Below are 144179 nucleotides of genomic sequence, written 5' to 3'. Positions count from 1 at the left end.
TGACCCAGAGGATAACTCCTCAGATGAGGCGGCGGACAGCGAGGTGGAATTCTTCATCGACGAGAGGCAGCACCTACTCCCCCAGCGCTGCTCCACGAAGGCCCTGGCCCTCCACTATGGAGCCACTGGACGACGCAGCTTCAGGGGCTGTGGCCAGGTCAACTATGCCTACCTTGAGGGGCCCCCCGGGGCTAGCGGCTCGGCTAATGGTGGAGCCCAAAGTGGAACCCAGGAGCAGCAGGCCCAGTTTGGGGGACAGAGAGGGCCAGGGGCCGTGGTGGTAGCGGCGAGGGACATCTCTAGCAAGCAACCCGATCGGCCCCAATGGTCCAAGCTGCGGCGCTCCCACTCGGGCCCTGCAAGCTCCTTCAAGCCCTCTGGCCTGCGCCAGTCATGCCACCTTCACCACCACCACCATGGCAGCTACAGGGGCCACCCCCAGCTGGACAAGCCTGAAGTTCCTCCCCGCATCCCCATCCCCCCACGCCCCTCCAAGACTGCCAACTGCCACCGTTGGTCTGTCACCGAGGACCAAGACAAGCCTCCCAAAGTCCCTCCCAGGGAACCGATAGCGCCCCCTTGTGGCTCCTGTTGCACCCCTAGTCCCAAGAGCCTCCCTATATACGTGAATGGGGTGATGCCCCCTACGCAGAGTTTCGCCCCCAACCCCAAATATGTCAGCAAGGTCCTCCAGAGGCCACAAAAGCAGCATAGGGAGGGGACCACTGGGCCCTTGGTGGGCCCACGCTCCCCCTGTATCGTGCCCATCATGGAGGATGGGAGGAAAGCCAGCGCCACGCACTATTTCCTCCTACCCCGGCGGCCATCCTACATGGACAGGTTAGAAAGGTTCTTGAGGGAGAAGGAGGCAGACGGTGTCCAGCAACACTCCCAGCTCAGGGTGGGGTTGCCAGAACAGGCAGAAACCCCCTGTCATCATATAGAGCTTCAGCATTGCGGGAAGCTTGAAGACTGAACCCCCACACACTAATGTGCATCTTTAATTGCACCCTATTCCCTATATAGTAGAAATAGGGTGCCATTTCGGGACGAACCCTTAGTCATTCAGTCTATGGTGCTACAACTAAAACTTTTGCCACCTCAGTTGATGCATCAAACAGAATTTTTGCAAAGATAAACCATAGATGTCTGGAGGCTTCAAGTGTCCGATCTGTACTGTCACTGCATCCAAACAGAAAACAGTGTAATGGATTGGTATAAGTTGGTCTTTGTGGTGCTCTGTGAGTAGTGCTTTGTTAAATGGTATGGGTTAACTGAAGACATGCAAGTGAAACATTTGTTGTACATTATTTTGCTGTTGAAAGACCAATCTGTTGAGGGATTCGAAGATTTGAAGGTATCGGTTTAGTGTTAAACTAATCGATCTAGGTCTAGTTGGCTCCTACTGTTCATGGTTATGTGTCAACTAATGGAAAATGTTCTACTCAATGTGGGGAAAGGTATATTTATAATATTCCAAGTCTAGGGAGTATGTACCCACTAATTATCTGTTCACAAAAAAATATGTATAGAAATCGTCCCTTTTCAGCCAGAGTCGTATTAACTAGTCACCAAATGGAAGAAAACCGACTGAAACAGGGAGGGACTACCTGAACTTGTCCAATAAGAAACGTTCATTTTCATTTTCTGTTGGTAAACGCTTTGCTAGTGTGTGCACTGATGAATATGACCCAGTATGACCAGAGTTGGACGTCACAAAGATTTCCCCCCTAGTAGGCATCCTATTGGATTACCTGACACAGATTTTTACAGTGGATGGCGTTGACTCAGACATTTTATATTTTATTCATTTAACAGATGCTCTTATCCAGAGCAACGTATAGATACATCTTAAGATAGCTATGTGGGACAACCACTTATCCCAGTAAGTAAATGTTTCCTAAACAAAGTAGCTAGTCAGCAAAGTCAGAACTAGTAAGAGGGGAAAAGGTCAAGTGCGAATGTTAGTTCACGAAAGGCATTTTTTGGGGGTGGCTGTAGACTGTTGTTTTATTGGCCTTTGCTGTACATCAAAGTTACCCCACAATCTATGTGATTACATTAAAAGGCCCAATGCAGCCGTTTTTATACCAATATCAAATCATTTCTGGGTAACAATTAAGTACCTCACTGTGATAGATTTCCATTTAAATGGGCAAAAATTGCTTCTTAGCGAAAAACTATTTCTCAAGCAAGAATTTAGCTAAGGCTGTCTGAATGGGGAGGGGAAAATCGAAAACTAGCTGTTATTGGCAGAGAGGTTTGGAACTCTTTCGGAAAGCTGAAACCCACTGGGTACTGACATCAGTTCAATGTCTAGTTTTGATTTACATTTTGTTGAGTTGTCAACTAATGTGAATTCAACGTGAAATCAACTAAACATTTCACTGTGTCATGGGTTTAGGTTAAAAGGTGGGTAAAAAAGAAAGAAATTCCTTTACATTGATGACTTTAAAAGTTTTTTAAGTTGATTCAACGTCATCACATTGAATTTTTTACAAATAACTTTGATTCAACAAGTTTTTGCCCAGTGGGAACTCCCAGCCATGCAAACCTGCTGATTAGAAGGTCCTGTGTAGATTGTATTTTCAACCAGCAACTATCAGGAAAGAACACTGATCACATTTGATTTACTTTTACAGTGTTAGTTTCATCAGCTGTTGTACAATACGATATAAAACACAGGAAAAACACAGGGCCTTTAACAATGAATGGAGATTGGGTCGCTCCTCCATTTCGAACAGCTGGTCTGTTTTCAAGTATTACACAAAGTGGATGTTGTGGATTTTCTGGTTCTATAAATAAGTCTCTCTCTCATAATTGTATCTACTTTTTTCATTTAACATTATTTATATTATCATAATTTGGCCAAGTTTAACTCTTGATTTCACCTCACAGTATTTTCTTTGTAAATGTATTTGAAAAGTGCCTATATTAATGGGAGATAGAATGAGGGTGTGTTAGTTGTATTGGCTACTCTTCCCTATACACTGATTTCCTGCCCAATGATAACCAGGTAAATACTATGGATTTATATCTGTACTTAAATTGTTATGAGTTGGTAGTGCTACTTAATATGATCAATGCAATTAACATGGAATATAATTCATTCTAGTATTTTTATGCACTGTATGTATGGTGACTTTGTAGTTTCTACAATTGTGTATTGCAGCATACATTTATTTCAAGGGATAGAGCATGAGATTGATAACCTTTTAGATTAGCCAATTTCATGACTCCAATTACCAAACTATATTATTTCAAATGGATATGGGGTATTTACCCCAGGGGGGGGGGGGGGGGGGGATATGGAGGTGCTGTAAACGAGAGTGTTACCTTTCATTCTGAAGTTCGGAAAACTGTTTACATGATATGATACTTGTTACATCAACAGACGTTGAAGTTTGTCCCATAGCAGACATGGTTAGATTCTGCTTTAAAAAGTGTTGTCATTTCATGGGTAGTTCTCTACAGTATTTAAAAGTGCTTGTGTTGGACAAAAATGTTGAATGATGTATTCTTAATCTATTTAAATAAATATCTTATTTATAATTTTTTTTTGTGCGTTTCATTTTCAGGCTATCATATGGTATTCAATACAATAATGCTTTATGGTAAATTAGGCAATTAACCCATTAAAATCATCATCATAACATGCACAGTGGTTAACCCGATACATACACAGATATTTACTACAAACACATTTTGCTAACATTTGTACTATCGTAATGGTTCAACTTACCAGTGTTGAACATTGCTCAACAAATGGATTGTCACAGGACACTCTTTTCAATCTATACTTTTTATTAGTTTCAGTATGAGCTGAAACAGGAACGAGAATATTTTATCACGGCCAGTGGTGGAAAAAGTACTAAATTGTCAGACTTGAGTAAAAGTAAAGATACCGTAATAAAAAATAACTCAATTAAAAGTGTAAGTCACCCAGTAAAATACTACTTGAGTAAAAGTCTAAAAGTATTTGGTTTTAAATATACTTAAGTATCAAAAGTAAATGTAATTGCAAAAATATACTTAAGTATCAAAAGTAAAAGTATAAATCATTTCAAATTGCTTTCATTAAGCAAATCAGATGGCACAATTTATTTTTTATTCACGGATAGCCAGGGGCACACTCCAACACAGTAGGCAGTATGAATGACCAGGGATGTTCTCTTGATTCTTGTGAATTTGAAAAAATGTTTGTCCTGCTGAGCATTCAAAATGTAAAGAGTACTTTTGGGTGTCAGGGAAAATGTATGGAGTAAAAAGTACATTATTTTCTTTAGGAATGTAGTGAAGTAAAAGTAGTCAAAAATATAAATAGTAAAGTACAGGTACTCCCAAAAACAACTTAAGTAGTACTTTAAAGTACTTTTACTTAAGTGCTTTACACCACTGATCATGGCACTAAACGAAACAGAGACACCATTGTCCAAAAAAGAGACAGAGTGTTACATTTTTGTGTTGATGTATCAACACGACTAGTTCTCATCGGGTTATCATTATTTAGTGTAAGAACACATCTCCTATCGTTGTTGTTATTACTAGCTGTAGCCTAATCTGGCTAAGTCAAGTGATAGTGAATATTATGAAAGTGTGTTTTGTAAGAGAGCATCACTTCCTTTTGGCACTAAGGCAACTAGCCATACAAAATGTCAAGGTAGATATCAGGTTTCAAAAAACAAATAAAGCAACACCTCATGGCACAACGCCTCTCCCCCATGTGACCTACTTGTTGTGTGTACTGACATGTATGTGTAACTGATAGATGTACACACACGCACACTACATGTTAATGTTTTTAAATGTATGTAAATGGTAAAGTCTTTTGTCTGTTATGTCTTTTTCGTGATGTGTCGGACCCCAGTAAGACTAGCTGTCGCCATTGGCATCAGCTAATAGGGATCCGGAAAAAAAAGAAAAAAAAGTTGCAGTAGGTTACACACAATCCGTAATATAGGTCATCCATAATCCATACTATAATCCATTCCAACCTAAAGGTTCTACTGTTTTATCAAGAGTTACTACAACTTCTAAACATGTGCAGTTCAACAACATGAGACATAACAAAAACATATTACGCTAACTGCACTTGATCCCTGCTATTTAACAGGCTACAGGCTACAGTTCCCTTACAGGAAAAAGCAGGGTTGAGGGGTCAAGTTGTTTTAAATTCTGTCCACATCAAGGTCTTAGGCACCATCTAGTGGACAATAGTTTGCAGTGACATCCATAGAAAAATGATCTAGTTAGATTATATTTCTATGGTGACAATTCTGTGATGCTACTGAGGTGGCGCATGTACACGGACGTCTCTGGATTCCCCCTAGTGTACATTTCTGAAAAGGCAAGTAAAGTGACTTTGGAACGTCATTAAAAACCTTTGTTGTGTTCCATACACCAAACTCGGAGCAAGCCAATCTTGAAACAAGGGAGATACCTAATCAGTTGTACAACTGAAATGTGTCTTCTGCATTTAACCCAATCCCTCTGAATCAGAGAGGTGTGGGGGGCTGCCATAAACAACATCCACAGCACCCAGGGAACAGTGGGTTAACCACTTTGCTCAGGTGCAGAACAAAATATTTATATTTTGTCAGCTCAGGGATTTGATCCTGCAACCTTTTGGATACTGGCCCAACGATCTAAGCACTAGTTTTACCAGCAAGCTAAAGACATTGAGTAAAAAGACTGCAAATAAGGAGAAATTTACCCTCCGGGGCGACTGAACTTCCTCCTGATTTAGCCTCAGTTTCAATTATCCTTAGCAGGAAATGCGACTGAGAATGAGATTTGGATTTTGTAGGCGTGCTTTGATGTGGGGTGTCTCTTGTATGTGTGTTCGAATGTGGAAATCGTTTGTACTTTCACCCTACCAAAACAGTACACAGTTACAGTCACTCACCCTTCTAGATAACTTGAAACATTCTAACCAGGTCTTGTATCTGGAAGAAGCCTAGACTATCTAGCAAGCTAGCTTGCCAACTTCTTTCACCATTTAGCTTCAGTCAGCTGGTGTGCGACCTTGGCAAAGTTGGATTGACTTTGGATAGCCTATCTATGGGGCTTGTTTGGGACAGTCAAAAAATTACACAATGTAAATGGGAAAATATTTTCATGTTGCACACCTTTTAGTTGTCTTATTAAATGCTTTCAATATTTGTATATTCATTTCTATAATATAGTTGGTTTGAGCCATGTATGGGGTGGCAGGTAGCCTAGTGGTTACAGCATTGGGCCAGTAACTGAAAGGTTGCTGGATCGAATCCCTGAGCTGGCAAGGTAAAAATCTGTTGTTCTGCTCCTGAAAATGGCAGTTAACCCACACTTCCCTGGTACGCTGTCATTGTAAATAAGAATTTGTTCTTAACTGACTTGTGTAGTTAAATAAAAATGTACATTTTGTAAGTTACTGATGGTCCCTAACTAGCCTCATAGGGATGTCAAACTGAATTGACCATGGGCATTATGATTATATCATGTGCAGCTGGGCTCCAAAGTGATAATCACTTGGGTGCTGCCAGCTGTGGGCAGAGTTGAAATAAACCCAACCCAAGGAAAACTGTTATGTGACACAGATTGACGAGTGCCCATAGTCATTTGGAGGTGGTTGAAAAGAGTGAACAAGATCTATCTTGGTTTGGTGCATTTGGCACAATTGTACTGTGACTGTGGTCGGCATGGCAGATAGTTCAGATGGTAGCATTAGGGAAATTAATAATGATGATAAAGCCAGTGATGATCAGCTATTTACACCTTTCTTGTAAATAGGAGGAACAGGAGTAAGATAAATCGCAATGAGGGTGATGGAGGGATGAATGCTGCTGGGGAAACAATGAGTAGTGTTGAGAGTAGACCTGTAAAGCACAGATAAAGTTATGGTAGTGTTCCCAGAACCAGCAGGTAAGTACTTCCATCCTTTGCATTTGATTGACAAAGGCAATTAGGGTAGAGATTGGGGTGATTAAGGATGCCAAACCGATGGGTTACGGGAAGGTCCGGATCATTGCAAATAGTCAAATTCCGCAGGAGAAAGTTTTAAAATTGAACTCACTCAATGGGGGTTGAGTGAAATGTCACATTCCCGGTGCTATGTCTAAAAGGATTAATTGAGGAGGAGTAATTGCTGGGATGCCATTGGAAATAACCATGGAAGAAGTTAAGGCTTCCCTGAAAGGAGGATAGGTTATTGACGCGAAAAGCAAAAAGAGTCGAGTGGACATTACAACTGCATAGTTACAATTTGAGGGGAACCTGCCGAATAGGGTGCGGCTAGGATCACTACTCAGTTATCCGGTTAGAGAATATGTGCCGACTCCACTTCGGTGCTTTAAGTGCCAATGGATGAGGCATGTTGCTAATGGGTGCAAAGGTAAAATGAGATGTGCAAAGTGTGGTAGGGATCACGAGTATGGGAAATGTGGGCCTGATGCTAAAGTTAAATGTTGTAACTGTGACGGAGAACAGTGCAGAATATGGAGGATGTGAAGTACAACAGAAAGCCATGGAAGCGCAAAGGTACAAAATTACAAACAATGTACAGTATCGGAAAGTATTCAGACCCCTTGACTTTTTCCACATTTTGTTAAGTTACAGCCTTATTCTAAAATTGAGCAAATTATTTGTTTTACTCATCAATCTACACACAATACCCCATAATGACGAAGCGAAAACTGTTTTCTAAATTTTTTAAATTTGTGTAAATGTATAAAAAAAAAAAATATATATATATATATTATTTACATAGGTATTTAGACCCTTTGCAATGAGACTTGAAATTGAGCTCGGGTGCATCCTGTTTCCATTGATCATCCTTGAGATGTTTCTACAACTTAATTGGAGTCCACCTGTGGTAAATTCAGTTGATGGGACATGATTTGGAAAGGCACACACCTGTCTAAATAGGTTCCCACAGTTGACTGTACAAAAACCAAGCAATGTGGTCGAAGGAATTGTCTGTAGAGCTTGTTTGTGTCGTGGCACAGATCTGGGGAAGGGTACCAAAAAGATTCTGCAGCATTGAAGATCCCCAAGAACACAGTGGCCTCCATCATTCTTAAATGGAAAAAGTTTGAAACCACTAAGACTCTTCCTAGAGCTGGCCACTTGGACAAACTGAGCAATCGTGGGAGAAGGGCCTTGGTCAGGGAGGTGACCAATAACCCAATGGTCATTCTGACAGACCTCCAGAGTTCCTCTGTGGAGATGGGAGAACCTTTCAGAAGGACAACCATCTCTGCAGCACTCCACCAATCAGGCCTAAAAGGCACATGACAGCCCGCTTGAAGTTTGCCCAAAAGGACTCTCAGTGCATGAGAAACAAGATTCTCTGGTCTGATGAAACCAAGATTGAACTCTTTGACTGAATACCAAGCGTCACGTCTGGAGGAAACCTGGCACCATCCCTACGCAGCATCATGCTGTGGGGATGTTTTTCAGTGGCAGGGACTAGGAGACTAGTCAGTATCGAGAGAATGATGAACGGAGCAAAGTACATAGAGATCCTCGATGAAAACCTGCTCCAGAGCGCTTAGAACCGCAGACTGGGCGAAGGTTCACTTTTTAACCTGACAGAGCCTTGAGAGGATCTGCAGAGAAGAATGGGAGAAACTCCTCAAATACTGGTGTCCCAAGCTTGTAGCGTCATACCCAAAAGGACTCAAGGCTGTAATTGCTGCCAAAAGTGCTTCAACAAAGTACTGAGTAAAGGGTGTGAATACTTCTGTAAATGTCATATTTCAGTTTTACATTTTTTATTGATTTGTCATTATGGGGTATTGTGTGTAGATTGATGAGGAAAAATAATGATCAATGGAAACAGGATGCACCTGAGCTCAATTTCAAGTCTCATTGCAAAGGGTCTAAATTGCTATGTAAATTTCAAAAAATCTGTTTTCGCTTCGTCATTATGGGGGTATTGTGTGTAGATTGATGAGTAAAACAAATAATTTGCTCAATTTTAGAATAAGGCTAAAAAAAATAACAAACAATAACATTATAACAAAATGTGGAAAAAGTCAAGGGGTCTGAGTACTTCCCAAATGCACTATATAATAGCAGATAGAGCAGTGAAAAGTAATATTGTGGACATACAGGTGCGGTTGGGTAGAGGAGAAATTAAAACATTGATTCAGAAAAATGGGTTAGATTGCTGGCAGAGACAAGGAAATCTGCATGGTAGATAGTGTCATATCATGGGAACATAAAGGAGGAGGTTGTGTAGGATGAGATTAGGGCATACGGGATTGAATTCATATTTGAAATTGATAGGGCAACATGGTACTGGAATGTGTAATGGAGGTATGGAAGAGGAAACGGTTTAACATGTATTATTATTTTGTGAAATGTATGATGTAGAAATGGAGAGGCTTGACAGGATCAGAGAGGTTGGAATGGAATGGGGAGTGGGTGGTATTTTTGGTGAGGGTGATAGGAGTAGTGAGGTTTGTAGGAAATTATTTTATTTTATTAGAAATTCAGGGTTAGTTAAGATAATATAGTGGTATAGATCAATTGTGACCGGCCTCACACTCCAGTACAGTGGGTGGCGGTATATGCAGTTGGTTGCGATTCGCCAATAAAACTTGAAGAAACTGTTACGTACCCTTCATTCCGTGACATACCATTTTTTCCTAATTATCTTGCAAATCTTATCCTCAAAATGATCCTATTTACACGTAGTCAATTTTGACACTACAATAAATGTTTCTGACTCATCGATGCCACATAGACAGGTTGGTTGTTTAGTAACAAAACCAATGTATGCGCAACTATGGGTAAAAACAGACAGGGATGGCTTAGACTGTTGACAACATGTAAATATGATTTAGTCTCAATTTTGATTGAAACATAAATACGTTTGCAAAATGAGCACTTGCTGTCTCTCAAATAAATTGTTACAGTCGTTGGTTAGATAGCTAGCTATTTTAATCATATTAGCATAGACAAGAGTCATGACATCAATAAAAACACCTAAAAAACAAGAAATGGTATCAATAACAAGATTCAATGAGCTGAAACGAGCCACCTACGAGTCCCCACACGGCAGCTTCTTGTCATTTTTCCTAGCCATCTGACCATTCAGAATCATAACAACGCACGCCTTCTGGCCACGTCGATGCACGCAAATCATTTACATAATTTTCGTAACAATGTCAGCCAACCTGTCTGTCTATAGACCGTTTTCCGAAGTTGAAGTTGCTTATTATGTTCAGTTGCTCTTTGAAGTAGTACATTTCTTCTTCTTATACTTGACTAGGTAAACAAACTGAAAGGGTGCATACTGCCATCTGGATTGTGTTTTCTGAACACGTATAAAGCTACTTGTTGATTTACTGCCACCTGCAGTTATGGAATATTTGCTCAGGAGTATAATTAATTGACTTGCCTAGTTAAATAAATGTTAAAAAATAAAAACATCTCTCCTTATGACCTGGATGGAATTATGTGATCCTTCCTTAACCCATAGAAAGTCCACCATCCACTTGACTACTGAAAAAAGTCTAAAACAAGCTTTGGTGCACTAGAGCTGTCATAAACCTTTGTAATCTCCATATGAAATCTAATTTCAGCCTTATAGAAGCGTTGGTTGTTTAGCAACACAACGGGGTAAAACAAACATGGTTGGCTCAACTACACTGAACAAAAATATAAACGCAACATGCAACAATTTCAAAGATGTTACTGAGTTACAGTTCACATAAGGAAATCAGTTAAGGCCCTAATCAATGGAGTGCAGATATGCATCTGATGGTCACAGATACCAGTCAGTATCTGGTGTGTCCACCATTTGCCTCATGCAGTGCGGCATCTCCTTTGCATAGAGTTGATCAGGCTGTTGATTGTGGCCTGTGGAATGTTGTCCCACTCCTCTTCAATGGCTGTGCGAAGTTGCTGGATATTGGCGGGAACTGGAACATTGTTCTACGCGTCGATCTAGAGTAACCCAAACTTGCTCAAGAGGTGTCATGTCTGGTGGGAATGCAGACAATGAAAGAGAACTGGGACATTTCAGCTTCCAGGAATTGTGTACAGATCCTTGCGACATGGGGCCATGCATGATGGCGGCAGATGAATGGCAAAGCAATGGGCCTCAGGATCTCGTCACGGTATCTCTGTGCATTCAAATGGCCATCAATAAAATGGAATTATGTTCCTTGTGCCTGCCTATACCATAGCCCCACGGCCACCATTGGGAACTCTGTTCACATCAGCAAACTACTCGCCCACACAATGCCATACACGTGGTCTGCGGTTGTGAGGCCGGTTGGACGTATTGCCAAATTCTCTAAAATGACGAAGGCGGCTTATGGGAAAGAAATGAACATTAAATTCTCTAGCAACAGCTCTGGTGGACATTCCTGCAGTCAACATGGCAATTGCAAGCTCCCTCAAAACTTGAGACATCTGTGGCATTGTGTTGTGGGGCAAAAATGCAAATTTTAGAGGGGCCTTTTATTGTCCCCAGCACAAGCCGCACCTGTGTAATGATCATGCTGTTTAATCAGCTTATTGATATGCCACACCTGTTATGTGGTTACCATAGCAACACCCACCCGTAGCATGCGCTCCAGCAGGTATATTTCACTGGCCATTCGCAAAGCCAACACTTACTTTGGCCACCTTTCCTTCCAGTTCTCTGCTGCCAATGACTGGAACAAATTGCAAAAATCACCTAAGCTGGAGTCTTATATCTCCCTCTCTAGTTTTAAGTATCAGCTGTCAGAGCAGCTTACCGATCACTGTACCTGTACACAGCCAATCTGTAAATAGCACACCCAACTACATCATCCCCATATTGTTATTTATCCTCTTGCTCTTTTGCACCCCAGTATCTCTACTTGCACATTATGATCTGCACATCTATCACTTCAGTGTTAATGCTAAATTGTAATTATTTCGCCTCTATGGCCTATTTATTGCCTTACCTCCCTACTCTTCTACATTTGCACACACTACATAGATTTTTCTATTGTGTTATTGACTGTACGTTTGTTTATGTGTAACTGTGTATCGTTGTTTTTGTCGCACTGCTTTGCTTTATCTTGACCAGGTCGCAGTTGTAAATGAGAACTTCTTCTCAACTGGCCTACCTGGTTAAATAAAGGTGAAATAAAAAATAAAAATATATTTTTAAATGTGGATAGATTATCTTGACAAATGAGAAATGCTCACTTACAGGGATGCAACAACATTTTCACACCAAATTTGAGAGAAAGAAGTTTATTTTTTATTTTTTGAAAAATTTCTGGATCTTTTATTTCAGCTCATGAAACATGGGACAAACACTTTACATGTTGCGTTTATAATTTTGTTCAGTGTACATCTGTCGGTACAAACTTTGAGAAATTATGATTTCATTCATTATTTTTTTGCACTCTCTCACCTAAAAAAAATAGCACTACACCAATGTTCACATTGCAGCTTCTTTTAAAATAAGAAAAGGGAAACCTAGTTAGTTTCTAGTAATCTCTCCTAGTTCAGTCTTTTTCTTCTGTGGATGTTATATGACGTTGGCAACCAACTTCAAGGTGCATTACTGCAACCAGCTGGACTGGAGTGTGGACCTTCTTCATCTTTCAATCACCACATGGGTATATGCTCCTAAAAACCAATGAGGAGATGGGAGAGGCAGGACTTGCAGTGCATCAAGCGTCTATTTAGCGCCTCCCTACGCAGATGCTTGTTGATGGGCGGGAGCAGTTTGGATGAAATTATTCAATAACGTGTGTACATTTATTTTTCAACGCTCGCGAACGTAACGAGGCCGGTGTGGCCAGCATGTAATTAGAAGCGCATGACGCTTTTGACGGCGCTGACCATTCCCGTCTGTTTTCTGGCATTCACAACTGTGCATACTAATTCCAGCGTGTACATGCTCGTTCGCGTTTCGTTTGTTCTATAAAAGATCCTTGCTTCAATCAAGCAGATGCTTTCAAATTGTGAACAGCAGATGGCAGTATAATATCAGAAATCGAAGTAGAAGCAACACGCCAGTTAAATGGATCTATCTGATGAATCTAAATATTCTTACATGATTTCCTCCTTTTTACCTCTTTCTTATGAAATTACTTATCTGAAACAAGTGGATATTTAAAATTATTGAAAGTTTAGATTGTATCATGCCCAACAAGTCTCAACAGCAATTGCATGCCATTTCAGATCACTAGTCATTAATAAAATGAGTCTGGAAAAAAATAATTTTTGTTTACATACTCTTTCACAGCTGAGAGATGAACAATGTCTCCGTTTTTCTCAAATCACGTATAAAATGATATTTGTCCTAATTAAAATGTATTGCTTTCACATTGAGTCCATGAAAAGATTTTCAGTAAGAAAGGTTCAAACCGCAAAGTAGCAATTGTTTGTAGCAGGTCAACCAAGTAAAAGGTAATGCCATCTTCCTTAAAATACGAGACATTGGCATAAACATTACCAATGCTTTGCAACCTTCCCAACTCTATATATACAAGTCAAGAGTTCCGGACTGCCATCAACACAAAAGATGAGCATCCTTTGCTTTGCACCTTGATAACTAACTGACATACTGTTCCAACAGTCCCAACTGTCATAATAGTCCAAAGCTGTTGCATTTATGATCAATATGTATCAAATACAACATTAAAATTGTTATAAGGATAATATCACAGTGGTTTTATGTTGTAACCATTTCTGTGTAGATTATGAATACATGACTTCACAGAGCCAGCAATCAATTTTGGTTTACATTTTTGGTAAGGAGAGTGACTGGTTAGTGTGTTTGTTTTGGGACAAGAAGATCAGGAGTTTGGTTCTATATGCACTGTCAACACCCCAAATTCACTTCAATATGATAGATGATCAATGCATGTGTAGCAGAGATGGATTTAGGTGTATGCCCTAATGCCTAAACTTTATCTCAGGTCTAGCATGGTCTTGAGCTGTCTGGATGACCCAGGTTCAAAACCCAGTCAGTCAAACTTGGGGACCTGTCTCGGATCACACAGGTAATGTGCCAATTTCCACAAAAGGAATTGATTGTGTGTCTGTTGTAATGTGCTTAACACCAGTGGTTGAAAAGTTCCCAATTGTCATACTTGAGTAAAAATAAAGATACCTTGATAGAAAATGACTCAAGTAAAAGTGAAAGTCACAAAGTAAAATACTATTTGAGTAAAAGTATAAAAATATTTGGTTTTAAATATATTTAAGTATCAAAAGTAAATGTAGTAGCTAAAATATACTTACGTATCAAAAGTAATAGTATAAATCCTTTCAAATTCCTTATATTAGGAAAACCAGACGGCACCATTTTCTTGTTTTTTAAATTAACGGATAGCCAGGGGAACGCTCCAACACTCAGACATCATTTACAAATGAAGCGTATGTTTATTGAGTCCGCCAGATCAGAGGCATTAGGGATGATCAGGGATGTTTTCTTGATAAGTGTGTGAATTGGACCATTTTCCTGTCCTGCTAGGCATAAAAAAGTAACAAGTACTTTTGGGTGTCAGGGAAAATGTATGGAGTAAAAGGTTTCTAATTTTCTTTAGGAATGTAGTGAAGTAAAAGTAAAAGTTGTCAAAAATATAACTAGTAAAGTACAGATACCCCAAAAAACGAATCAAATAATTTTTACTTGAGTACTTTACACCACTGTGAGTCAACAGTGTGCTTACTTTAGATATTCATCTCTTTGCTGTTACCCTCTGGACAGCAGTTCATTAGTATAGCTACTAGTAAGCTGTTTCAACCTGGAACACTATTCTCCTGCTTTGGTCTGTTTCAGTCATTGCAGGAAGTCCTGAAGAGCAGGAATGTGTAAAGGGTTTTGTACCAGCTCTAACACCTGACTTAAATAATCAACATAACGGATCATGGCGATAAGCTTAGTTTTGTAATCAGGTATGAGCTGGGCGGGAACAAAAGCGTATATACACTCCTGACATTCAGATCTGCAGATGTCCACCCTTTTAAGTCCTTATTCTGTACTATGGGTAAAAGTAAAAGTTGTCAAAAAATATACATAGTAAAATAATGTACCCCAAAAACAACTTAAGTAGTACTTCAAAGTATTTTTACTTAAGTACTTTACACCACTGCTTAACAACCCTGATACAGGGTAAACTAAACATTTGGAGTGAACCTGTAGTGGGCTTTCCTTTATTTGACATGTTAGTCATTTAGCAGACGCTCTTATCCTGAGCGACTTACAGTTAGTTATATGCAATTGATTGAAATTGCGGCATAGTCTGAAAACACTTTAAGAAAATGACATTCAAAATTTGAATCAAAATACAATGCATATTTTACCCAGGTCTGATTGAAACTTCATAACCCAAAGTAGGTCTAACATTGTTGGCCACACCATTGCTTAGCACACTTTGGTTCCCAATAGAAATGTGGAGGCTCTCTAGATGGACAAATTGAAGTATTGCCTTCATCGTCCAGTTTAAGAGAACAAAGTACACAAAAAGCAATATCTGTTTTTGTGCTACAATGATAGCAGTCAATAGACTAAAGAACTTTAATAACCTTCTTGCTTGCTCATTGACACCAAATTGGTGTTGTCCATGCATGCAGACATGGGCCTACTGACTGGACACACCCTTTAAAGTAGATCAGTTGAGGAAGAGTAAGAATACCACAGCAGTCTGCCCACAGTAATAATATAATATAACATTGTGCCAAATAAAGACTAGAAATGTTATTCAACCAAACAGCGTCATCATCACGCTATCCACTTTTTCCTGTGAAAAATCGCCCAATGAATAGGCACTTCAGATAATTACTTAGCAAACGAAATGCATCTTGCATGGTGGATCTGCGTTGGTTGATCAACAAAATGGCTACCATTGATCCCAGAGGTGCCTCGCGCCCCTCATGGAGGTCCCATGCTCTTCTGGACTCTGAGACAGCCTGTTCCAGCAGTAATCGCCTGTGAAAAACAAGTTAGCGATGCTTGGATGGGGCCGATAACAAGCCGGAGAATGGTAAAAAATACCCCACCATAAGAAATTAGCTATGTTTACGATTCTGGCCTGCGAACATGAACTTTGTGTTGGGTTTAGAGTGCTCTCAATATGGCAATGGGATGTTTTTGTTGAGTGTCTAACTGAAATGTGCACAAATGCAATTTTACTCCTGTGCTATTGCATGAATCTACTAGGTCTAAAGGCAGAATATAAAATATGTATTTTCTATGTTTGAGAGACTGATTGATTTTCAACAAGTATCTAAATGGTATTACGTGCTTCTAAGGATTGCACATACTGTAGGCCTAATGCCGGTTCCATACTTTTATACACATGTAGAACCAGATGACTAGCTCAACAATGAGAACATGACAGTGGCTGTAGAGGAGATGGAAGTTGCGGTAAAAGTAGTAGCAGTAGTCGTAATAGTAGTCATAGTCATGCATTGAGTACTTCCATCATAAAGCACGGTTGCAAAATGACTGAGATGTATAACACACAATGAATGGTTGGGCTGTCACTGAGGTAGAAGTTGATGTCCAAATTGCTTGAAAGGGGGTATTGCAGGGTTTATGCACCATCTCTGTATCCAATACCCCACTCCTAATTGAGATTACTGGGGTTGTCTATGGTGACCATAGACACAGTGGCCCCTAAATCTAGCGAACGCCTCATTTAATTGTATGGGGAATCGTTTTCTCCATTTTCAATCGGATTATCGGTTTGTACTAACATTTGTGTTTCAGGTCGTTTACTGAGACCTCCACGCTCTCTGAAACCAAACGGTCATGACGAGACAGCCGAAAGATTGAGAAGAGCGATTTTGCCGAGTAATTTGGTCAGACTCAATGGATTACTTCCTGTCCAATGGCTTCCAACGCATTTGGAAAATTGGGGGAGAAAAGTGGGGATTTAAATCAATGTTTTGCCTCTCTAATCGGCTTGGTCTCTTGCTGAACCAGTGTTGTGATTGCAATGTCAGTCTGGCCTACCATATTCACTATAAAGGAAACTATCCAGATTTCTCAATCTAGGACCCTCGACAGGGAACAATGAACTACAATGTGACCATGTCCAGACTCTCAATTCACAGTCAAACAAGCATGGCTATTGTGCCAGATCATGTCATTTTAAACTAAGCATAAACTGGTTGTTGAAAAAGTTTCATTTTTGCATTTATTGCTGTTTATACATATTGGTGCAAGTTGTGGCAAGTAGACTCACTTTCAACACACAGGCTATAGTCTCGTAAGATAACATTGCAGAAATGAGTAAGAGCCTAAGACATACTAATAGGTTTCAACCTATTCTCACACGTTTCATGAAATATGTTCTCCATAGATGTATCAATTTCACATGTTTGGGGGCCATTTTACTTGTTCTTCTCATCTTTTCAGGATAATTGTCCAGTAAACCTTAAACCTGGAAAACAAATGGAATTGTAAAATATAAAATGGCGTTTCATGAAATATGTTCTCCATAGATGTATCAATTTCACATGTTTGGGGGCCATTTTACTTGTTCTTCTCATCTTTTCAGGATAATTGTCCAGTAAACCTTAAACCTGGAAAACAAATGGAATTGTAAAATATAAAATGGCCACCAAATAAAATGTGTATTGTACACAAATAATTTTTATATTTTATCACGTGTTCACTCACTCACCCACACACTTATACAGCAGAAGTGAAAGTTGGGTTGGGAGTGAGTGGGAGGCATATGGGGCATCAACTGATTCACTTTTCATGGGTTGGTCACCCAGATTGATTTAGTGAAACCAATTGAGACAGCATGTAAAATTGAGGCTGTAACTTTCATCTTTGTTAAACAGAATCCTTTCTTTCTGACATTTTCAAAGGCAGCCTGTGCTAACTGATTATAGAAAAACAACCAACCAGTCTGTCACATGCCAGGGACCGGCTTGTTAGAGAGGGGGTCTTCAACTTTGCTCTCTCTTGAGACATGCAAGAACTCGGATGTCTTAAAATTTCATATAATGTTGAAAAAACATGAAGAATAGTACATGTTAAATATCTGTGTTCGTCACTGCACCTGCATTTGTAGTTGACACTTTTGAGAGCGCTCCATAAATAAAATATTTTTATTCATGATTAATTATGATATGCATGAGTGTGCTGTGTTGTATTAAGAGTGTAGTTCAATAGATTAAATAAAATAGGTGTTGGCCCCACAGAGATGCCCATTAAAATCCCAGTACATAGATATATGTTCTTTCTGAATTGGGGTTCCTAATTTGAGTGACATGAGTATTCATGCAAATTCAGATATTCAGTAATGCTAATCATAATCAGACATGTAACATTTGCTTGAGATAAATCTGTACTCAGTAAGTGAGGATTTTGAATATTATTTTGCCTTGTCAGTGTCCCATTAGCAACATTTAACTTTGTTTTACAGAAATTAGTTTACAGGGATGCCCAGCCGTCCTGTGTTGACACAAAGGATACATTATAGTCCTCCTCACCATATATACACTGAACAAAAATATAACCCCCCCCCCCTCCTCAGACAATCCCACAGGTGAAGAAGCCAGATGTGGAGGTCCTGGGCTGGCATGGTTACAAGTGGTATGCGGTTGTGAGGCCGGTTGGATGTACTGACAAATTCTCTAAAACGACGTTGGAGATGGCTTATAGTAGAGAAATTGATGTTCAATTCTCTGGCAACAGCTCTGTTGGACATTCCGGCAGTCATCATGCCAATTGCACGCTCCCTAAAAACTTGAGACATCTGTGCCATTGTGTTGTGTGACAAAACTGCACATTTCAGAGTGTCTTTTTATTGTCCCCAACACATCACCTGTGTGATCACCTGTCACATCACCTGTCATGCTGTTTAATCAGCTTCTTCATATGCCACACCTGTCAGGTGGATTAATTACTGTATATTGGCAAAGGAGATATGCTTTGTGTGACCAAAATTTGAGAGAAATTAGCTTTTTGTGCATATGGAACATTTCTGGGAACTTTTATTTCAGCTCATGAAACATGAGACCAACACTTTACATGTAGCGTTTATATTTTTGTTCAGTATATTTGGGCAGTGAAGGAAACAGTTTAATTTGGCTCTAAACTCCAGCATTTTGGATTTAAGATCAAATGATAAATATGAAGTGACAATGTCACCTTTTATTTGGGGGTATTTTCATATATATATATATATATATATATATATATATATATATATATATATATATATATATACATATACAGTATATATATATATATATATATATATATATATACTGTATATGTTTTACCATTTAGACATTAATGCATTTTATGTATATAGCCACCCCATTTGATAAAATCGTATCATCCAAATACATATGGTAAGGATTGTAAATGTTGAGTTTCCCACCAATTCCCACCATTTCCCATTGTTATCTACAGTGCCTTCAGAATGTATTCACACCCCTTTACGTTTTCCACATTTTGCTGTGTTACAGCCTGAATGTAAAATAGATTAAATTGAGATTTTCTGGGTCACAATCATGTTTTTAGACATTTTTACAATTTAATAGAAAATGAAAAGCTGAAATGTCTTGAATCAAAAAGTATTCAACCCCTTTGTTATTGCCCAAATAAGTTCAAGAGTCAAAATGTGCTTAATCACTCTGTGTGCAATAATAGTGTTTAACATGATTTTTGAATGACTACTTCGTTTCTATACGCCACACATACAATTATCTGTAAGGTCCCTCAGCCGAGCAGTGAATTTCAAAAACAGATTCAACCACAAAGACAAGGGATGTTTTCCCAGTGTCTCAAAGAAGGGCTCCTATTGGTTTATTGGAAAACCTTTAAAAACCAGACATTGAATTTCCCTTTGAGCAAATTACAATTTGGATGGTGTATTAATTCACCCAGTCACTACAAAGATACAGGCGTCCTTCCTAACTCAGTTGCTGGAGAGGAAAGAAACCGCTCAGGGATTTCACCATGAGGCCAATGGTGACTTTAAAACAGTTACAGAGTTTAATGGCTGTACTAGGAGAAAACTGAGGATGGATCAACAACATTGTAGTTACTCCACAATACTAACCTAATTGACAGAGTAAAAAGAAGGAAGCCTGTACAGAATACAAATATTTAAAAAAATGCATCCTGTTTGCAACAAGGCACTAAAGTAATACTTTAAATTTTTTATTTTGTCCTGAATACAAAGTGTTATGCTTGGGGCAAATCCAATACAACACATCACTGAGTGCCACTCTACATATTTTCAAGCATAGTGGTGGCTGCATCATGTTATGGGTATGCTTGTAATCGTTAAGGACTGGGGAGTTTTTCAGGATAAAAAAGAAATGTAATGGAGCTAAGCACAGTTAAGATCCTAGAGGAAAACCTGGTTCAGTCTGCTTTCCACCAGACACTGGAAGATGAATTCACCTTTCAGCAGGACAATAACCTAAAACACATGGCCAAATCTACACTGAAGTTGCTTACCAAGAAGATAGTGAATGTTCCAGAGTGGCCGAGTTACAGTTTTTAAAGTCATCCACATGACCAGGGCCTGTATTCATAAAGCATCACAGAGTAGAAGTCGTCTCACCCCCCCGTCTCACCCCGTCCCTGTCCATATGTAGGAGTCGTCGTCCCGTCCATATACGCCTATTAATCATGATCTAAAAGGCAAAACTGATCCTAGCTCTGTGACCCTTTAGCCTTGTTCACACTGGCAGATTGAAGTGACTCAAATCCTTTAAAAATAATTGCATATCAGATTTGAATATGATATTTTTCCTGCAGTCTGAACAGCCAAAAAGCACATGGAATTTACACATTTTCAAAGCAGATTAAAACCACATTCACAGGGGTTTTCAAATCAGATACAATTCTGATTCCTGGCCATGTCACTTGGTTCTGTGCTATCCTTGGGACATCCCTACCGTATTGAAGTTGAAATTTAAAATGGATAAGGTAAGGGTTAATGTTAAGTAAGGGTTATGGTTATGGTTAAGGTTAGGGTTTAGGGTAGGGACGTCCCAAGGATCCCGAACAGCACTGACCATGCAACTTGTGCCTGAAAGGTCAAATTAGATCTTTGTTGCCCTGAAGTGTTTAAAAAAAACTTTTATAGAGTACTACACTATGAGTCATAATACCTACAGCTGAACAAAACTCCCTAAATTCTATCAGCATATCTTTTGTGCTACCAGGGCTGGAAAAACCCTAGATCATTGTTATACTAATTTCCGCGACGCATATAAGGCCCTCCCCCGCCCCCCTTTCGGAAAAGCTGACCACGACTCCATTTTGTTGATTCCAGCCTACAAACAGAAACTCAAACAACAAGCTCCCGCGCTCAGGTCTGTTCAACGCTGGTCCGACCAATCTGAATCCACGCTTCAAGACTGCTTCGATCACGCGGATTGGAATATGTTCCGCATCGCGTCCAACAACAATATTGACGAATATGCTGATTCGGTGAGCGAGTTCATTAGGAAGTGCATTGACGATGTCGTACCCACAGCAACGATTAAAACATTCCCAAACCAGAAACCGTGGATTGACGGCAGCATTCGCGTGAAACTGAAAGCGCGAACCACTGCTTTTAACCAGGGCAAGGTGACCGGAAGCATGACCGAATACAAACAGTGTAGCTATTCTCTCCGCAAGGCAATCAAACAGGCTAAGTCCCAGTACAGAGACAAAATCGAGTCGCAATTCAACAGCTCAGACACAAGAGGTATGTGGCAGGGTCTACAGTCAATCACGGATTACAAAAAGAAAACCAGCCCCGTCGCGGACCAGGATGTCTTGCTCCCAGACAGGCTAAACAACTTTTTTGCCCGCTTTGAGGACAATACAGTGCCACTGACACGGCCCCCTACCAAAACCTGCGGGCTCTCCTTCACTGCAGCCGAGGTGAGTAAAACATTTAAACGTGTTAACCCTCGCAAGGCTGCAGGCCCAGACGGCATTCCCAGCCGCGTCCTCAGAGCATGCGCAGACCAGCTGGCTGGTGTGTTTTTACGGACATATTCAATCAATCCTTATCCCAGTCTGCTGTTCCCACATGCTTCAAGAGGGCCACCATTGTTCCTGTTCCCAAGAAAGCTAAGGTAACTGAGCTAAACGACTACCGCCCCGTAGCACTCACTTCCGTCATCATGAAGTGCTTTGAGAGACTAGTCAAGGACCATATCACCTCCACCCTACCGGACACCCTAGACCCACTCCAATTTGCTTACCGACCCAATAGGTCCACAGACGACGCAATCGCAACCACACTGCACACTGCCCTAACCCATCTGGACAAGAGGAATACCCATGTGAGAATGCTGTTCATCGATTACAGCTCAGCATTCAACACCATAGTACCCTCCAAACTCGTCATCAAGCTCGAGACCCTGGGTCTCGACCCCGCCCTGTGCAACTGGGTCCTGGACTTCCTGACGGGCCGCCCCCAGGTGGTGAGGGTAGGTAACAACATCTCCACCCCGCTGATCCTCAACACTGGGGCCCCACAAGGGTGCGTTCTGAGCCCTCTCCTGTACTCCCTGTTCACCCACGACTGCGTGGCCATGCACGCCTCCAACTCAATCATCAAGTTTGCGGATGACACTACAGTGGTAGGCTTGATTACCAACAACGACGAGACGGCCTACAGGGAGGAGGTGAGGGCCCTCGGAGTGTGGTGTCAGGAAAATAACCTCACACTCAACGTCAACAAAACAAAGGAGATGATTGTGGACTTCAGGAAACAGCAGAGGGAGCACCCCCCTATCCACATCGACGGGTCAGTAGTGGAGAAGGTGGAAAGTTTTAAGTTCCTCGGTGTACACATCACGGACAAACTGAATTGGTCCACCCACACAGACAGCGTTGTGAAGAAGGCGCAGCAGCGCCTCTTCAACCTCAGGAGGCTGAAGAAATTCGGCTTGTCACCAAAAGCACTCACAAACTTCTACAGATGCACAATCGAGAGCATCCTGTCGGGCTGTATCACCGCCTGGTACGGCAACTGCTCCGCCCACAACCGTAAGGCTCTCCAGAGGGTAGTGAGGTCTGCAGAACGCATCACCGGGGGCAAACTACCTGCCCTCCAGGACACCTACACCACCCGATGTCACAGGAAGGCCATAAAGATCATCAAGGACAACAACCACCCAAGCCACTGCCTGTTCACCCCGCTATCATCCAGAAGGCGAGGTCAGTACAGGTGCATCAAAGCAGGGACCGAGAGACTGAAAAACAGCTTCTATCTCAAGGCCATCAGACTGTTAAACAGCCACCACTAACATTTAGCGGCCGCTGCCAACATACTGACTCAACTCCAGCCACTTTAAAAATGGGAATTGATGGAAATTATGTAAAAATGTACCACTAGCCACTTTAAACAATGCCACTTAATATAATGTTTACATACCCTACATTACCCATCTCATATGTATATACTGTACTCTATATCATCTACTGCATCTTGCCATCTTTATGTAATACATGTACCACTAGCCACTTTAAACTATGCCACTTTATGTTTACATACCCTACAGTACTCATCTCATATGTATATACCGTACTCTATACCATCTACTGCATCTGCCATGCCGTTCTGTACCACCACTCATTCATATATCTTTATGTACATATTCTTTATCCCTTTACACTTGTGTGTGTGTGTAAGGTAGTAGTTGTGGAATTGTTAGGTTAGATTACTTGTTGGTTATTACTGCATTGTCGGAACTAGAAGCACAAGCATTTCGCTACACTCGCATTAACATCTGCTAACCATGTGTATGTGACTAATAAAATTTGATTTGATTTGATTTGAAGTCGGAAGTTTACATACACCTTAGCCAAATAGATTTAAACTCAGTTTTTCACAATACCTGACATTTAATCCAGGTAAAAATTCCCTGTCTAGGTCATTTAGGATCACCACTTTATTTTAAGAATGTGAAATGTCAGAATAATAGTAGAGAGAATGATTTATTTCAGCTTTTATTTCTTTCATCACATTCTCAGTGGATCATAAGTTTACATACACTCAATTAGTATTTGGTAGCATTGCCTTTAAATTGTTTAACTTGGGTCAAACATTTTGGGTAGCCTTCCACAAGCTTCCCACAATAATTTGGGTGAATTTTGGCCCATTCCTCCTGACAAAGCTGGTGTAACTGAGTCAGGTTTGTAGGCCTCCTTTGCTCGCACATGCTTTTTCAGTTCTGCCCACACATTTTCTATAGGATTGAGGTCAAGGCTTTGTGATGGCCTCTCCAATACCTTGACTTTGTTGTCCTTAAGCCATTTTGCCACAACTTTGGAAGTATGCTTGGGGTCATTGTCCATTTGGAAGATCCATTTGCGACCAAGCTTTAACTTCCTGACTGATGTCTTGAGATGTTTCATCAATATATCCACATAATATTCCTCCCTCATGATGCCATCTATTTTGTGAAGTGCACCAGTCCCTCCTGCAGCAAAGCACCCCTACAACATGATGCTGCCACCCCCGTGCTTCACGGTTGGGATGGTGTTCTTCGGCTTGCAAGCCTCCCCGTTTTTCCTCCAAACATAACGATGGTCATTATGGCCAAACAGTTCTATTTTTGTTTCATCAGACCAGAGAACATTTCTCCAAAAAGTACGATATTTGTCCCCATGTGCAGTTGCAAACCGTAGTCTAGCTTTTTTATGGCGGTTATGGAGCAGTGGCTTCTTCCTTGCTGAGCGGCCTTTCAGGTTATGTCGATATAGGACTCGTTTTACTGTGGATATAGATACTTTTGTACCTGTTTCCTCCAGCATCTTCACAATATCCTTTGCTGTTGTTCTGGGATTGATTTGCACTTTTCGCACCAAAGTACGTTCATCTCTAGGAGACAGAGCGCGTCTGCTTCCTGAGCGGTATGACGGCTGCGTGGTCCCATAGTGTTTATACTTGAGTCCTATTGTTTGTACAGATGAACGTGGTACCTTCAGGATGAACCAGACTTGTGGAGGTCTACAATTTTTTCTGAGGTCTTGGCTGATTTCTTTTGATTTTCCCATGATGTCAAGCAAAGAGGCACTGAGTTTGAAGGTAGGCCTTGAAATACATCCACAGGTACTCAAATGATGTCAATTAGCCTATCAGAAGCTTCTAAAGCCATGACATAATTTTCTGGAATTTTCCAAGCTGTTTAAAGGCACAATCAACTTAGTCTATGTAAACTTATGACCCACTGGAATTGTGATACAATGAATTATAAGTGAAATAATCTGTCTGTAAACAATTGTTGGAAAAATTACTTGTGTCATGTGTAACCGATGTGAAATGGCTAGCTAGTTAGCGGTGGTGCGCGCTAATAGCCTTTCAAACGGTGACATCACTCGCTTTGAGACCTTGAAGTAGTGGTTCCCCTTGCTTTGCAAGGGCCGCGGCTTTTGTGAAGCGATGGGTAAAGATGCTTCGTGGGTGACTGTTGTTGATGTGTGCAGAGGGTCCCTGGTTCGCGCCCGGGTCGGGGCGAGGGGACGGACTAAAGTTAAACTGTTACATTGATGCTGTTGACCCGGATCACTGGTTGCTGCGGAAAAGGAGGAGGTCGAAAGGGGGGTGAATGTAACCGATGTGAAATGGCTAGCTAGTTAGCGGTGGTGCGCGCTAATAGCCTTTCAAACGGTGACGTCCATCGCTTTGAGACCTTGAAGTAGTGGTTCCCCTTGCTCTGCAAGGGCCGCGGCTTTTGTGGATCGATGGGTAACGATGCTTCGTGGGTGACTGTTGTTGATGGGTTAGGGTTAGGGTTGGTTCGCGCCCGGGTCGGGGCGAGGGGACGGACTAAAGTTAAACTGTTACACATGCACAAAGTAGATGTCCTAACCGACTTGCCAAAACTATAGTCTGTTAACAAGAAATTTGTGGAGTGGTTGAAAAACGAGTTTTAATGACTCCAATCTAAGTGTATGTATGTAAACTTCTGACTTCAACTGTAGCTGCATTTAGCATGGCTTCCTTATTTTGAGTATGTTTATAATTCTGCTAGAGTTGACTTGGTATTTTATATTAAACCCACCTTACACATTCAGTTGTTTCTCAATTTGTAACTTTCTCAATTTGAAAAATAGGCTGTTTTACATATTGTGTTATTTGTGCTGGTCTAATTCCTAAAATGGAAACGCAGAAGATACTGTTCGCTCTAGGATAGTAGTAATAGTTAATATGGTGCTCTTGAGTGTCCCAGGTTTGTGCCATTGATCAATAAATCATTGAATCTTTGCTTCATCAGATGTTAATATGTTATGTATGAAAAGCATATGTATTCCTTTTTCACTATTTTGATTTCTTGCATTCAAGTGTTTGATGTGATTGATGGGTGACTAGGGTCTTTCTTGTCAAATAATATGCTTATTAATTCATGCTTTGAATCTGCAACATAATATGTCAACAAGTTAGTTCTGAATTGCTTTAATACAGTAGTGCATTCTGACACCATGAATTGAAATATATTTCACCTCGTTGATATAGTCGTCATAAATTATAAGGGATTAAACATGGACCTCCCACCATCCGAAGGAGAAGAGGATCTGGTAAAATAAGGGCATGTTGCTAATATCATCTAGGTCGGTAGCTAGCTAGCTTCTTTGCAAAAAATGAGCCTAGGTTTCATGGCACATTGTAAATATCTGACTGCTACTAGGATAGTATTCTGTACAAGACACAATACCAAATGCATAAATATGCATAAATATGCCAACAACTATTTGTTAAATAAAATATTGAACAGTAAATGAAAATGTTCAATACATCTTTAGTTTTGGATCAAGGTTGCTAGTAGCTAGCAAAGGTGTCAGAGCTTATGACGTGCAGGAACTTGCAGGGATTTGTAGTCTTGCATGAGGTCTATTTGATGCTAATTAGCATTTTCGAATCTGAGAGTAAATAGAGCCAAATATATTGATTAAAGTCACCTTGTACGAGAGAGATATAAAAATGAATGGTGAAAAAATTATTGAAACCATGTATGTGTTTTACCGCTAGGTTTTATGGGAAATACTGTGGTGCTCTACTTAGTATATCTTGTTGCTTGCTAGCTACTCTGTTTACAATTTGACAAGAACATGTGGTAGTTAACTACCTTTTTATTTGTTTACAAACAAATAAGTTAGTGAGCTAGCAAGCTAAACAGCTACCTACCTTGTTGACTATTGTGGCTAGCGAAAAAAGCACTTGTTTTGAAAGTTTGATTCACCTTATCCTTTAAGGCTTTAAAAGTATACTTACACTATGATTTAGAACATTCAAAGCAACTGGGAAACTTCCATGGAAGGCATTGTTGTCACCTCAGCTTGCTACATAACTTCTGAGTGAGAGGAAGCAGGAACACCAACATCAATCAGCAATGACAACTAGTGTAGCCATATCAGCAATGACTACTGTCTGAACACATACAAATACAATTTGGTCACTTGTAACTTCCTGTTTGGACAGTTAGTCTTCCAAAATGGATAAAAAAAGAAAAACTGAGCATTGTAGCCTGCAGATTCAGGCCCTGGTCATTAAGGTTACAGAGGTGTCACAGTGGTTCCATTAGGAACCAAAGTCCAACCAGTGGAAAGGATTGGAAAGTCCTCCGACAAAACCTCTAACTTTTTTATTTTCATAAATTGATTACATGAGAGCCAGGGCGCTCTGTCTGTCTTTTACAGATACCCAGATGTACTTTTACTCTAGTATGACATCTTGAGGAGAACCACTCACTGTGGAATGTTTGATGGGGACCAACATACTCAATGGTAAAGCATTGAGGTAATGCAATAGGAGAGCAGATTGCATGTAGTATGGAGAGAGAGTTTGTGACACACACACACACGCACACGCACACACGCACACACGCACACACGCACACACACACACACACACACACACACACACACACACACACACACACACACACACACACACACACACACACACACACACACACACACACACACACACACACACACACACACACACACACAGTGTGTTCTACATAGTGGTTCTACATCACTTACATTCCTGGAGCCCATTGGTGATGATATATGGTGAAAGGGTGTAACGGCAGAGCCCAGTGATTTAACACCGTTTAACACGTCCAGATGGAGGGCCCCTGCTCGGCCCCCATTGGCCCCCATGCTAAATATGTCATGTGGCTTCCAACTCTTGTTCCAATGATGTGGGGGTAGATTTTCGAGGCACCTGCTCTCTCCACACTCTTGGCTGTTCCTTCCATCCTCCATCTTTGTTTCTCAGAGCACTTACATCCTCTCTTTCAGTGAGTCTTTCAACTCCACTGTCTATCTTTTGAGGTCTCAAGCCACAGGTATCAACAGAACACAGTATAGCAAACAAAAAATATATATAAACAGTAGTTAATTCACTGGCAAAATGTTTTGTATAACTTGTTGTTTGTTATAATTCATATACCAACACTAACTGTTAATAACAGGTATCATATCGTATTTAGTAGGCCACATCGAACTGTACTGTGAAAGTAGTAAGCGTACACGCACAGATGTACAGTAAAAGGTTTCTGCAGTCCAGGGATCTACCCAACTAACAACAAATGTTCCCACAACTATCGAGTATGTTCCCTTAAGTCTCATTAGGTAATTAACTCACGTTTTCATAGGAATGTTCCTGTGATGTGCAAGGATTGTTTCCAAGGGACTATTCCCTTAAGGTCAAATATAAATACCCAGAACGTGGTTATTTGTTCTCTGAATTTAAGATATAAACGTTCTAGACACATTTCATGGGAACATTGCAAGAACATTCATGTGTCCAGTTTTCTGAATGTTAGGAGAATATTCCATCAACACCAAACATACACAGAAACATGGTTTCCATGTTCTCAGAACATACAACATTAATGTTCTAGACATGTTTCATTGGAACGTTGCAAGAACATTCATGTGTCCAGTTTTCTGTGGGTTAGGAGAATATTCCATCAATGTCAAATTCTTATTCAAAATGTCCTCACGTGTTCTTTGAAATCATAACCTCTTGGTTCACGGTACTCCGATCTTCCTGCTACGCCACCATGTATGTGTCAGGTATCGGTTAATCAGACTATTCTCATCATTTGATTTGATTTACTTATTTCAACAATTTAAGGGCTTTCTGTATAGTTGTCTAATGTTGGTGGGGCATGTTAACCTGTTAAAATGATACTCCTTAAACACTATGATCAATAAAATAGTTTTTGTTGAGTGTACTTTTAACAGAGCTGAGATTAACTTCAAATTGCATTCACCCTATTGCTTACACCTATCAAGTTTTTTAATCTACATAAGTGCCTTGGGAGAAGGGGTTAGGGTTTCTTCTGGACAGGGTCAAACTATACTGGCCCAATAAGCACATGCCCTAGAGCAGGGGTGTCAAACTCATTTTGCCTCGGTGGCCACATTCGGTCTTCTATAAGGTACGGAGGGCCACATTGAAGATTGGTTGTTTCCACGCCGTGAAAATGTGAGAAAAAAATTGTTGTTTGAATTTTTGATGCTTCCTGATTGTCTAGCTATCATTTTGGTGATTATTAGCAAGCTGTGCACAGTCAAGAAACTGTATGAATGGAGGTCCATTATAATTTATACACAGTTTCAATGTGATTTCAGTCATTTTAACATACAGTTGAAGTCGGAAGTTTACATACACCTTAGCCAAATACATTTAAACTCAGGTTTTCACAATTCCTGACATTTAATCCAGGTAAAGATTCCCTGTCTTATGTCATTTAGGATCACCACTTTTTTTTAAGAATGTGAAATGTCAGAATAATAGTAGAGAGAATGATTTATTTCAGCTTTTATTTCTTTCATCACATTCCCAGTGGGTCAGAAGTTTACATACACTCAATTAGTATTTGGTAGCATTGCCTTTAAATTGTTTAACTTTGGTCAAACATTTCGGGTAGCCTTCCACAAGCTTCCCACAATAAGTTGGGAGAATTTTGGCCCATTCCTCCTGACAGAGCTGGTGTAACTGAGTCAGGTTGTAGGCCTCCTTGCTCGCACACGCTTTTTCAGTTCTGCCCACAAATTTTCTATAGGATTGAGGTCAAGGCTTTGTGATGGCCACTCCAATACCTTGACTTTGTTGTCCTTAAGCCATTTTGTCACAACTTTGGAAGTATGCTTGGGGTCATTGTCCATTTGGAAGACCCATTTGCGACCAAGCTTTAACTTCCTGACTGATGTCTTGAGATGTTTCTTCAATATATCCACATATTTTTCCTACCTCATGATGCCATCTATTTTGTGAAGTGCACCAGTCCCTCCTGCAGCAAAGCAACCCCACAACATGATGCTGCCACCCCCGTGCTTCACGGTTGGGATGGTGTTCTTCGGCTTGCCTCGAGTCTTTTTGGGTATGACGCTACAATCTTGGCACGCTGGTATTTGAGGAGTTTCTCCCAATCTTCTCTGCAGACCCTCTCAAGCTCTGTGGGGTTGGATGGGGAGCGTTGCTGCACAGCTATTTTCGATTAGGTTCAAGTCCGTGCTCTAGCTGGGCCACTCCTGCGTTGTCTTGGCTGTGCGCTTAGGGGTTGTTGTCCTGTTGGAAGGTGAACCTTCGCCTCAGACTCTGTCTGAGGTCCTGAGCACTCTGGAGAAGGTTTTCATCAAGGATCTCTCTGTACTTTGCTCTGTTCATCTTTCCCTCGATCCTGACTAGTCTCCGAGTCCCTGCTGCTGAAAAACATCACTACAGCATGATGCTGCCACCACCATGCTTCACCGTAGGGATGGTGCCGGGTTTTCTCCAGACGTGACGCTTTGGCATTCAGGCCAAATAATTCAATGTTGGTTTCATCAGACCAGAGAATCTTGTTTCTCATGGTCTGAGAGTTCTTTAGGGGTCTTTTAGCAAACTCCAAGCGGGCTGTCATGTGCCTTTTACAGAGGAGTGGCTTCTGCCTGTCACCTCTAATATAAAGGCCTGATTGGTGGAGTGCTGCAGAGATAGTTGTGCTTCTGGAAGGTTCTCCCATCTCCACAGAGGAACTCTGGAGCTCTGTCAGAGTGACCATCGGGTTCTTGGTCACCTCCCTGACCAAAGACCTTCTCCCCCGATTGCTCAGTTTGGCCGGGCTGCCAGCTCTAGGAAGAGCCTTGGTGGTTCCAAACTTCTTCCATTTAAGAATGATGGAGGCCACTGTGTTCTTGAAAAACTTCAATATTGTAGACATTTTTTGGTCCCCTTCCCCAGATCTGTGCCTTGACAAAATCCTGTCTCTGAGCTCTACCGGCAATTCCTTTGACCTCATGGCTTGGTTGTTGCTCTGACATGCACTGTCAACTGTGGGACCTTATTTAGACAGGTGTGTGCCTTTCCAAATCATGTCCAATCAATTGAATTTACCACAGGTGGATTCCAATCAAGTTGCAGAAACATCTCAAGGATGATCAATGGAAACAGGATGCACCTGAGCTCAATTTCGAGTCTCATATCAAAGGGTCTGAATACTTATGTAAAGGAGGTATTTCTGTTTTATATTTTTAATACATTTGCAAAAATGTCTAAAAACCTGTTTTTAGCTTTGTCATTAATTTAATCAATTTTAGAATATGGCTGTAACGTAACAACATTTGGAAAAGGGGTCTGAATACTTCCCAAATGCGCTGCATATTAATATCATTATTACAACACACCTATCTGATCTATTTAAAATTAGGGGCACATTCGCTATATAACACAACATTGTTTTGTGAGAAAACCATCAGTTGAGTTGAAAATGAGAATGAAACCCATTTAATTTGTAGTTTTTATTCAGTACAAGGGAATTTAAACACAGAAGGTAATTTTATGTGTACTACGTCATCGCACACAGCCTCCTATCCGCAACAAGTTATTTTGATGGAAACACATCTCTGGTGGGAGATGCGCATATTGTTTTTATGTTGATTTTAGAATATGTGCATACAAATATTTCGCCAATTGGATGTGAACTATTGACACCTTTGTTCTACATTGTATATATGGTGTAGGTTTAAAAAATAAGATAACGTTTTTTTTTAGATGCTCAGCTATATAGAATTAATAAATACTGATAATTTATGAAGTAGTGAAAATGTGGTCATAATTCGTGCTCAAGGGGAAATCCTACAGATTTCCATCTTACAACAGTTAGGTTCCCAAACAATTTACTTCAGGTTTTATTGCGAATATTCAAAAATACGAATAAAGAAAATATGCTAATTTTCCCACCAATGATATGTAGGCCTTTCCACCAAACGGACTTGTTGCAGGTACAAATCTGTGCGTGATGACATAACATTGTGTAAGTTTTCATGTATTGAGTAAAAATGTAACGTTTAATGTGTTTCCATCCCATTTTGAACTCTACCTATAGTTTTGTCACAAAAAAAATAGCAAATGTGCCCACTCTGGTCTTGACAGGTGTGCTCTAGCCAACAGCTGACAGATACAGTGCAGGTATGGCTGTGCAGATAGGCTAGTCCACATGATGAGATTATTATGGATAACCAGAATAAGACCCTTGATATTTTTATTTGACAAATGGCAGTCAAGCATCAATCATCATGTCACCAGAATAAGACCCTCTGTATTTATTGGAAAGGAGCATCAAGTACCTGTGCTCTTTCACCACCCTGTGAAGTTTATAATAATTGATTTAATCTGTAACCTAATAAACTTAATGGTTTCCCGAGTCGTAATGGGAGGACCACACACCATATCATCGCGTGACTCCAAGTTTACCTCAATATGATGGTTATTATAACAATATTTGCACATTAAGGCATTTCCACCGCCATTTCTCGCATAATTCATTTGACCGACACAAAAAGATCCCACCATGTCGAACGAACAAATGATCTGTCGGCATTTATAAAATTGTACCAAAACTTCCTGTTTTCATCACAGTTGTCCTGATATTTTTTTTTATGTGGTATGTGGTATGTGGTTTATGTGGTACTTGCATAAAAACTGTGGATTGAAACGTGGTTAATGAGAAACACATTTTCATTAGATCAGATAGGTGTGTTGCAACTGTTGCCAAATAATGACATTAACATATTTTGCTAAGAATGTGAGAGCAGGGTGATTGCCCTACACTCAGAAAGGGTTCTATGCTTGCTTCATATATGGCAACCAGTGGCGATTTTAGCATGTAAATCTTGGTGGGGCAAATTAAAAAAATACATTTTTAGATGCATTCCAGCAAACCCACTACACAACACAACATTAAACAATACATTAATTGCGCTATAACAGTGAAAAATGGTGCCCACACACTGTTAGGGCCTACATGAAGCTGTCCCAACAGCAGAGTCCCAACAGCAGTCCCAACACCTTACCACTGCTACACCTGGCTATCAGCGGAGCCTTGTCTGGCAGCGAAACAGTTAATTCAGCCTCATTTACTGCCTTTTAAAAGAACATAGCTGATATGGCCGTCTTGCTTAAACAAATGTGGTTTAAGAGGACGACGAGCAGATAAGAGGCAATCCGTAATTTCGATTAAGCAATCAGTGAGCGTGCTAGGACGGATGTGGTCAATATAACAATTTTTTCAGCGCTTTTGAAATTTACAGTGACAGAATTCAGAACATGGGACGTTCTTACAGTATTCTCCATGTACACCAAGTCAGAACTCTATGACAAATAAAGGGGGAATATAAAGCAGACAATGAAAGCTCTTACAATATTCGATGATTACATTTCTCTAAAACAGGCTATAGGCTACATGTGTACCACCAAATCTGAACAGTAGGCGAAATTAGGAGAGGAATCGAGACCAAATTATTAGGGTGAGGCACATGGGCTACTAACAGCTTACTACACAACATACACTTAGTATTACTTTCTTAGCTACAGTATACATATCTCCCTGGCATATTACATAATTTATGCAGCAGCATACAATACATTTTTGGACTCACCTTGTTGTGCTGTGCTCACATGAACAGGAAGGTGGTGCGGCGGTCCTTCGTCGGCAAATGTTGTCATCAAACTTTGTTATCAAAGTCTGGCATTCTCTGGATTTATGGTGCTTTCAAGACAACTGGGAAATCTGGGATAAAAACTAGGTCGAATCATGATGACATCAGTGATCTTCAGGTCAGAGCTCAAGAAAGAGGCCCAAGTTCCCGACTTGCATTTCCGAGTTGGATGACCGTTCAAAGCATATTTTTCCAGTCTAAGCAATTTTTTCCCGATTGCCAGTTGTCTTGAACTCACTGAAATCCGATTTCCCAGTTCTGAGTTTCCAGTTGTTTGAAAAGTCATGCTGGATTGACACTATGGCCAATGTTGAATGTTTATCATCATTTAAAAGAGACCCTTAAACCCAGACTTTGGACCACATACCCACTCCACTGAGGAGCAGGCTAGTGATTGCTTTACAATGCTTGCAGTTAGCCACTGATTCCTCCCAAACTACTCATTGTTGAATTTGCGATTTCCAACTTGTTGTGTAATGTTTATGCTCAATAGCTGATGAGCACCTATACATTTTATCTATAATTTCTCTTCATTAATTATCTTCATATGACAAGGATTAAAAAGGATTTGCCAGTAGATTGTCGACTTGATTCATGATAATGACTGCTAGCTTGTTAGCTAAGATTTTGAAAGTATGTCCAATTCTGGTGACTCTGTCAGTAATTTATTTATAATTGAAGGCACACTTAACCAGCATGGCTACCATAGCTTTTTTCAGCGATACGCCATCCCATCTGGCTTGCGCTTAGTGGGACTATCATTTGTTTTTCAACAGGACAAAGACCCAACACACCTTCAGGCTATGTAAGGGCTATTTGACAAAGAAGGAGAGTGATGGAGTGCTGCATCAGATGACCTGGCCTCCACAATCACCTGACCTCAACCCAATTGAGATGGTTTGGGATGAGTTGGACTGCAGGGTGAAGGAAAATCAGCCAACAAGTGCTAAGCATATGTGGGAACTCCTTCAAGAAAGTTGGAAAAGCATTCCAGCTGAATCTGGTTGAGAGAATGCCAAGAGTGTGCAAAGCTGTCATCAAGGCAAAGGGTGGCTACTTTGAAGAATCTAGAATACATTTGATTTGTTTAACACTTTTTTGGTTACGACATGATTCCATATGTGTTATTTCATAGTTTTGATGTCTTCACTAGTATTCTACAATGTAGAAAATAGTAAAAATGAGTAGGTGTGTCCAAACTTTTGACCTGTACTGTACACACATCAAGTCGGTCACACGGGGGAAGAGTTGTTGTGTCATGAGGTGTTGCTGCGTCGTATTATGGTGTGCTTGTAATTGTTAAGGACTGGGGAGTTTTTCAGGATTAAAAAGAAATGGAACGGAGCTAAGCACGGGCAAAATCCTAGAGGAAAACCTGGTTCAGTCAGAAAATGGTTGCCTAGAAATAATCAACAATCAATAAGACAGAGCTTGAAGAATTTTGAAAAGAATAATGGGCAAATGTTGCGCAATCCAGATGTGGAAAGATCTTAAAGACTTACCCAGAGAGACTCACAGCTGTTATCACTGCCAAAGTTGCTTTGGCAGTGATAAGTATTGACTCAGGAGTTTGAACACTAATGTAAATTAGGTATTTCTGTATTTCATTCACAATACATTTGCAAGTTTTTCTAAAAACATGTTTTCACTTTGTCATTATGAGGTATTGTTTGTAGATGGGTGAGAAAAAAATTAATGTAATCAATTTTGAATTCAGACTGTAACACAACAAAATGTGGAATAAGTCAAGGGGTATGAATACTTTCTGAAGCAAGTAATGTGACCTTTTTGGGCTCCAACCGCTGTCCTAATAAGGATTGCCTCTAAGACATGTGCTTATTGCGTCAGTACAGTTAGGCCCTGTCCTGTCCAGAAGAAACCCTACTCCCTTATCCCTAGACACTTGTGTAGATCTGAAACAAATTGATTGGTGTAAGGATGTAAACAATAGGGTGAAGTCACTTTGAAGTTAATCTCAACTTTGTTAAAAGTATACTCACGAAAAACTAACATGCCCCACCAACATTAGACAACTATACTGAAAGCACTTAAATTGCTGAAATAAGTCAATCAAATCAATGATGAGAATAGTGTCAGGCCCTGATCTGTTTCACCTGTCTTTGTGATTGTCTCCACCCTCCTCCAGGTGTTGCCCATCTTCCCCATTATCCCCTGTGTATTTATACCTGTGTTCTCTGTTTGTCTGTTGCCAGTTCGTCTTGTTGTCAAGCTTACCAGTGTTTGTCCTGTTAGCGCCTGTCTTTTCCCAGCCTCTCTTTTTCTCGCCCTCCTGATGTTTGACCCTTGCCTGTCCTGACCCTGAACCTGCCCGCCTGACCACTCTGCCTGCCCCTGACCCTGACTGCGGTCCTGTACCTTTGCCCCTATCTGGATTTCCAACCTCTGCCTGACCTGACCCTGAGCCTGCCTGCCGTCCTGTACCTCTGTCTCTGTTGCTGTAATAAACATTGTTACTTTGACACAGTCTGCAACTGGGTCTTACCTTATTCTGATAAATAGTCAGATTAACCTTTACATGACATGGACATGGTGGTGTAGCAGAAAGATTGGTGTACTATTAACCAAGAGGTTGTGAGTTCACTTCCCAGGTGAGGACTGTTGATTTATAATTACTGTATAAATGAACATGTCAAAATATGTATGTTTAATACACTGTATGTTCAATGCACATGTGAGTATCCTTGCCAACAGACAAAGAGCTATGAATGGATCAGTGATTCACCAATCAGGGTCATGACTGGCTTAGCAACAGTAACAAGGTGTGATTTGTAATGAAACTATTTTTTGGGTTCCATCAGGCGATGTCCTGACAACCGATACACAGAAATGTTCTTTCAATGCTCCCATGAAACATCTGTAGAACATTAATATCTTATGTTCTGTGAACATGGGAACCATGTTCTGTGTATGTTTGGTGGGATGTTGATGGAATATTCTCCTAACCCACAGAAAAATGGATACTTGAATGACCTTGCAACGTCCCATGTAACGTGTCTACACGCTTAGAAAAAAAAGGATCCAAATGGGTTCTTTGCCTGTCCTCATAGGATAGCCTTTTTGGTTCCAGGTAGAACCCTTTTTGGTTCCAGGTGGAACCCTTTTGGGTTCCATGTAGAACCCTCAGTGGAAAGGCAGGGTTAGGGGTACCGAAAGGGTTCTACCTGAAACCAAAGACGGTTCTGCAAAGGGTTCTCTTATACTTATTGTGACAGCCAAAGAACCCTATTAAGTTCTAGATAGCAGAAGTGTAGTAGATCATTAATATTGTATATTCTGAGAACATGGTATCCACGTTCTGTGTATAATCAGTTTGACATTTAAGGAATGTTCTCCTAACTCTAATGCAAAAACATGCAAAAACGTTCCTCGGAAGGTTTTTGTTAACATAGAAAGAATATTCCCATAAGGGAAAACTGGATACTCAAACATTAGGGGAATATTATGGGTAGCATTATAAAAATGTTCTCTCTCTCTTGAATTCTAAGCTTGGAATCTATAGGAATACAGCCACCACTTCCTTTTACATGATATTCTACACTCACTCTTTCAGAGGCCTGATCAAACAATTCTCTGCAGGAAGCGCTAACACATTCAAATAATATTGTGCAGATGTGAGCATGCCACGCTGGGTTGACATCCAGTCTAACCCTAACACGCTTTGGGGGTAGGTGTACAAAGAGAGAGAGAGAGAGAGAGAGAAAGAGAGAGAGAGAGATAGACGTATTTACAGTTTCAAACATGATGTAGTATTGCTCGGTTTAATTTAAATGAATTCCGTGGCTGTACCTCCATATTTTGAAACATAGTCTTCCTCTAGTGGTTGCTTCATGACATGGCGCTTAAACACATACAAGTAACTGACATCAATTATTTAGATACCAAGAGTGCACGTCAGTTTTTCAACCCGTTCGTAATTACTTGAATTGGATTACTTGCAAAAATGCCCACCAATTAAGAATTTCCATGTGTTATTATTAACAACTCTCAGTGTTTCAAAGAGTATGGATATTTAAATCCTGCAAAATCATAAATGTAGGCATATGGATAAAATTCTATGCATCGGTGAAGATAGTATATGTCCAGGGTGATCATATTCAAAGTGTGATGGGCAACAGGTGTGCTGGTGCCATAAAACCCTGTGACAGGCATAGGCTACTTTCGCGCCAAACACTGCATGTCAAGCGGCGCGCAGTTACATCTGCTCCCTCAACCCTGCCACGCGAAATCATGAGGATGGATCAACAAGTTTGGTATGCTAGATCTAAGAAGACGAATTCGACTAGGCCTAATTAACATTTTCGCTAATGTTTTTGAAAATGTTATGAGTAAGGTATAGGCTATGATAAAAACATAACAAACAGGCCTAACTAATTGCCTACTACCAGTGGCGGTTCTATCTTGTATGGTTCACTGGGCGAACCCCCACTTCAGCCCCCCCCCAACAAAAAAATAGCACCATTCTGCACTAACTATAATTTTTATTCAGACATTTAGAACAACACAAATAAATAATCATAACACTAAAAACTATATAAATATAAAAATATATACAAAAATAAGACTAAATAAATATCAAAAAAGAAGTAACAAAGACAAATAGAAACAAACTAGTGTTGATTTGGCACTCGAGCATCAACTCATTAACCATCCCCCAAAACTGTCAACCAAGAGTCAAGACTAAACCAATTCACCTTGGTGGTGTGCAGACTGGTTTTATATTATTCTTAACGATTTCGCACAGACCAGAAAAAATTGCAACAATATGCCTGTGAAACTATATATTCACAGTATTATGAATGAATTGTGGTTTATTTGGTAGCATTTCGTAGTGTGACTGATTTGACTAATTGCATTAGTACTGTACAAAGTTAGAGGTGCGCTATTTGACAGACTCCGGCAAGATGCCGCCATGGGCGACTGCCCATGTCGCCTATATCTAAATCCTCAACTGCCTACTACCCACTTCAGGACTGCTCAATCAGGCAACTGCCAAAATAAAGGAAACTCTTGAGTAAATGAGGGATACAAGGTATAAATCCATTCAAAGTAGATGCTTCCACACAGGTGTGGTTCCCATCATGCTTAGGGTCATGTATAAAACTGCCCTATGGCCCAGGATTTTGGCTACCATGGCAAGGTATCTCAGTGAAAGAGGGGTATTAAAAGAGCATAAGGGGTTTAAAGGGTGTGTGTGTGACCAGATCTTAACCCAGTTGAACACTTATGGGAGATTCTGGAGTTGTGCCTGAAAGTGTTTTCCACCACCATCAACAAAACACCACATTATGGAATTTCTTGTGGAAGAATGGTGTCGAATCCTTCCACTACATTTCCAGACACTTGTAGAATCTATGCCAAGGCACATTGAAGCTGTTCTGGCGGCTCGTATTGGCCCAACGTCCTATTAAGAGACTTTATGTTGGTGTTTCCTTTATTTTGTCAGTTACCTATATTTTCTTGCATGTTCATTATTGCATAAGCCCGTCACTAGGTCTATTTATGAGTAGACTATTTATTGATCGAGGTCAAACTTACAGAATAGGGTAGGCTATAGGCGTATAGACTATGCTTGTGTCTTAAGCATTAAAGTACAAATAGGCTAAATGTAGCCTAAATCTCCAACTCAACGCCAGTATACTCATTCACTGAGTATACAAAACATTAAGAACACCTGCTCTTTCCATGACATAGACTGACCAGGTGAGTACAGGTGAAAGCTATGATCCCTTATTGATGTCACCTGTTAAATTCCCTTCACTCAGTGTAGATGAAGGGGAGGAGACAGGTTAAAGAAGGATCTTTAAGCCTTGAGACCACTGAGACATGGATTGGGCATGCGTGCCATTCAGAGGAATAATGGGCAAGACAAAAATGTAAGTGCCTTTGAAAGAGGTATGGTAGTAGATACCAGGCGGTTTGTGTCAAGAACTGCAACGCTGCTTGGTTTTTCACACTCAACAGTTTCCTGTGTGTATCAAGAATGTTCCACCACCCAACTGTGGCAAGCATTGGAGTCAACATGGGCCAGCATCCCAGTGGAACGCTTTCGACACCTTGTAGAGTCCATGCCCTGACGAATTGAGGCTGTTCTGAGGGGGAAAGGGGAGGGGGGCAACTCAATATCAGGAAGGTGTTCCTAATGTTTGGTATACTCAGTGTATATGTCAATAGCCCCTAGATCTTTCAGTAGAACAAAAACTCGGAACAGAGACCTTTTAAAATAATTATTAACAACAACATGTGTATTCCAATTACGCTAATAAAATATATACGGTTTAGTATTTGATAACCTATAAGGAAGTTTACTTTGCCACTTGTATCTCTAACCAAATTAGTTTATTATGAGGTATTGTTAATCGTGGTAAGAATATGTTCCCTGTCACATCCAAATGGCACCAAAGACCGTAGAATCTATAGCATATTGCCATTTAAAAGCATCATTGATGTTATTGGTCCAAACTCGTTCATCAAGCAAATGTAATTAATGTAGGCCTATTATAACAATGTCTTAGTTTCCAAAAGGGGACATCTTCGACTTGGTGTGTTCAGAGCAAACTGTAAACCTTCTGTAATGAATGAGTCAGTCATGTATTCTAGTTGTTTAGAACAAAACGCGTTTCCTGTCTATATTATCATGCGATTAGATTAGAGATGACTGTACACATAGCCTGCGTCTTTAAGCCATATGCAACTAAAAGCCTATATTTCATATGCGTAAATGAAACAACAAACTACATACTTAAATCCTGAATTGAGTTGACTTCTACGTCCAAAACACACTGTTTTTATCTTTTACTGAAGAAGAATCTCCAGGGCCCAGTGGCAGTTTCATCTAAAAGGTTGGGTTGGTTTTGATACGGCATGGGCATGGGAAGGCGCAAAATGTGTTTTACGTCGCATGCCGTTTTTTGTGATTGGTGGAGAAAACTTGGCTGTACTCCGCTTCCCCTCATGAATAAAAGAAAGCTCAGACCAAGAGCCTATCCGCGCGCGCGACAACCCCCTACGCCGTGCGCCAAAGTTATCACTTAAACTACTCCCAACCTCCATGCAGACTTTGTCATCAAAAACTACCAGAGCTTTTAGGAAAACGCTGCAAAGAATTAAGTAACCTTTGCGCACTTGAGAGTTAAGGGACACCCTCCTCCCTCTGTACACACACAGTGTACCTTTTTCTCAGCAGTCCTGTTTCGCTCATGCTCCCCTCCGTGCTACATCAGAAGTAAGTGTGTTTTACGGTTTTGGGGTGTTTCGTTTTCAGAGATTCATCCGTTTGGATGAGTATAGGGCTATTTGTCTTTTTTCCTTTTTTTTGTTGTTGAGTGGACTGCACTTGTTTTTTCAACGTCAAAACAATTACCACAAACAAGTCTCGACTTAGTTTAGCCGATGAAATATTGGCCTTGTTTTGCCTGCTACTTTTAGCTGTAGAATGCAGTCGTCTTTGCCAGGAACAGTACCTCGAATGATGCGACCAGCGCCTGGACAAAACTATCCCCGCACTGGCTTCCCTTTGGAAGGTAGGTGATGCATGAAATTTACGAACATCCATCATTGTCGAAATTACTGTATCATTCCAAGCAACATTTATTACTAATTTAAAGCACGTTGTTTATCAACAAAATGGGCATTTGATTTGGGCCTTTATTATACTCAATCACATTTGAAACAGCAAAATGTTGGCTATAGTTATACAAATTGAAAGGACAAGTTAGGCAATTCATTATTTTATACACTTTTTCCCCCTCTGTAGACTACAATAGGTTTTACGAAAGTCAAACGTATATTAGGATTTCACAATGGCCATGTCTGGGTGCTCGATTATGTGACTGTTTATGTAAATAGACAAACGTGTGAATAAAATGTACAGGCACAAATTATTTGCATTGATTAATCGTCCGTGGGAGCGTCTCCCAGACAAGGTTCGTGCTCAAGTAGCTCCAATAAAATCTCCGAGAACACGAAGCTTGCAAGTTATCCTAGATCCGGGATTTGTTGAAGTGTCCTGGTGCTGGAAATAAAAGTAAAATACACATCAAAACGACGAATCAAAGGATTACATCAATATTTGTACGGCATGGCGGTGAATAATGAATCCGGACGAAGCCACACACTTCACAGCCTCTTCAATGCCGGATGGGACACTCAAGTGTCATCTGGCTAATGACAAATTCTGCCTTCAAATCAAATATTTTTCCCCAAAATAACTTGTCGATTCTGTTCTAAAATGCCTATTTTTGGCATTTTCAATTTCAGTAGTCTACGGATTCATTTACTTCACGCATTATTGGAAATGTGTGCAATTAGTTTGAATGTAGTAACAGTGGGTTTAGGCCTTTATGTTGACGTTTTTATGGCTACATTTAATTTCTGAACAAGATAGCCTATAGGCTACATTAATTTATGTGTATATATAGACTACACAAATATAGCCCTAGCCTACATTGTGCAATAGACTTCCACTAGGTCGTATAGTCTAATAACAATTGCATTAGGCATCCACATATGCATATTAGCCTATCAAAAAATCTTCGAACGCCACAAAAATATGCTAAATATTCAGACATGTAGCCTATAGGCCTAAAGATCAAACAGTCATAATTTGCACTGTAAAACAATATGCATTCCGAAAAAGGTGTTAATGCCAATGTTGCATTTGGTGTGTACACGAAATGTTTTCACAGTAGGCCTTCTTTCTTCTGCACAGTGTCAACTCCCCTGGGTCAAGGTCGGGTAAACCAACTCGGTGGAGTGTTCATCAACGGAAGACCACTGCCAAATCATATCCGACACAAGATAGTGGAGATGGCCCACCACGGTATCCGTCCCTGCGTGATCTCTCGACAGCTACGAGTTTCCCATGGTTGCGTGTCCAAAATTCTTTGTCGGTATCAAGAAACGGGATCAATCCGACCCGGGGCAATAGGAGGAAGCAAACCCAGAGTGAGTTTGAGAAAGTTTGACCTCACAAAACAACAACAACCATTATAATTACACGCTAATATCCTAAAAATATCAAAATACATTTAATAATATTATTATTAATAATACTATTAATATTAGCCTATTCTTATAATTATTCGTATAATTATTATTATTATCATGACTGTTTACCGTTATGGACCTGAGTTTTCACACCACCAAATATTCAAACTGTAGCTGGACATCCAAGGTATTTATTGTGGATATTGTATTCCATTCCATGTTTGTTGCTTACCTATTTATTAACCTGCCATCGAAATTGACAAAAAATAGCAATTTCGTAGCCTATATTTCCGGTGCCTTGAGACTTTGAAGTTTACTAATATATATTCAAAAAAACGGAATTAGTCAATTCAGACTTTATTTTTCAGTACATTCAACCTGTACTGAAGTTATTTTTCTCGTGCTCTTTCTCCTCTCCTTTCCTCTTTTTGTATTTTCTTTTCTGTTTTTCGATTTCTATTTTCTGCATTGTTTCTGCTTCTCATTTTCTTTCTCGCTCTCTTTCTTTCTCTCTGTTCTACTATCGTTCTGCGTAAATTAAACCCAAAAGCAGGTAGCAACGCCCGATGTGGAGAAACGGATTGAGGAGTACAAGCGCGAGAATCCCGGCATGTTCAGCTGGGAGATCCGAGACAAGCTGCTGAAGGACGGGGTGTGTGACAGAAGCACAGTTCCTTCAGGTGAGGCCTCATCTGGTAAGCAACCCTTTTTACTACACAAGTGATGTTTGCTCATATATATTTTTGTTATACTAGTTCTCCATAATAGTGGTCGATATGAAACCATCACAAACATTATGTTGATGACATATTTAAAACTACCAGCATAGTTTTATGTCGGCCAAAAACAGGCCTATTGTGTCACCTGGACTTAATTGTATTAGGTTATTATTTCGATTTGTTTACATTTGTTTTAGCCTGTGTGTAATGACTATGCAATTACCCTAGGCCTACCTTGTTTTTTTTATTATTGTAGTGAGTTCCATTAGTCGTGTTCTGAGAGCTCGATTTGGGAAGAAAGATGATGAAGAAGATTGTGATAAAAAAGATGAAGACGGGGAGAAGAAAACTAAACACAGCATCGATGGCATTCTTGGCGATAAAGGTAGGCTAATTCAATTGGATTTACATTCGCGTTTTAAAACACCCTCTTACAGGCCTATGCACAACATCCTGTGCGCTCAATATGTTGCAATATTTTGTTCAGCATTGTTTGTTTGTTTTGTTCATGGAATGCACTTCCTTAATTTAAAACTGACCTAATTGCTCTTTTGCACACATTTGTGATTTTTTTCGTGATGTTTAAGCTGTTAGCCAGTACAAGCGTAACTAGACCTGCTTAATTATTTATATGAGCCTTGACGGAGGGTATTTGTGACTGCATTCATTTGCACAACAGACTCCTTTGGTGCTGGTAAATGGTCCCTTGAAACGGCAACTGACAGATGACCGATGTGACAATCAATATCAATTACGACCAGCAGGTTGCAGCGATTCTTGATCCTGGACATTAGCCTATTTAGGTAGCACGTGTATACTGCTTCATAGCAGGGTATTATCATAGTCCTATAGGCTAAATAATATGTAGGCTAAAATAAACCGGAAGCTAGTAATTTGCTAAAAAGATAAACGTGCCGCAATTGTAGCCTAATTCGTTTTTTTATTGGGATATATTCATTTGTGTTTAGGCCTAGGTCTATTTGAAAATGGCTTATTATTATTTGTTACACTTTTTTAGTTGTCATTTTTTGGGTCAGTTTTAAACATATATTTTTTTATTTTGAATATTTAGGCTACAAAGAAACGGGGTTGTCTTTTGTCCTGGCGCTTTTTTGAAGGGACCTCGGTATTATCTAGTCAAAATACATTAGATCCTGTGTCTGAAAAAAGACAGGGATTTCCAAATGAAATGATCAACCATTTTGTAGCCTATCTGTTGTTTAAACGGTCGCACAAAAAGCCTTTCTCTAAAGCGACAGCCTCTCTAAACTTGAAGATGAACTTCAGTTCTCAAGACTTCCACTCCATTGAAGGCAAGGATTCTGAGGTACAAAGGCAAACCCCTCAAAAGCAGGGTAGCGAAAGGAGGAGTGGGACGTTTTTTCACACTCAAAAACCCGCAAAGAAAGGGGGAGAAAACTTTGGACAAAAGGCCAAGAGGAGAACGAAAGGCGAATGAATTATTCAATCCACCCTGCTGGTATATAGTTTTGTAATATTATAAAATCGTCTGTTGGAATAGATTAAGCAGTGGAGGTGCAAAATGTGTTTCGATTGTTGTTTGGAAATGCATATGCTTTTTAGAATCGAGCTATTTTGTGTTCTAACTGAACCCTTGCTGATGTTTTCTCAGTGAAGGGGGTGGGGTAAATGGGTCTGTAAGTGAATGTAGACTAGCCTATAACATACTCTTAATTTATTTCACAATCCGATTCATTGATAGATGTTTATAGTTTGTTGTCTGTGGGCTCGTGTCATGAAATGGCCTGTGTTGTTGGTTCATCTCGAGCATGAAGTGCCTGCACCTTGTTAGTAAATCTGTACTTAACTGACCTATGGGACATGACACCAGTTCATTATGGACTACTGTCTATTTTATGTATGATCATGTCGTTTGTAGACAGAACGCCTCTCCATGATAGCTCGACAGTCGTGTTGAAACGGGTTCCACTGCCAACAATTGACCCGCCAACAATTGACCCGATTCAGGGGCCAGCGGGGGCTGTAGCGCTTTTGATTAAACCACAATTCTTCGTTAGAAATCTTTAACCAGATTAGCTTCAAACCACGTTGTCATAGGCCTATTTGTCAGTAGCCTAGCCCATGCATACACCGTGTGAAAGTGACTAAGATTGGGCTATATAGGCTATGGATATATGGCCTAAAATGTACATTAACCCATAGGCCCCATTGTATATCCAGTGTTCTTCTGGACATGAAATGGTCTCGCAAACCCTCTGTAAATGTTTTGCCCACGTTTGGCTTTTGATGGTGACATGTTGAAACCAGGCTACCAACTGTCCCATTTTTTTTATTCTTAAAAAGACTCATCTCTGCGCTTGTTTCATTCTATCATCCGGCTGGCATTTAATAATGTTAAGACTTATTACAGCTCGTAATGAAACCGGTGTCTGTTGAATAGGCGTCTGTGTTGGAGAGGGGTGTAATAGCTCGCAGGCATGGTAAGAAATGTATTTATCCCCTATCAGCCCTCACTCTTGGAGTTTCAAGCACAAACGTTATGTTGAAGGGTTTTAGAGCAGATTAAATTGAGCCTTTTATTTCTTTTCACTTTCATCTCTAAACGGCCCACTCTGCAGCTAGCCGCAGGCACAAATTCATGAGATTTTAGGTTTCTTTTATAGGCTATAGTTGTCGAGATTGTATTCATATATTTATTTTGTTTTATTTCATTTTTATTTTGGGATTGCATTGGAGCATATAACTCTTAACATGCCAAACTCGAATCTGGTGATGGAAATGTCAATTTTAAGTAAATTGTACAGTTTATATTGCAAGCAAATTGCTAGATGCATAGGCTTATTAGAATACAGCGGGGGTGGTTTCACCAAACAAGGGGGCATCGTGTTTGAAGTCTGAGCTTTCAAAAATAACCGCTGCTGTCCATTCTGATTTTAAGTTGACTGCGAATGCTTTGGGTTTTGGGGGAAGAAAATACTGCAGTTATGCTCCGTAAAATAGTAGACCAAATGTTTTCCATGCATGCTGATATTGACAGATTGCATTAAAACGTATTTAAACACTGCGTGAGTGACATGTTTGCCAAGTTTAGAAGGGGACTGCTGATAGTGGCATACGTTGCCCCTTCCAAAGAGCTTATGTTGAGATGTAAATACTTATGATATGATGTTTTGTTACACTTGAGTAGACTAATTATAAGGTAATAGTCTCAATATATGTTTACAAATAGATTGTAGGTAATTATGATCGAGATCAAGGATTTATTAAAAGATTGCATTCAACCGTTATAAGGATCTCTGCATTGATCATCTATTAGCATAGCTATAGTCTATGGTCGATGAGTGACCTAATTTCAAATGATGCATTGGTGCTGAGAAAATGCACACCTAAATTGTGGCTGAAAGGAGTGTATCGGTCAATTCATAAAGAACAATTGGTTTTGATTAAACCAACACGCACCATCTTCAGCCCTCATGCGTGATAGAAGGGGAAAATGGACACTTGAGCAAACGGTCGGATTACCTGAGGTTCTCAATCTAATCAAACAGGGGCCAGGCGGGATTTGTGACTGTTGTGAGTGGGATCAGAGGAAATGATAGAGGCCACAAGGAGATAGCGAGATGTCACTCATCCCCAGGCCCCAGACACGGCCGTTCTCTGTATTCAATTTCAAACGACGTTTAATACACGTCTTAAAAGGAGACATATAACCTAGAAAACGCGTTTGGAAATGATAGATAGGCTATACCGACAACTCAAAGAGCGACCGAAAGTACCCATAAACCCATGATATAAATGGTCTACTTATTTAAATGGTTGTAGAAATAAGAGAAGCTATTGAGCCACATTGAGGAGTCATGCAATACTGAATAAAAACAAAAGGCTGCCATATTACATATTCCGGAGCATGATCTGGCATGCGTGCTGCTTTTTCTCCGAGACAGTTGTAGAAAATCGAAAATTATATTTAGGAGTCCGAAATAGCCTAAGCTTCATTGAAAGAAAAAGGATGCCTGGATGTGTCGAAAGACCACTTCAAACAAATCCATCTAGAATGGTGAGAGAGATTTAGTGAAAGTATGGGGAAGTTATTTAGCTATTAATAAAAAAAGAAATGTCCTAAGGCATCGAGAGTGACTCCATCTGCACTTTCTCGCAGCTATTTGGCTGGGTTGAAATTGAGGGAGACCCAAATGTTGGGTAGAGATAACACAATCATCACAGGCTTGGTCCTGTGCTGAGCATCAATGTATTCAACTCGGATTAACCTCCCCTTTTCCCCCTCGCTGCCTCTCCAAATTTCATTGGAATTTACATGGCGAGATTTTTAAGAAACATAGCCTATAAAAAGCAAAAAACAACAATATTTGAATAGCAGAGGGGGTTGCATCAGTCATAATATTCACAAATAATAATGATAGCCCAATAGACATAATAATGAGAATGATAATGAAAGTAATAATGTATGCTGGTTTCATATATATTCCTATAACTGTTATTTCATTCTAATAGTATGCTGATATTAAGATATTATGTACACTTCTACTTAAAACCTTTCGATTGGGTAGGCCTATCCGTGACAAATGCAGTTAATGTTGATGGCGATTCTCCCTTAAACGTTTCAAGACCGAAATAATAATTTTATGCCATTTAATTCCACTGTTGGGGCAAGAAATATAGTGTCTTTTAGAGGTTTATTAACAAATGTGCATGGGTAGGCTATAAACCCGTCGACCAGACGGAACTCTATTACACGGAATCCCGATAAACCAAGTGACATAATTCGTGGAACAAATCAAATTAGCCAAACCAGCAACAAATGACCATAATTTACTATTTAAAAGTCTTTGTTAAGCATGTTGCATCTCTTTAATGCATGCAATAATAAGATGCCCCATTCATCCGGTGAACTAGGGCCTAGTGCTTTTTAGGCCACATAGGACCTATACTAAAAATAAACATGGGGAGATGTCAAAATCACTCATTCCCCAAACGAGATTTAAGAGGCAACATAATTCTTCTGTAATTTATTTAAATCAGTTTTGTTAAGCCTGCTTCCCTGACATCAAACAATATTTATATACGTTCATTGAATAAGGGGTCATGGTTTACATGCTTTTGTGCATCTTACAGGCAGCCCAACACCTTCACATTCCCCCAAGAGCATTCCTTAGAATGTATTTAGATGGTCGTTATTGAGCAAGAAACACCATGGGGGGTACTGCAGTAAATTAGTATACACTCATTAGATTAGGAAAATGATATTATGATGGCGACATATATTTTTTCCTTCCACGACTGAGGCTATAGTCTACATCAACATCACAGCAGCTGATTGAACGCATTTTCAAAATGGACAGGGGGAAATCTTACATTGATGACACATTTTGTCCTGTCAATTCATAAGACATAAGACATATAGAGAAAGAACGATCTTAGCGTAAGCCTCTTCATCACGTCGAATATTAATGTGCAATCATAACCCAATGCTCGGGTGACCCGCTAACCTGAGGCAGACCCTGGGGTTTTCATGAAGGGGATTTCGTGTTGTGTGTTTCAGACATTTTAAGAGAAGAGAGGAGGAAAAAAGTAGGTGAGGAAAAGTAGAAGCGGCTAGAGGAAATTGAGAGGCTTATAGTCTTTGATCCTTGGGTGCTTTTGCTTATCAGAAACATTTGTGGTGACACCACCACAATGGGAGTTCATCATATTACAGACTGCCAGTGCTGCTTTCAAGCCTGCCTGTCTATTAATTAAAGCACTTTTGCCATGTGGGACAGGGCCTATATGGGTGCACATGCTACCAGCAGCGAATACTTCTCAAATCTCTGGTGGGTTATTTAAAGGGACAATCTCCCCTTTTGGGCGACTTAGGAAAATTCCAAGGTCTTCTGTAGACTACATGGGGATTTTTTTCTCCTCATATAAAGGCAAGTACATAATCCTTTCCTGCTCAATAACTTTAAAGGAATTAACTCCCCCCTACCCAAACATTCACCAAATCTCAAGGTGTAGAACTTTCACGGAGTTATTCATTTTACTTTAAAGTAGGCTTAACTGTCCAGTGAAAATCTCACTTTTAAAAGTTCATATTCTGTTAACTCATACCCAAATAATGTTGTTGACTTGTCTTATACTCGTATTTGTGGTCAAAGCATAAATTGGAGATAAAACACATGAAAAACCCCATCTCAAACTTGTATCTCAAACAGACCATTTTAAAAAATGCTTGCTATTTCCTCATGGAGAATGATGTCATCCTGCCTCATTGGCTGAGCTGGCCAACCAGTGGTCTACAGGCGTTCATATTTTTAATGACCAATATATATCCACACCATTCTATTGTTGGGGTATGCCAACACCATTTCAACACAGCAAAGCTGCTTTTTAACATACTTAATTACCATTTATTTGAAGGAAAAGTATTTTGCTCATATTCGAATTAATTATATGTCATATTTCATATAGATCTGGAAACACTGGACATTTACTTTAAATGTATGTATAATGTTACATTTCATTTCCATTTGTCATTGACAACAATTACATTGAAAAACATTTATAGTTGGTTGGGGTCAGGGATGTACTGGGCAGCTTGGTGGGGGACATGGCCCTGCAAGATCTGATGAACAAATCGGACAAACGACAAGGGAAAACTCCTGCTGACACCAATAAAAGTATTGGCCTCCGGGCTTCCTATGTGGTGTCACAAATAGTGTTTTTTATACCATGACTCGCCATCAGTCTATTGTTGTACGCTGCCCATAAAATTGGAAGGCCAAAGAACTATTGTTGACCCCAAATGAAGACCGCTCATCAGTTGATGAGGAAATGGGCTTATGTTTAGTCGTGCATGGTCGTTCATCAAATATACAGGCCTATTTGCCTTTTAACTATGAAACTTAGTTAATATAGCCTATATTAATATCTGATATCGAATGTTTAATTCAATTCAGATGTAGCCTAGTCTGGTATTATGTCCAATTGAATAAACATGCTATTTAATGTATAAATATAACCGCATTATGATTGAAAATATTTAAATATATTTGACCAAACTGAAGCACAAATATTGTCACTATTGTAGTAAGAAAAATATAGCTTGGGCTACTTGTTGATTTTCCTTTTTTTCTTCACCACTTCCAAATGCATCAATGGCGTCTTTGAGAAAACAAATATATAAAGAGGGGCAACTAAACTGGGAAGCGGTTTTGAAAGAGAGAATAGCAGCCCACTTCTTTGCCATGGAGTGTTCAGTAGCCATTCCTTAATCCTGCTTTCATTTTGCCGACAAATGCCAAGAATCTTGTTTGGCGACCCAATGGGAGACTGATCAGTGAACAAAAGGGAAGCATTTCACAAAGCAGAAATGAGCAAAACGAGGTTCAGGGCAGTCAGAAGCCTTGGGCAACCATTAAGCTCCGTTTGCAAATGATAGCCAATCGGACAAAGGAAAACACAAAAATCTTAAGCTATACAAATATGGCTAAACAAATGGAATGACAATGTCACCAAATGTTTTGACGGTTAATTGATCCCTTGGTGAGACGCATAGTGATTTTTGGAGATGTCTTATTGTGCAGGGTTCTCGAGGGTGTTTTGTCAAAGTTGAAGTAGCCTACTTTACTGATGGGGTATTTTGGGGATTTATCAATAAAACATAAATCAGTAAAATATTGCACCAAACACATTAATTAATCGAAAATGACATGACACCTAGGGCATTCATAATAGCCTACCGAATAACGCTTGATGGTGCAGAATGTGGCGGGGCTCGAAGGTGTGGTTCAATATCGAATCAGGATTTTGGACTGTGTACTTAATTTAGAAAATAGGTCTGGATCGTATCTATGAGTAAAACATGTTAAACTAACATGGCCAGATTCTACTAATCTACATTTTTTTCGTCTGTTTCAAGTTGCACCAGTAATACCAGGCATGTATCCTACAACGAAAAGCAGACCAAATAACCACCTACAGTATAGCCTATGAGTTTTGACCACGCAATAAAGACCAGTGGTTTCCTTTTCGTTTGCCTGTCTGCTGTGTTAACTTGATATTTTGTGCATGACTGGTTTATTAGACACCGCATGTGTGGGGATTTGACAGCGGCTCCTGGGGTCTGGATACCTTCAGTTAAATCCAACTCATTTCGCTCTCTCATGTAATTCATCCGGGGAACCTAGGGAGACGGCCCACGGTAGGAGAGGTATATTAAACCCTTTCATCTCAGCCTATAATAACTGGACCATAACAAGTTCTCAATGCTCAGGTTGAAACCATATCATCATACCATAAGATCATTGCAGCACAAGGTTAATTAAGGTCGAGACTGCTGAGTTTACCTAACATAGCTGTTTAAGAACGTCCCATATAGCCTGGCCTTTTAAAGTAGCCTACAGTAGCCTATAATTTGGTGAATGATAATAACGGTATATTTATTTAATAACCGTAGTATCATTTATAATAACATTATTATTAGTATTTAAAAAATCTGTAAAATATGCATTTCGCTGCACCTGCAATAACATCTTTAAAATAACATTTTATTATTATTATTATTATGTAAATCAGACCGTTATGAAAGAGGTGCATTACAGTGTTTGCCTAAAGGATCACAATACAAAGGTACTGCATATGATAGAATATTAATTATGTATTGATAATGAACGTTTTTTGGGGAAATGGTATTTTGGGATGTCCACCTAGCTCGCTCTGTGCAAGTTAATATTTGTGAGTTTGCTGTGGCCCATTTCCAAGAACGTAGATCAAGTTCAAAGTGACAGAAACAGGATTGAATCAGAGAGGAATGTTAGTATGAAATGTTCAAATTGAAATGATCTCACACACCAAGGGAACCACGTTACTTTTGCCCAGGTGGACCTGTAAGGAATTGGAGGCATAATGACATCTTAGTTTGTCGACACAGGCACAAGAAAGTAATTCTACAAGTGTATTTGTCTAGGAATCGACTCCCTAAAAGCAAACGCTGTTCAAAATGCACAAATCCATTCTAATTGGGTATGAAATGACCCTAAATATATAGAGATTAAGCAACCATTAAGCCCCTAAATTTTCTTCTAAAATAAACCTTCAAGCTGTTGAAAGGTTTGAAAGTGGATTAATGGTTCTATATAAGTCTTTGCATGAATGTCATTTATGCCACTTATTTTACATGCCATCCATAAAATATATGTGAGAATATATTTAACCAACTAACATCAAATCATTTGTATTCACTTTAATTAAAATTATGTATTTTTACACCCTAACGTTATCATTGTACACTCAAAGCTACCATTCTGGAGAGATTGAGGTTATGCAATGTAGGCCCTAACTATCTTGCTAGGCCATGTTAAGTGTATGTTGTCTGCCCAATCATTAGTGTCTGTTTGCGTTATATACATGTACTTTCAGGAGAACACAAATTAAAGTTAGAGACTCATTGTAGGTTTTATCCAGGTTGTATCTGTGTTATAGTTCATAACTCCCTCTGTTAGTGTCAGTGACCAAGGAGCTAAACGTCAACTGTTTGTGTTTTGCCTTTTAGAAGCTTCTTTGTAGCTAAACCAGCTTTTTTGGTTTGGCCTGAAATCCCCCTGATGTGTGTCTACCCACTCAGTCTATTGATATACAAGCAGTCACTTAAAAAGGGAAAGAAAGAGAAAAAAGTGAATGGGGATAGAGAACCGTCTGTTATTTTGTGTCTTTGGCCCCGCACCATTGGCTATTCAGGCGAGTTGATGAACTCCTCCAAAAGTTTATTAAGGGGAAGGAAACAATACAAACCAAAGGCTTCAAGCGAACAGGCTGACACTTTATAAACTAGCTTCCATTGAGCCTCAAAGCCAGATGCATGAATACCTTTGAATGGGCTCCCTCAAACTGACACAATCGAGCTAGACAACAGCCATGTTGAAAAAGGAGGGGTTTTACTCTTCGGTGCTGCTGCGGTGCCGATTGGTATTTCCATGCATTAATGTACATCTGCAGTGGGAAGGCTCCAATCTGGGGGTTGGTTGGTCTGGTCGAGTCAAAGCGTTGGTTTTTGCTGATCTTTTTGCTCGTGTTTGAAGTAAAGCCTTGTGTTCCGCACGCCCACTCTGGACAGCAGGTGTCACGACACTGAGAGAAATATGCTAATCGCAACGAAAAAGAGAGTGAGGGAGAGAGAAACGTTTTACTTATGCTCCCTCGCTTTTTCACGGTACGAACCGGAGCATTTCTCATCCACATGCAGGTTGAATGGGTGATAAGTGGCTTTTAGCGATGATGGTATTCCTTTCAGCCGAAACAACTTTGTTCTCAGTCCAAGCAGTAGTTCCTGCTTGCCAGATCAGTCAGTGAGTGTGTTGGTTCGCTTTGGGTTCAGTCGTTGAACATAATTGCAAAGAAACCATTTCTTTTGAAATGTTAAATTATGTTTACCAGCTAGAACCTTGCTGAGCAGTGACTGTAGAATCAACAACCTGAGGAAACACTGCTCTTACGAAATGCACCGACTAAAGTTTCTAAACCTTCTCCACCCCGGCCTAGAACCTAATTGGGGACTATGATTTGTGAGTGTATCCAGCCCAGACCCAATGCTCCCTAAGTGGGCACCACTCGGGTGAGGTGACCCTGGACAGCCTGGGGGGTGTCTGAATGCACTGCGGACACAGCCTATAGCAGCCATCCCTAGCAGGTGTCACAATTACCAACACAATCAGTCTCCATGGGCTGTGGTCATTGAGCGTCTGTTCAACCAAGCTGTGTAAGGCGGGCTGGATCTTGGGGGACAACACAAGGGGGTACATGTGGAGCAGGGACAAGACTAGGGCCTGATTACCCTATGAAACAGCTATTAGAGAGGATGACGTCTCAGCAAACAAAAGTGGAGAAGAAATATCAATACTTTGTTCGTTTTCCAAACAGCGCCCCCTCGGTTACACTCTGCTCTCGCACATTTCTCAATCACTTGTTGTTTATATTGGCTGTCAGTGTCAACTGTTGCTATTATTGTGATGAACATATTGGCAGTGAATTGGAAGTGATCTTTGTGTACTCTGAAAATGTCTTTATTAGGCTACAGTCTGGCTTACTGGGCAACCCCCTGTCTGTTTGTTTTATGAAGAGATATTGCCATAGTCATGTGGAGAGCTGACAGTACTGTGTTGTTGGGTGTTGAAGCCTGGGGACAGCCATATTGGTGGCTGGGTTTGAGTCAGTTTCTGTTCAAACTGACAATTTGTCTCTTTTAAGAGGCCTCTCACTACCACAAGAGTGCTTTCTTTGAATCCTTGGGATCACTCGCAAAAAGGGGTTATTTAAAAAGATGAGTACTTCCTAGTGTGTTTTATAAGCAGTTTTTTAAGAGTGGGCAAATGTTGCATTAAAAACAATTAGAGTATTACTTAATGTGATTGATATGTTTGGTGCCGCTCTCTAGTAATATAAACATAGTGTACTTAGTTTTGATGGTGTCAAACCCCTTTAAATACCCATATACGTGAAAAATATATTCTGTGTATATTATCTGGATTGTCAATATTTATTTTAAGATACTTGTGAGGACTTGCGCTAATATATTTCCCTCTTGTGCTGTTTTGTGTGATTCTACATCTCAGTGGAGGAGCGTGGGTTGATCAGATAGGAGTGCAAACAGGCGTCTCAAATTAAAAGCTTTTATTTGACCGTAAACCTGTCCCTTAAAACCTGCTGCTTGCTTATGGAGTAGATCACTTGTTTTACTAGACAGTCATAAAAGGACGATGAAACTAAGGTAACCAACACCTGTCTGTATTCTAGGATATCCAAAGATTGCCACAACAGACTCTAACCAATAGGCATATTACATTTTGCTTGTGGCTCATTTTAAGTGAAGTTGAACATTTTTACAGATGATTGTTTTAAGCCATAAGGCACAAGAGGCACTATGTAATGAATATACTCACAGGTAAATGGCATTGTTTGGCCTGAGGCAAAGTGGTGGGACAGTCAACCCATTTACATGGGACTATATTCATTACATCGCACTGACTCGTGTGCCTTATTGCAGTTTTAAAAAGGTTGCCAACATATTCAAATAACAATGAATGAAATATTTTCATTAAAAAACGTTATTTTGATACAATTTTCATAAAATAACATTCTTCCACTAGAAGATATAATCTGGATTAACATCTGGTCGTTAATTATTTTGGCCATGTTGCTACAGACGCTCTAGTCGTTAATTATTTTTGCATAGTTGCTTTGAAAAAGGATTGGTCGCCCGTACTAAAAAACATTTTTGCTATACAGGCTGACCAAAGTTCTTGTCATTTGCTAGCTAGCTAGTCAACTTCAGGTAACTCAGTCGCGTCAAACATTGCACCAGGAATGACAGTACACTAGCTGCATTTTTGTTTATTTTAGCTTTTTTTCTATTGGCATTTACATGGATAAAATAATAATGATGTTGATGTGAAATTTCGCCTGGTCTCGTCTGGACGACGTTCATTCTCTATGGTACAGGGGAAGAGTGAAACACTTTCCGAGGTCGGACAGGCAGACAGCGTGGCTTATATTAACTCCTGTTGTACCAAACTAAATGCTAGGCTAGAAGCAAGGGGAAATGTGCGAGTTGAGATAAATACAAGAGATGATTTGGACAGCAACGTGAACATGACGATATTCTTATGGAGACGCAGTGATAATTCAGATGGAACTTCTAGCAGGCATAGGCGTGCCAGTGTCGGTGAATACAGCATGGCTTGGAGCGCTGCTCGTCTAACCAGCATCTAGGATCCAAACAACTATTTTTAATAATGTTCCTGAGAGCTCTGACTTCTTCACAAAATGGTTGACGCTAACATATTTAGTGGCAAAGCTTAATTCAGTTGGCTGGGTTCACAGGTTTCTGTGGTACTGACTTATCCTGGCCTTGAGGCTACAGCCAGGTCATCCTCTGTCCATTAACACCCCACCTAACTCTTCCTCATCTTCACTTTGCTCCACCGTAACTGTCTGCAAGGCAGCAGTGAACTGAGATGAGGTTTTCTATAACCTAAGAAAATTGCTTCCTTGAAATATTTATTGGGCTCACTTTTATGGATTCAATTGATAAGTTCCTCCCATTTCCTGGCCTAATACAATGTTAACCATTTTATGAAGGACAAACAAATTTCAACCAATTTTATGATTCAGTATTACTTCACAATGTTCACCTATTTATAGAAAAAAGTTGCTCTCAGCTGTTGTGTGTCCTTGATTAGTGAGTAGCTAGTCAAATGTCTACATTCCATTCTGTCCAAGAAGTATGTTTAAAATGAACAGCAATCCTTTTGGGCTAATTCCACGACAATGGGGGCATGACATATATAATTGAGTACACAGGCATTTGGCCAGTGTCACAGCACTGATTAGTAGTTAACACCATGGTCCAATAGTTTAAAAATCACCATTAGCCCACGCCACTTACGGCCATAAAATCTCCCATTTTCTGCTCCTTAGCAGCTTCACCTCGGAATCTCTGCCCTTGCTTTATTTATATGTGTGTTTCGCCCTCACACAAAGACAATAAACATGTTCCCAGAGTGTTGCAAATCAGAAATTTGCTCAGATTTTTTCCCCCACCGACTTGAATAGTGAATGCGGTGGCCAGTATGTGAACAACAGTAGGGCAGGCCAGCTGCAGGAGAGTGGTAGGGAGGGAGGGAGGGAGAGAGAGGTTGAGGCTGTTCTCCCCCAGCTTCAAACAGGGGGCTTGTCTTACAGTTTTAACTAATGGGCTTACTTATGCATCCACTGGCACTCTCCCTTCATGCTGATTCCCCCCCCCCCCCTCCACACACACACCTAACACCAAATGATTCCCCCCTCCTAACACCAAACTCAATTTTTCCATCCAAAATCCACAATATGCTGTTGACATTTTAGAGAATTCATTATATCATGGTGTGTCTGCCAAAACGGAGTAGTTTTCTTTCTTACGATTCCCACAAGTCATTATGTGTTCATTTTTATTCATCATTTATTTACACATTTTTCTGCGATTGAATTTGAGCCGCCTAAGTGATAGACAAGTTTCTCGTTCCTGTTTTAGACTTAATTTGACCAATGTTTCACCAAGTGGATATCAGATCTGCTTGAAAAGGACAGCTGCCACACTGTTGATTTTTCATCTTGGTTTTAAAAGGATGCACTCCCAACAGAAAGGCACCAGATCAAGCTCTCAGCTATCTCCCCCTCTCACATAAACACATGGGTTGCATTTCAAAGCACCTTTTAACTGTAATCTTTAAATAGACTCAACAAGTCGAAATCACTTATTTTGTTTGCAGGGGGAGAAAACCCTCTTCTGTGATTATTAATCTGCTTTTATTCAAAATAAGATTATTCTTTGCTCTTATAAAACTTTTGGCATTTTCTTTTTAAGCCCCGAGCTGTCCACTAAGGGCTTGCATTTGTATATCTCTAATATAGCTTTGTCTTGAGTATTATATTTCCACCCCGTCATAATCTAACTCTGTGGTTATATTGACAGTCAGCATTTTGTTATTTCTAAGGCCGTTTTCTATCAGTAAATGAGACATATGCATGCCACAGCTGGGGGAGAGAGAGCAGATAAAGACTTTGCATTTAATAACCGCTAGTTTGCTAAGACGTAATGCCTTGATAAGGCAAACATATTTGTGAGGGCTAGATTGAGTTCAATACCAGTTCTATACAGCATCTACTGAGAGGACAGAGCCGGGCTGCGCTGTGTCCTAGCCTATACAGTGTTGTGTGTGTCTGTGTGTGTGTGTGTGTGTGTGTGTGTGTGTGTGTGTGTGTGTGTGTGTGTGTGTGTGTGTGTGTGTGTGTGTGTGTGTGTGTGTGTGTGTGTGTGTGTGTGTGTGTGTGTGTGTGTGTGTGTGTGTGTGTGTGTGTGTGTGTGTGTGTGATGATATCCATGATATAATGAATTCTCTGATATGTTAACAGCATATTGTGGATTTTGGATGGAAAAACTTAGTTTGCTGTTAGGATGGGGGACTCCTTTGGTGTTAGGAGTGTGTGTGTGTGAATTTTAAGCTATGCATGAATATTCATTCGAAACTATTGAATTAGTCTACTTGGCAAAAATATAAAAAAACACAAACATTTAGAAAATACTGTATATTCAACAAAACCTTACAACCTATGCCACCATTCACTGTATGTTTTGATGTAACTATGCATTTTTGTGTTTTTTAAATAAATTATGGCCATTGTGTTGCAGTCACTGTGGGATGATGGCTTATTTATTGGATATTGAATGAGTAAGATGAATACAGCTTTGTAGGCTACTCTGTTTGGAGAGTCTGTGGTTTTTATTCATGGTCCTACTCTCTGCTTCAGTTTAGTTTAGCCTATTTTTTGGCCGCTTGGATTTGAGGGTGTTTGTTGGGGGATCAGATTCCGATGCCAATTGGCAGAGTTTGCCAGCTTCCCTTTTGTGGCTCTTTCATAATTTTATTACTTTCGCTTTGACCTCAATTAGCGAGGTCTTTATATCAGGAAATGAAAGAGCACCGTCGGGTACAGAGAGGGAGATCTGTTGAAAATGGACACCTGCTCTTCAAACGCCAAGCAGCCTTCCTAATTCCATGCTCTTTCCCAACCTTTTAATGGTTTAATATGCAGTCAGCATTTAGGTGTGCTGTTCGACTAAGGAGAGTCAATATGTCAGCGTTTATTGATGCCCCATGGAGCTCCGGTGGGTTGTCAGGCTCTCTTTTCAGGGCCAAGCGGCCCCCTGAGGTGCTGCCTCTATTGGGCCTGAAAGGACTGGGAGGCCCTGAGTCCCTCACACAGACGCGGCGGACACCATTTTTTTCTTTAAGGGGTCCGCTTCAGTAACATGACAAGACCCCTAAACGACCATCACTCATCATCTCTCCTCCGTTACTTTTTATTTTTATTTTAAAAAGAAAGAATAGGGGCCTAATTGTTTCTTGTGGAAGCAAGAGATTATGAAACCGTCCTCCGTCCTTTCCTTCCTTGTTCACTTGCTTCTTGCTATTTTCTTCTTCTTCTTCTTAGTATTACCGCAACCATACAATGAGACAAATGGGAATCAAAAGAGAGAACTTTGAGAATTAACATTATTATTACATGCATGAATTTGACGCAATGACCATTAAGTAAATTTATTTGTCATAGCAAGTGAATCCTCCTGATTCCCCCCTATCCATCTCTCTTGCATCCCATCCACTCCACTGTGGTGTTCTGTAGACAGTGAGTACAGTGAACTTAAGATCTCTTGCAGGGAATGGGGGAGAGGGGGGGGGGGGGGGGGCGCAGGTTTGGATAAATCTAGCCCCAAGGCCTGAGAGACTGTGGAGAAACAGATGCATGTCAGAGATAGCACAGCATAATGGCCTGTTTGTACAGTGTTTTTTTTCTCTCTCTCTTTAAACTGTCAGACAAAGAGAAGGGTTGCACAATGGCAACAAAATGCACACACGCATAAGGATAAACTTGTTCAGGAAATAGACATTGACAATACACAGTTATTCTTGAGGAAGTAATCAAATTAAATAAAAACTTTGTAGACAGTGACGCATGGCGTGGAGTTATTCCGTTAGCTGAAACTGGTCAATGCTTGTGTAAAACTGAAAGCAGGCCTTGATTGTAAATATACTGGAACTAATATGATTTTCAGAATGACCCATAATGAGTGCATGCTGCTCTCTCCAGAGCTCTGTCGCTCTTTGTCCCTCTGTCTTGGTTGACGTCCGGGACGAACAAACTCATGTCAACAGTCAACAAACTATGGATGTTTCACCAATGTTTACATTTACTTTACATTAGACGTGTCTCTTGTGGGAACAAACATACGCACTTGATGTAAAGTCCATGAAAGTAATTACGGTGATAAATGCAGAGAAGTTTGTTTACAAGGTATTTACATAATGTTGACAACACGCTCATGATACACTGCTAATAATAGCCACACAAATGTCAATAATAGTAATAAAATTGTCTCAGTGACATTTGAGGGTGATTGAAACATATTATAAGCTGGCGTGTAGGGGAATACAATATGACGGCATGATATGCTGTGTGTAAAAAATGTGTTCTGTAGTATTACAACTAGGGCTGCCAAAGTTAACATTTTAATTGTGGTTCACTTTTGGAATGTTTCACACCGTCATTTTTTCTCTCGCATTTCCAGTCTGAGTTTCCGCATGGACCCTTTTGAGCGCGTCACACAAAGCGCTCAGTGCTGTCGGTCTCTACAGCTAGCAGCTTCTGTAGAGCTGTCTGCCTCTCTTGTGGTGCTGAAATCAACCACTATGCACTTAGCTTTGAGCAACAAAGTTGAAGGAAAACTTTGAACCATAAACACTTTCCCATGCGTTTCTTTAGATAACAGCAAAAAAATGTATTTACACAGAAGTATACTAGGCAGTTATGCTAACGTTAGCTAGCTAGCTAACCAAACGAGAATGGCTGAATGCCTCAAAACTCAACACAATGATTATAATCAGAACAGAACTTCCATTCCATTAAGCTACTGTTCTGGTTGTAGTTCTTACTCAGGTCAAAAGATTAAAGCAAATGATCCCAATTCTAGTACGGTAGCAGCTTGTGACTATTTCATGTTGAACATTGATAAGAAGTAGCTTAGGCTAGATCTAATAACTGTATGGTATTTTACATTAACTTTTATATCAGACCTGGCTGTTATTGTCTTAGAATACAGTAGAATATGTTATTATTGTCTTAGAATACAGTTAATTTTTCATTTTTATAATCAAAATATATTATCCCAACAAACCAATGGAATTAGTTTAAAATAATAACATCTTTCATTAAGATCAAATTTGAAATGTTTTTTAAATTTTCAATTAATCGTAGTTACCTACAGAAAACCAATGCCATTGACTTAATTAACTTTTTTTTTCTTCGTTTGACAGCCCTATTGATAACTATGTATTATATTTAATAGTTAATTTACTTTACATGGGTAACTGTACGCTATCTTTCTAGACAATGTGTCAATGGCGTTTGCGTCACTGAGACTAAAAGAAAGACAGTCATGCTCTGTATCCCTTTGGACTTCACAAACCAGAAGCTAAGTGATAGAACTGTTCATCTAGAAATACCGAAATACAGTATGGTCTGTGGTGAAGCAAAGCGCTAGCTGCCTCCTCACACTACTTCCTAACAGGCAGCAGTATCTCCAATTGATTGCTCTTATCACAACAATATGATCCCATTGGGAAACACCAGCCTCCAATATAGCTAATTAACAGGCTTATTTAATTAGAGTCAAATGAGAGAATTTAGCTAATGTTCATTTTGATTCCTGTTTCAGATTGATTCCTCAATTAGAGGGAAGGTTGCAAATGTATTTTTTTGTGCAAACATATGGCATTGGAGGATGCCGTGGACCCTGGAGGGGTGTACACACTCCCAGATACTTAATTAGCCTCTAATTTGGTGATAAACGCAGAGCCTCCCTGACATTTTATCACTCTCCCCAGAACTTTCACATGGAATTACAGCTATCGTTATTTAATCATCCAAATGTCCCAGATCACTTCAACAATGGAGAACTGCCTTTAATTTCGACCCTAAGTGTTAATGAGATTTGTTTCTGTGTGTGTATGTGTGTATAACGAATGTAGAATGTGATATTTATGTGCTATACACTGCCTTCAGAATGTATTGACACCCCTTGACTTTTTCCACATTTTGTTGTGTTACAGCCTGAATTTAAAATGGATTAAAAAGAAATTGTGTGTCACTGGCCTACACATAATACTTCATAATGCCAAAGTGGAATTATGTTTTTCGACATTTTTACAAATTCATAAAACATTACAAGCTGAAATGTCTTGAGTCAATAAGCATTCAACCCCTTTGTTATGGCAAGTCTAAATAAGTACACATTTGTACAAAGTCACGCAAATAAGCTGCATGGACTCACTCTATGTTCAACAATAGTGTTTAACATGATTTTTTAATGACTACTTCTTCTCTGTACCTCACACATACAATTATTTGTATGGTCCCTAGGTCAAGCAGTGAATTTCAAACACAGATTCAACCACAAAGTTCAGGGAGGTTTTCCAATCCCTCTTAAAGAAGGGTATCTATTGGTATATGGGTAAAAAAAATGTAAAAGCAGACATTAAATATTCCTTTGAGCAATGGTGAAATTATTAATTACACTTTGGATGGTGTATCAATACACCCAGTCACTACAAAGATACAGGGGTCCTTCCAAACTCAGGGATTTCCACCCAGGGATTTCCAGGCTGGTCACTAGGAACACACGCTGATCTCAGAAGTTTGAAAAGGTCCTGAGGACGTCGATATATGCCATCCTCGGCGCTCACCAAAAACAATGGCCCTGCTCTGGGCTCAAAATCACATTGCTCAGAGCCAGAGAGTGCTGCTTAGACCACTGCACCATGGCAATTCATAATTGTCTAGCAAGCAGGGAGAGTACTTGAGGATACGAAATGGAAACTTTGGAAACTTCTTTTTCTTTTAATTTAAAAGCAAATTATGCTTTCCCCAAACCACAGCCCAAACCTTAACCACTTGAAATTAATACCTAAACTTAACCCTTTGAGTTGTTTCTGTTTTAACCCTGTAATCACGCAGAATGAACCCTGTAACCACGCGGAATTAATTGTCAAAAAAATCGACGTTCATCCAATTATGTCAAATCCCGAAGTGAAACTATGAGATCAGTTTGCGATTTCACCATGAGGCCAATGGTGACTCTAAAACAGTAACATATTTTAATGGCTGTGATAGGAGAAAACTGAGAATGGATCAACAACATTGTAGTTACTCTACAATACTAACCTAAATGACAGAGTGAAAAGAAGGAAGCCTGTAACGAATACAAATATTCCAAAACATGCATCCTGTTTGCAATAAGGCACTAAAAACTGCAAAAAATATTTTCAAGCATGGCGGTGGCTGCATCATGTTATGGGTATGCTTGTCATTGGCAAGGACTACACTCCTAGAAAAAAGGTGTTATCTAGAACCTAAAAGGGTTCCCAAAGGATAACCCTTTGAAGAACCCTTTTTTGGTTCCAGGTAAAACCCTATTGGGTTTTATGTAGAATCCTTTCCCAGAGGGTTCTACACGGAACCCAAAATAATTCTACCTGGAACTAAAAAGGGTTCTACCTGGAACCAAAAAAAGAAACAATTTGGAATCTTTTCTAAGTGTAGGGAGTTTGTTTGGATAAAAAGAAACAGAATAAAGCTAAACACAGGCAAAATCCTAGCGGGAAATCTGGTTCAGTCTGCTTTCCAACAGACACTGGGGGACAAATTCACCTTTCAATTTCAATTCAATTTTATTTTATATAGCCCTTCGTACATCAGCTAATATCTCGAAGTGCTGTACAGACACCCAGCCTAAAACCCCAAACAGCTAGTAATGCAGGTGTAGAAGCACGGTGGCTAGGAAAAACTCCCTAGAAAGGCCAAAACCTAGGAAGAAACCTAGAGAGGAACCAGGCTATGAGGGGTGGCCAGTCCTCTTCTGGCTGTGCCGGGTGGAGATTATAACAGAACTATGCCAAGATGTTCAAAAATGTTCATAAGTGACAAGCATGGTCAAATAATAATCATGAATAATTTTCAGTTGGCTTTTCATAGCCGATCATCAAGAGTTGAAAAACAACAGGTCTGGGACAGGTGGCGGTTCCATAACCGCAGGCAGAACAGCTGAAACTGGAATAGCAGCAAGGCCAGGCGGACTGGGGACAGCAAGGAGTCACCACGGGCGGCAGTCCCGACGCATGGTCCTAGGGCCCAGGTCCTCCGAGAGAAAGAAAGAGAGAAGGAGAAAATTAGAGAGAGCCAAGATTTTCAAAATGTTCATAAATGACAAGCATGGTCAAATAATAATCAGGAATAAATCTCAGTTGGCTTTTCATAGCCGATCTTTCAGCAGGACACAAGCCCAAATATACACTGGAGTTGCTTACCAAGACGACATTGAATATTCCTGAGTGGCCTAGTTACAGTTTTCACTTAAATCGGCATTAACATCTATTACAAGACTTGAAAATGGCTGTCTAGCAATGATCAGCAACCAAGTTGACAGAGCTTGAAGAATTTGATAAAGAATAATGTGCAAATATTGTATAATCCAGGTGTGCAATGCTCTTAGACTTACCCAGAAAGAGTCACAGCTGTAATCGCTGCCAAAGGTGATTCTAACATGTATTGACTCAGGGGTGTGAATACTTATGTAAATTAGTTATTTCTGTATTTAATTTTCCATAAATTTGCTAACATTTCTAAAAACATGTTTTCACGTTCTCATTATGGGGTATTGTGTATAGATGGGTGAGGAAAAAATCAAATTAATACATTTTGAATTCAGGCTGTAACACAACAAAATGTGGAATAAGTCAATGGGTATGAATACTTTCTGAAGGCATCGTATGTATCCCATTCAAAAGGCAAAATTGTCACCATTATAATCAGCCCTAGCACTTTCTGTAATCGACTGGCTCTTCGCAGTGAAACCAAAACACTGGGGCAGGCAGCATGTCTTTTATTTATGCCGTGGCACATTCGCCCGTTGTCCCCCTGTATTGGGGGTGGGGGGATCTGCTCGTCTGCCTCGCCATGGTCCTATTTGCGTGATAAGAACCTAGCATGCCAATCATGGGATCTGGCGGAGACAAAGATGAGGTCCAGGTTGAGCCTCTCTATCGGCCAGCAGCGTCTGCTTCATTACCATAATCTCCCTTTCCATTATCGGCAGAGAGGCGCTGACCTTCCAGTTCCAGTGGGCTGCTGTCAAACTTTATTTAGTTTCATTCGGCGGTCGTTGTTCACCACGGTCATGTGACACTGGGCGTACAGCGGCGTTAAGGTTGTTACCGTCAGATCAGAACACAGCGTGGAGATGTGGTGGTGGAACTCCTTACCAGCCACTTCGTTGCATGTTTAGATTCGTTGCCTCAGCTTCTGTTTAGTCAAACACACAATAACATAGAAAAATACATTTGAGAGACAGAGAGAGAGAAGTGGGGGTCTTACGTGGTTTTAAGGTGATTCCAAACATGAAGAAGATCGGTCTCTGACATCGGGCCAAATCCTCTCACAGATAACCATGTGGGATGACAGAGAGAGAGAGAGAGAGAGAGAGAGAGAGAGGGAGAGGGGCAGAGGGGGACACAGAGAGAGAGGGACACAGAGAGAGGGGGGGAAGAGAGAGAGAGTGAGAAAAGGAGAGAGACAGGGAGGTAAATAGAGAAGGTGAGAGAGCGACATAGAGGGAGAGCGAGAGAGTAAACAAAGTGATGCAAAGAGAGGATGGATACTGTGCTATTCCGCCCCTCCCCCACCCTCCCTAAATCATGCAGAAGAGAACAAATAAATTCCATGCCATCTGTGGAACGAAAGGCTGCGGCCACCAGCCACCCGAGCACTCCAAGGTGCCTCTGGAAAGTGATCTGCTGGCCCACTGCACCAGCCTAAAATGTTGTCATGGCGAGTTAACGGCAAATCGCTTTGCACCAACACCCCCAAAACCTCCCCCAAAACAACAACAAAGGGATATACGATGTATGTATAGATCTTTACTTGAAAATCTATGGGCCACTTAAAAAAAAAAATCTTTATGTGAAGAGAAATTGGCACTAGGAATTTATTTAATTAATGCGGCCTCATGTCCTGCGGCCACATGTAATCTGTTGAGAATTGTCAAGCGTGAGCTTTGGGGGCTGTGTAGGGGGTGTGAGGATGGGGGAGACACAAAAAGACATCCACCGTGAGACTCCTCCAGTGGCCTGTAATGAGAGTCTCCATCTAATCCCATAATTCCTTGTTTAATTAAACCACCGAGCCTGCCCAGAGTCCAAACCAGGTTGATGAGCCCTTTATTTTTTGTGTGTTTGGTTATTTTTCTTGTGGCGCTTCACTTCACTTCACTTCATAGGAATACAGTCACATGAACAAACAAATGCATAGAATGAATGTGCATCCACCCACAGACTCCTATGACTAATCCCCAGAGTTGCTTGCATCACTCCTGTCCTATGTGTCTTGATGACAGTTGTATTCAGAGTAAGACTACTATATTTACAAGTGTCAAGTGTCATTACCGATGTATTTTGAAGCCTTTAAATGCATACCAGCGTTGTTTCTCTCGCAGTGTTGAAGTTTATTAGTGCTGTTGGCGTTAGAGCTGTAGGAGTTGCATGCCACACCCAGGTTCTGCACTCAATTGTCCCCCCAGGGCTTTCATCAGAACACTAGAAAGGAGCAGACAGGAGGCACAGGCTGACACATTATTACTATACAGCCCTGCTAACCCTCAAGTACCTCAACGCTTCTCATCATATCTGCCGCTCGAAAACCTCCCAGGTTTCACATGGTACACACACACGCACGTGCACGCGTACACACAGACACACAGACACACAGACACACACACAGACACACACACACACACACACACACACACACACACACACACACACACACACACACACACACACACACACACACACACACACACACACACACACACACACACACACAAATACATACACAGAAATACACACGCACAAACAAATACATGTATACTCACCCACCCGTATGCCCAACCACCCACCCACCCACCCACATGCACGCACAGACACACACATTCATCATCTGAGGATTCTGAATGAGTTTAGAATCAGTGACAGTGACTCAAATGTAGAATCACAGCTGTCATTCCGAGATCCGAATGGAAATATCACCCAGAATCACCCTGCCAGTTGGAGTCCACATTTGACTGTTGTCACTTCCTGCTATCAGAGAGGTCTGATTTGAGCGCCAGTCACAGTTCCTCCATAACCATCCTTTCTTGTAGCACAGGAATTGTGTTACACTTGATGATTTGAAATGCAATGTATCCACATGTGTGGTTGAGTTCTGTTTTTTAAATTGGTAAATAAATCAAATGTTAAAACATTATTCTGGGCAGCCACCGCCCTGCGTTGCTGAGGCCATGAAAGAGCAGAGAAAAGAGAAAGGAGTCTGTCATAAGGGAGAAGACATGTCTGTCAGACCCGGACCCGAACCAGACCCCGCCCAGACCCAGACCAAGACCCAGTCCTGGTAGGCTGGAAGGCTGTGGAGGCAAACAGGGTCAGAGGCACGGTACTAAAGCGTATCGGCGCTGAGAGGGACGCAAGGAGGAAGCAGGGACACTGACCTCCCTCATCTATCCCACTCTCCCCTCCCTCCCTCACTCCTCTCTCTCGTTCTCTCCATCCCCTCTCCCCACCACTGCAGAGCCAGCATTGCCACCAGTCAACTCCCCCCATAATCGCCTGGCCACTGATGCGGCAGCCTGGGACCTGCACCCCTCTCTTCCCCCTCCCCTCTACCCCTCCTCCTCTATCTCCCCTCCTCCCCGGGCAGGCTCTGCTTCTCATCTCCCCTCTCCTATCCTATCCTCCTCTTTCCCCCCTCTCCTTCCTCCATCCCTAGCTCCATGCATATCTATGAGAGCAGCGAGAGGCGGCTGTGCAGCCATCCCTAATGTGGAATGGCTTAAATGCAGGGAGAAGCAATGGGGAGGATTAGGGCCCTGTGTCTGGAGAGCTGAGCCTCTTCAGGCGGCCGGGGGTGTGGAGGGCCATTTGGAGAAGGATCAGCTCCCATGCACACTCACTGCCCCCAAACACTGTCAATAAATATATATAGCCTTAAACACCCAGGGAAATGAGAAAGAGGGACCCTCGTCGACCCTCTCTGCTGTCCGCAATGGCTGGGCGACGGACAGACCTGACTGTCAATGTGTACTCAAGTGTACACTGTGTCCACTTCGAACATGAGTGTTTTTGATACAGTTAAAAAAATGCATTATTATTATTATGGTTTGATAGTAGCACAGTGTGTTGAGTAGTGTGTCGACATTCAATGTCCAACTGGCCAACCTGAATGAATGTGTTTGGTGAAATAGCCTACATTTCATTTCAAACAGCCTGTTCGTAACAAATATGTCACAAACAAGGGACTGTATGGAACCTCACCACTGTGAAGTCACATGTTGTCCCTGGTGTACATACATACGGTCACAGAGATCCTATTAAATGATGTACGTAATTCTATGCATACGGCATCACATTACCAGTAGCCACTTGCTCTATTTGCACCCCGATTTACACATTTCATTAGAAACAATGGCGTCGCATCTTCGCAGTTTATCCTTTGCATGCTCTACCCCAGCACAACGCCGACCACGAACCGTAATTAAAACCGATGGCTGTACTTACCCGATAGTCTGTCACTGTGGTTATTTTAAAACACCAGCATGGGTATATTGCATATTGTGTGGCACTGATTTCATTCAATCCCCACCACACAATAATATATTGGCAATATTTACACACTGCCAGTTTGTTGTCACGTTGCGCCCCAGGCCATGGTGGAAGAATAGTGCTACACGGATCGCCAAGGTGGTCTGGAGAGATTAGCGCCCCCCTCCAATCTGAGCTACCCGCCCCAGGGCATTCTGTGTACTGATGCCGGATTGTGTTGACAGAAAAGGCTCTCATATAAATAACCACACAGTGAAGAAAATACAGTCGTATTCCCTTTAGAGGAGCCATGTCACTGGAGGACACAGCCACCCTCCCCGTGTATCAACCACTGCCTCCCTCGGTGAACAACATCTCTCCATGGTTGTTACTAACACGTCTTTCTTGCACTCAAACCCACGCTTGTCTTTTTAACTGCTAGCCCTGGTTTTGCAGATAGCGGCTGGTTTAAAGAAGGTTTTACTTGGAAGGACTGTGATATGTGGTTGTTTTACCCACTTAAGTTGAATGCATCGACATTGCTCTGGATAAGAGAGTCGGCTAAATGACTGAAATGTCAACTTGAAACTGTAGGAAACTGCTATTTTAAGGAATGTTTTAATTGTCTTTTGAAGGTTTTACGATAGGTTTTACGATAGGTCTTTTGAAGGTTTTGTGATAGGTGGTTGTTTTACATACCTGAACGCACTGATTGCAAGTCAGTCTGGATAAGCCTGTCTCCTAAATGACCTAAATGTCAATTTGAATGTAATATTTCGGTAGACATATATATATATATATAGTACTTGAAATTCATATATGGTGATTCTCAAACTATGTACATTTGAATACATTTTCGCCATCGTAAGTTGTCGTAATGCTTTCACAACCTTGATATGCCACCTGCTATAATGGTTAATTGGAGGTTTGCTTCGTTGTATTACATGGGATGTGCAATGATGTAAACAGGGCATTGTATACTATGACACGACAAAGGTAATTTGGACATTTGATTGCTATGACCAGTCATGCATGTCAACAATCTGCATCATCATAGTCAAGAACCAAGAATATACAGCCGAATAAAGAAATCACACAGTCAAATGCATTTTCAATGGAGTGGTACTGCCATAAATGTGTTATAAGCAAAGTAAAAATAATATCGACTGCTTCAACAGTATGGTACGGTGTCCATCAGTCGACTGAATTACAAAAGAAGACCAACTGTCTGTCTCTGTCCCCGATGCAGGTAGCCGTATGGACGAAGGCTCAGATGTGGAGTCGGAGCCGGACCTTCCCCTGAAGAGGAAACAGAGGCGCAGTCGCACCACTTTCACGGCCGAACAGCTGGAGGAGCTGGAGAAGGCCTTTGAGAGGACACACTATCCCGACATCTACACCAGAGAAGAGCTGGCCCAGAGGACCAAGCTCACAGAGGCCCGTGTACAGGTAGGACATGCTGTAGATGCATGCACGCACACCAACACGTCCGGGTAGTGTGTCCTCTCAAAAGCCTTCTCCAGCTCCTCCAGTTGCTCACGAAGCACACATGCGCACGCACGCACACACGCACGCACGCACGCACGCACGCACGCACGCACGCACGCACGCACGCACGCACGCACACACACACACACACACACACACACACACACACACACACACACACACACACACACACACACACACACACACACACACACACACACACACACACACACACACAGTCTTGTACAGCTAACCTTGTGGGGACACACAATTCAGTCCCATTCAAAATCCTATTTTCCCTACTCCTAACCCTAAACCTAACCCTAAGCCGTACTCTTACAATAACCTTAACTCTAACCCTAACCTTAACCCAAAAACCTAACCTTAACCCTAACCCTAGCTCATAACCCTAAACCTATTTCTAACACTCATTCTAACCTTAATCCTAAAACCCCTAAAAATAGCATTTGAACTTGCGGGGACTAACAAAATGTCCCCAGTTGGTAAAATCTTTGTTTGTTTACTATTCTTGTACTATTCACAAGAATAGTTAAACATCCACGTCCACACACGCAAACACACGCAAACACACGCAAACACACGCAAACACACACACACACACACACACACACACACACACACACACACACACACACACACACACACACACACACACACACACACACACACACACACACACACACACACACACACACACACACACACACACACACACACACACACACACAAACACACACACACATTCAACACACCTCTATACTAGTACTAATCACAAGCTCAGAAGTCCCACATGTGGTACTTTCTTGTCTGAGATTCTATGGGTCAAGAAGAACAGAAGAGCGTGTCAGAGCCAGCACCTACTCCTCAACACTTGAGAAAGAGAGAGCACAGCGGGGATGACGATACCCTATAGGATTAGTCCTCTCTGTAGGGAGTGAGTATGGTTTTCAGTGTGAGAGTCAGCCATAATGGGAGATGTCTGAGAGCACAACACAATGTCATCAGATCTACTGTAATGCAGGGGTATGGAATGCAAAATAGCTGTGCTTGTGCCAATTTTGGGGGGGAATGTTTCATCATTGTGGCCTTCCTTCCAAATTCTTTAATTGGGTTGGGGGGGGGGGGGGGGGTCTAACATTAATAGAACATTTATTCAATTTCAATTTGGGAAACAGTTTCCTTTTCATATGTCTTGGAACTTACACTCACAATGTAGCTAATTTGATATTACTGTATGACTAGCCTGTGGAGTGGGCCTATGCACCATGCTAAATGCTGAATGTTTATGGAGGGTTTAAGGTTTTTAGTAGTCAATGGTGTTTTTATAGTGTTTGTTGGCTTTCTTTGGCACCCAGTTGTTGTTGATGAGTGTTATTGCTGGATTTGTTTGGCACAGACAATTTTTTTGTAGTTTTTTTTTGGGGGGGGGGCTGCTTCCCGTGGATATCCACAACGGCAGCTATGCCCTTCTCAGTAGAGGGGGGATTCTCAGCCAGGATTGCCACCGCTTTTGGCATTTTCTGGCACCATTCTCGTTCTTCTCGCACGTCCACATATTTTCAAGCCTATTGTTTTCGCACACCATTTCGTATTTATCAAATGCGTCCAATTTTTTTATTCCGACATACGTAAAGGGTCTCGTAAGACTTCAGCTGTTCCAAGCCGGCCAGAGAGCAGTTCTTTCTTCGCACTTAAGTCAAGTTTTGACACCTCCTCTGTTCTCTGTAAGTTCCTTTTTCCTTCTCTAAGTAACACTGAAGGGAAAAGACAGTGGAGTTATAGCAACAGCTGTTGGATCCGAGTGAGGAGGGGGCTTGGGGAAGACAAGTTGGGGTTGCATTCCTGATGGATTTCTCACTCCTTATACTCTTGGCTGGGATCGTTTCTTCCCACCACTTTCAAGCCCACCGCTCCTTGTAAAATTCACTGCATATTAGAGAGGATCTCTCACCCTCTCTCGGGAGCCCCTAGTCCACCACCAGAAACATGAATCAATCAAGGGCTTGTTTTAAGAAAAAAAAGAAGAAGAAGAAGAGGAAAAAGAATGGACCAGGAGTGTCTTTCCTTTAGCCGTCAGTCCTGTCCTCACTCTCTTCTCACCCCTCCCTGCAGCCAGTGTTTCACTTCAGGACCTCCAGTCTACTGCGACACGACAAGATAGTCTTTGTCTCTGACCATCCAATGCGAACAATCGTAAACAACGCATGTTTTTAGACACCTCATTCCCATTGGACATGGTAGCACACCTCTGTGCTGCAGTTTACTTTCTAAATGTAATATGTTACAGTTACTAGGTACCTGTCCAAAATGTTTATTAGTAATGTAACTTCTGGATTACCCAAACTCAGTAACTATTCTGATTACTTTCACTTACTTATGGATTACTTTCCCCTTTCCCCTTAATTAGAAGAAAACAAAATGGATCCATCAAATGCATTTGGTGTGTCATCATAGTGGTTTCTGACTTGTGGTCAGACTCGCTCAGGTGGAACATACTTAAACTTGCACCTTTTTTCGATGCTAAATTGAATGTCATTGAGAAAACATCCCATGCATACCCCACAAGACATGCCACAAGAGGTCTCTTCACAGTCCCCAAGTCCAAAACGAATTCACGGCAACGCACAGTATTATACAGAGCTATGATTGCATGGAACTCACATCTCCAATTACTCAAGCAGAATGAAAAATGACATTTAAAAAATGGATAAAACAACATCTCATGGCACAATGGGGACTGAAATGACACACACAAACCCACGCACACACATACAAACTATATCACACTCTAACGCACACAATCTACACATACATTATTAGTTAAATTAGTTATATTGTTTGTATATCGTTGTATTTAAAATTAGTGTGACTGTCCTTGTCTATCAGTATCAGTGTCAGTGGTAGGAAAAAGTACCCAATTGTCCTACTTGGAGTAAAAGCAAAGATACCTTAATAGAAAATGACTGTCACCCAGGAAAATACTACTTGAGTAAAAGTCTAAAAGTATTTTGTTTTAAATTTACTTTATTAGCAAAAGTAAATGTAATTGCTAAAATATACTTATATACAGTGGGGCAAAAAAGTATTTAGTCAGCCACCAATTGTGCAAGTTCTCCCACTTAAAAATATGAGAGAGGCCTGTAATTTTCATCATAGGTACACTTCAACTATGACAGACAAAATGAGAAGAAAAAAAATCCAGAAAATCACATTGTAGGATTTTTTATGAATTTATTTGCAAATTATGGTGGAAAATAAGTATTTGGTCACCTACAAACAAGCAAGATTTCTGGCTCTCACAGACCTGTAACTTCTTCTTTAAGAGGCTCCTCTGTCCTCCACTCGTTACCTGTATTAATGGCACCTTTTTGAACTTGTTATCAGTATAAAAGACACCTGTCCACAACCTCAAACAGTCACACTCCAAACTCCACTATGGCCAAGACCAAAGAGCTGTCAAAGGACACCAGAAACAAAATTGTAGACCTGCACCAGGCTGGGAAGACTGAATCTGCAATAGGTAAGCAGCTTGGTTTGAAGAAATCAACTGTGGGAGCAATTATTAGGAAATGGAAGAAATACAAGACCACTGATAATCTCCCTCGATCTGGGGCTCCACGCAAGATCTCACCCCGTGGGGTCAAAATGATCACACGGGGTGAGCAAAAATCCCAGAACCACACGGGGGGACCTAGTGAATGACCTGCAGAGAGCTGGGACCAAAGTAACAAAGCCTACCATCAGTAACACACTACGCCGCCAGGGACTCAAATCCTGCAGTGCCAGACGTGTCCCCATGCTTAAGCCAGTACATGTCCAGGCCCGTCTGAAGTTTGCTAGAGAGGATTTGGATGATCCAGAAGAAGATTGGGAGAATGTCATATGGTCAGATGAAACCAAAATATAACTTTTTGGTAAAAACTCAACTCGTCGTGTTTGGAGGACAAAGAATGCTGAGTTGCATCCAAAGAACACCATACCTACTGTGAAGCATGGGGGTGGAAACATCATGCTTTGGGGCTGTTTTTCTGCAAAGGGACCAGGACGACTGATCCGTGTAAAGGAAAGAATGAATGGGGCCATGTATCGTGAGATTTTGAGTGAAAACCTCCTTCCATCAGCAAGGGCATTGAAGATGAAACGTGGCTGGGTCTTTCAGCATGACAATGATCCCAAACACACCGCCCGGGCAACGAAGGAGTGAGAAGCATTTCAAGGTCCTGGAGTGGCCTAGCCAGATCTCAACCCCATAGAAAATCTTTGGAGGGAGTTGAAAGTCCGTGTTGCCCAGCAACAGCCCCAAAACATCACTGCTCTAGAGGAGATCTGCATGGAGGAATGGGCCAAAATACCAGCAACAGTGTGTGAAAACCTTGTGAAGACTTACAGAAAACGTTTGACCTCTGTCATTGCCAACAAAGGGTATATAACAAAGTATTGAGATAAACTTTTGTTATTGACCAAATACTTATTTTCCACCATAATTTGCAAATAAATTCATTAAAAATCATACAATGTGATTTTCTGGATTTTTTTTCCTCATTTTGTCTGTCATAGTTGACGTGTACCTATGATGAAAATTACAGGCCTCTCTCATCTTTTTAAGTGGGAGAACTTGCACAATTGGTGGCTGACTAAATACTTTTTTGCCCCACTGTATCAAAAGTAAAAGTAAACGTATAATTATTTCAAATTCCTTATATTAAGCAAACCAGACGACACCATTTTAATTATTTTATTTTATTTACGGGTAGCCAGGGGCACACTCCAACACTCAGACATCATTTACAAACGAAACGTGTGTTTAGTGAGTCTGCCAGATCAGGGGCAGTAGGGATGACCAGGTATGTTCTCTTGATAATTGCATGAGTTTGACCATTTTCATGTCCTTCTAAGCATTCAAAATGTAACAAGTACATTTGGGTGTCAGGGAAAATGGAGTAAAAAGTACATCATTTTCATTAGGAATGTAGTGAAGTAAAAGTAAAAGTTGTCAAAAATATAAATAGTAAAGTAAAGTACAGAACTCCCAAAAAACTACTTAAGTAGTACTTTAAATTATTTTTACTTAAGTACTTTACACCACTGATTAGTGTTTTGTTACTTGTCGTGCTGCTTCGACAAAAGCTAATGGCGATCCGAATAAACCAATAAGCACCACAAGATTTTTCCCACCATTTGTGGCTGAAATGACAAATAGACTGTAGCCTATATGAAATGTTGGAGTATTTAGCTACCTCAACATGTGATCCACTTCAGCTGTTTTACTCGTTTTATTTTTCTGCACTACTTGTTAATTGTTGTTTGTGACTCTGTTTGAGCTGTGTTTGAGCTGCTATTGACACACCTCCCTGTTAAAACTATTCAAGAGATTAAAACACAATAGTCTGGTGATAGTCTGGTGAACTTGGGTAAACCTTTGTTGGTAGTCTGCAACAAGAGATCTTGTAACTCTTCTTGCACTGAACATTACCACATTCAATCCATTTAAAATAGTAGTGCAACCACACTTTTACATGTCTTTAAAATTGTGTTGGAGACCAAACTGGAAGCCATCTATAACTGACAGACAGAATGCAGTTTCGGCCTGGGTTAATCACTGATCAAAATTCAAAAGGATGCGCTGATCTGTCGTCTCTGGTCTATCATCATCAATGCATCCACTCTTATTTATAGAGTTTATCTTGTGATCCCGACAAAACAACTTTGATTATGACGTGATCCTCTCTGGACTTCCATACTGAACAGCATTTGGTGTCCATATTTTTCCTGTCTCAAAAGCAAACATCATTGGGACAGTGGGATTGGTCAGCCACGGATCATGTGATGTGGTTGTTGTTGGCAGTCCATATCAGAGGCTCTGTTTAGCTTTCAGCCATGTTAGTAGGTCAGCTCAATGTCCCATTCTCTTAGCACAACCCCCACGGGGGAATTAGGCCATTATACATATTTATAGCTCACTGACTGATTCAAGTAAAACATGACTAAAAGGGACATTTTTCTTTTTTTTGTCAATAATGCGGCTAAATTATGTCATGTGAAAGCCTGAGGTATTTGAATTGTGGCAGTAATTTCGTTAGGCGACTTTCCTTATAATCTAATTCTGGGAGGCTTTGAAAAAAGCTCGAAAAGGTCATTCCAAATTACATTTTTGAAAAGGTCACTGAAAAAAATGTCCAGGACATGAAAATAACATAAAAAAGATGGTGTGCTTGTGTAATGCTCACACCAGTTATTGTGGACAAATGTAGTTTACAGTTTGGCCAATGGACAAAGTAATTCCAAAGATTGGCAAATTGTTCCTTTGTCAGATGTCTTATTGCGAGGATGGATGGAGGGATGGATAGATGGGTGGGTTAATGGATGGATGGGAGGCTGGGTGGATGGATGGATGGATGAGGGTGAGACACAAATGTCATATTTCTAAGTCATGTCCACATTGACCTAAAATCAATTATTGGTATACCCAGGACAAAGTCTTCCACGTTTCTGTACTCTTTTCCATCACCCTTGAATATACAACTGACCATGCAAGAGGCATCAGTCAACTACTGACTGGACCCCAAGTTAAAACACATCTCTGCCAAATATAACAGCATACTCCCCTTCCAGGGTGGGTTCTCTACGGTAACAAAGGGCTTTCAGTCCTCCATCCACAACAGACTGAAGAAGAAGGTCCCACCTGAGTTAGTACTTTACTGTATGTCTTAGAAACTAATTGGATGTACAAATTGGGATCCCACTTCTGACACCAAATGTGCCAATTAGAATTAGTGCTCATTCAAAGTAAAGCGGTTCATGGGAGACGATTAACGGGACCAGAAGCTGAGCTCCATTGACACCCAGTCATGACTCGGTGCGTGTTAAAAATGGCTCCTTTCAGGGCACCACTGAGAGGGGCTGTTATGAAGGAATCAGACACCTGGTGCTTCTGGGGTAACTGTTTTTACGCTAGCCCTCGACAGTGCCAGAGACAGGGCAGACAGGGGCCTAGGGGTCTAGAGTCAGGTACCCGGGGAGCCAAAGGAGAGGGTAGACAAAGGTGGCCTGAGCCTCTTAGCTTGTGCAGCACACCATGGCCTGGTTGTTGACCTGGCTGGTGCAGCTGTTGCCTGCCTGCCTGCCTGACATGGTATCCAGATGTCTGGGAGAGGGTGAGAAACAGGGCTGCTGTGGTGTGTGTGTGTCATGGGGAGGGGGGGGGGGGCTTCTATGAGAGGGGAGGAGTCTTCAGCATCAACAGATTTCTCATTTCATGTGGTTCTCATAGAGAGAGACATACACAGAGAGAGAGAGAGAGAGAGAGAGAGAGAGAGAGAGAGAGAGAGAGAGAGAGAGAGAGAGAGAGAGAGAGAGAGAGAGAGAGAGAGAGAGAGAGAGAGAGAGAGAGAGAGAGAGAGAGAGAGAGAGAGAGAGAGAAACAGCCCATCTGTCTTCATAAGTCACCACCACTCCATAATTACATCAAACCAACTCACCATAGCTTATCCCTCTCCACACACACACACACACACACAACACACACGCACGCACGCACGCACACGCACGCACACGCACGTGCACACACACACACACACACACACACACACACACACACACACACACACACACACACACACACACACACACACACACACACACACACACACACACACACACACACACACACACACACACACAAATACAGCCTCTGTTTGACAAATGAACATTTTACATTTACATTTTTACATTTAAGTCATTTAGCAGACGCTCTTATCCAGAGCGACTTACAAATTGGTGCATTCACCTTATGATATCCAGTGGAACAACCACTTTACAATAGTGCATCTAACTCTTTTAAGGGGGGGGGGGGGCTAGAAGGATTACTTTATCCTATCCTAGGTATTCCTTAAAGAGGTGGGGTTTCAGGTGTCTCCGGAAGGTGGTGATTGACTCCGCTGACCTGGCGTCGTGAGGGAGTTTGTTCCACCATTGGGGTGCCAGAGCAGCGAACAGTTTTGACTGGGCTGAGCGGGAACTGTACTTCCTCAGAGGTAGGGAGGCGAGCAGGCCAGAGGTGGATGAACGCAGTGCCCTTGTTTGGGTGTAGGGCCTGATCAGAGCCTGAAGGTACGGAGGTGCCGTTCCCCTCACAGCTCCGTAGGCAAGCACCATGGTCTTGTAGCGGATGCGAGCTTCAACTGGAAGCCAGTGGAGAGAGCGGAGGAGCGGGGTGACGTGAGAGAACTTGGGAAAGTTGAACACCAGACGGGCTGCGGCGTTCTGGAACGACACTGATATGCATCTAGCCCAACGACAGGGATGAGAACTACCAGATCTTTAGGACCGAGCCATGGCTACCTGTCTTACTTGAAACATGTTCCACTGCTGACAACATAACCACACTCTCCAACCCACAGACAGTGATAAAGAACATGATTCCCAGTCACACAGAAAATGTATGTTTTCTGTCAATGGGAGTGTCAATGGGAGTGACAGGTTTGTGAGAATGGAGTGGTGGCTGTTAACAGGCGACATGGAAATTGAGAATGTATATCAATGATTACAATTGTCATATCCTTCCACGTTACACCTCCATGTAATATGTGTTAGCCTAACTCATACTTCACTCCATTACTTATTAATTCCATACATAAATACATAAAATCAACAATACACAGTGTCAAAGTATATCATAATACCTTGATACCACGATACCTTGACTCGCTTAGATCACCTCGGCAGTGGAGCTGGCTGAAAACGGAGCTCTAGGCCTGAAGCCTTGTAGCCTTGTAGTGCAACTTGCCCTGCTGCTACCATTCAGAGTCAAAGCTGCTCCTCCAAGTCATTTGTTTTGTGCGCCACAAAAGAACAAATGGGATTTGTGTCGACGGTGGAGTTGGAAGCAGTGGCAGTGTACCCGCGCTGGTGTTCAAACAGAGGGGTTTATTATTAGAGTTGAAATGAATTTCTTTCAGTCTCTCTTTACTCCTGATACTTATCGGCCTAATCCGCCCCTCCACTCCCCGATTCACACTCCCAGCTACTTTAATTAGCATAGCGCCAACCCGGCTAGCAGACGGAGAGATCGAACAAGGGGGGAGAGAGATACAGGGAGAGAGAGAGAGAGAGAGAGGAGAGAGAGAGAGAGAGAGAGACTGACTATGATCAGTCTGGGGCTAACTGGGAGAATCCTCTCTCTTGGTCTTTTGTTCTGATCTGTGACCATCGTTGCCAGGTTACTGGTGTCACTCCTTCTGTTGTAGAGTGGTGTCTCATTAAACCCTATGGAATCCTTCGAACTCTGGACACAATCGAGGCCAATACTTTTCTAACAAGACATATAGAATGGGAATACCCTACAAAAATGGGACGAGTTCCATGAATAGGAAGAACATGAGCATCTTCGTGACCGTGTGTGTGTGTGTGTGTGTGTGTGTGGTGTATGTTTGCATGTGTGTGTTTGTGTGTGTCTACATGTGTATCTGAGTGTGTGTGTGTGTGTGTGTGTGCGCGTGTATGAGTTTGTGTATGTGTGTGTACGTCTGCATGTGTGTGTGTGTTCATGTGTGTGTCTGCATGTGTGTGTGAGGATATATGTGTGTGCCCTGGTTCATGTGGACCATCTGTGGGCAGTAAAACAGCATATCTCTGTCTTTCCATCTCCAGTGGAAAGAGAGAGAGAGAGGCCCCGCGGCCCTCTATCAGGGCTTGACCTCTGGATGCCTATGTCATGTAACCTCAGCCCTTTACTCTCCAAAACCCCTCCGCTCTCTCGCCCTCACCCTGCCACCTAGAGCTAAAGAGAGAGAGCGACAGAAAGACTGAGATAGAGAAGAGGCTACTGCAAAAGAGAGAGAAAAGATTGATGTTGGGCTTTTTCATGCCTCTTAGTCGCTGTTATGTTGGACTTTTTGGCTGTGAAATTCAATCACGTTATCCAGGTTTTACTCGTCATCGTGCCCGTCTCCAAGTCATTCCCCCCGCCAGCCAGCCCAACAGTAATCCCAGACGATATCTCCCCAACTGGAGAAGATACGCACGCACACACGCACACAAAGCACACACGCACAGGCACGCACTCACACAGGCAGGTATACATACACACACACACACAAAAATAGAACAGAATGGTTTTTAGCTCTGTTGTGAGCTAAGCTAGGTAATTTACTACAGTCTTTATTTAGGGGAGGAGCTGGGGAGTATGACAGAGAGAGAGAGAGAGAGAGAGAGAGAGAGAGAGAGAGAGAGAGAGAGAGAGCGAGAGAGAGAGAGAGAGAGAGAGAGAGAATCCTTCCAAGGTGACATTGCAGTCAGATTCCAGAGCAGAGTATCAAGTCCTTGGTGGTGCTCAGAGCAAGCCTCTTAGGAAATCCACTGAGCCCTGCAGCCGCACTCACACAGAGCAGACTTACTGTAAACACACACAGTGAAAAATAAAAATAAAACCTACAATGTGACTGGTATGTTAAATGCAATGGGCTTTCAGTAATGATTTTATTCATAAGGAGTGGACGTTAAACCTGTCATGAATATCTTACGCAGTTGTATGTATGAGATTCAGTTGTCATGAATCTTTTGTACATCGTTTGTACACCATTGGTGATGATTCTGAAGTGAAGCAGAGAAAAGGCTGCTAAGTTTGTGAATTGAAAGTGTCTTAGCCCACTCCTCTCACTCTTAGCACCTAGGGCAAACACTGCCTCGTGTAATTATTAGAGTCTACCCTTTCGAAAATAGAACTCCAAATTATATTCTACACTTGAAAGGCATGTTTTTCATTTGCACAAATGTAAAACTGCAAATGTAGTCGATGAGGAGAGGAAGAAAGTGGGTAGCCCGGGGCAAAGTATAGGTGGTGTGTGTGTGTACTTTCACTCACTTTTATTCTCATATTGTGTGTGTGTGTGCGCATAAGTGTGAGCACGTGTGTGTGTGTGTGTCTGTGCCTAATCGTGCGTGTTCGGGTGTGGTGTGTAGGCTATCCATCTGCGTGTAGGCCCGTACTTGTACAAGGTTTCTCTCTTTTATTTGCCACGTTTAATTAAGACCCGGCAATTAGTGTCCTGTGGAGTTGAAAGATGGGTAATTTGTGCCTATAGCCACGCACTGCTCTTTCATTTACCAATCTGCTTAATCTGGGCCTATGGGAGTGGAGAGGGAGGCTGACAATACAAGAGGTACAGGAGGGCTGGGGGCTGAGGGAGCTATAGCTCGGGGAGTGGGTGAGGCCGAGGGGGGGGGGGGGGGGGGGGCTAGCACCTGGAATATCAGTTTGGGCCTATCACTTTTGCATGTACTGTAGGGTGAAATTAAGATGAAACTTTTTGTCGAGAATAAGTCATTCATTGATGTCTATGGGAGAATGGTGTGTAAATGTAGAGTTTGACACACTTCTCTGAAGTTAAGATTCTCTCACATTAATGTTATTCAGCAATCACGCAAGAGAAGCATCTGTGTTTCGTACCTGATCTGGCCAAGCCATATGGACGCGTGTGTGTGTGTGTGAGCAGTGGAGCACAAATGTGCATCCCTGTCCTAGGCCATCCATCCGTTGATCCATGCGAGCCAGCTGAAAGGTAGCGTTGCTGGGGCTGAGAGAGAGCCTGTTTAAAAAGGCCTCTTTGTGGCCCATTCAAGCCAAGCCTCTATTGTATCCTTCTTTCAGCGGCCCTCTCAATGGGCCGGGCCCATTTGGGAGACAACAGGAGATTAACTGCACAGACAGTGTATTAAGTGCTGATGAATCGGCCCCAAGAGCCATAGATCAATGACGCAGGCCTACAGTCTCTTACTGCATATGTAGAAACATACATACAGATTTAGGATCTTAAGTTGATCACCCTGTTGCAGGATAACTTTCCCGCAATGCACGACATTTAAAACTTGTAGTGTATTTGAGGTTTAAAAAGGCTCCTGAAGTTTCTAATTTCCACTTACAAAAAATGGATCAAGCCCTATAAAAATGTCAATGAATTATAATCCACATAATAATTCACATTTCCTGTTGGTGCAGGATTATTTTCCTCCTGTAGCAAACTGGAGCCTTTAACTGGTTATTTAAACACACATAGGTGGGTTAGGGAGGGGAAAGATCCCTTACTGCCCATTTTAGATTTACATTTACATTTTACATTTAAGTCATTTAGCAGACGCTCTTATCCAGAGCGACTTACAAATTGGTGCATTCACCTTATGATATCCAGTGGAACAACCACTTTACAATAGTGCATCTAACTCTTTTAAGGGGGGGGGGGTTAGAAGGATTACTTTATCCTATCCTAGGTATTCCTTAAAGAGGTGAGGTTTCAGGTGTCTCCGGAAGGTGGTGATTGACTCCGCTGACCTGGCGTCGTGAGGGAGTTTGTTCCACCATTGGGGTGCCAGAGCAGCGAACAGTTTTGACTGGGCTGAGCGGGAACTGTACTTCCTCAGAGGTAGGGAGGCGAGCAGGCCAGAGGTGGATGAACGCAGTGCCCTTGTTTGGGTGTAGGGCCTGATCAGAGCCTGAAGGTACGGAGGTGCCGTTCCCCTCACAGCTCCGTAGGCAAGCACCATGGTTTTGTAGCGGATGCGAGCTTCAACTGGAAGCCAGTGGAGAGAGCGGAGGAGCGGGGTGACGTGAGAGAACTTGGGAAAGTTGAACACCAGACGGGCTGCGGCGTTCTGGATGAGTTGTAGGGGTTTAATGGCACAGGCAGGGAGCCCAGCCAACAGCGAGTTGCAGTAATCCAGACGGGAGATGACAAGTGCCTGGATTAGGACCTGCGCCGCTTCCTGCGTGAGGCAGGGTCGTACTCTGCGAATGTTGTAGAGCATGAACCTACAGGAACGGGTCACCGCCTTGATGTTAGTTGAGAACGACAGGGTGTTGTCCAGGATCACGCCAAGGTTCTTAGCACTCTGGGAGGAGGACACAATGGAGTTGTCAACCGTGATGGCGAGATCATGGAACGAGCAGTCCTTCCCCGGGAGGAAGAGCAGCTCCGTCTTGCCGAGGTTCAGCTTGAGGTGGTGATCCGTCATCCACACTGATATGTCTGCCAGACATGCAGAGATGCGATTCACCACCTGGTTATCAGAGGGGGGAAAGGAGAAGATTAATTGTGTGTCGTCTGCATAGCAATGATAGGAGAGACCATGTGAGGATATGACAGAGCCAAGTGACTTGGTGTATAGCGAGAATAGGAGAGGGCCTAGAACAGAGCCCTGGGGGACACCAGTGGTGAGAGCACGTGGTGCGGAGACAGATTCTCGCCACGCCACCTGGTAGGAGCGACCTGTCAGGTAGGACGCAATCCAAGCGTGGGCCGCGCCGGAGATGCCCAGCTCGGAGAGGGTGGAGAGGAGGATCTGATGGTTCACAGTATCAAAGGCAGCCGATAGGTCTAGAAGGATGAGAGCAGAGGAGAGAGAGTTAGCTTTAGCAGTGCGGAGCGCCTCCGTGACACAGAGAAGAGCAGTCTCAGTTGAATGACTAGTCTTGATGAGTCTAGATGCATTACAAGATTCATGTTCGCCTTGAGTGTCTGACCTGTGTTTGTCTTGATGGCTGCAGTTTGAGACAGCGTTGACTAGGTGCTCAAAGACAGGAACACCTTCCTAATACTGAGTTGCACCTCCCCCTTTTACCCTCAGAACAGCCTCAATTCGCCAGGCATGGACTCGAAAGCGTTCCACAGGGATGCTAGCCCATATTGACTTCAATGCTGACTCCAATGTTTCCCACAGTTGCGTCAAGTTGATTGGATGTCCTTTGGGTGGTGGATCATTCTTGATACACACGGGAAACTGTGCAGGGTGAAAAACCCAGCAGCGTTGCAGTTCTTGACACAAACCGGTGCACCTGGCACCTACTACCATACCCCATTCAAAGGCACTTAAATCTTTTGTCTTGCCCATACACCCTCTGAATGGCACACATACACAATCCATGTCTTAATTGTCTCAAGGCTTAAAAATCCTTCTTTAACCTGTCTCCTCCCCTTCATCTACACTGATTGAAGTGGATTTAACAAGTTACATCAATAAGGGATCATAGATTTCACCTGGATTTACCTGGTCAGTCTATGTCATGGAAAGAGAGTTCTTAATGTTTTGTACACTCAGTGTATAATGCCGGCAAAACCTTAAGCCCAAACCTATTTCCTATTTTCACATCAAATTCATCTAATTTTGTCCCAAATGGCACCTTTTTCCCTTTAGTGTCCACAGATCTCTGTGTAAAAAGTAGTGCAGAAAGTAGTGCACTACTTTGACCAGAGCCCATAGATCTCTGTTTAAAGGTAGTGCACTACTTTGACCAGGGCCCATAGATTTCTGTTCAAAGGTAGTGCCCTATAGGGAAAATTGATTTAATTTGGGACGCACACGGTGTGAATCAGCCTTTCAACCCAGCCGTTCCATTATTTTTTTATTTGATGTATTCCAACACCAGCACATGTGAAACTAGTGAAGGAGTTTTTTTTTGCAGTAATTTTGCCCATGGTGTGTGGGGCCCTCACACTGATGGTGTTAATTAAGATTTAAATGTGTTTGATTGACGCGATAGCGATTATCACCCCCAAAATAACACTGGGTCAACCAGTTTGAATGAACAGTTAAACAGTTAATTGCAGGTTCTTTGCCTTGGTCTGCCTCCCTCCCTTTCAAGTCTTTGTTTTCAATTTTTTTCTTTTTCTTTTCCTCCTTCCTGCCGTGCAGTCTCTCATTCATTCATGAAAATCCTCTTTCTCTCTAGGTGTGGTTCAGCAACCGACGGGCCAGGTGGCGTAAGCAAGCGGGAGCCAATCAGCTGGCGGCGTTCAATCACCTGTTGCCGGGCGGATTCCCAGGCAGCGGCATGCCCACGCTACCCACCTACCAGCTCCAAGATTCCGGCTACCCCACAACCACACTATCACAAGGTATAGACATCTCTACCACCACCTGCGAACACATGGTCCTAACATGTAGTGTTGAGGTACCATTATCAAAGTTGGTTAGCCACGTAGTGCTAGTGTGATCTAATGCTAATGTATTTTAACCTTGTCTGAGACCTGAAGGCGAATGTTACTGTAGCTCCTTGAGCTAATGCCTAGGATTTAGGTCAGTGGGCTAACACGGACTCGTGGCGCATAGATGACATCTGAGTCACGTACTTGATTCGACCTGTTACAAAACACCCAGTAGCGCTAAGATGATATTGCATTCCTATGGTGCTGTGTATGTGATCATCACCTATGACCTTAAATGTGATTTCTCCCTGGTCCTCCTTCTTTATAAACCCCAGACGTTAGTGGCACGGTTCACCGCCCTCAGCCATTACCACCGTCCACCATGCACCAGGGAGGGCTGTCGGGCGGGGACGGCGGCTCGGCCTATGGCCTGTCGTCCAACCGTCATGGCTTCTCCAGCTACTCCGACTCCTTCATGAGCCCCTCGGCACCCAGTAACCACATGAACCCCGTCAGCAACGGCCTCTCCCCACAGGTAGGTCCTGGGGTTCAAATGGTGGCATGTCAGGGTGTGTGGATCTGTGTATTTGTGTGGAGGTATTATTCCACTGCTCGGAGGGTGTGTGTGGGTGTGTGTACAAGTCATGTGTGTACAAGTCACGTTGGTGTGTGAGGACAATTCTTCCGTACTAAGAAATGTACCTGCAACCTATAAAGAAAACACTCTGAAGAGAGTATACTTTTCCACGTCCCATTCAATTCAAATCTAAATCTTGTGCTGTAAAGAAATCTTGCTACAGTGCCAGAAAGCGAATCTCGATTGATAGGTTTTTTCTTGTCCAACTGTTTATTGTTATTGTTTATTAGGATCTCTGACAAATGCTATGATTGTTGATTGCATAAGTCCAAAACATGCATTCTCGCAACTAGGAGAAGAGTTGTGTTTTTGTCGTACCTCGGAAACCCAGTGTCTGCTTTTGATAGAGTAACGCCCAGTGGCTTGTCTCTGATTAAGAGGGTCTCTCGTGGCTTTGACTGTAAATGTGTCAAGTACAGAAGATACCAATATCCTCTTGCTACAGGGGGATTTTGGATGATAATGTTTGACAATTAATTTCATCCCACATCCCTGAGCCTCAAATCAAATGAGGACGATTGTTTGACACGTGGATTCTAAATGAATTAGAGTTTGAACTTGAAACCTACAACCATGTTCGACAAATCCTTCGCTCGACTCAGTAGGCACTACAGGGAAACAACTAATACGAAGATATCCTAGAAAAGAAAAGACGTAATCACATTCAACTAATGAGTCTTTTCACGCAATTGTCGAGCTGTGTCTACCGACATCATTTTCGGAATTAACAGACGTCTCTGTCAAAGCGCTCTGTCCTAATGCATTGTAACTGATTAAAAAAAATAAGGCTTAGCTACCCAAGACAAACTTCCATAGATGAATGGTGGCATGGTAAATGACCTAGGCATTACGTATTTTTCACTCCGAAAATAGAGATGAATTCATCATTGAACGTTAAGGCATTATTCTATGAGACAGGTATACCATTTTAACAGTGGCGTGCCGTGGGCCTGGGGCCTAGGCCTTCAGTGAGGTACTACACAGTCCCACCCGAATTAATCCACCTCTTATTATCATCAATTATGCCATGGCTCTAGACACTATACATTTAGACAGAAACGCAGTATAACCAGGCGTTGCGTCACCTTGAAATTGACAAATTGAAATTTTTGGGTAAACAGTGTTTAACAGACAACTCAAGTTTGCAAAGCCAGTGTGGCTCCAAACACCAAATCGATCACTTGCAAGTAATAGGCATTCCCAGCAGTACAGTTTGCAGTGCTTCTCGGAGCCTTTGAGCCATTGACAGCGCTCGTAGTTGAAACTTTGAAAGTGGCGAACGAACCCTTTTCCCGCCTGTGACAGGCTTTGTAGCGTCGGCGTCGGGCGACCTCTCCTTACAACGTCTAACTTTTCTTGAAAAGTTCGTCTTGAGAATGGCGTTATAATTATATCCTCGACGAAATCGATATCTTCTCCTCCTTCCGCCATTGTGGGTTCAAAAAACAGCTTAGTAGAGTTTCCTAGATCTGCATAGACCTGCCCATAGGACCTGCCTCTCAATATTGGTAATCCAATCAAAAGACGTGGACGCCCTAGGCCTGCTAGCTGGCTCCTGTGTAACACTGGAGCCAGCCAGCAGGCGTACAATAGCCAACTCTAAAGCTGATTGGTTGACACACAATTTTAATTTCCATTCACTTTAAGCTACAAGCGCCCGCACTGTTGATTCTGAAGGCCTGAGAGCAGATTTTAGACCCCTGGCAACACATGATGGCTGAATATGATTGGATAAAAGATCTAACATAAAGACCAGCCCTCCAAATCTCAACCTGGGGCTGGAAGCAGTGCAACCAAGAGGAAAGCTATGAAATGAAGAGTATAACTCTTACTCTGGGGAATAATTTAATACATATTTGTGGGAAAATATATTTAAAAAAAATATATATTCTGATGATGTTTAGGCCAGCAGAGAAGGCCTTGCAGGCCCTGACGGCCCACCACTGCATTTTAATGATATAGAGCTTCTTCCTCAGATTCTAAGTGATAACTTGATGTTAACAAGCCTGCTCTGCCTCTTCTGTGGGAGGTCCATCGGGTTTTTACATAAGAGTCTTTCTTTTCTTGGTCATCTCTTATTAGAGGACAGTGGACTCGATAAGGGAATGTTACACCGCTGTAATCAATTGGTGTCAGAGGCCTTTAATGTTTCCTTTCCCCTCTATCGTCCGCAATGCTATTGTTGTGTGTGCGTGCGTGCTTGTGTGTATGTGTGTGCGTCCGTGTGGCATGCAAATAGGAATTGTCCACTTTATCCTCTCACGGCATCTTGAACAATAACCATTGAAAATTAGAATTTCTGATCGGGTTTGATTTTTAACGGCCACAGAATAGAGAATAGGACGGATGTTGATGCAAACCACTGGTGAGGAGGAAATGATATGCAATTACTCAACAAAACTGGGCAGTCCAGCCCACCCGGAGCAACAAGATCTGACTAACAAGCAGAAAATAAGATTGAAATGGTGTTTAAAGAGTCTCAAATTTAATTCAATGCCACATTTGTCCGCAATTACCCCCGCATTCACACATATTTTATTGCGAGCCCCCCCCCCCCCCCTTGAAATATTTCTCAAAGCAGATTGAGAAAACTGGTAATACTTCCTCTCTTTTTTTCGGCGGAGAAGAGAAGAAAGAATGAAGGATTTGGGTGACAAAAAAGAGATTTTCTCTTGTACTGGAGAGTTGGGGGATAACAGGCACGTTCCTCAGCGTTTTCTGATTGTTAATCGTAGTGGTGGGGCTTTGGGAGGCTAATGCTTAGCGCTGCAAACCTGCATAAATATCAGGGACATGGGTTGGCTTTTCCTTATGATTATTAACGTGACTCCCTCTCTCCCTTGCTTGTTCGCCGGTAGAACAGATAAAATAACAAGACTTCCCTGTTTTACATTAGGGATTACGACGCTATAGTTCCCAAGCCTACTGTATGGGCAAGAAGAGATTTTTCTATTAAGAGAGGCCTTTACTTTGATTTTGCATACGTATGCGTTTATGTATTAGCAAAGGCATTTGAAAGTGATTTTTTTTATTCAATTTTATTCTAATAGGAAATACCTGAACTCTAGTATTTTGTAAATTAATTTCGAATAACATTACTCTAAGAATTTAAGAAGACGTGTTTCATTTGCATTTGAAGTGACAGAAGCATTTCAATCACGTGATGTTAATTCACAGCACCTCAGAAAATGACATGAAATCCGTAACAATGGGAGTTGTGTCAGCAACAGAGAAATGAGTTGTTAAAGCAGGTGGGTCAGCGATTCACAATCACAACCCATCCATTCTAATACGTTGCTCTACATGGGTGCTATTGTAAAGGTGTGTGTGTGTGTGTGTAAAATAGTTTGACATTTCTCCAGTCTTAGCAGCTCTATCTAGCTCTTCTCAACTCCCCTCTCTCTATCTCTCTCTCTTTCTCGCTGTCTTTCTCTCTCTCTTACCCCTTCGCCCAGGTCCACATGTGACATGTGGCAATCCCATCAACCTTTCATTGTGGGAGAAATTAATGTCCTCCCTGACAGCAGGACTATCACAGTTCAGCCCTCCAGACCACCACATTGCGCTCTGTGCAAGCAACCCCTGGCCGTGCCCCTGCAGACACAAATACTATCCTCTCCTCCCCTTCTCTCCTTCCCCGTCTCCCCCCTTTTCTGCAGGGAAGGCTCATAGCATATGCTGAAGAAGCTGCCCCCCTCTTTTTTCTTCTAAATCGAAATTCCTCCTCTTCTTCTCTTTCTTTTAAATCTCCCTCACTCTCTCCCTAAAATGTTCTGCTTTTCCCATCTCTCTCTTTCTCTCTGTGGAGTATTTTTGTCTGTCCTCAGTGTGGGCTACTATTTCCCCAATCCTTCTGTATGCCTTTAATAAAGCGTTCTATATGCGCACAGCAGAGAGAATATTTCCTTTACAGCAGGCAGGAACATATGGGAGGAGATGCAGCTTTCCCCAGTATGATTAGCCCATACAGTGCCAAAGCACGGGAATATATATGGAAATGCACGTGAGAGTGTGTGTGTGTGTGTGTGTGTAAATAACATTATTTTATTCCCCCATGCTTTTGTTGTAGTTTGTTGTTGTGTGTTATTGGGGATGTGAGCAGAGGAGCATTCCTCAGTCAATCCAGCCTTTACAACTTCTTCTTTCCCAAAGGAACATTTCTGTTCCAAAGTGGTTGTTTGTACATTTCCTTTCCTCGTTACAAGACTAAGATGTTTTAGGGAGTTTGTGTCTTGTTGGTTGTAATTGGTTTGACAAAGCTTGCAATGGAAAGCGCTTTACTTTGATCCAACTGTGGTTTATGCAACTAACATCAGCCCCACAAAATATTTATTCCCCCAATTTTTGTACCAGGACAAGCATTTTGTCTTGAAGTGATACTGGTATTTGCACATATTCCATACTGTCCCACACAACTTTCTTTTAGTGGGTTGGTGTTAGTGTACAAATGGATACTATTGAGGTTGTTAAATAACTTTTAAAACCTCACCTTTGTAGCTGCCGTTTTAATTTTTTTGCTTTCTATGTTATTTTATTATTGTTTTAATGTAAAGTGTGTAGCGATTCTAAATACACTTTAAATAAAGTGCATTTATGTTGTCAACAACAGTAAGCAGCACTTAGAATTGCCAAGTACTGTACTGTAGATGTAAACACAAGCCAGCTGCACCTTCTTTTCCCTCCCTTTTGTGCACTACATGAAAAACCTGTTCCAACCACATTCTATTGCTTATTTAATTCCCCGATTCCGATAGAACCTGTTATAGACAATAGCAATCTGCATACTGCGTACCTCAGACAGATGACCAAGACCAAGTCATTACTAGTCAAGATGAAATAGTTCAAACTGAAGATAAGAAGTGAATATGTTCTAGTAGCATTGTGCCAGAGTTGTGCCAGCGTCCAGAACACATTTGTTCTCTGTGGGTGTTGTCTTGTTTGGTGTCCATTGAATGTTACTGGAGGCTGCCATTCATTGAACGTTACTGGAGGCTGCCATCCATTGAATGTTACTGGAGGCTGCCATCCATTGAACGTTACTGGAGGCTGCCATCCATTGAACATCACTGGAAGCTGCCATCCATTGAACGTTACTGGAGGCTGCCATTCATTGAATGTTGCTGGAGACTGCCATCCATTGAATGTTACTGGAGGCTGCCATCCATTGAACGTTACTGGAGGCTGCCATCCATTGAACATTACTGGAGGCTGCCATCCATTGAACGTCACTGGAAGCTGCCATCCATTGAATGTTACTGGAGGCTGCCATCCATTGAATGTTACTGGAGGCTGCCATCCATTGAACATTACTGGAGGCTGCCATCCATTGAATGTCACTGGAGGCTGCCATCCATTGAATGTTGCTGGAGACTGCCATCCATTGAATTTTACTGGAGGCTGTCATCCATTGAACGTCACTGGAAGCTGCCAACCATTGAATGTTACTGGAGGCTGCCATCCATTGAATGTTACTGGAGGCTGCCATCCATTGAACGTAACTGGAAGCTGCCATTCATTGAACGTCACTGGAAGCTGCCATCCATTGAACGTAACTGGAAGCTGCCATTCATTGAACGTCACTGGAAGCTGCCATCCATTGAATGTTACTGGAAGCTGCCATCCATTGAATGTTACTGGAGGCTGCCATCCATTGAATGTTGCTGGAGGCTGCCATCCATTGAACGTTACTGGAGGCTGCCATCCATTGAACGTAACTGGAAGCTGCCATTCATTGAACGTCACTGGAAGCTGCCATCCATTGAATGTTACTGGAAGCTGCCATCCATTGAATGTTACTGGAGGCTGCCATCCATTGAATGTTACAGGAGGCTGCCATCAATTACCGCTCTTATACCAACCTCAAATTGTTTGTTATTTATTTAAAATGTAATCTCCCTCTCTCTCCCCCCACCCTCTATTGTAGTTATATCTAGCTTTGTCCTGGTAAAACTGATGGCTGGCATGGCTAAGACTTAGACTAGTTCCATTAAGCCCCTTTTGTCCCTACCAGTCAGAGGTAGGGAGTAATTTTCCAGTCTTGAACATGTGTCTCTAATTCTCCATATCTCAGTAGGTGTTAGAAAGCCTATCATCTTATACATGAGCCTGTCCAGTCTGAGCTCAGGGTAATAAGGGAAGGCTTATAAGACAGGTTTCTCACCATGATTTGTTGCATTTTTTAAAATCAAGTATGAGCACTGGGATTTAACCTCTAGAAAGCCCATAAACAACAAAATAGTTGTATAAAACTTACTTGAAATTTAATAATTTGTCTTTGTTTTTGATGACATGACAACATGCACTCTCATTCTGAGCAAAGGGGGCGTTGAAATGAATAGCATGAGAAATACATTTTTTTTTAAATGCACTTCATGATATCACTGCATTACCGTTTTCATTGTGAGATCAACCATCTTGACCCCTCCGTCATGTTTCCAATCATTTACATGAGATAACAATGTCGGGTGTGTTTCCAAATAATGAGCTCGAAAATAGCATAATGTCCATGCCCTCTGACAGGCAATAATTCAATTTGGATAGTGGATATTGCTTTTGGCATCTGATGCACACACAAGACGTTTTGTGCCCCCCCCCTTTCAAATTGAATGCGAAAGAATTACTGACTTTCATGTAGGAAACTAGCAGTAGAATGCAGCCAATTCCAAGTATTATTGAGGGAGAAAATTACAATATGAAAATGCTAGCCTTGTGATGGGAAAGTGCATTTGATATGTATGCAGCCTGGCTCCCAGTCATTCTGTTAGAGCCTTGGATTCTTGATGAAATAAAGCTGATCTTATTGAACCACGTTTTTAAAAATCTATTTGGCTATTTTCGGTCACCCCATTGTCAGACTGTTTTCTATATGAAATGTCAGATGACAGGCACAATGTTGGTCCCCTAATCCCTCGCTGTCAGGACACACAACTTGTTGACCCGTCACAGATAAACAAACAATTACCCACAAACAAACCCCAACTAAACCCATAAATTCATCATAAAAGTCAACAAAAGCACACACACAAAAATACTGAGAAAAAAGTCAAGGTTTTTCCTTCTTAATTTCAATTGCTGTGGTGGTGGAGGAAGATTTGTGTTTTGGAATGGCGGAAGAGCTCTGGCTAGCATTTGATGTCGGGGAGTGTGTGTTTGGGTGTGTGCGTTTGGGTGTGTGTATGTGAGCGAATAAGGCTGGGGTTTCAGCACTAGGGGATCAGAGCCACTGTAGCGCTCCCCGGCTCTCCCTTTGATCCATATCCCCAGGCCTGCCTGCCTGCGCCGCGCGCGCTAACTCAGGCCTCACTAGTGATTCCTGACAACTGTCTGCCCGAGATAAGGGGAGGGGGCCCTCTCCTCTCCCTCTTTCCCTCCCTCCTGTTCTCTCTCTCTTTCTCTCTCTTTCTCCCTCTCTCTCTCACTCCCTCTCCCCTCACCACAGCACTTCCATTAGCACAGCAGCCACTTTTTAAAAAGGGGATGAATATTTAAGAAGCCTGCACAGGAGTTGCCAAAAAAAAAACATTTACCAGGGGAGATGTTTTTGGCTCCCTCTCTCTCTCCCTCTCCCAGCCCCCTCTTGCTTTTGACAAGACACTGTGCACCTGAATGTCAATGAGAGAGAAATATATATATATATATATACACACACACACATATATATATATATATATAGAGAGAGAGAGAGAGACTTGTGCCTCCTTAGTCTCCTACATTATGAAAACTTGGGGGTATTAAGCTCCTTCACTGGGCACCGTGTCAGCTGGCAAGCTCCGGTGTCAACATATCAAAAAGGATGAATGCATATATTTACATCACTTCCATACTTAGAGAGAGGGAAAGCGGGGGGAAGGGGAGAAGGGGGTACATACTTGTTAATTAGAACTCATCCTAAATACAGATGCTGTTTCAATTTGGCAAGAATCAAAAAAAAAGTAAGAAGCTTTAGAAGAGAAAAAGATGAGACCTGCCAAGAAAATCAGGCGAATTTAAATCATATCCACTGGCGGAATGTTTTTTTAGCATACATTTACTTATTTATTCATTTTGTTTCTTCTTCTTCTTCTAGCGATTTTCTTCTTCTTCTTCTTCTTCTTTTTCTTCTTGCTATTTTCTTCTTCTTCTTCTTCTTGCTATTTTCTTCTTCTTCTTCTTCTTGCTATTTTCTTCTTCTTCTTCTTCTTGCTATTTTCTTCTTCTTCTTCTTGCTATTTTCTTCTTCTTGCTATTTTCTTCTTCTTCTTGCTATTTCTTCTTCTTCTTCTTGCTATTTTCTTCTTCTTCTTCTTCTTCTTCTTCTTCTTCTCCCAGCGCTGGAAGCGTGGAAATAAGAAAATACGAGTCTTCCTGGTCTGGTAATAGTAATTGTAGGTAGTAGAGTTTCAGTGGTTCGGATGAGTGGAAAGCACTCCTCCTTCCTCCTCTTCTCTTTCTCTGTGGTGCTCCATTGGAAGAATGGACTCAATAGCCCTTAAGCCCCTTAAAAGGTGTTTGAGTTATCTCACGCAGAGCCTCCTGGTGGTTAGGTAGGGCTATCGCTAGCCGAAACCATCTGGAGGTATAATAATTCAGAATACGATACAGTACTGTACTGAACAATGGGAATTTGAGAAACCAGACATAGGGGTTATGGCAGGTGAATGGTTATCAAAATGATAGGATGTCCTTGTGATTACTGAGAATACAGATAGGCCTACAACATGGTGAGATGCATCATGTGAAATTTGATATTATAAGGAGTCATTGGTTAACTTGGTTGCTCGTTCATTTACTTTGATTGGCTTTCTGTTGTCAAATGGTACTTGGTATTATTGGACCTTGTCAAATCTATTCTTTGTATTCCTGACCTCAATATACTATTATATTATTTATTTAGATTTCTCTGTTGACCATTGGACATCTCTCTCCCACTTTTTTCACATTCTCTCCAATTCACTCTTTCTCTCTCCCTTTAGGTCTGACATCACCTCTGTCTTCCTCTCCTTCTTTCTATTTGCATCTCTCTCCCTCTATACCCTATCCCCCTCCTCTCTCTCTCTCTCTCTCTCTCTCTCTCTCTCTCTCTCTCTCTCTCTCTCTCTCTCTCTCTCTCTCTCTCTCTCTCTCTCTCTCTCTCTCTCTCTCTCTCTCTCTCTCTCTCTCTCTCTCTCTCTCTCTCTCTCTCTCTCTGTGCCCTCACTCTCCCCAGAGAGGCAACATTATTCCCCCTCTCATAGGTGAATGGCTAGGGAGGACAATAAAAATGCTATTTAAATGCAAGGTTGTTTGTGTGCGGGTGAGAGATATTTTTCCTGCTGAAATTGAGGATGCTGTTGCATCCTGATAAATAGCAAATATAACGGAATGCGATTTACATTTATCTTGCAGAGGCAGCCAATATGAATTTCAGTAAGTCCTAGAAGATGAGGATTTAAGTGGAGTGGTGGAGACCGAAAAGCACACTGTGGGACCCACGCAGTTGCAAAGGCCTGTTAGATCAGTAGCTGTGTTTCTTTATTACACTCTATGGGCTTGGCATTAACAGGATCTTAAATACTGATCATATAGGCATATATATACAGTAATCCCTCGTTTATCGCGGGGGTTACGTTCCGAAAATGACCCGCGATAAGTGAAATCCGCGAAATAGAAAACTTTTTTTTTTTTTTACAATTAGCAACTATTACATGTATACAAATACAGTGACTCACGTGTAGGCCGTTTCACTGCTCTTCAGACTGGGCCGCTGCATCCTGACTGCGCTCTGCAGTGTTCTCTTCTTCTGAAGCCCGCGGTGCAGGTGTGTTTGTTCGGGAGAAGAACATAGTGATAGGCAGCTGTTGTCGCTCTTTTTTCTTCTTTGCAAAAAGATCCTTGTACACCGACATGCCACCATCGATTACGTTGGAGAACTGTAATGAACGGCTCATCAAAGGGTCCCATTCCTCAGCTACTCGCTTAAGTTCAGTGGCCATTCGCACCATGGTTGCTAAGCGACCAAGCGTTAGTCCTTCCTTCCTTCCTGGCCAACTTAATGTAAATTTGCCAAGCTGTTTTATGTACGTACACATAACTGCACGAGACGACAAAATGATAGCACAATTCGTAGCATGTTTTGATACAAGAAGCGGGAGTGAGTTTTTAGCGAATCAGAATGCAGAGCACAATGCACAAAAAAAAAAAAAAAAATGCATTATGAAAATCCGCGAAATAGCGAATCCGCGATAAGTGAACCGCGAAGTGGCGAGGGATCACTGTATATAGTATATACACTGAGTATACAAAACCTTAAGAACACCATCTTTTTCCACGACATAGACATATTAGGAAGGTATACTCATTGTATATACTGTACATTTCCATTATTTCCATAAGAGACTTCATTATAGAGGTTCTGAGTTCATTTTAACAGCAATTTTCACAGCCTTTTATCTAAACCACAGACAGTAAGTACACAATGGCTATCATATAGAATGGAATATATGAATGGAAACATAACCCTATCTTAGGGATGCAGGCAAGCTACAGCATACACTAACAGCATTGGAGAGTGGTTTTCTCAATCTAAATCACCCTTTCCCCCTATAGTCTTCCTGCTACTGTAGGACAACAACACTACCTCAATTGTCCCATTGACCAGTAACAGGGTTCAATTTCAATCAGAAACAATTTCACAAAAGAACTATGGGTACAGATCGGAGATTATTGTGCCATAATCTCTGTGGGTCTTTTTTGTGACTCGTTGGGCCTCAGCCTTTCACAAGGTGGAACTGTCCGGTCAAAGTTCAGCATCCGGTCAAAGTTCAAAGGTCAAAAGGTTGGAAGGTCATTGAGTCTGGACTGTAGGGGGGCTCTGGCCACTGATGTGAACCTGCACCAGACACCCAGAGGTGAAAGATCAGCAGGGTGCATGTGCTTCCTGTTGGTCACAGATACCACTCTGACAGGTGGGGAAGCCGTGATTGATTAGCCTGGATGGTGAGTGTAGCGTTTAGTCTGGTTTAACCAGGCTAGTAAGTTATTGATAAACCTTAGCATAGCAAAAGGTGCGACTGTCACTCCGGTCAATCAGACCATGTTGGTTTTGGTCCAATGTTACTGTACCGTAGGCTGACTTTTCAACATTGATGAACAGCCTTTCCGTTGCTCCTCTTTGAAGAAACCTATACAAAACTTCAGACACGGAAAGTAACCTATTTTTTCAATTATTTGAAATTGATTCTCTCTCTCGCTCTCTCTCTGCACTGCGGTCACCAGCTGGCTTGTGCTAACAGCAGCCCTCTCCCACTCGGTCTCCAGCTGAGAGCCATTTCACAATTTATTTGCATGTAATTATGGGCTATGAGGTTCCAATATTAGCACTGTCAAGAACAATTTGACCTGACATTCTTCACTGGGCCAACTCCCCGCTGTTTTTAGCAAACAAAACTCCCCCCTCCCCCCTCTCTCGCTTCCTCCCTCGCCTCAGTGAGTTCCCACTTCCCACCATCCGGTAGCAGCACCGACTCTCGCGGGCTGGTCGGGGAAATAAAACCACTCTGGCGAAATCATTAAAGGCTGCCGTTTAATTTGGTGGAGGCGGCGGAGTGGAGAGGCGAGAGGCGGGGAGGGAGCAAAAGAGGACGGAGAAGTGGAGAGGGGTGCAATAGAGGAAAGCTTACCTTGTTCCTGGCGTTCCTGAATCTATCCCGGTTCCATCTCTGTCATATTACCCGGAGAGGGAGAGCGGATTGCTGCTACACCTTCTCTGCGATGTGAGCCCCATAGAAAGCATTAACCTTTGGTTAGTGAGGGGCCTTGTAACACTTTGGAGTGGTTAGGAAGCGCTGACGGGTTTCTCCTATGCCACGGCTTCACTCTACTAAGCCAAGGCACACACATACAGAGCAGTTAGCAGTGCAGGTGAGAAATGTCCACATTAAAAATAAGAAAAACATGGCAAACCAAAGCAAAGGATGAATATTGACAAGGCTACAGTATCACACTGATATGGTTTTAGTGGTAGCTCATTTACATAATAAAAACATATGGGTATTCTCGGTATGGGTGAGCCTAGAATGTTAATATTTGTTGCTTACTGCATACATTTTTACTAAAGAGTACGTACTAAATAATATGTAGTAATTAGTCCACAGTATGTAGTTTTAGTACGTAGTAGGCAAGACAGATTCCGGCCACGGCCCATGTCACAGTGTGTGGTAGGAAGTGTGTTGCAGATCACTGAGGGTTAAAGGAGCCATATGGCCAGTGTTTCCCATAGCTAAACGTGTTGTGGTAAAATGACAGCTTGTTTGGTTACACGCTAATCGCTGTCATCTGCGCCTGGCTTGTCCTTGCCCAGTTCCTGTCACTGTCAATCAAACGCCTAATTTGAATCAATTAAAGACTTCCAACGGAGCACCCTTCCTCCCTCCATTTCTCCCTCTATCGCTATCTCCTCCTCCCATCCCCAGCCTCAGCCTCAGCCTCAGCTCCAGCCTCAGCCCCAGCCTCAGCCCCAACCTCAGCCCCAGCCTCAGCTCCAGCTCTAGCTCCTACCCTTCAAAATTCCTCACCCGCGCCTCCCATCGTTTTTCTTTTTTTTTGGCCGACGCTGCTTTTCACTTTCAATTAATGTGCTGCGGCCAATTAAGGTGCTGACATGCGACCGGGTGCCCCAATCAGCACTGTCATCTGCTCCCTGCCACTCTGCCACCACCCTTGGGTCTGACAGAGAGATGGATAGAGAGATGGATGGAGAGAGAGAAAGAAATAGAGAGAGCACAAGAAGGGGGAAATTGTGAGAGAGGCAGGATAGAGAGGACATAAAGAAATGGAGAGATAGAAAGAGAGAGGGAGAGTGAGTTAGAGAGGGAGATAAAGAGTGAGAGATAGAGGGAGAGAGGTCCCGTCCTGTTGGCTGCTCAGAGATGCTAATTACCCAGCTCTGTCTCCACGGTGACAAAACCTGCTAATTGTATTTATGCATTGGCTTTTACTTTGAAATAGACACTTAGTGACTAGACCTAGACTACCCACCTTGATGGGGGACTGGGATACAGAATTAGAATGGGGGTGTTAACTTGTAACTGGGTTGCAGTATGTATTAGAGTTGTGCAGTTTTTGGAGACACCCATTTTATTATTTTCTGTCTTTCATGCCATGGACCCCTTCTTTGCAGATTTTACATTTCAATATTTTAATAGAATTTCCAACTGTTCATACGGAGCTGAAAAAGTTATATTTTTTCAGTGCGCGAACATACTTTCACCTAGTGGCCGTGGCTGATTCTCCTAAATAGCAAATAGTAGCTACTTCATTTACATTACAATTGAATACAGCAATATAATCTGAGGTCACTATTATCTGTCGCTTGAATTGGCATGCGATTACATCAGATATGCCAAAATGATCTATTTTTCAATAGCAGCATTGCTCGACGAATATATTTGTTTTTCATTTGGGGTTGATTTGTTTGCGTATAACCCAGGCTTCATGACATTGAAATCTTATTTTTTTCGATGATGGGGGAGTTGGGATTTCAGGATTATTGCCTTTGACAATGAACCCATCTGCTTGCCGTAGAATGGCATAAGCTGATCTTGTAATTACTGATGATTGCATCAGATATTCACAATTCAATACTGTCATGCTTCTTAATTAGCTGTTTTCATCTGTGCTTCATATAGTTGCACCGGTCGCTGACTTAATTTCCATATAGGCGACATACTCTACATTTATACTACGTTAATGAGATATCAACCTACATTGAAAAGCCTTCAACAAATAACTCAGTATGAGGGTTGGCAATGGGAGTCGTTCTGTGGCCATACAGATAACCTGGTGACATTTGGAGGGCTCAACCTTTCTTCAACCTACAACCAACATATCAATGTACATTGTAAAAGGCTACAACCTACACTGAGAAGCCTTCGACAAAGAACTCAAACCATCATAAGCTGGTATCATGGTTGGAGATCTGGTGGTGAGTGGGAGATGTCATTCTGTAGACTTGAACCTGGTGACATTTGGAGTTGTCCATCTTTGTTCCACCTACAACTAACATAATATCAACCTACATTGAAAAGCGTGGAAAAAGACTCTAGCTAACCCCCATAAGCTGGCATCAGGGTTGAAGATCTAATGTCGAGTGGGAGACATTCTGTGGCGTTCAGATAACCTGGTGACATTTGGAAGGCTCAATCGTTTCCACTCTGCGCCCGACCCCTCTACCTGCCGACCACTGAGGGGCATGAGGGCACCATTCGGGGGCGTTTGAGTCAGGGTGAGAGGAGAGGCTTATCCAGTCTCCTCCAGTATGTGTGTGTGTGTGTGTGTGTGTGTGTGTGTGTGTGTGTGTGTGTGTGTGTGTGTGTGTGTGTGTGTGTGTGTGTGTGTGTGTGTGTGTGTGTGTGTGTGTGTGTGTGTGTGTGTGTGTGTGTGTGTGTTTGTGTGTATTTGGAGCATGGAGTGGGCTGATGGCACTGAGGTTGGCTACAGACAGACAGAAGGTCCTATCAGCTCTGCAGGCAGGCAGGCCCGCAGGCCTACACAGCAGTCCTACAGGGGCCTTTGTTACTCATCCCTCCTCCATCCATCCCTTTCTCTCTCTCTTTCTCTCCCCCCTTTCCTCCTACACCACTCACCATTCCTTTCCATCATCAGACCTGTGCTGTGAGAGGGAGAGGGAGAGGGGAGGAGGGAGGGAAAGAGAGGGAGGGAAAGAGATATGGGCCAGGTGGAGTGTTTTTTGGTTGTCTGGGGATGTAGTGTTCTTTAGTGCACAGTGTGATCTATACTCCCACGTGTGGTTTATTAAGACAGCGTTTCGTACCTTGCCAGTTTACAGTGTCTCTCTGTAGGTGGACTCCTGCTATGAAGCCTTACTCTGGGTAATGTAGTCTGTCATATTGTTTTGAAGAGGGGAACTTTATTCACAATGACAAAGAGAAATATTCACGATCTTGCAGTACAGGTGATGAACACGTTCAAATGCCAGAGGATTGCAGACAGAGTAGAAAGAGATACTAATTGTTGAATTATTATCAATCAACCTTGAAATGTGTACATGCAGTATTTAGACATTCCGTCGTATAAGTTATGAGGGCACGGCTTGACAGCGCATCATACTGAAACCAGCATCGTGTTCATTCCAGATGAAATAGGACATCTCATTACAATGCAAATAGTATGTATCAGTTCCAGTCGTGTGAGACTACCACTCTATTTTGGGGGGCTATTAGAAAGAGAAGGCCATTAAATTGGTTCTGTCTCCGCCTCCGTAGCATTTCCACTTCGCTCCAGCTGAGAGAAAAAAACTGCCGCAACCGGGTCTGTCTGTTTCGGTGCCGGAAACCCAACAAATAGCGAGAGCTCGTCGAACAGTCACACAGAGACAAAAAATATAATTTAACAGTTCAGGAAATTAGGATTGCATGAAAGGCGGCTTTTTTGTGTTGCAAATGTGCTATTTATTTATCTGAAAGGATGCACATTGTATCAATTTACACTTCTCCGTTTACACGGCCGGAGGCTAGGGGGCTCAGAAGTTGAGAGAATTAATTACTTGTTTTATTATTATTTATAAAGTAATCTATCTGGGGTGTGTGTGTGTGTGTGTGAGAGAGACAGACAGACAGAGAGTGGGAGGCAGGGAATGCCCTGAGGCAGTGTCCTTTAAACTAGGTCCTGGCTTACATTATCTCCCCTTCCAGAACTGGCACAGACAGCAGACAAATGAAAACTGAGCTAGTAAAGGGGATGTTTCCCAAAATGAGAGAGAGTGAGCGAGGAGGGGGAGGAGGAGGGGGAGAAGGGGTAAGTAAGGAGGAGGGAAATAGAAGTGAGAAGGGTGGCGAGGGTTGAGAGGGTTGGAGAGCCACAGAGAGGAGCACATTGTTAAGAGAAGAGGGAAAGTTAAGTGTGTTTTTTGACCAGGGGGTATTTTTGCACCACTTCAGAGAAGCTTTGTCCCCCTCTACCCCTCCCTTCATCTCTCTCTCCCCTTCTATCTCTCTCTCCCCTTCTCCCTCTCTCTCCCCTTCTCCCTCTCTCTGGCCTGATCGTGGTCTTTGAGTTGGAGAGTAGAGAGCCTGGGGATATTGTTTGTCAGCCAGGCTGATTGGCAAACGTTCCCTGCTTCCTCCCAGCAGTCGTATCAGATACTAAGAGGTTACACTCAAACATGTGGAAAGAATATAGATTTTTACTTAGTGACGGTGGTAGTGGAAGTGCAGGAAATAATAGATTACAACGGCAAACCATGGCTGAGGTCTGGACCTCACTGTGCCTACACTCCCCTCCACCAACCATCTCTGTCTCTCACTCTCTTACACACACACACACACACACACACACACACACACACACGCACACACACACACACACACACACACACACACACACACACACACACACACACACACACACACACACACACACACACACACACACACACACACACACACACACACACACACACACACACACACACACACACACACACACACACACACACACACACACACACACACACACACAAACATGGAATGAACACAGGCAGTGTGGCTGGGGTCACAGCAGATCGTGTCGCTACACTGTGTGGCTTCCACAACTGTAGAGAGAGCCAGTCACTCACATCACAGAGACAGCCTTCCATTGGCTGCAGTGCTGGAAGAGGCTGGAGAGACCAATATCTCACAACATCTCTCCATGAGTCTCACATAAAGGCTTCGGCTATAGCTCTTGCTGCACTCTCCAAATATTCCCCTACGAGTCGCCGATTTAATTGACGTCAATAAGGTTATGCTAAATATGAAGATTTGAATAATTTGGGCTTTCAGTGCCACAATGGGCTCACCATGGTGACAGAACGCTTACCCGCTGCCCTGAATAGAGGTGTCAGGCCCCCTTACCTCATCCCCCTCGTCCCCCACATGGAGGCTTTGACACCTCCCGGGTCGCCTCTACCCCACGTAGGGCTCTAAATCGCCTTCCTGGGGAGACTCAAGCCCCTTAAACGCTCCTCAGACACACACTAATGCCCTCACCGGGCGCTGGGGGAAATTCTGTCAAATGAAGGAGAAAATAACGGCCTGGGTCGGTCAGAAGAATGAGGATTGAGGATTACAGGTACTTTACTAAAATAGTTCTTAACGTTTCGTTACGATGTGTCCATCTTGGAAAATGAAAATTGTAAAATGGAGAATTTCATACTTGGCCATCATTAATTACTTTTTTCTCTCTCCAGAAAGACTAAAAACTATGAGATAAAACATGTATATCGGCCTATAAATACAGTATAACACCATTAAAAGAATTAGCCCTTTTTTAAAAGGAGGGTCATGACTGTTGAGGAAGTGTGCGTGGAATGTGGCGTGAATTCTAATTGGAACCACTAGATTTAGCATGGCGCTGATAGCATTGCGTTTAATTTAAGGGACAGATAAGAGAAGACTGGAGGAGAATGGAACCGCAATGAAGCGCCTGTTAAGTCCCTCTCTCTGCCCTCCAGCCGCTTGCCTATCCTAGACCCCCTCGCTGAGTCCCCTGTCCCCATACACTCATGTTCCCTACACCCTACCCAGCTAGCACATAATGTATTGAGAACCATATGCTTCTTAGAGCTTGGGAGAGCGCTTCTATAGGAATTTTAGTACTTCAGCATAACATTTTTTACAGGTATCCTCATGGTTCTCTTTAAAGTCATGTTCTCAGAACATTAAGAAAACTTTCCATAAAAACTACAAGAACACATTAGTAACGTTCATAGAACGTTCTAAGAATGTAATTTAAAAACATATGCATTCCGTTCTCAGCATCAACAAAACTATCTCTATCCTCTATCTTGCATGATTAATGCCTAAGCAAATACATTTCTTTGTCCTATCTGTGCTTGGAGTTCAAAAAAGTGACCCCAAACTAAGCTAGCAGTGTTATTAAAAGTCTTATTGTTTTCAGAACGATATTTAATTACCTTCAAATAACCTAGAATTTCCCTTCTCAGAATGTTAATAAAGCCTCCCAGGAAAACTTTCAGGGAACCATAGTAAAACATTCTCAGAACCTCCCTGCAATCTAAACATGTATGTTCCCAGAATAGTGAAATGTTCACTTCTTTTTCTCAGAACGTTTAAAAAACGTTCTGTTTTACCGGTCAGGAGTCATATGGCTTCGTTCCCAGAACCAATGACAAGGTAAAAATCTGTTGTTCTGCACCTGAGCAAGGCAGTTAACCCACTGTTCCCCGGGCACCGAAGACGTGGAAGTCGATTATGGCAGCCCCCCGCACCTCTGTGATTCAGTGGGGTTGGGTTAAATGCGGAAGACACATTTCAGTTGAATGCATTCAGTTGTACAACTGGCTAGGTATCCCCCTTTCCCTTTCCCTTTTCAATGGGAAACCAAAAACATACGTTCCCACAACATCCAATGAATCAAATGTGCTAGCTGGGTATGTAGTGTCCCCTTGTCCCCTTACACCCTACATGTAGTGTAACCTTGTTCCCTACACCTACGGTGTGTACCATTGTCTCTTATGTCTCTTATGTTTTGTACCCCTCTCCCCTACACCATATGCACTTGTTTGTGCACACGTAAATGCATGCAAGTGTGAGTGTCTGTGTGTGCACTTTGAAGGGCTGATGCATCTGTCCTGGTCTTGGTACAGTAGCTGGTGACCTCGCCCTCCTTCAGGGACCTCCTGTGGCCCTTATTTAAAACAGACAGGTTCTGGGTTGGGCTGAGGCTGCATGTGGGCTTGATTGTGTGGCCCGCTCTATTACTGGCTAATTGGTTTAGCAGCAGGAGTGTAAAGGAGCCAAAGGGCACTAGAGCGTAGCAGAGACTCAACAGGAACCTGATGTTGTAGCTAGAGGAGGCTCAGAGTGTGTGTGTGTGTGTTTATTTTGTATTGTGTGCCTTTCCCTCCATTTATCCATGCTCTGCTCCCCATTCCCATCTTAGCTTGTCGACATACTCTAATGTCAAGTTTAGTTCAAACAGCTGGGTTGTTATATATATATATATATGTGTGTGTGTGTGTGTGTGTTCTACCCCTCATCATGTTTTGCATATTGAAAACAAATATTCTGATCGCCAGTACACATGTTTGTACAGTTCCGTAGAACCATTCTTATTACACCAGTGTGTTTCATAATCCTGATCCCCAATAAACAGGTTGGTTCTCTCAGCCAGCTGACCCTTGCATTCTTACTTTCACTGTGATGATCACCATGTTCCTTATATACTATACTACTTTTATAGGGTGCCATTTCAGAATGCATTTTCATGACACCAAACCAGGGAGCACTGGAAGTTTGGCATGTCATCGCCTACAGTGTGTGTTATCTGTGCCAATCAAAGCTGAAGGACGACATAGCTGCTGTGTCTGTCTGCTGTAGTCTCCAGAGGCGTCTAATGGAGACTCCTTAGGATCTTATTTAAACAGTGTGAATCATTCATGAGCTCTGGGAGACAGAGCTGCTCTGGGAGAGCTGCAGGGGCTACTACAGATTAGGAGGGCTCCCCAAGCGCTTGTTGTGGAGCAGGCCCCGGGACGAGAGGTGTCTGCCTCTGCCAAGAGAACCCCCCCATCTTTATCTTCATCTCTACATCTCTTTCTCTGCCCACCCTCCTCTTGCTAGTGTCGAAAGGAACACTGCTTGCCTCAACGTTAGTTCAGTCATCCACTTAATAACTCCCAATATTATAGACTGAGCAACTCTCTATATTTTGTCAAGTTTGTTATGCAATAGTTGAACCCTTTGCCTATATATACTGTACCATTGATCCACAGCACACTGACTGAGCTTCTCCTCTCCTCCATCCCCCCCTTCCCTCCATCCCCCCAGGTGATGAGCATCCTGAGTAACCCCAGCGGCGTGCCATCACAGTCCCAGCATGACTTCTCCATCTCGCCCCTCCACGGCAGCCTGGAGTCGTCCAACTCCATCTCGGCCAGCTGCAGCCAGCGCTCCTCAGACCAGTCCATCAAGACGGTGGACAGCATGGCCTCCTCCCAGTCCTACTGCCCTCCCACCTACAGCACCACCAGCTACAGTGTGGACCCTGTTACCGCCGGCTACCAGTACAGCCAATACGGACAGAGTGAGTAGTGGGTTACTAGGGGTAGCGACATGCAGGGCTGTAGGATACGTGTCGTTTGAGAGACACCGTCACCTCTTCTGTTGTAGCGCAAGACATGAAGTGCCTGACAGCTTTAGTCTTGTGCCATTAAAATGGCTAGGTGTGTATCAAATCAAATTGTATTGGTCACATGCACATGGTTAGCATATATTATTGCGAGTGTAGCGAAATGCTTGTGCTTCTAGTTCTGACAGTGCAGAAATATTTAACAGTAATCCAACAATTCCACAACAACTACCTAATACACACAAATCTAAGTAAAGGGATGGAATAAGAATATATACATATAAATATATGGATGAGCGATGACCGAGCGGCATGGGCAAGATGCAATAGATGGTATAGAATACAGTATATACATATGAGATGAGTAATGCAATACGTGTGTGTGTTTGTTTGTGTACGCCTCCGTGGGTACACACCCATCTAATGGAAGAGGTTTGGAGTGTGTGTGTGTTTGATTGGGTTTTATTTAAGATGTATAGACTGGGTGAAAAGAGCTTCCCTTCGAGGGTGAACAAGTATTTACCCCCTTTCTGATATTCTCTATTTTTGTTATCAGATAAAGGGAACCAGAGTTTACAAATAACACAAACATGGTATACTTGTTTTATTTATTTAATTAACAAAGTTATGCAACATCCATTTCCCTTATGTGAAAAAGTAATTGCCCCCTTACACTCAATAACTGGTTGTGCCACCTTTAGCTGCAATGACTGCAACCAAACGCTTCCTGTAGTTGTTGATCAGTCTCTCATGTCGCTGTAGATTTGATTGTGTGTTTTGGATCATTGTCTTGCTGCATGACCCAGCTGCGCTTCAGCTTCAGCTCACAGACGGATGGCCTGACATTCTCCTGTAGAATTCTCTGATACAGAGCAGAATTCATGGTTCCTTCTATTAAAGCAAGTTGTCCAGGTCCTGAGGCAGCAAAGCATCCCCAAAACATCACACTACCACCACCATGCTTGACCGCTGGTATGAGGTTCTTACTGTGGAATGCAGTGCTTGGTTTTCGCCAGGCATAATTACTTTTTCACACAGGGAATTGGATATTGCATAACTTTGGTAATTAAATAAATAAAATAAGTATACCATTTTAGTGTTGTTTGTAAACTCTGGTTCCTTTTATCTAATATTAGGTTTTGGTTGAAGATCTGATAACAAAAATAGAGAAAATCAGGAAGGGTGCAAATACTTGTTCACGGCACTGCGGGTCTCCCCCCCGCCCCACACACACACACATACACATACAGATACACAAACACACGTGCGCGCACACGCACACACCACACACACACACGCACGCACACACATTCCCTCCCCAGCCGTCAGGGTGACGGACAGGTCGGCGGACGTCCTCCCCGCCCACAGGTGTGCCTCTCCTACCGTTACACCTCTACCCCTGACAGCTTCCTTTCTCTACTTACCGTCAGCCCCGTCAGCACCCCTGACAGCAGTCTGGCACGGTCTACAGTAAGATGCACACAAGCGCACACAGACACACACACATACTGTGCCCCTCTCCTGTCACACCCTCTCCACTTCCTCCTCTTTCGACAAAAGAAGGGGTTCAAATCACCTGCAGCGGGGAGGAGCATCAGAAAGAGCGACAGACTAGACATGTTTATAAAAAAGAAGGGAAGATGGGCCAATAAGCCCTAATGCCAGCATGCTAATATCCACCTTCAGCAGCCTGTCTGTGCCATGTCTAAGGCTGTATAAGCTGGCCTCCGGTTGGCTCCTTTGTTCGGCGATGACACATTTTCTCCTAATATCAGTAATTTGAATTGGACACAATCTCAAAAGAGCCAATTGAGGCACGCACATAGTAGACAGACAGATAGAGACGCAGACATCAATGCAGACATGCACACAGAAAAGACAGACAGACGGAGCTACACACAATCTATTTCTACCTGCACGTTCCATAACGTTGTTCCCTACGTGGCCCATCACTAGGATGGAGGGTTAAATGGAGGGCTTCCTTAGTCTTACCCCTTGTTCCTTCCTAGTTCTCCTGTCCTCTGTTTGTCCCCCCTGACACCCAGCCCTGCGGCCCATTGGCTACACCTCTGCCCCAACCAATCAGCCTCTCCTAATGTCTTTTTAGCTTGTGTGGGGAAATTGAAACAGTGTGAGGTGTGAGCTAGATCAATACCCAGCCCCTGGGTTGTAGGTTGTCATGGGGGAATGTAGGTAGTTGGGGTTTGACCCCATGACCCAGTGTCTGCCCGCAGGTGAGAGTATACACGTGTTCCTGATAAAGTTCTATTCTAGTAATCGGTCAGTCAATTCAGGAGAGCGGAGATCCGTCCAGTCACAGCCCTGCCTGGTTGGATGACTGGCCGAACCCTGGGGGCTGGGTTAGTTAGTTAGTCACACCGTGGCCGTGTTGAACAGGATGTGTGTTTTGAATGGGGGACACACATGCACACACACACAAATGTTTGTCTCTGTAACACACGCGTACACACGCATGTACACACAAATGGGTAGTGACTATAGAGAAACCCTTTGCAGGCGGGGAACCAAAGGAAGCCCCAGGTTGCTGCTAAATATGGTACATGTGCCAAATGTTTTTGTAAAAATCTCTATAAAATAAAACTTAGGCTAAGTATGTGTGTATTTGTCCTGTGCTTCCATCTGCAGCTGCTGTGGACTACCTGGCGAAGAACGTGAGCCTGTCCAGCCAGCGGAGGATGAAGCTGGGAGACCACTCAGCTGTTCTGGGACTACTCCAGGTCGAAACGGGACAGGCCTACTAGATTGGTGGCACTCTACTGTCCCCCATCTCCCCCACACTAGCCCCTTGACCTGCCACCGGCGCCTCTCCCTCACCCCTATCTCTCTCACCGTCACCTCCATCACCAACGGGAGAGCCAGAAGTGTGTGTGTGTGTGTGTGTGTGTGTGCAGACGTGTTTCTGTGTTTGTGTGTGTTTGTGGGAGAGAGACTAGACAGAAGATGAAAGCACTTGTAGTCTCGAAGAGAGAAATTGACTGAAATTGAAGCAGCCATTCCAGGAGGAGGAGCAGGGAGCTGTAGCTACAGTCTCTTTCCACTGTTCAACCATTTCACAATTCCTCCTCTCATCCTCAACCAAGAGACCCTTACAGGGCTATGGAGAGCTAGAGGGGAATGAGCTCCTACTGTCTTGGGCCCATATTTAAATGGCCTGCCCGACCTACGCTACCAAAAGTTAGCACATGCAGGCCGAACAAGTGTAGCTTATCTTTCATTCCCAAGTTTTTGGACCATGTCATTTGTTACGGTACTTAGCTACTGGTGTTATAATTCTATTTGTCATTATAACTGTGGCTGTTCCTATTGCTGTTCAAAATTATAATTATTGTTACAATGTTGTTTACTTTCCATTTTGTCAAAGATTTCATTGGCGTTTGCTGGTATTATTTGAACAGATGATTTAGAGGAGCTTACAGAGAAAGAATGGAGGGGGGAGAAAGAGAGAGAGAAAGAGAGGGAGGAGGGGCTTACTGAGAAAGAAGGGAGGGGGGAGAAAGAGAGGGAGAAGGTTGAGAAGGTCTGATAGCAGCTTGCTACTGAAGTCTCTCATGTCATGGATTTTGACCTTCCCACTCTAATCTCGTGCCCGACATTTCTAAAGGAACTTAAAGGCTACTCTGTGGGACGTTGAGCTCCTCAGAATCATCTGGGAATGAACGGCCAATGGGAAACTCCTAATTCCAGAGGTCCGCTTCACCGAGCCTCCCCCAGGTATTGATTGGCTACAGGGACCAGAGGATTGTTTTGAGGGGAAGAAAATGTTCAATGTTCAAGGACATCCATGTGTTTAGCTAATGCTAGGTCAATCATTACTTGCCATTACCATTCCGAGGTTGTTTGGAGGTCTTTTCATGGGTAGTGGCGGTTTTAGTGTGTCATACTTAATGTATGTATGTCTTACAAAATTATGACCAATATATTTGCATTATTTCTCTCTAAAACAAGAGTGGTGCAGCATTCCAAAATCACAAAGTACTTGAACTATGGAATTTCATTGTATTTTTTATTCTACATTATTTTGTTGAAAACCATTCCAAGATATGACAATTTGTATTGAATATTTGTGCCATACAAACTGTTTTATTATCTGTATCTCACATTATGCATCCCAGAAAATGACTCTAAGCTCTTAAAAGGTATAGTATTCACATCAGTCTGATATAATATGAAATAGCCCCCCAATACATAACAGATGTAAAATAAAACGTAAATATTAAAACTGTAGAATCTGAGCATATTGGAACCAACCGTATTCTGGTTAAGTAAAAAAAACAGTGAATATTACATTCAAAATCTGATTGTGTATGTGTTGTTTATATGAAAACATGTGTTGTACTAAAACATATCAATGATGATTATGAGGTTGATGAGGATGATGGTTGAGAAGACATTGATGGTTGAGTGAATGCTGCATCTCTTGAAGTCTTACAATGTATATTTGTGTTACATTCCTGAATATTTGTTTGTTTCATTTGCTCCTTTTACTATGTTGTATTGATGTAAAAAAAAATAAAAAAAATACAGATTGTATTTTAGCTTTTGCTCTTAAAAATGATTGATGAAAATGAACAATACCACTCAATTCACCAATTTTTGTAACTGGAAAATATGGATGTTATCCAATATCCACTGATCAAGAGAACAGCTGAAACATTTTCACATGAAAAAGTGTATCAGAGCAGGAATATTGAATTGGAACTCAGACCTGAGAGAAAAAAAGTCATTATTCACGTTTACATTCCTATTGGAAGTTGATTCTTCCCCCATTTTAACAGACATTCCCCTCCTGTTGGGACCAATGGATTGTTCCTGTCAAACCTCACAGACAACATCTTACGTTCCCCCACTTACCTATCTCTTCCTGGGGCATAACATGAGGCGCGGACACTGACCCTTGAACTTGCTGTGGGGTAACATGGCCTCATATGCTCATTTTGGACACACACATACCTGAATGACTTTCCAGGACCTTAAAGGGATACTTCGAGATTTTGGCAATGAGGCCCTTTGTTTACTTCCCCAGAGTCAGATGAAATTGTGGATACCTTTTTTTATGTTTCTGTGTCCATTATGAAGGAAGTTAGAGGTAGTATTGTGAACCATTGCTAACTATCGTTAGCACAATGACTGGGAGTCTATGGGTATCTGCTAGCATGACTTCCAGCCATTGCACTAACGCTACTTAGCAATTGCACTAGAGCAATTTAGCAACTTCCTTCAAACAGCACACAGAGACATAAAAATGGTATCCATGAGTTCATCTGACTCCTGGGAAGTAGATCATTGACAAAATCCTTGAAGTATCACACCCTCTCATCCAAAGCAGTCCAATCAGTATTTTCAGGAAACCCACACAGACTTTACGGCTGCTGTGCCAATCAGTGCTCACCACAACCCTTCCAATTTGTGTATTTTCTACAAAAAGAAACAGAGAAAGAAATACACGTTCCTGACCTCCCCCTCTACACCAGTGCCCCCGCCTCCCGCCTACCTGTAGTTTTTTTTACTCTTGCTTTATTCTATTTCTGTTCAGCATGTGTGTATATTACCATGGCATAATTTATTCTACTGTATGAAGTATTAGAGTAGTGGGAAACTTGTATTGGCATTTACTACCCTCAGCCTGTTGGTGTGTTGACTGTAACACTGGCGTAACTGTTATCAATTAAAGCTCTAAAACTGGACCAAGACCACTGCTTGGTCGACTCTTTTATTTCAGTGTCCTTTATACTTATTTAGTACTTTATACAGTACCTAAGTACTATACATTTGTATAAGTACTGCTGTATATTTCATACGGGATCTGGTTCTGGTTTAATGTGATCGAATAGTGTTGACCTCTGCTTCTCAAATATACTGTTATTTTCCCCATTATAATCAAATCTTTAAACATAATAGGCAGAATAGAATCGCAATTTAATGCAGGCGTTTTACATTCAGAAATTCACATTAGCTCATAGGACAAAATACCCGATCATAATATCCCCTTTCTACTACATTCCAGAAAGCTTTGATGTCAAGTACATCTATAAAGTAACAGTGATCAGTGATTTAAGATCCCAAGAATCCCCGTTTGTACAATCCAGAGTTGAATGAGCCAGTGTTACCAGGGGCATCACTACAGCAGGGACTTTCTTCGTGACCTCACAGAGGAGGCAGTATGGGGATGTTAGGCCCTCGGGGCATTGGGGCCCTCATTATGTGTCGGTCCCCAGTAAGACTAGCTGTCGCCTTTGGCGTCGGCTAATGGGGTTCCTAATAAATCAAATCAAATCAAATGTTCAGACCTGGGCCCATATAGACAAAGCATCTTAGAGTAGAAAATTGGGGCTGAGAATGGAAGCATTTTACTCCTACTGTTATGGGTAAAAATAAAACCTATGCATGAGCCTCTTTAGTTATAAGAGTCCCACCTAGTCAACAGATATTTAGGAGACCTCATGAGCTGTCCAAACCAGTAGAGAGTTACCAGGAGGTCTTGATAATAGAAAAAGGCAGTGTGTTTTGCGCCACATGCAATTGCTTTGGAGTTGTTAAAATAATGTTTTGCACTTGTGACAATCATTTCACGCGTGGCCTATTTAACACGATATGCCTAAATACTTATAACCACTAGCTAGGCTAATCAATAATCACATATTTTTCTTTCGATTATTTATTTAACACAAGTCATGTTATTTCAAGTTATCCTTTTGGAGCACAATATCACAGTGTTAAAAAATAGGTTGTGACTTGATGCCTACTGTGCCAAGGCAATTTAGAGTTGTTAAACTGAAGTGACGAGAGTGACGAGTGTAATATAACGGTAATATTATAAAAAATCCGCTTTTAACAACTATCAGAATTTGTTAAAAAAAAAGGTTAAGCATACCAACAAATTGGTCGTATCAGGTGAAAATTATATCAAACATTTTACCATTGCTACTTTTGATGGTTGTCTAAAGCTTGCTATAGAGTCCACAGCTGGCGATGACTCATCATAAAAATAATATAGTGTATACTATGGTAGGAATACTATAGTGTTCACTGTAGTGTTTTTGGAGGACTTTACCGTAGTATTCACTAAAGTGTTTTTGCAGTCTTCAGTCTGCAAAAACACTACAGCGAATTCTGTGGTATTTACACTTGACTATAGTATAAATACTGTAGTAAGAAAAATAGTAGAATATAGCATAGCAATAACTGTAGTGTTTTTGCAAACTATAGTATACTGTAGTATTTACTGTAGTGTTTTTGGGGACATGTTTTTATTCTTATCTTTGATATAGAGGTGGGGTGCATTCTCCTTGAGGATACCTACTGGAGAAATACTAAAAGAGCAAATGTTCCATATCCTGTAGGTAGAACTGGGTTCCGAGCAGTTGAGCACTTTTGCTCTTTCCTAAAACCATAGGGAACACAATATATTGGCTATACTTGGCATGTAGGTTTCTCACTTAACGGTGGCACAAATTGGGATATGGGGGAGGGGGATTGGCAGGATATATGCAAATTAAATAATGTGGTATTTACTAGAGTTTCTTTGGACTGTAGTGCTTTTGCAGAAATTTCTGTAGTATTTACTAGTGTTTTTTTTGTGTGGATAATCCTGTAGTATTTACTATAGTATTCTACAGTACAGTTCAAAATTCCAAACAAAGCACTATACATGATCGAGGGATATTACAATGTGTAGAATAGTATTTTACAGTATACTACAGAATTCTATAGTAAGTACTGTAGCATTCTATAGTAAACTGTAGTATTTTTTATGTGGGCATATGCAACAATGTCAATGAGCATCATCACTATCTTTCCTTTGAGGTACCTCAAACTGTTGTGATTACCAGCTGAGATAACATTATATGAATTGATTTTACTCCTGTCTGAGCAGTGTCTTAACATAATCCTAAAACCCACTCTGAGCTGGGAGTTTTTTTAATGTCTTAGAACAGGATTCCAAGGACCTTTTCTGAGATGCTTTGTGGATACTGCCCCTGACCACAGAGGATATTTCTGGGCAGAATGTCTTGGGTACATTTATTAATTTAGCAGATGACATTATCCAGAGAAACTTACAGCAGTGAGTTCATACATTTTCTCATACTGGTCCCCTGTGGGAATCAAACCCACAACCCTGGCGTTGCAAGCACCATGCTCAACCAATTGAGCCACACAGGTACAGTACAGTATAGCGTCTATAGTGTCTATGTGTGTGGTGTTTTGTGTGTGTTTGTTTGTATTGAATGTCTCTTCTTAATTTCTGTACTGAAAATATTAAAAGTGATCACACTTAAAAGCGCACTCTGTCACTTTCATTTCTGGTCAACCTTGCTACCCATGGTCTGTACTTGTTTTGGTAAATGAGGTGTGTTTTCTGTGCAAATTCTAGGCTAAATGTGTTTGCAGTAACTTCTGTTGTAGCTGCTTGGGAAATTAAAGTTACAGTTACTTTGTATCTTCTGATTTATTAAAGTGAGGTACTGTATATGACTGACACTTGGGAAAGAGGAGCATGTAACCGCCCATTACATCGGTTCCCATCCACCTTGAGGAGAACCCCTGGCTAAAATATTCAAATCCAGTCAATAATCTAAAACCTGGCTATGGAGTGAGGGCTTTGCACCAGGGGGGCTCAGCTCACTGGTTCTCTACTCTCTGTGACCCAGCCCTTCTATCCTAACACACTACTGTTCCTCCTGACTAGTAATGGGTTAGAGTTGGCCCTCAGAGCAGCCAGGCTGCATCCAGGACCTTGAATGGTTCACCCCACCGCTGGGTAACCAGCCCCTCAATGCATTCTATTTAATGAAGACATGCCCATAATGCCAAACTGGACCAAGTCACCACAGTTGACTTTATAGCCCCCAGGGAACATTTGTTGCAGTTTCGTTGATAAATTGATACAGTCAGCAAATCTAGGTTCTTCAATGAAACGTCACGAAAGCGTGATGACCACACACGCGCCCATTATTGGGGAAAACATGGGTCTCAACAGGGCCGCCCATCAAATGTAGAAAAAATATTTAAATGTTACATGACATGCTATATTCCATGTACAAATGGCAATGTATAGTAAAGATTTTTATTTATTTATTATGATTAATTACTGCATGTATTGTATTGGAGTTCTGGTCTGAGAAGACCAAAAAATATTGGCGCTTTGAATTCTAATTATACCGAGATAATATATTGAAAACACTTGGCAAGGGAGTAATCTATTAAAGCAATTAACCTGGCAGCCGAGAGTACAAGGTCCCACACTTTCTCAGTAATGAGTATTTTGGGTCAGTTCAACGTTATCATTACGACAGAAGGAAAACCGCCAGGAGGTATGGAATGATTAAAACATGTTTGAAGAAGTTTCGAGGGCCGCTCTCCCGCCCCCTGGCCTTTCCTCTCCTTCCCTCTCTCCTCTGCTCCCTACTCCCACCAGCCCCCTGGGGTATTGTGTCGTTCTGAGTCTGCTGTGTCAAACACTTGAAAATGTCACAATGAAAGCACTTACAAAGCCTAACATCTCCCTAAATCCTATAATTATTCCAGGATACATTAGGTACCTGAGCCGCGGCTCTCAGATGGGCGCTGAGGGGATTCCACTGGATTCCGACATTCCCACAATCAGCTTACGGAGACAGATCGTCATGATTGGCTAATAACCTGGAATGGTAAGTAGTGCGCTTAAGTCGGGAGAGATTGTTGGGGAGAAGAATGTATCCTTTTTAACTAACACTGTCATTCCTGGGCCGCCTTTTATTTCGGTGACAGATTTTATTCTAGCTGACTACAAAAGGGTACGAGGCAACATTTTCAGAACTAGCCCCCCCCCCACCCTTCCACCCACCCTTCTTTCATTTCAAGTTCCTCTTAAAACCTCCATCTTTCATGTGCTAGGCCTATATCACCAATCCCCTGAATGTACGATTACAGTCCTCAATATCAACCTCTGGTGTTATGCACCCTACCCTCTCCCCCTTACTCCCTCCCTGCCCTCTCCTAGAACCCCACTCTCTAATCCCCACACTCCAGCATCACTCTCAGTATTAAGCTGGGAGGAAACTGGAGGTCTTTACTAACCCCACTGCTCTCCGAAGACACTCAATCAGCCTCATTGACGAAAAGAGCCCAGTCGACACATTTGAACCAAAAGTCTTTAGCCCCATCTGTAAACTCTCCCTTTCAACGCCAGACGAAGTGTCAATACCACCACCCTCATCGCCCGCCATCTCACCAAGGAAAAAAAGGAGGCAAAGAAAGAACGCCCTTGGGCTTTTAACTTAAAAGAGCCTTAAGTTGTTGAATGCAGAAAAGTAAAAATATGAGATAAGATAAAAATGCAGAGGTCTTGTATTTATTTACATAAGTAAAGATCAGTTGAGTTTTCAGACTAATTCATATTAATGCAGAGCATGAAAATGAGTTGAGACAGTGGCAAACCCAAATAAAGAAGAAACCCCACCACATATTTAGTCAGGGAATACGTACATAAACCCTTTTTTAAAAGAAGGGAGCTCCTAACAGGCGTGAAGCCTGTGCAAAGACTAATACACAGAGACAATTTTTCTAGATAATAGCCTATCACGCAGGATACAATTTAAATAAAAAAATGTAATTTTCACCTTGAAATGAACAAATGATTACAATTTCTATACAAATTAAGGCATCCAGGCTGTGCCTCAGTACTGTGCCGGGGCCATGAAACTTGACATAATTACCATGAAATACATTTTCAAATATTTGTATTTTGTCCATCGTTTTAGAACATGCCCGTCTCTGCCTTCTGCAAGCTTGTGATCTCACCTTCTGGGGATGATACAAAAAAAAGAGAGAAGAAAATCATCTAAGATGAAAACCCCCTTCAACAGATGAGATAACAATTTGAAAAAGGGGAGAGAAAAAACAAACAGTAAATTGCAGCGGTTGAGCCTGGCACCCCCTGCAGTTATCTCTTAGAGCCAAATGATGGCTTCTTATCGTGGGAATCATATCTAATGGTTATCTGCTCAGATGCTTCTCTTCTCACCCCCCCCCCCTTCCCCTACTCTCTTGCCTCTTCTCTCAATCCTCACCAAAGTAGTTGTTTATACCTGATTATAAATCTGCCTGAGAAGAAAAGATGTTAACTTGCGCGTTTCAGATTGAGAGTCAGAATAAATTGGGAGCTATATGAAAGGAAAGGCGTTTAATTTCAAGGAGAGGCGTTTAATTTCTTGGCGGGTAGAGGAGCCGTGGGGGGCTCTGGGTGATGCATACTGCTGTTTGTTCAAATGACAATTTCATTTAACCGTATAACTAAAATGTTTGCTATTGCTTCTCCACTGATGAGGCAGGTATTATCACATGTTATGACATGATAAAGTGACATACCCATCCCTTAGCTGTGGTTGACACCACACATGCACCTACAGGTCCCTGCTCCTTCCTCCTCAATATATGTTGTCTGTCAGATTCCGGGACCTGAGAGACAGACGTACATCAGATCTCAGCACTTGACCCCATAATACCAGAGGTCAGTGCCACACCACTGGCGATTTCACACCCGAGATGAGAAGGAAATTAACAGTGAGGCCCTCTGAAGCAGTGGCTTGTGGGGAAAGCGGCCAAGCCGCAGGCTTGGCTTCCTTACAGCTGCGCTCCCCTTTCACTGTGGGGCCACAGGTACAATGGAGAGCTGCAGAGACAGAAAGGAAGAGAGAGCGAGAGAGAGCGAGAGAGAGCGAGAGAGAGAGATCGCTTTGCCTCAGCCCGGCCCCCCGTGGCCCTCACTCCACCCCCCCACCACGGGTTAGCGGGCACAGCTGGAAGCAGCTCCTTATGCATTCATGAGCCGACGTTGCGGCTAAATAAAAAGCTTCATTACAACGCTAAAGTGTTACTAATTACATGTACCTGCCACCCGGCAACCTCTGAAAATCTAATGTGACACACTCGAATGGAAAATCTATTCCACCGCACTGCGCCCCTCTGCTCCGTGGAAATGTCCCTAACCTCCACCCCGCCCATTTTAGCTCTCCTGATATTTACTATTCTGTTGCCATTATGTCCAACCAAGCCCTTTGCGCTGTCTGTCATGACCCTAATATTAGCTGAAAATTGGACTTTGCAAACTTAACAGGGGAGGAGGTGAGGGGGACTGGGGGAGGAGAAGCCCAGTAGGGGTGCGCAGCCACATCAACCCCCTTCTGAGAGGAGGCAGAGAGGAGGAGAATCTCAAGTCCACTGGTGTTTACTTTCACTGACAGTGTCTGTCTGTGCAGCATTAAGCTAGCTATGCTTAACTGAAGGTGTGACGTTATCAAAATCCTTTCTGGCATTTCAACACCGCACAAATGTGAGGTCAAGTAGCATTGTTAATCAATTCATTTGGAATGAATTGAATAAGGGTTTGGGAAGACAGACAGATTCATCAAATAGATTTTTGAACAACAAAAATATGAACAACAATTGCTGTGCTATTCTTGGCTTTCTTACTCGCACTGATTTCGGTAATAGCTGCTTTTTTTATACTTACAATGACTTCGATGTGATTGTCTTACCGCACTGTGTCACGTTCCTGACCTGTTTTATGTTAGTTTTTGTATGTGTTAGTTGGTCAGGACGTGAGTTTGGGTGGACAGTCTATGTTTTCTGTTTCTATGTTGGTTAATGGGTACCTAATATGGTTCTCAATTAGAGGCAGGTGGTTTTCATCTCCTCTGATTGAGAATCATATTAAGGTAGGTGTTTTCACACTGTTTGTTGTGGGTGGTTGTCTCCTGTGTCTGTGTATATGTTTTCACCATACGGGACTGTTTCGTTCGTTCGTTCGTTCGTTCGTTCGTTCGTTCGTTCGTTCGTTCGTTCGTTCGTCCGTCGTTTTGTTTTGTAGTAAGTACTTGTTCGTTCGTTCTTCATGTTTCATGTAAGTTCGTCGTTCTAGTCTGTCTACATTCGTTTTTGTTATTTTGTATCATTCTAAGTATAGTTCGTTTTGTTCTTGTTAAATAAACTTCAGTATGTCATTTCAACGCGCTGCACCTTGGTTCAATCCCTGCTCCTCCTCTTCGGATGAAGAGGAGGAGGAACACCGTTACACACTGACTGTAGGTCGTTCTGGACAAGAGCGTCTGCTAAATGACTTAAATGTAAATGTCTACTTCCTTAAACCCTTTAAGGGGGGAGGGGTACTAAGCTTAAATATGGAATTGTTTTAAGATGGTCATACAATGGATCATTTAGCTATTGGGCTATAATACCCCTTTAGGTACTATAGCCCATAGAAACGCATAGAATAACACATTCATAAATTGCAAAAAATGCATCATAAAGATTAAGGTTTTGAAGTGTCTGTCTTATATCTAGAAGATATAAGAAAGCTCAGGAAATATATATATTTTTTGGACACATATTTATTAACCCCTTATTTTGTGGGGCACAAAACACCTCCATACTTCCATTTGTGTTACCTCCAGACCAGTCCCGTGACACTTGTGGGGGTCATAGAGCAAAATGGAGAACACCCTTTCCATAGAGTTTGTAGGTTAAACTATGTACTACAGTAAATCCAGCTCAAAGAGTTCCATTGGAATTTGAAGGGAAAGCACATGATTGTGTTGCAGAATCTCTAACGTTTACCAAATTGTGTCCAGATCTTGAATCTATATCATTGATAGACAGAGAGGGAAGTGATGTGGAGAACTACTTTGTAGATGGTTCCTGTTATAAAGATTATACAGGTGATCATGCAGGGTATGCAGTAGTGAGACAACAAGGAAAGATTTGAGTTTTGTCCTCAACCATGTTCAGCCCAATTGGCAGAACTTAAACCGTTCGGACACTACAGACGTTTTTGTGACAAGAACGATTTTCGGGATCTCATTGTCTGACAAATACTGCTGTAGCTCGGCCACCTTCCACCACCAGATGAGAAAGGCCGACATAGGCGGATGCGGGGGATTGAGAAGCAGCCTGAAATAACTAGCTTAAACTGATGGATTTTTATAGGATTTTGTTATTATGTTACTTAGATTGACACATGGGTGCGTCAATAGCGTAAGGACAGACGCTGGGAGATGAGAAGCAATTACAGGGAGTGAACATTTAATGGATAACAGACAAGAAACAAACAAGGACAGCATCTGGACAGGAGAAAACATAACTACATCAATGATGACACGGGGAACAAACTGAGGAGCAGACAGCTATAGATGGGCAATCAACAAAGTAATGGAGTCCAGGTGAGTCCAATATTGAGCAGATGCATGTAATGATGGTGACAAGTGTGCGTAATGATGGGCCGCCTGGCGCCCTCGAGCGCCAGAGAGGGGGAGCATGAGCAGGCGTGACAGTACCCCCCTCTAGGGGCGTCACCCAGCGTCCCACCTGGGCGAGCCTGATGGGCCGGCCGAGGCGTGGGAGCCGGATGAGCCAGCTGAGGCATGGAAACCAGACGAGCCGGCTGAAGCGATCAGGAGAGGTACTTGCACTCCTTCTACATCAACCTCAGCCTGGGTTCACATCTGAGGGTATTTGTACAGGTTGGATGTGGCCAAGACAACAACCCTGATTAGGTATTTGTTATCCACAACCACATGTAGGATGATGGATGGCCAGCCCTTTCTGTTAACCAAATCCTGGTATCCCTCTAATGGGGGTAGAATTGGGATATGAGTCCCGTCCAGTGCTCTGTAGACCTGTGGCACACCATGTGTCAGGTAGTTGCGACGCGTTATCTCCAGCGCCTCTACAACTCCAGGCAGCTTGATATGGCTCCTCATCCTCCTTTTGATGGCTGTACAGACAGTCTTGCTGACTCCAAACAACTCTACAATCACCCGATATTTGGCACGTGGCAGCTTGTACCGTGCAATGGCAATGCACTTACTGGTGGGTACAGGAGCACAAGGGCTAGGCAATATCGGTCCAATAAATAGTCCTATGCTCTCAGACAAATGCTTAAATGTTGGTGGGGACATTCTAAAATGTTGAAGCCAAAGGCTCTCTGTGAAATGCCCCTGGACAACCACCTCCCGGAACTGCCTAACGCGCTGCCGTTGCCAAGGGTTTGGCGCAGTGGCACAGTGGAGGGGCATTCACATAATCTGGTGAAAGGCTTGATTCTCATACTGACCTCTAAGGACGATAGCATGGACCGTGGCGATAAATTGGCACATGAGAATTACTAGAATATGGCAAATATTTGTCAATTCTTGCATTCCATCCATGCTGGATTTTGCATGCGACCTGAGACATGAAACAGATAGGTGGGAGGGCATACAGGCTGTGGCCAACTTACTAATGTACAATTTGCCTAAATTGATCATGGAAACACTTCAACCACAGTGTTTTTTTTCTCGCCCAGCAGTTTTTGCCGGCACAAGACAGATTAATGGAATCGCATCGTAGCAGGCAATTGTCCCATCTACTTTTTCATGCAAACGTTTTAAATGTCGTGGTTGAAGTGTTTCCATTATCCATTTAGTTCTCTACTCCCACCCCCAATGAAATATCGAGAACATTGAAATTGCAAATGGCTAAAAAAGTAAAATGACACAAACTATATACTAATTATATTTCATTTAAGATTAAATCTTAGTAGGAAATATAATCCTACATTCCTACTAGTATTTTAGATGAATTATAAGATTTGCGTTTGTTTATGTTCCTGATAGGTCAATATTTAATTGAGGGCAGGAGCTGAGAACTTGAAGCAGCTGTCTGGTATTAGACTCGTTTGACACGATAACAACATGAGATCAATAGGGGCCTCATTTATAATCGTTTCATAAATTTCACCCAAAATTTCTTCTTTCGCCATTTCTGAAAATTCTGAGCATATACAAAAATATTTCGATTTATAAACTTGGCGCATGCCATAGACACGCATGTTTCCCGTAAAACTGTGCATGTGTGAACAAGCATTAAAACTCCACCTGGTAAACCATTCACCGTTTATGGTTACAATAACACCCTTTATTTGCTGTATTATTTGAAACTATTGAAATTAAGGCCATGGAATGCAGTTTCTGTAAAAAAGAGCAATAACAATTTTCATCACATTTCTGTAGAGGTGTGGGCAGAATGTTTTGATACTTTGCAGTCACTTTCAGTGGTGTGTATTCATGGATGCGAAGGGAAGCCAGGCCCCCCCCCCCCCCCCCCAAAATAAAAAATGTATAAAATAATTGATATTTCGTCTCTCAGTGTTAATTATTTTCCTTTAATTCGCAAGAGGCTGAATGTATCTCACCGGAGAGAGCATCCAAGCAAGCAAAACAGCTGTATGTGTAGGCCATCTATCTGATGCTGTCTGGTCAAAAAGAGTATGACATTGTTGCCGCCATAGCATTGAATGCAAGGGAAGCCAGCGAGAAGTTGGCCTCCCTTGATAAAAAAAGTATAAAATAATAGCCAATCAGTGTTGAGCTAAACTGAGTGAGTTCAACTGTGAATGGTCCTGTCGCGCCCCTCAAAAAAGGGTCAAGGGAAGCCAGTTTGGATTTGGTTTCACTCCAATAAAATTGAGAGCAAACGTCATTGACAGAAACAACTTGAATTGTTGCATCTTATTGTGTTATTGTCCTCCGGTGGCTAGCTAGCTACCAAAAATGGTCCCTTTCCTAAATTAGCCATGCATGGAGATAGGGATCTGGACTTGTGGTTTTACTTAATTCTTCTGTACTGGCCAATGATTATAACCACGATTCTGATCCAACCATAAATTCATACATTGGCCTGAGAGTATAGAAGTTAGATCTAGATGTAGAAGGCTAATGTTAACTAGCTTAACGTTGCCCATGAAAGGAAGTTAGGCTAGAGAGCAAGCATTTTAGCCAGGTAGCCTAGGATAACAAAAATAAAAGCCTGTTCTGCATGACAGAGTCATAGACCATTTCTTTCAAAATGAAAGAGTGGAGGATGGCCTTGGCGTTTCTTTGCAAGTAGGGTGAGTCAACATGTTTTTTCTACGCAAATGCACACACATTTGATGATGTTGAAATGTTGAAGTTGAAATGCTGCTGGAATAGTGGAGGCAGCTCCTGTTTTTTTTGCAGCTTGCGATAACTCTAAATCAATAGTTGTTTAGTAGTCGGAAGATGTCAGAAACATTAACTTGCTTGACCATACAGTAGGTCATGTAACTGTTTGTTACATGCAATATGCTTTGTGGACTTCACAGGACAGGGGTTGCTCTCCGGTTTTTGTGTGGTTGAATTTATTCTGCCGCTGTGTCTTCTTATTTTCTCGGCCTTAGCCTATATATCAGCAAGGCATATGAACTAACAGGTTATAGAGCAAACAACGCAATTATGACAATACATTCAGTGCCTTCGGAAAGATTGATGAGTAAAAAATCTTGTAATCAATTTTAGAATAAGGGTGTAACGTAACAAAATGTGGAAAAAGTCAAAGGGTCTGAATACTTTCCAAAGGCACTGTAAGTTGCTACATGGCTACATTTTCTAGCTTGGCTTCCCCAATGATTTTACCCACGCATTGCTACTGGTGACTTTTTCAAACTAAACACCAATGCTGCCTAGTGTCTGTCTGCGCATTCTGCAAGATTGATTGTATATTCAAAACAATTTAAAACTAGGCTAAATGCTACAGCCCACACCTCTATGTAAAATACTAATTGTTCAATATTTAGTTTATCAATAGATTATTGGGTTTCTGTGTCCTGCCTTGGTATAGTCGCTCCTATCGCACAGCAATTCTGCAGGACTACCAGCGAATTCTGAAGTATTGTTAAGAAATAAATCACAGTATCAAAGGCCTTACATGGCCTACTTCAGTGGTTCCCAACCTTTTTCAATCACTGTACCACCAACTGAATTTTGCTCTCCCCAGATTACCCCTGAAGTACCCCCTCATGTGCATTTTACCAGTAAGCCTATGGTCTCACCAGTTTTCTCAAGTAGCCCCTATGGATAGGCCAAGTACCCCCAGAGGTCCTAGTACTCCTGGTTGGGAACCACTGGTTTACTTCAATGTAAAATATCAACTGTTCACGACTTTTAATGCAGAACAAATTCCTCACCTTTTCTGTCCGTGATGCGAAGTAGCCATACAACAAATTACCATGCGCATCTATCATTTAATTGGACCTAGTAGCCTAATTAATAGGTAGGCTACTGTATATGGAGGCTATTTCAAGTTTTGCAATCCCATAGGCAGTTAACAATATACAGTCAAACTTCTCAGGGATAGCCCTCTTTTTTTTCAATTTTTGCTTCAATGACATACCCAGATCTAACTGCCTGTAGCTCAGGCTCTGAAGCAAGGATATGCATATTCTTGGTACCATTTGAAAGGAAACACTTTGAAGTTTGTGGAAATGTGAATTGAATGTAGGAGAATATAACAAAATAGATCTGGTAGAAGAAAATACAAAGAAAAAACCAACTGGTGTTTTTTTACCACCATCTTTGAAATGCAAGAGAAAGGTCACAGTTATAGCCATCACTCTGGTTGTAATTCCGATTGTGTTCACAAGATGGCAGCAGTGTATGTGCAAAGTTTCAGATGAATAACTTGAAGTATGACTGATCCTCAAGACTTTTAGTGTGAAGTCCCCAGGTACATTTGGGCAAATCATGAAGGAGACATTCGCATTCATATTCCATTTTTCTGCAAGAATATTGTCAAATCTGTATACTTGGACTTTGTTTTAGCTTTCCAAGTATTAGTAGCCATATTATAAGTTCAACATTTGTAAAACAACCAGTTTTCATAACTTCTTAACTCTGAATATCCTTATAATTTTTGTCCAAAATGAAAAGGCATGCTGTCATACAAGGTTAGTGGCTACATTTTACAACATATACATGGTCTACAAGCCCAGCTCATTGGCTATCTAGCTAGCTTCCTTTGACCCCGATTGGTGCTTTTTTTGACAAAGATACAGTCGTTCAAGTGATGGCCGCCCGCGTCATTGGCGTGCCATGAATGCGTAGCTCTCTGACCAAATATGGTGTCCTATAGGATATACTACACCAATAATGAAATAGTGAAGTCTTGTTACCTTCTAGGATCTCTGAGGAATAGATACGAATGTGATTGGACTCGTTGAAACAACGTTTAGGGTGAGAGTTTCACAGATTCCTTTTTTTGCAAATTGAACGAGTGGAAATTCAAAATCGATCGTGCATGCTATATGGATATGAAAAAGGATTTTATCTAAGAAAACAACACTTCATGTTATCTCTGGGACCCTTTGGATGATAAATCAGAGTAAGATTTCAGAATGTAAGTACACATTTCACCTTCAGAGGTGAATTTATCAAACCTATCGCGGTGAAAAAACTGTTTTGTTGTTGGGTTTTTCTGTTGTTTTTATTTTATATTATTTTTTATACGCTTTTATACTTGCCAGCTTGCAATACAATATTTCATTGACTACCAGATGTGTGGACACATAGTCTAAAGTTTGTGAAGAGTTGAGCACATTCTCATGTCAAGTACATTCTTTATAAAATAACTTTTGCATAAAAACTGGCGCATGCACATTTTGGGATATAGTTTGTACATACATAGGGTTTAAAAACGAGGCCCCAGATCTGATGATTTATTATTTCGGCTCTTTGGGTTGCAAGCAAGTTTGTTTTAAAGTAACTGTCCAGTGTTTCCAGATTTTTATTAAATATGACCTATAATGAATTACAATATCAGTTAAATAGTTTTCCTTCCAAAAAATGGTAATTAAGTATGTTAAAAAACAACTTTTCTGTGTTGGAATGGTGTGGGCGTACGCCAACATCAGAATGGTGTGGGCATATACCGGTCATTCAAAATATTCATGCCAGTAGATGGCTGATTGGCCAGCTCAGCCAATGAGGCAGGATGACATCATTCTCCATGAGGAAACAGCAAGCATTTTTTAAATGTCTGTTTGATACAAGTTTGAGGTGGGGTTGTTGAAGTGTTTTTTTCTACAGTTTATGCTTTGGCCACACGGGTATAAGATGAGTCAACAACATTATTTGGGTGTGAGTTAAAATAATATTAACTTTTTAAAATTTGATTTTCTCTGGACATTTACTTTAACACGCAGTGCATATAATGTCCCATTAGTAGCATTTTAAGAAATCCAGCACTACTGCATCTATCGTGCAGCTTTGTGTTACGTTCTGCCCGTTTGTTGGAATCAACCTACTGAGATTAAATTAGGCTGTTTGTCACATTCTGACCTTAGTTCTTTTGTATTTTCTTTGTTTTAGTATGGTCAGGGCGTGAGTTGGGTGGGTTATCTATGTTTTTTGTTTCTATGTTGGGTTTTTCGTTTGGCCTGATATGGTTCTCAATCAGAGGCAGGTGTTAGTCATTGTCTTTGATTGGGAACCATATTTAGGTAGCTTGTTTTCTGTTGTGTTTTGTGGGTGGTTGTCTTCCGTGTCTGTATGTTCCACACGGAACTGTTTCGGTTTTCAGTAGTTCACTTTATTGTTTTGTATCTCAGTGTTCAGTTTGTTCGATTAAAGATTCACCATGAACACTTACCACGCTGCGTATTGGTCCGACATTTCTTACTCCTCGTCAGATGAGGAGGACGAAGTCCGTTACACTGTTATTGTTGCAAACACTTGTGTAGCAGTCTGCTAGCTAGTAGCATGCCAAGCGTCATTGATACAGAGCATGGTAGCTTTGTTAGCCAGCATTGCTAGCAGGCATTCATTCAGGTACTTAGGATTTTGTGATGACTTGCCTGTAAATTGTATAATAAATGTTGTGTTATAACAGGCCTACATGTCGTGTTAGGCCTATGCAACCTTGTCATTTGTTTATTCAACATGTCTGCCTGTTTGACTGATAAATTCATATGATGTCAAACCCAATGTTCTGCGTTTTTCTAAATGTTACATCAGTGTTTTCAGCCCACTTTGGTATTCATTGAGCTCCATTATTGCCGTTGTTTGGCAAACACTAATAACCCTATAAGGTCTGGGCTTCAAAAAGTCTGCCATTCAGCCATCCGACACATCATGAATTATTACGGTAATAATAGGTAGCTGTGGTCCACCTGTGAGCATCTGCCAAAAGGAAGGCACTACTCCACCACTCAAATCAAATGTTATTTGTCACATGCCACGTAATCAACAGGTTTTAAGAAATGTTAGCGAATGTAAAAAATGTTTTTTACTGAAATATTACATTACATTTACATAAGTATTCAGACCCTTTACTCAGTACTTTGTTGAAGCACCATGGCAGCGATTACAGCCTCAAGTCATCTTGGGTATGACACTACAAGCTTGGCACACCTGTATTTGGGGAGTTTCCCCCATTCTTTTCTGCATATTTTCTGAAGCTCTGTCAGGTTGGATGGGGAGCATCGCTGCTCAGCTATTTTCACGTGTTCAATCGGGTTCAAGTCCGGGCTCTGGCTGGGCCACTCAAGGACATTCAGTGACTTGTCCCGAAGCCACTCTTGCATTGTTTTAGCTGTGTGCTTAGTGTCATTGTCCTGTTGGAAGGTGAACTTTCGCCCCAGTCTGAGGTCCTGAGCACTCTGGAGCAGGTTTTCATCAAGATCTCTCTGTACTTTGCTCCATTCACCTTTGCCTCGATCCTGACTAGTCTCCCAGTCCCTGCCGCTGAAAAATATCCCCACAGCATGATGCTGCCACCACCATGCTTCACCATAGTGATGGTGCCAGGTTTCCTCCAGATGTGACGCTTGGCATTCAGGCCAAAGAGTTTCTTGTTTATCATCAAATCAAATCAAATCAAATTTATTTATATAGCCCTTCGTACATCAGCTGATATCTCAAAGTGCTGTACAGAAACCCAGCCTAAAACCCCAAACAGCAAGCAATGCAGGTGTAGAAGCACAGTGGCTAGGAAAAACTCCCTAGAAAGGCCAAAACCTAGGAAGAAACCTAGAGAGGAACCAGGCTATGAGGGGTGGCCAGTCCTCTTCTGGCTGTGCCGGGTGGAGATTATAACAGAACATGGCCAAGATGTTCAAATGTTCATAAATGACCAGCATGGTCAAATAATAATAATCACAGTAGTTGTTGAGGGTGTAGCAAGTCAGCACCTCAGGAGTAAATGTCAGTTGGCTTTTCATAGCCGATCATTAAGAGTATCTCTACCGCTCCTGCGGTCTCTAGAGAGTTGAAAACAGCAGGTCTGGGACAGGTAGCACGTCCGGTGGACAGGTCAGGGTTCCATAGCCGCAGGCAGAACAGTTGAAACTGGAACAGCAGCAAGGCCAGGTGGAGAGAAAGAAAGAGAGAAGGAGAGAATTAGAGAGAGCATACTTAAATTCACACAGGACACCGGATAAGACAGAAGAAGTACTCCAGATATAACAAACTGACCCTAGCCCCCCGACACATAAACTACTGCAGCATAAATACTGGAGGCTGAGACAGGAGGGGTCAGGAGACACTGTGGCCCCATCCGATGATACCCCCGGACAGGGCCAAACAGGAAGGATATAACCCCACCCACTTTGCCAAAGCACAGCCCCCACACCAATAGAGGGATATCTTCAACCACCAACTTACCGTCCTGAGACAAGGCCGAGTATAGCCCACAAAGATCTCCGCCACGGCACAAACCAAGGGGGGGCGCCAACCCAGACAGGAAGATCACGTCAGTGACTCAACCCACTCAAGTGACGCACCCCTCCTAGGGACGGCATGAAAGAGCACCAGTAAGCCAGTGACTCAGCCCCTGTAATAGGGTTAGAGGCAGAGAATCCCAGTGGAGAGAGGGGAACCGGCCAGGCAGAGACAGCAAGGGCGGTTCGTTGCTCCAGAGCCTTTCCGTTCACCTTCACACTCCTGGGCCAGACTACACTCAATCATATGACCTACTGAAGAGATAAGTCTTCAGTAAAGACTTAAAGGTTGAGACCGAGTCTGCGTCTCTCACATGGGTAGGCAGACCATTCCATAAAAATGGAGATCAAAAGGAGAAAGCCCTGCCTCCAGCTGTTTGCTTAGAAATTCTAGGGACAATTAGGAGGCCTGCGTCTTCTGACCGTAGCGTACGTGTAGGTATGTACGGCAGGACCAACTCGGAAAGATAGGTAGGAGCAAGCCCATGTAACGCTTTGTAGGTTAACAGTAAAACCTTGAAATCAGCCCTTGCCTTAACAGGAAGCCAGTGTAGGGAAGCTAGCACTGGAGTAATATGATCAAATGTTTTGGTTCTAGTCAGGATTCTAGCAGCCGTATTTAGCACTAACTGAAGTTTATTTAGTGCTTTATCCGGGTAGCCGGAAAGTAGAGCATTGCAGTAGTCTAACCTAGAAGTAACAAAAGCATGGATTAATTATTCTGCATCATTTTTGGACAGAAATTTCTGATTTTTGCAATGTTACGTAGATGGAAAAAGGCTGTCCTTGAAACAGTCTTGATATGTTCGTCAAAAGAGAGATCAGGGTCCAGAGTAACGCCGAGGTCCTTCACAGTTTTATTTGAGACAACTTTACAACCATCAAGATTAATTGTCAGATTCAACAGAAGATCTCTTTGTTTCTTGGGACCTAGAACAAGCATCTCTGTTTTGTCCGAGTTTAAAAGTAGAACGTTTTCAGCCATCCACTTCCTTATGTCTGAAACACAGGCTTCTAGCGAGGGCAATTTTGGGGCTTCACCATGTTTCATTGAAAAGTACAGCTGTGTGTCATCCGCATAGCAGTGAAAGTTAACATTATGTTTTCGAATGACATCCCCAAGAGGTAAAATATATAGTGAAAACAATAGTGGTCCTAAAACGGAACCTTGAGGAACACCGAAATGTACAGTTGATTTGTCAGAGGACAAACCATTCACAGAGACAAACTGATATCTTTCCGACAGATAAGATCTAAACCAGGCCAGAACTTGTCCGTGTAGACCAATTTGGGTTTCCAATCTCTCCAAAAGAATGTGGTGATCGATGGTATCAAAGGCAGCACTAAGGTCTAGTAGCACGAGGACAGAAGCAGAGCCTCGGTCTGATGCCCTTAAAAAGGTCATTTACCACCTTCACAAGTGCAGTCTCAGTGCTATGATGGGGTCTAAAACCAGACTGAAGAATTTCGTATACATTGCTTGTCTTCAGGAAGGCAGTGAGTTGCTGCGCAACAGCTTTTTCAAAGATTTTTGAGAGGAATGGAAGATTCGATATAGGCTGATAGTTTTTTATATTTTCTGGGTCAAGGTTTGGCTTTTTCAAGAGAGGCTTTATTACTGCCACTTTTAGTGAGTTTGGTACACATCCGGTGGATAGAGAACCGTTTATTATGTTCAACATAGGAGGGCCAAGCACATGAAGCAGCTCTTTAAGTAGTTTAGTTGGAATAGGGTCCAGTATGCAGCTTGAAGGTTTAGAGGCCATGATTATTTTCATCATTGTGTCAAGAGATATAGTACACAAACACTTAAGTGTCTCTCTTGATCCTAGGTCCTGGCAGAGTTGTGCAGACTCAGGACAGCTGAGCTTTGGAGGAATACGCAGATTTAAAGAGGAGTCCGTAATTTGCTTTCTAATGATCATGATCTTTTCCTCAAAGAAGTTCATGAATTTATTACTGCTGAAGTGAAAGCCATCCTCACTTGGGGAATGCTGCTTTTTAGTTAGCTTTGCGACAGTATCAAAAATAAATTTTGGATTGTTCTTATTTTCCTCAATTAAGTTGGAAAAATAGGATGATCGAGCAGCAGTGAGGGCTCTTCGATACTGCACGGTACTGTATTTCCAAGCTAGTCGGAAGACTTCCAGTTTGGTGTGCCGCCATTTCCGTTCCAATTTTCTGGAAGCTTGCTTCAGAGCTCGGGTATTTTCTGTATACCAGGGAGCTAGTTTCTTATGAGCTAGTTTCTTATGAGTCCTTTCGTTGCCTTTTGGGGAAATTCCAAGTGGGCTGTCATGTGCCTTTTATTGAGGAGTGGCTTCCGTCTGGTCACTCGACCATAAAGGCCTGATTGGTGGAGTGCTGCAGAGATGGTTGTCCTTCTGGAAGGTTCGCCCATCTCCACAGAGGAACTCTGGAGTTCTGTCAGAGTGATCATCAGGTTCTTGGTCACCTCTCTGACCAAGACCCTTCTCCCCCGATTGCATTGTGTATAATGTATGTAGGTAGCTACATGTATGTACAAATAGTTAGAGGTAAAGTGACTAGGCAACAGGATAGATAATAGACAGTAGCAGCAGCATATGTGGTGAGTGTGAAAGTTTGTGTGTGAGTGTGTGTGTGTGGGTGTATGTAGTGTGTGTGTATGTGTGTGTCGGGGTGACAGTGTAAGTATGTGTGTGTGTGTGGGTAGATTCCAGTGTGTGTGCGTACAGTCAGTGCAAGAAAGTTAGTGCAAGAATTGGTAAATGCAGGTAGTCCAGATAGCCATTTTATTTTTGCTATTTAGCAGTCTTTCTTAGCAGTCTTATGGCTTAGGGGTAGAAGCTGTTCAGGGTCCTGTTGTTCCTAGACTCGGTGCCTTGGTACCGCTGCCGTGCGGTAGCAGAAAGAACAGTCTATGGCTTGGTTGGCTAGAGTCTTTGACCGCCTGATCCTCTACTCTCTGGGCTGGGGGATGTATTTAATGAATTTAATTCTGGGGAACCATATTGTGTGTTACACCAGCAGTGTCTTAGACATGTGGACCCATGGTATCTTCATCTTCGGCAGCTAAGGGCCAGCTGTACACAAATGACCATAACAATTTACTCTCTGCTGAGCCCGACTTGTAGTGTTTCTATCTATTCATTACTGAGGAGTTGGGGGATGGGGACTGGGATGACACACACACACACACACACACACACACACACACACACACACACACACACACACACACACACACACACACACACACACACACACACACACACACACACACACACACACACACACACACACACACACACACACACACACACACACACACAAACACAAACACACACAATAATTATCTCGAGAGATTCCCTTGCGTCTTGTAAAACCTATAAGCCATGTAAAGATGAGAAACCCATAGATCTAATTCCCATCTTTTCTAATTCAATTTCTGGTCTTCCCTTTTATTCACACTCATGTTCTCTCTCTCTTTGCTGCGGCCCACTTGAACATTTGGCAATTGTTTTGTTTACACAAAGTTGTGAGCACATGCACAGATGAAGAATGCGCACATTGAGAAAAGTACATTGGGAATATTGTTCATTATTTTGCAAACATGGTTCTATTTGTAAAGGACTTTCAACAAAGAGCTCTCATGTCTAACGCTGAGATGTGAGTACAGTCGCTAACCCCATCTCTCTGGCTTATTGAGTGATGCGACAGACAGGCAAACTCCAAACACAAAAACCCACCATGGTGCACACAGGTTACATGCCACAACCGCTCCTCTGCTTTTAGTACATCGCTGCTCCTCTGTCCTAAGTCCCTTTACACTCGGGTGGTAAAGCACCGGGGCTTTAGCTAGCTATTGTCACTCTCCTGCACGGATCAGGGTGAGCTCTAACTGGCTGCCACACTGATGTGTGAGCAGGCAAAGTCAATCTCCACTTTAGCCACCATCGGAGACGGATTGCGGATGCTCCCGATTAGCGTGTGACAATGGGACCTGGGGAAGAGGATCCTGGTGCATGGCTTGCAAGTCTGCTGCCGAGTGTTCATTGAACCAGGCGGCTCTGCTACTGCCTACAGGCCAGAGCATTTGATGTACACACAATGACAGGGTGCAACAATGACCGAGGCAGTTTTAGCCCCACAGAAACAGACAGACAGGCGCAGACAGACAGACAGACAGACAGACAGACACACACACACACACATACGTTTCAATAACACGCTTTTGATCCTCCTATAGCTTGTCTCAGTATTCATTGTCTAGCATCAAGATAGTCAGCAGAACTGACATGGTTCCCTTCTGAAGCACCTGCGCTAAAGATATTCAGCCTCTCAGAAAATCTGCATAGGAACTAAATCCTCCTCCCATTGTCCTTGTGAGCTGCCTGTAGAACAGGGAATATCTCCACTCTAACCCACCTGCCTTTGGATGGGAGGCAATTACAGTAGGATTTAATGTACGGGTTAGCCCGGGATTACAAAGCTTTATAACACTGTTGGAGCAACAATGGAACGACCCTACCCCATATCGCGGTTACGTATGTATGGGCTTCTTGGCGGAATGAGGAAACTAGCTACAAGGCCCTCAATTTAATTTGAAGGATCAGACGCTCGGCTGATAATGGAGTCAGATCCCATACGATACTGCAAGACGTTTTAGACGTCTGCAGGATTACAGGCTTTGGTGACTCAATTTCAAAAAAGGACAAAGCGCTCAGCTGAGAGGCTGTCTTACATGAAAAAGCGCGAATGAAAGAATCAAATTAAGAGGAGAAACAGCAGCTATGCTAATGATTTGTTCCCTATCTATAATGTAACCTAGATCATGGACACCATAGTACATAGCCTACTGCAGCTTTTGGAAAGCAACTGTTGACATTGGATTGTCCATGGTTTGGGAAACTCTGGAACATGTTTCTTTATCCTTGAAACCTATTTGAGATGATTTAAGTTATGTCCTTTAGACAATAGAGTATGAATGTTGATTTTCTCTACTCTTAACTTAAGACTGTTAATACAAATAGATACATCTCTTAAAGGGCCAATCTGCAGTTCACCGACAATAAAGCGGTCACCTGCCGCTGTTTTAGTAAACATTTATAATGTCAATGGGTATATATTATTAATTTAAAAGTCAATCAAATGTATGTACCAATTACAGATTGCCCCTTTAAAACGGTCTACGTTTATTTAGGCTTTATTTAACCAGGTAAGTCATTGATAACACATTCTCTTTTACAATAACGCCCTGGCTCCACATATTAATTTGCCTACCAGTGTGCTTGCTAGACTAGAGAGTACATAACGAAACAGTTGCCATTGAGCCTCTGGACAGACCTGCCTGTCCTATATACCCTCATCTGGGCGGGACAGCTTACAGAACTTCTCATGAATCATCGGTTAAGAGATCTCATGCCTTCATCCCAAATGGCTCCTTAAGCCTCCTGGCCCCGCTCCTCTCTCCCAGCGCTCAGTCACCCGCAAAATATGATCAGAATCGGGCCGCTTCAGGTTTCAGCCGGCCATGACTTTGGTTTGGGGAGGGGGCACTGGCAGTAGCAAGACCTCAATCGGGGGCGGGGAAGAAGATAGGCGCACCACTTTCCCAGGGTTCTGACAACCAGAACAGCTGAGATTCCTCCCCCCCATACCATCCCACCAGCAGCCCACCCCCCTGCTGTCGCTTTGCCCAGGGATGTCTCACTGCTGGTCCCACACAGATGTGTGAGGGAGAGCGTGGTTGTGATGTGGTGCCAAGCGTGAGGCATGTGTAATGAGAACGAGAGGGACCAAACGGAGCTGGGTCCTGGGTAATGTTTTTCCTCCCATGGACGACGAGAGTACAGGAGCAGCTGTGCTTTTTCCGTTCCCCTCCCTCTCTTTTTCTCTCATCCCTCTCTTTATTTATTTTTCTCTTTCACTCACTCTCTTTCTTCTCCCTCTCTTTCTCTCTTTCTCTCTTTCTCTCTCTCTCTCTCTCTCTCTCTCTCTCTCTCTCTCTCTCTCTCTCTCTCTCTCTCTCTCTCTCTCTCTCTCTCTGTCTGTCTGTCTGTCTGTCTGTCTGTCTGTCTGTCTGTCTGTCTGTCTGTCTGTCTGTCTGTCTGTCTGTCTGTCTGTCTGTCTGTCTGTCTGTCTGTCTGTCTGTCTGTCTGTCTGTGTCTGTCTGTCTGTGTCTGTCTGTCTGTCTGTCTGTCTGTCTGTCTGTCTGTCTGTCTGTCTGTCTGTCTGTCTGTCTGTCTGTCTGTCTGTCTGTCTGTCTGTCTGTCTGTGGTTGCCCTAGACTAGAGTGAGAGCCAGTCACTGAGGAGGGCCAGCTGGAGTGGACGAACTGGCATGGTGGGTGTGTGCTGGGGATGTTCTGTACACAGACTAGCACACATGGCAGCTTGCTGGCACGTAGGCATGCACACACAGGTCCCAAGCATGCACCAACACATACAGTAAGCCAATCCACTGCCTCAGACATGAAAAAATAGGTCCTCCATATTGCAGAATTGACTAATGTCTTCCTCATCACGTCAAGTCACTTCCTTTATTGGCACTATAGTGTGAATCAGGCATCCATGTTAGTGTCCAAGGCCTGTCTATGCTGTCTCAACATTACTATAATTCATAGTATGTTGTATGTCATTATTACATGCCCACCTGAAATCATATGGCTCATAATTTGAGAAATGTGAATAAATCATGTAATAAATCCTATGATCATATTCCAATCCCCTGGGCTAAGAATACAAGGCCTGTTCAGTGGTCTGAACAGTGTGGCCATCAGGATCTGCTGCAGGAAGAGGTTCGTTAGTGGCTTAAGTAGATTACATGTCCTGATGGTGTGGGTGGATGGGCTGGTGTGTGTGTGTGAGTCTGTGTGTGTGGCTAACAAAATGTACTGTTTGACAGTTATTCGTTGGTCTATATGGTAGGTTATGCAATGTGGCACAAGTCCCCATTCATGTTGGCATGCGCTCTCTTTTTTACATGACAGTAAATGTGGAGAATATGGGTCCCATGCTTACACACAGAAGACACATCTGTGAGTAAAGAAGCTGGACATGTGAACTGGATATGTGTCCTATTTGGGGTCCAAGATAAAGATAGAGAGACAGACGGACAATCAGAGAAAGATGGACAGGCAGACGTGACACTGTATACATATGTGCATTACTGGACTGATCGCAAGATCCCCGTCAAATAAAAACTATAAACTCTAAAGACAGAAACACTTTCTTTCTATCCTGTGATGGGTGCGAGGCAAATGGTTGAACGTGGGGTTAACGTGGGTGGCAGTTTTACTTGTTCTCATGTTTTCCAGAGATCTTCAAGTGAGGGGGAGAAACTGAGAGCAGGTGTCAGGCAGATTCCATGCTCTCCTGCAAAACATTGTGAATGTCAGAGAGGAAAGCATGGGTTGAAAAAGGTCAACATCTGTTCATATCGCCATACCAACGCAGCTGGTGGGCAGCTGCACTTCCTACAGACACTGCCGTGTGTGTGAGTGTGAGAGTGAGTACCCACAGCTCAAATTGTTTCACACTGACTCTACCTCTGGAGATTTGATTCTTAGAAGAGGTTTGTCCTCCGTTTGTCAGTAATATGGGTATGCTTGTTGGTAGTATGGACCTTTCCAGCCATGTAGTCGGGTTGCCTCCCTGTACATTTCCAATGGAATTGCAATAAAAATGGGCTTTATATTTGGGAGGCTAAGCTTCGGCCTGCTGAATAGAAAAGAATAGAAAGATAAAACACCACAGGCATGAACCCCATGTTTCAAAGGAGTGTGTGTGTGCGTGCGTGTGTGTGCGTGCGTGTGTGTGCGCGCGTGTGCGTGCGTGAACATGTGTGATGTTAAAGGGAAGTAGGATTACATATCCCTTTCACCATATTGCTCAACAAAACCCCCAAAACGTTAAATATTTTTCATGTACCATATGGCATTTTGTATAATGTTGTGTGAAAAAATCTCGCTCACAGTTTCTCCAATTTTCCCAATTACAACTCCAACAACACTTCATGCCCTCCCATGGGCGGTGTCAAGAAAGCAAGTTGTCGTATACCCAGAAGGGGACAAAGTAGTTCATGACAGAGCGACAAACAGACGTTTTCCTGGGGGTGGGGGGAGACATCTCTTACACAAAAGACATCTCTTACACAAGCACCCAGTGTACTGCCGCAGAGCCCCCCCCCCCCCCCTCTCCAATCTAGTGGATCCTCTTAACATCCCACCCCCCACCCCAGCCCCTCACCCCCCACCCCAGCCCCTCACCCCTCATTCCTATATCAGTAGAGGCCTACAACAGAGCTCTATGGTGGCATGTCGCTGATCGCGACCCTTGCCGCATGCCTAACAACTACAGGGAGCACGCTGCTTTTAAGTAGAGTAGGGGAGTGGGGGCGAGGGGAGTTGCCATTTCCTCTGTTGGATTTGGCTAATAAAGATGGACACGTAAGCCTGTTGACGGCTCGCGGTTCAAAAAGCCTCTTCGTGAAAGCCAGTGCCACATTCCCTATCTGTCTCGGAAGGGCTTTTTTTCTATTGAAGTTGTCGCTGAAGGCACTTCAGGGTTTTTTCCCCCTTTCTGAGAAGCAGCACTGTGATTACCTCTCTTTAAGTCATTAGAACACAGAGCCCTGGGATCTTTTGTTGCAGCTCTGACTCACAACCAGACGTGTTAGAACAGTAGGCAGGTGGAGTGGAGGGAATACATTGGCAGGGGGAGGCCAGAGCTGCATCTATTCACTCTAAATTAAAGGTGCATGTTTTTCCCCCACCTGGTCCATCCTGCTCCTCACAGCTGTTTCCTGCTACTTGATCCCACATAGTGGCTGGTAGATGTGTGACTAACACGTTTGTGACTGACAGGTCCCTGTCAGTCAGAGCACCTGCAAAACAACACCCTCTCTTTGGGAAACTCTATAGACACACTGACATTGTGCTTCAGTCCACGACGCATGAGGCCAGTGATAGTATCATATATTTATGTTCCGACGGTGCAAAGAAAAGCATTAAGAGCAGTTTGTCATTTGTTTTGTCACACAGCTAATTTGATTTACAGTTAAAAAGTAGACAGAATAGAAAAAGATCTTCACATACACACACAATCGCTTTGGTGCTATTTTGGTGCTATATGCTACAGTACATTACACTGTTTTCACATTAGGTAATACACTTGCACTGCCCACCAAAATGTACTGAAAATCAAATGTCCGTCATTTCTATCCCATGTGTGATCGAAGCTGTGATCATTGAATCACAGTAAATGTCCTCATTGTTCATGCACCTTGGGAAAAACCTTTTGGCACGGCGAATCCAAGCCTGACATTGATCTGTATTGATGTCATCGCATGCCTCATCCATGGCCTGAAGAAGGATGGCACGCTCATGAAGATGGCAATCATACACAACATGTAGTGTATTGTACTTGTGGTCCTGCGTGGCTCAGCTAATAAGAGCATTGCACCAGAGTTGTGGGTTCCATTGAAGGGTCACATGGAAAAATAAATAATGGACTCACTGTTGTCACTGGATAAAAGCATCTGCTACAACTATGTAAATGGCAGGTATTAGAGTAATGTATTGGCCAATGCAATTTTTGTGAAGCAGTGTGAACCCCCCCCCCATCAAATCAAAAAGACCCCAGCACCTTCATTTTGGATACATGTTTACTGTATAGGGGATGCATTTTTTACATTACATACAGTACATCTCGGAGCAGATTTCTTTATCAGAATAGTCATCATCATAATATTACTTTATATGTTTTAACTTAACCGTTTACCAAATGGTTAAGTTATTATCAATTAAGAGTAGTCAGATTAATTCATAGTAAAACGTATTTTAACAAATGAAAGGACAATCATTTCAAAAGTAATGTGAGTATTGCATTGTGAAAAACAAAAACTTGAAATGAATTGCAATATGTATTGCAATATGAAACATGTATTTATAGATGAAAAACTGATTAAGTTTGAGGACAAAGTTACTTTATGATTGTGTGTGTTGTACTTAGTCAGTTGAAAATGTTCTCAGAGTTTTGAAACTGCCTTTTTGATGATCTGTTTTGAGTTTTGTACCAAGCGGTGTGAAAATGTACCAAATGCTTGTGAAAGTTGCACCAAAGCGATTTAAAAAAGGTAATTTGTTCATCTTGACCTAGGAGTGAGAGGATGGTGGGAGTTGCCTCTAAGATGATTCACTAGCAACATTTGACATGTGTTTTTTTGGGTTGTTTGTTGATAAGGCTGCCCTCTATTGACAGTACCCAGTACTGCTGTGGTCAACCACATACAGAGAAGATTCCTGTCTTACTATGAATGATTTTGTGTTAAGTATCAAATATTTTTGGAACGTCAAGAGATGTCATTGACGTGACCTGGGTGAATGGGGCGTCACTGACGCTGATCAAGTGATTCAACATGTCGAATGTAGGCTTATAATTGATAGGTCTACATCAAGGAAAGTGTTCACTCTTTCATAGTACACTATACACAAAAGAAACAGGCAAGAAGCTTGTCACATTGACTCAGATTATTGTCGAGACGATCAGAATGGTCTCAACCGGTATGACTCACAACCGATGCTGGACGGCTGCAAATTCAACAGGTTTCGCAGAATTCTTTGAGGGGATTAACATGAGGGTGAAAAGCACTTCATGTCTCGGATTGTGGAGTGAATCGGTGGAGTGATGAAGACTGGTGGAGGAAGAATAGGAGGAAGACCCTGCATGTGTTATTCATCAGAGCCTGGGATGAGGATGTTGGCCGGGTGGGACCCCATGTGAGCACAGATTGGAATGTAGGTGTCACCACAGCTGTGCAGTGGTATGCTGAGAAGTGGATGCCTACATGCCGACAACATGCCTGAGATGGCTGCTGAATTCCTCTGTGCACCCCCCCATCCTCGAACCACACACACCTCCCCACCCCCTGAAAGCATAGCCCACAACTCTCTCACACACATAAACACACAGACGTGCAGCAACACACAGACACACAGACACACAAAAAATCACACATCCACCCACCCATACACACACACACACCATGCCTCCCCACTGCAGACCACTTACATCTGCTGACTAGTGGGAAGACGATGAGGACATTAATATGACCCATAGTCCTTTGCTGCGGTGTCTGTAACATGTTTCACTTGTCAATTGGCTGAAACATCAATTTCCACCCTTTTTAAAGGGCCGAATATCCGTTCAAAATTTAAACAAACCGAATCAGCGTGACTCTTCCGAGTTTTTCTAGGATCTTCACAGCTCTTCCCTGGCATCGATGTAAAATTGTGTGACCTCATAATTAGCTTTGCTCAGAAGACGGTGGTCAGCCTTTTGGCAGTTTGCCATTTTCTTCTCATTTCCAGTTCATCTGCATTCATTTCAATAAAATAACTGAGACTGAGGACTTTCTAGATTCTACTAAAAACACACCTATTACATTTGAGTTAAAAACATGACATTTGGGTTAAAGAAATAAGATGCCATAAGTGCTTCTGGCAAACAGAACGGTGGTGAAACCTTGAGTATCGCCCGTTTAACCTTCAAACTCAAAGCACAGATTCAAATCCTTATTTCTGAAATATTGTACTATTTATCAAACAATACTATATCTCAGTTTAAGTATTCATTTACAGAGAATGCCTGTTATAAGTGTTTATTTTAAGTGTTCTGTTAAAGGTAGAATCCTTAGTTGCAACATACATTTTTTACTTAGAAATGAATGATATATACCCATTGATTCTTGGAGTAAAGCAATCTTATATTTTGGGTTATCATGGGGTAGGTGAACCAAGCTCATGAGGCATTTATACCTTATATTCTTCAATGTTTGTAAACAATGTAAATGTAAACAAACACTGTATAGCCTCAAAACATGGTTAAAGATACAATTTTGATATCATGGAAGGTCAGTCCTTGCATCCATTGCTCTGTCTATACATTTGATTTTGGTTAGAATTCTCCAGGCCCATCATCTTTACCAAAACAGAGGCAGGGTGATCTGCTTGATTTTGTTTCTAGCTTACATTCTTTCGACATAACGTTGCAGTGCACTTATTTATAAATTTTTTACCTTTATTTAACTAGGCAAGTGAGTTAAGAACAAATTCTTATTTTCAATGACGGCCTAGGCACAGTGGGTTAACTGCCTTGTTCAAGGGCAGAACGACAGATTTTTACCTTGTCAGCTCGGGGATTCGATCTTGCATCCTTCCGGTTACTTGTCCAACACTCTAATCACTAGGCTACCTGCCACCCCAAAGTCTCTGTATGGATACTGAAAATAATACTTTGGCACATAATTGTATTACATTATGTAAAAAGAAGTGTTGACAAGGTTTGGCAAGGGTTTTGTGACTGGCATTGTCCTGACATTTACCAACATTTTATGAGATTTGATTTATCTCATGTTTTTCAACAAGTTCCAATTAAATAAAATAATAAGACATAGGCTAACTAAATGTATTTATTTAATGTAAAGCAAATAAATGACCTTGTGACAATCTTTTTTTATAGAATTGTAGGAAGAAAAACAAAGAGAATTGTGACCTACAGGTCATATCAAAAATATTTTGTGTTCATTTTTCCCCAGTACAATTTCAGGATTTCACTCATCTAAAAGTGATTCATACTCTAACTTGATTGCATGTGAATGTGGTCAGTCAAAAACTGCCGCGATATCGCTTAACGACTGTCACAATTACTGCTGGCCATTTGACTATGAGACTTAATTAGAAATTGAAAGAGAACTCAGTACAAGGAAGCACTTTGGAATTACCCTTTGATGGCAGGCATTTAGTACAAAAGCTGCGAGTTCACACACAGTTCTATGGAGCATGTCCTATCTGCAGAGGGAAGCTGAGGAAAAGAAAGACTAAGAAAGAAGAGAAAGCAGACTTTGGATTCTGACACACAGCAAACTTCTTCTCAGAGGCTGTGTGTGAAGGATAGATTATAGGAAGGAAAAGATGCAGATGAAGAAACATCTGTCTCTTTCTTCCACTGTGTTTTCCTCTCCAGCCTCCCCCATTGAAAAGTGCCTTCCCTCTTTTCCTCGGCAGCACATTTGTTTTCCATTCATGATTATCCAGTGGTGGAACGCCAGGCCTGCTTTTCATGGCGAAACAAGCGGTGAGGGGACATGATCCCAAGTTGATTAATTTCTTATATCTCCGGGTGATATGGCGCAGAAATAATGGATTGCGGGAGCAGCCACTGTTGGATCTCCATTGTGATGCCAAAATGTCACCTTTCTGATGTGACTGTGGCAGAGATATTAAAGGTTCCATATTTTTTTCCCCGTCCTATCGCACTGCAATGGAGAAGGGCCATTTGTCAAGGTTTATTTCAGTCTAGAGAATCATACACTCTCTGTCTTATCTGCTCTGGACAGTAAACCCAACACTTCACTACATTGACAATGTGAAATCGTGAAAATAAAATAATACATTTACCATATCTTTATAATATGGTCATTTCCTATCTGAATGAAACACATAGCACAGCTAACAGAAAAAGCAATACGTTTCTCTGTATATATGTGTAACAGTGTTGCTTCTGTCCCTCTCCTCACCCCAACAGTCACACTAAAAGCATTGTTACCTATCGCCCTAGGTAACTGAAAGCCGGGTCCTTTCAGTGCAAGGGGAAAAACTACTTCAAGGTCAAGTGAGCGAGTGACGTCGCCGATTGGAACGCTACTAGCACGCACCGCTAACTAACTAGCCATTTCACACCGGCTACATATGCATGTTTATAATGTTGAATCAAAACTACAATGGTTTAACATTGAGTAGCCATCCCACCACACTTTCTCAATCATACATTTTTCTTTTCCCACAACTATTTTGAACGTGTATTTCCGTCTTCAGTGTTTTCTGACAGGAGGGCTCTGTCAAAGAGTCTCAATATGCCACACTTTGCCTGGTCTCATACATTTGTAAAAGAAGCAAACATAAAATAGAAGAAAAGTGGTTAGCTAGTGTTAATAGTCTCTTTAGCAGGGACTTAAGGGGAGAATGCATAGTGGGGTGGATGAATATAGGGGAATCCTGAGGTTAACTCTACTAAGTACAGCAACACAAAGTGAAGCCCAAAGTGATAATAACAGAAAAGTACAGTACAACTTGACATTACACAGAATTTACTGAGCTGTCGAGCCTTTGGCTTGTACAGTCAATTCCACCGGTTTGAATTAGGGGTGAATATAATTGTGAAATGTATTAGGGTTGTTCTCTTTGTTGCGGGTCCATTCTTTATCCTTAAGGACGCGAAACAAACTGTCATGGCGAGACAAGACAGAGAAATAAACCGCAGGATACTAGATTTACTGTCTATAGGAACAGTATTCCCTATCCTATAATATGGTATAAATCTTTCAAACATTGTACTTCCATCCAAAATAGCAACTTATGGCTTTACTATTTAAAAACCGCAAAGCTACAACACACATACCAATGCAAACATTTGAGCTTTTATTAAAGGTACATACCAGAAGTTTATTTGGTCATTATTTACCTTACATTTTGGCATTAGGTTTAGAGTGTATCTTTAATTGTAGATGAAGTAGCAATATCGCTGTAATATTATACAATAGTTCTCAGCTAGGTGGAACAGTCCTTGTCAGTACATGATGCTCTCCCACTTTGATTTTCCTCATTGGTTACGAATGGTCATGTTCATTTGTCACTGTACCCACAACAGCATAAAAATACAGGATTTTTCAGCCTAATGAAGTGTGAACGAACATGTAAACTTAGCCAAGTTTTAACAGATAAGGCTTTCTACCCACGCCTACACACACACACACACACACACACACACACACACACACACTGCCGTGCGAATCCCAGCCACCGTGACCAGCAGTCAAAGCGCAAACAGATTTGAGGGGGATAAAAAAAAAGTTTGAAAGAAATGGCTTCAATATCTGGAGTGTAAATCTCGGCATGAGAGAGATAGGGGGACTTAAGGGGTAAGGGAGTTGAGGGAGTTTTGCAGATGGGGGGACGGAGGGGGAGAACATAGCAAATTGATGGCCTCCATATGTTCATGGGTGCTGGGCTCGTCCAGTGAATGACAATACCCTGAGCCGACTACAAGGTAAGGAGGATAAGGTAGCTTATGACGGCTACCGTGTGAAAGATTGTGTGACTCAGTCTGTCACGCTTCTGTTGCCATCCACTGTACTGGGAGCTCCTCTCTATCTGGGAGGTTTTTAGGGGCCCCACGGGGAAGGGGCTGGGGCTTTAGCCATTCTGTCTGTACCCACTTATGGTGTTTCATCATCAGTCCAGAACTGACTAGCAAAAGTTAAGCAAAACAAAAATAGCCACCGTTGTTTACTTCTTTGACTGCCAGCTTCCATAGAGCTGTTTAACTCAATGAGCACACGAGTTTGATTATTAGCTAATTATCCTTCCGTTAGCCTATCTCTCTCATTATTGATGTAATGATACGTGTCTTGTCAGTTTTGATAATTGTTACTGTGTTGATTTTCGGCAAAGAGTGTTTAAGTTGGAATCCATCACCGTGTGAAATCTGAGAATCCAGTAATTATTTATTTCCTGAAAATACTTGGTGTGT

General features: G+C 42.0%; 2 protein-coding genes across 5 annotated transcripts in view; both read left to right on the top strand.

The window, feature by feature from the left end:
• The window catches only part of LOC139557133 (ERBB receptor feedback inhibitor 1-like), an 8640-nt gene extending 5339 nt beyond the window's left edge, over positions 1–3301 (top strand). For both annotated transcript variants that reach the window (XM_071371535.1, XM_071371534.1), the window contains exon 4: positions 1–3301. This exon is cut by the window's left edge and continues 169 nt beyond it. In XM_071371535.1, the coding sequence (XP_071227636.1) occupies positions 1–976 (976 nt within the window). In that variant the 3' untranslated portion in view covers positions 977–3301.
• Positions 3302–40926: 37625 nt separating this feature from the next.
• Positions 40927–111772, top strand: LOC139557132 (paired box protein Pax-7-like). 3 transcript variants are annotated; one of them, XM_071371532.1, is made up of 10 exons: positions 40927–41156; positions 41360–41454; positions 42642–42877; positions 43470–43599; positions 43895–44023; positions 70144–70343; positions 85123–85288; positions 85654–85853; positions 105761–106016; positions 108708–111772. In XM_071371532.1, the coding sequence occupies exons 1-10, from the start codon at positions 41131–41133 to the stop codon at positions 108821–108823; spliced, it is 1554 nt and encodes a 517-aa protein (XP_071227633.1). In that variant the 5' UTR covers positions 40927–41130; the 3' UTR covers positions 108824–111772. The 3 variants fall into 3 exon arrangements, with proteins under 3 accessions (XP_071227633.1, XP_071227632.1, XP_071227634.1); XM_071371531.1 differs by having other exon boundaries at positions 43470–43614; XM_071371533.1 differs by lacking the exon at positions 108708–111772 and having other exon boundaries at positions 43470–43614; positions 105761–106024.
• Positions 111773–144179: the final 32407 nt, after the last annotated feature.

The sequence above is a fragment of the Salvelinus alpinus genome, chromosome 28, assembly GCF_045679555.1.
Source record: "Salvelinus alpinus chromosome 28, SLU_Salpinus.1, whole genome shotgun sequence".
In the NCBI taxonomy this organism is placed as follows: Eukaryota; Metazoa; Chordata; class Actinopteri; order Salmoniformes; family Salmonidae; genus Salvelinus; species Salvelinus alpinus.
This window is presented reverse-complemented; position numbering and strand designations above follow the sequence as displayed.

Bases quoted from the DNA above. Each gene is read 5' to 3' on its own strand.
- LOC139557132 (XM_071371531.1), top strand. From the start codon at position 41,131: ATGCTCCCCTCCGTGCTACATCAGAA. The intron at 41,455-42,641 runs GTAGGTGATGCA...TCTTCTGCACAG, and splicing joins CACTGGCTTCCCTTTGGAAG to TGTCAACTCCCCTGGGTCAA. The intron at 106,017-108,707 runs GTGAGTAGTGGG...TTCCATCTGCAG, and splicing joins GTACAGCCAATACGGACAGA to CTGCTGTGGACTACCTGGCG.